At 48.2% G+C, this 139,618-nt stretch overlaps 11 protein-coding genes, 2 long non-coding RNA genes and 1 pseudogene across 26 annotated transcripts; 5 read left to right on the top strand and 9 right to left on the bottom strand.

The window, feature by feature from the left end:
- Positions 1-13,811: 13,811 nt before the first annotated feature.
- On the bottom strand, positions 13,812-16,567 carry LOC120690259 (eudesmanediol synthase-like). The gene is made up of 6 exons (XM_039972854.1): positions 16,339-16,567; positions 15,889-16,168; positions 15,306-15,678; positions 14,988-15,206; positions 14,735-14,870; positions 13,812-14,585 (listed from the first exon to the last, which is right to left on the bottom strand). The coding sequence occupies exons 1-6, from the start codon at positions 16,465-16,467 to the stop codon at positions 14,043-14,045; spliced, it is 1,680 nt and encodes a 559-aa protein (XP_039828788.1). The 5' UTR covers positions 16,468-16,567; the 3' UTR covers positions 13,812-14,042.
- A 5,435-nt stretch (positions 16,568-22,002) lies between these two features.
- On the top strand, positions 22,003-24,248 carry LOC120690263. The gene is made up of 2 exons (XR_005681674.1): positions 22,003-22,255; positions 22,636-24,248. It is a non-coding gene; the product is annotated as an uncharacterized LOC120690263 (long non-coding RNA).
- Positions 24,048-26,355, bottom strand: LOC120690261 (SH3 domain-containing protein C23A1.17-like). Its single transcript, XM_039972859.1, has 2 exons — positions 25,052-26,355; positions 24,048-24,372 (listed from the first exon to the last, which is right to left on the bottom strand). The coding sequence occupies exon 1, from the start codon at positions 26,314-26,316 to the stop codon at positions 25,408-25,410; it is 909 nt and encodes a 302-aa protein (XP_039828793.1). The 5' UTR covers positions 26,317-26,355; the 3' UTR covers positions 24,048-24,372; positions 25,052-25,407.
- Positions 26,356-26,518: 163 nt separating this feature from the next.
- LOC120690262 lies at positions 26,519-28,409 on the top strand. Its single transcript, XR_005681673.1, has 3 exons — positions 26,519-27,112; positions 27,484-27,642; positions 28,027-28,409. It is a non-coding gene; the product is annotated as an uncharacterized LOC120690262 (long non-coding RNA).
- Positions 28,410-31,254: 2,845 nt separating this feature from the next.
- Positions 31,255-34,210, bottom strand: LOC120690260 (beta-selinene synthase-like). Of its 3 annotated transcripts, none has more exons than XM_039972858.1 (5): positions 33,829-34,210; positions 32,807-33,074; positions 32,439-32,654; positions 32,196-32,331; positions 31,255-32,046 (listed from the first exon to the last, which is right to left on the bottom strand). In XM_039972858.1, the coding sequence occupies exons 2-5, from the start codon at positions 32,977-32,979 to the stop codon at positions 31,504-31,506; spliced, it is 1,068 nt and encodes a 355-aa protein (XP_039828792.1). In that variant the 5' UTR covers positions 32,980-33,074; positions 33,829-34,210; the 3' UTR covers positions 31,255-31,503. The 3 variants fall into 3 exon arrangements, with proteins under 3 accessions (XP_039828792.1, XP_039828791.1, XP_039828790.1); XM_039972857.1 differs by having other exon boundaries at positions 33,227-34,209; XM_039972856.1 differs by having other exon boundaries at positions 32,807-34,210.
- A 16,663-nt stretch (positions 34,211-50,873) lies between these two features.
- Positions 50,874-53,785, top strand: LOC120692160. Its single transcript, XM_039975398.1, has one exon. It carries the CDS (start codon positions 51,018-51,020, stop codon positions 53,592-53,594), a length of 2,577 nt encoding a protein of 858 aa, XP_039831332.1. The 5' UTR covers positions 50,874-51,017; the 3' UTR covers positions 53,595-53,785.
- Positions 53,786-54,852: 1,067 nt separating this feature from the next.
- On the bottom strand, positions 54,853-56,072 carry LOC120692115 (universal stress protein A-like protein). The gene is made up of 3 exons (XM_039975346.1): positions 55,675-56,072; positions 55,432-55,538; positions 54,853-55,301 (listed from the first exon to the last, which is right to left on the bottom strand). The coding sequence occupies exons 1-3, from the start codon at positions 55,889-55,891 to the stop codon at positions 55,071-55,073; spliced, it is 555 nt and encodes a 184-aa protein (XP_039831280.1). The 5' UTR covers positions 55,892-56,072; the 3' UTR covers positions 54,853-55,070.
- A 12,382-nt stretch (positions 56,073-68,454) lies between these two features.
- Positions 68,455-71,093, top strand: LOC120692252 (annotated as a pseudogene).
- Positions 71,094-71,562: 469 nt separating this feature from the next.
- Positions 71,563-75,329, top strand: LOC120689237. The gene is made up of 6 exons (XM_039971552.1): positions 71,563-71,572; positions 72,022-72,557; positions 72,713-72,791; positions 72,863-72,950; positions 73,034-73,208; positions 74,738-75,329. The coding sequence occupies exons 1-5, from the start codon at positions 71,563-71,565 to the stop codon at positions 73,170-73,172; spliced, it is 852 nt and encodes a 283-aa protein (XP_039827486.1). The 3' UTR covers positions 73,173-73,208; positions 74,738-75,329.
- A 1,491-nt stretch (positions 75,330-76,820) lies between these two features.
- Positions 76,821-78,869, bottom strand: LOC120693404 (F-box protein At5g07610-like). Its single transcript, XM_039976829.1, has 3 exons — positions 78,694-78,869; positions 77,808-78,584; positions 76,821-77,706 (listed from the first exon to the last, which is right to left on the bottom strand). Exons 2-3 carry the CDS (start codon positions 78,509-78,511, stop codon positions 77,061-77,063), a joined length of 1,350 nt encoding a protein of 449 aa, XP_039832763.1. The 5' UTR covers positions 78,512-78,584; positions 78,694-78,869; the 3' UTR covers positions 76,821-77,060.
- A 6,006-nt stretch (positions 78,870-84,875) lies between these two features.
- On the bottom strand, positions 84,876-114,612 carry LOC120688389 (sugar transporter ERD6-like 7). 5 transcript variants are annotated; one of them, XR_005681072.1, is made up of 20 exons: positions 114,198-114,612; positions 113,988-114,050; positions 103,353-103,417; positions 102,933-102,957; positions 102,785-102,844; positions 102,633-102,698; positions 102,365-102,430; positions 102,211-102,286; positions 102,051-102,115; positions 101,571-101,663; positions 101,413-101,493; positions 101,185-101,269; positions 101,068-101,111; positions 100,932-100,994; positions 100,794-100,853; positions 88,802-88,855; positions 88,526-88,585; positions 88,313-88,427; positions 87,928-88,108; positions 87,057-87,339 (listed from the first exon to the last, which is right to left on the bottom strand). XR_005681072.1 is itself a non-coding variant. In XM_039970699.1 (19 exons), the coding sequence occupies exons 1-19, from the start codon at positions 114,567-114,569 to the stop codon at positions 87,987-87,989; spliced, it is 1,635 nt and encodes a 544-aa protein (XP_039826633.1). In that variant the 5' UTR covers positions 114,570-114,612; the 3' UTR covers positions 87,722-87,986. The 5 variants fall into 5 exon arrangements, 4 of the variants coding, with proteins under 4 accessions (XP_039826636.1, XP_039826635.1, XP_039826633.1 ...); XM_039970699.1 differs by lacking the exon at positions 87,057-87,339 and having other exon boundaries at positions 87,722-88,108; XM_039970700.1 differs by lacking the exons at positions 87,057-87,339; positions 88,802-88,855 and having other exon boundaries at positions 87,722-88,108.
- Positions 114,613-116,186: 1,574 nt separating this feature from the next.
- On the bottom strand, positions 116,187-121,177 carry LOC120688390 (sugar transporter ERD6-like 16). The gene is made up of 18 exons (XM_039970703.1): positions 120,756-121,177; positions 119,808-119,870; positions 119,419-119,508; positions 119,271-119,330; positions 119,115-119,180; positions 118,918-118,983; positions 118,748-118,823; positions 118,597-118,661; positions 118,360-118,452; positions 118,200-118,280; positions 117,982-118,066; positions 117,862-117,905; positions 117,726-117,788; positions 117,583-117,642; positions 117,337-117,390; positions 117,059-117,118; positions 116,841-116,955; positions 116,187-116,666 (listed from the first exon to the last, which is right to left on the bottom strand). Exons 1-18 carry the CDS (start codon positions 121,020-121,022, stop codon positions 116,545-116,547), a joined length of 1,530 nt encoding a protein of 509 aa, XP_039826637.1. The 5' UTR covers positions 121,023-121,177; the 3' UTR covers positions 116,187-116,544.
- Positions 121,178-129,694: 8,517 nt separating this feature from the next.
- LOC120691596 (pentatricopeptide repeat-containing protein At5g18950-like) lies at positions 129,695-133,493 on the bottom strand. 8 transcript variants are annotated; one of them, XM_039974707.1, is made up of 5 exons: positions 131,611-133,493; positions 130,919-131,067; positions 130,519-130,669; positions 130,354-130,410; positions 129,695-130,188 (listed from the first exon to the last, which is right to left on the bottom strand). In XM_039974707.1, the coding sequence occupies exon 1, from the start codon at positions 133,456-133,458 to the stop codon at positions 131,785-131,787; it is 1,674 nt and encodes a 557-aa protein (XP_039830641.1). In that variant the 5' UTR covers positions 133,459-133,493; the 3' UTR covers positions 129,695-130,188; positions 130,354-130,410; positions 130,519-130,669; positions 130,919-131,067; positions 131,611-131,784. The 8 variants fall into 8 exon arrangements, with proteins under 8 accessions (XP_039830641.1, XP_039830635.1, XP_039830637.1 ...); XM_039974701.1 differs by having other exon boundaries at positions 130,519-131,067; XM_039974703.1 differs by having other exon boundaries at positions 129,695-130,410; positions 130,519-130,788.
- A 332-nt stretch (positions 133,494-133,825) lies between these two features.
- LOC120689236 (predicted GPI-anchored protein 58) lies at positions 133,826-134,982 on the bottom strand. Its single transcript, XM_039971551.1, has 2 exons — positions 134,851-134,982; positions 133,826-134,194 (listed from the first exon to the last, which is right to left on the bottom strand). The coding sequence occupies exons 1-2, from the start codon at positions 134,980-134,982 to the stop codon at positions 133,826-133,828; spliced, it is 501 nt and encodes a 166-aa protein (XP_039827485.1).
- Between the last annotated feature and the right edge of the window lie 4,636 nt (positions 134,983-139,618).

The raw sequence follows: 139,618 nt of genomic DNA, 5'->3' as shown, positions 1-139,618 counted from the left end.
CGGAGATCAGCTAAAGTACATGGTGCACCTTGAGTTCAAGGCCACCAACAACATGGCAGAATACGAAGCTCTGATCTTCGGCCTAACGCAAGCTCTCTCATTGGGGGTCCGGCAGCTCCTGGTGAAGGGGGACTCCCAGCTAATCATCAAGCAGGTCCGAGGGGATTGCAATCTGCAACAATCCCCAGCTCGCGGCATACCTCATACACGTGAGGAAGCTCGAGAAGGACTTCGACGCCTTGGAACTGCAACACGTTCCCCGCGAGCACAACTCAGCAGCAGATGATCTCTCTGCGAGAGCATCTACCTGGGCATCTGTGCCCGAGGGTGTCTTTGAAAGACGGCTGCTGAAACCTACCGCCCAGCCTGCCGAGCCGGGTGAAGGGGATCAAGCTGGCACCTCGAAGCCAGCGGTCCCGGCAGCATTCCACCTATGGTGCCCGATCTGGGCTGTGTGCTCTGTTGAGGAACCTGGTGACCTCACAGAACCACCCCCACCTACTCTGGGAGCTCCCGATGCATGGATCTCCGAGATCCGGGACTACCTGAAAGATAACATCCTCCCTGATGACGATGTGTCCGCTGAGCGCATAGTCCGATTGGCTAAACGTTACGCGGTGGTAGAAGGGGATCTCTACCGCCATGGCGCCAACGGTGTCCTCATGCGGTGCATTTCCCGGGGAGAAGGCCGCGAATTGCTCGCGGAGATCCATGGAGGCGAGTGCGGAAGTCATTCCTCCTCTCGCACGCTTGTTGGCAAGGCCTTCCGCCATGGTTTCTACTGGCCAACAGCACTCCAAGATGCGGCTGAGCTGGTAAGGTCCTGCAAAGCATGCCAATTCCATGCAAAGCAAATACACACCCCGGCTCAAGCTCTGCAGATGATTCCACCCTCATGGCCATTCGCTGTGTGGGGTGTGGATATCCTGGGGCCTTTCCCCCGGGCTGTCGGCGGGTACCGGTTCCTCTATGTCGCCATCGACAAGTTCACCAAGTGGCCGGAAGTTACCCCTGTGGTGAATATTACTAAGAAATCAGTAGTTGCATTCCTCAGGTCCATTGTGTGGAGATTTGGCGTCCCAAACCGCATCATCGCGGACAACGGGACCCAATTCAAAAGCAGACTCTTCCAAGAGTACTGTGAGGACATTGGCATCCAGCTATGCTTTGCGTCCGTAGCACATCCCCACAGCAATGGACTGGTTGAGAGAGCGAATGCAGAGATCCTCAGGGGACTCAAGACCCGCACCTACAACTGCTTGAAGAAGCATGGTGCCAAATGGGTTGACGAGCTTCCGTGTGTACTATGGGGCAACCGGACCACACCCAGCCGAGCCACCGGGGAGACTCCGTTCTTCCTGGTCTACGGGGCTGAAGCATGCCTTCCCCCAGAAATTCACCTGGGCTCACCACGGGTCCAGGCCTTTGACGAATCCATACAGGAGCAGCTGTGGTGCGACGACGTGGACTTCGTTGACGAGCGGAGGTGGCGAGCAGCAATCCGAAATGCACGCTACAACCAGGCGCTCCGGCGCTATCATCAACGGTTCGTGCACAGTAGGGAGCTCCGGGCTGGCGACCTCGTCCTCAGACGGATCCTGAACCGAGCGGGGCTCCACAAACTCTCCCCCAGCTGGGAGGGGCCCTTCAAGGTTACAGAGGTATGCCGGCCCGGATGCGTTCGCCTCGCCACAGAAGATGGAGTGCCGCTCCCCAACCCATGGAACATAGAGCATCTGCGTAAGTTTTACACCTAGGCAGAGCAGGGAAATAACTTTTCCTTTGTAATAAGATAGAGTTAGCGTGCGGCCCAGAGCGGTTGGGGGCCACCCTCGTAAACCCGACCTCTGGCATTCATCGCACCGACGGCTAACGCGCGGCTCAGAGCGGTAGAGGTCCGACCTCGTAAACCCGGCCTCTGGCATCCATCGCGCAAGCCATGTACATCAAGATTGCAAAGGAAAGATTTTTTCCCAGTTCTGTCTGTATCAAGGTTAAATTACGCATTTCGATTCTCGGGGATTTTGCTTTTCTAACCCCTGCGGGGACCTCTACTCTTGTTGCTACAACTAAGATCTGCATTGAGCTGCTGGGCTGCCATACAGATCCGGACCCTCTTGCCGCTGGAGAGGGGTCCGGACCCCTAAGGACCTACTCTGGAGAGCGGGAGCTTGTTTCCGGGGGTGGTCCGGAGTCCTATGTAGCCGCTTAGCTGGTTCCGCACCCAAAAGCCTACACACTCCACCACCCTGAAACGAGTACTCTAGTACCTCGAGCCAGGTAATTGGGGGCCCGGACCTCGTTCCAGCTCAAGAGTTGGCTTCCTAAGTCCAACACGGCATGTCCAGCTCTATATCTCAAAGGATCAAGTACAGCAAGGTGACCTCACCCACTACTGCGAAGGGTCTGGGACGATGAAGCCAGGTCCGGAAAGATCGTGCTGTTTCCTGGAGTGGTCCGGAGCCCTGTGTAGCGCCTCAGCCTGGTTCCGTACCCTAAGCCTACGCACTCCACCACTCTATAACAAGCACTGAGCTACCCGGACCTGCGCATCTCGAGCCCTGGACCTGGTACCAGCCTGGGATCGGTCAGGAATGAGCCCCGCGGGTCTGCTACTAAGCTATAACTTTGAAGTGGTACACAAGTTAAAACCTGGCTAGTGGTAGTCAGTCTCAAACCATTGAGCCTACCTACCAGGGGGTCCGAGTATCTGCTTCAAAGCTTTCATGCAGGATAAGAGCCAGTCTCGATGGTAGACAGACTCATAGCAACTGAGTCTCTCTCCCAGGGGGGCCAGGGCATCCGCTTTGTCCCAGACATCATGGATGAATTCTGCATGCGTCAAATAGCTAAGATGCAGTATCGTTGCTACTATATACGCGAACTTGATTCATCTACCTGTACTCCTGTATACTACACAGGGAACAAGGCGCTTGCTCGTCTTACAGACTATGCAGCCCTATGCCAAGGAGGTCCGGAGTATCTTCTACGGCTCAGATGGCAGACAGGTCCAAGCAACTGAACCTATCTGCCAGGGGGCCAGGGCGCCAGGGTGCTGCATATTGCAAATCAACAACTGACAAACAGCTAAGTTGAAGTTTTTTCTACTTCAAAAATTTCAGCTTGTACAAAGTTTGTTACATAATGCAAAAGGAAAAAGATACAATGCCCAGTTCAAGGGTCTGCAAGGCTCTCGCTTGAAGTAGGCGGCGACGAAGTCAACGACCTCCTGCACGCTGTCCCGAGCGGCGGCCTCCGTCTCCGCTATAGGGCCATCGACCACGGGCGCCAGCGAGATGGTCAGGTCGTGGCTCCGGAGGCAGGTCAGGATGTGCTCCGCCACCAGCCGGATCAACTCGCGGCCCTCGGTTTCAAGCTGTCCAGCAAGGGCTGGCCCCAGGTGCTGGAGCCTATCCGAAGCAGAACTCAGCACCGGGAGGGCGTCAGCTATTGAAGCTGGCGGCTCCGCCACCTGGATCGGGCTCAGACCAAGTGGCACCAGCGCCAGGCTCGCTTCGGTTGCCCAGTCAGCGATCCGCTGGGCCTCAACGCGTTGGTCTTCCTGGTGCTTCCGGACCGCCTTCCGGACCGCCTCTTGCACCCGGGTGTCCAGGGCTGCCTTGGCCACCTCCACCTCGCAGGACCTCTCCTCGAGCTCGCGGGACTTCTCCTCGAGTTCGCGGGACCTCTCCTCCAGCTTGGTCTCCCTCTGCTCCGCCCATGCCTTCCGCTTCTTTAGCGATTCTCGCTGGCGCCCGAGCTCCTTCTCTATGCCAGTGGCGTGAGCCTCCCGCTTGGCGAGGGACTTCCGGCCCTCCTCCAAATCCGCCTCGTCGGCAGTCAGCTGGCGGGCCCCCTCCTGTAGTTGTTCACGCCATCCCTGCAGAGTCACAGAGAAGACGTCGAGCTCCTGCTTCCGGACCTCGAGGTCCTCGCTGCAAGCCTCCAGCCCTGACTGTTGGGCTGCGAGGTGGGCCTCGAGGTCGGACCGTTGAGCAGCGAAGCCAGCAACCTCCAGGGTGAAGTCCCGCTCCCGCTGCGCCAAGGATTTCTCTCGGTTTGACACCGCGAACTCTCGGTCAAACACTTTCCTAAGGTTGGCTCGGTAGGCCTCTTGGTCCGCCTTGAGCTTTGACCAAGTTTCCGCGGCGTGGGAGGCTTCAGCCTTTGTGTGCGCCTCCAGGCGGGTGTGCCAGTCGGAGAGGCGCTGACGCTCGCTCTCCAGAGCAGACCACTCCCGCCGGAAGGCCACCTCGGCAGAGGAGGTTGCCTCCTCGATCGAACGCCGAACTCGCAACAGCACCTGTGGAAGCGGAGTCGCATCCTCCTCCGGGAGCTGAAGCTGCAGGAGCCGCCTGCCAAAGACCACCTCCAACTCCTCCTCTGCAACAAGACCGGAGCTGGAGGTAGGGGCTTCCGCTGCGGCACTTGTCTCCGGCGCCTCCGCTCCCGCCGAGTCGGGAGCGGCCGGGCCCAGCTCCGGTGATCCCGCTGCCGCTGAGTCAGGTGCGGCCGGGCCCAGCTCCGGCACCTCCGCTGTCGCCGAGTCGGGCGTGGTCGGGGCCAGCTCCGGCGCCCCCGCTGCCGCCGAGGCGGGAGCGGCCGGGACCAGCTCCGGTGCCCCCGCTGCCGCCGAGTCGGGCGCGGCCGGGCCCAGCTCCGGCGCCCCCGCTGCAGCCGAGTCGGGCGCGGTCGAGCCCAGCTCCGGCGCCCCCGCAGCCATCGTGGCGGACGCGGCCGCGTCGGGTACGGTTGCGGCCGCCGCGACGGGTGCCCCCGCCACCGATATGTCAGGTGCGGCTGCGCCCTGCACCGGCACCTCCACCGCCGTGTCGGGTGCGGCTCCACCCAGCTCTGGGGCCTCCGCCGCTGCAGCATCAGGGGCCGCGGCGTCCAGAGCTGGCTTTTCAGCCACCACGGCATCGGGTGTTGCTGCACCCAGCACCGGCGCCACCGCCGCCGCCGCCGCACTGAGCACTGCAGAATCTAAAAATGGCACGCCAGTCAGCATCACGTCACGCACCATGAGGCTAGCACAGGTCGCCGTACCTGAGGATCCCGCACCTACTGTCGCCGTCGCTGTCGACGCCAGGGCTGCCACCGCCTGGGCACCTGCCGATGTGCCAGCAATGATAGAAGACCCGCTGGGGTGGGGAGCCCTAGTTGCAAAGCAGAAAAGCCATCAGAAAAGAGAAAGACAGAGCACCGGCACAAAGGAGGAGAGTAGAATGACACTAACCCGGAAGTACCGAGTACCCAGCGTCCCCGGAGCCCGGGCCTCTTCTCCTGCGGCTGCTGCTGTTGCTGCTGCTGCCCCTGCAGCTGCGATGCAGGCGCAACCCGGGCTTGCTCCCGCTGCTGCTGTCCCTGTGGCTGTGGCATGGGCGCAACCCGTGGTCGCACCTGTTGCTGCTGTTACCGCCCGCGTGCCTGTTGCCGCTGCTCTTGCGGCTGCTCTTGCTGCTGCTGCGCCAGAGGACCCGTGGGGGCCGGCAGCCCGGGAGCTACCCTGGCCTGCGCCCTCAGAAGACCTCTGGCGCTTCGCGGCGGGCTCCGAGACCAGGGTTCCGTCGCCCCGGAGTAGCCTCCGCCGGCCTGCATCTCCCGACGACGCACCGGAGCTGCCCTGTGCCCGGCTGGAGCCGGCCGCGACCGCACTGCTAGCCGCGGCCTGCTTCCCCTTCGTGGTGGCACCGGACCCCGCAGCGCTTAGCGTAGCCTGATCCCCAGACGTGCCAGGGATTCGGAGCCCACGGTTCGGGTCACCTCCGGTCTGCCGTGGGGCTAGTCCCCCGTCGTCCAGGGTTGGCAGGGTGGCCAGCACCGCCACCCTCGCCGGGTCCTCGCAGAGGGGGACTATGCTCTGCGGGAGGATCAGGTTCTCCGGGATGAAGGTGTCTCCCATCACGATCCGCACCAGGACCTCCAAGGCCTCCTGGGTCAGATCGCTTCCCTCCCCGCGGTGGGTCCTGCTGCAATCGTTGAGGCCGGTGAAGCTCCACGCCGGTCGCGGCCGCTGCTTCAGGGGGGCGATCCGGCGCTTCACGAAGTCCCCAAGCACGTGCCACGAGGTGAGGCCGCTCTCCGCCAGCGACCTAATCTTGTCCAGCACGGAGTCGAACTCCGGCTGTAGCGATGGCTTGGCCCTCCAGGATGCCTTGTCGGAGGCGGGCCCCGCGGTCGGCAGGGCAAGGCGCTCGTTGGCTTCGGTGGTGGCGATCACCCAATCCCTGCGCCACTCCTCCCACCTTCCGCCAGCAAGACCGGGAATGTAAGGAGTCGGCAGGTCGCTCCTTATCTGGAAGTAGTACCCTCCCACTTCGTCCTTGCTCCTTCCGGACCTCACCAGGATGAAGAAGTAGCGGAAGAGGATGACGCAGGGACGCACTCCCACAAACATCTCGCATAAATGCACGAAGATGGACGCCGGGAGGAGGGAGTGTGGCGTCAGATGCTGAAGCTGGAGGCCGAAGTCTTCCAGCAGCAGCAGCAGGAATGAAGAAATCGGCAGTCCCACGCCGGCGGAGACGTGCGAGGTGAATAGCACGAACTCCCCGGCGCGGAGGTTGCCAAGGGGAACCGAGCCGGCTCGCACCCCCCAGCCGGTCTCCTGAGCACTCCACCCAAGCAGGCGGCGTACTGTGTTCAGCTCTCCCTCGGTCTGGAAGCGACGGGGATGAACAAGGGATGCCATCTCTTGGTGGAGTGAGAAGGGAGCCTGTGTAAGGGGGAGAGAAGGCAAAGGGGCGCAAAGGCTGGAGGAAGAAGACGAATGCGGGAAAGCAACCGCGGAATGCGGTGCGCCCTGTTATAAAGCCTGACTCAACCGGCGCGCCCCGGAACCGTCGCCAAAACTCAAGCGACGCCCGCGCCTAGAGTTAACCGCCCAGTCCATGACGTGGGGGCCCAGGCCCACCTGTCAGGGAGAGCGGGTAATCAACAGAGGTGTGAAAAGGCGGGATCCGAACCGTCGCCCGCGCGCGTGGAGCAAGGCGGAAGTTGAGCTGACGTGCGCGCATTAATCGCAGGCGTGGCCGAGCTTTTCGGGAGCTGCGCCGGTGGTAAATGATCCGTTTACTCCGGCCGCAACAATGCCGAACGTCGCGCGTGTGACTAGGTGAACCACTGATCGTGGGGCCCATAGTCAGTAAGCCGTCGCGATGTGATGAGGCAGCAACCAACCCGACGGGTAGTCAAAGCCGGTCAAGACCCCTGCAGAAAGGAACTTCAAGCTATATAGAGCCAAATCGCAGAAGTGGCCCCACCTGTGGGTTCGTACCTCCCCCAAGGTGGGCCCGGGGGCCACTGTCGGTACCCTGTAACAGGGATACCCCACTCTTACTGCAGCAAGGCAGGACCCGCGTAGTTATCCGTAGCTGCGCGGGAAAGACGGGGTAGCCAAGCCCCACAGGTCAGGCTCTTCCCTCACTAGGCCAACGGCCCCGGACCCGCTCCCCTCCTGGGGATGGGTCCGAAGACGCCACGTGTCTCTAAGGAAGGGAAGCTCCGTGCTGACCGCCGAGGCCCGGACCCCCATAGGGGTCCGGGACCTCCTGCGCCCGTCCGGACTACCCTCACCGTGTAGGGGTCCGGAACCGCCACGTGTCCCGAAGGCGCGGGATCGTGCGCGGGTCTTCCGCAGAGGGACTCGCTCGCCTACCGCATTTAATGTGGTGGACAAGGCGTGCTCTGACGCCGCGGTACACGAGACAGCCTTTGTCAGGCCTCGCTGAGCACCGCGTATTACCAAGGAGCACAGTGCAGCCGCCTGTGCCGCACCCGCGCAGAGCCCGCCTACAGCATTAAATGGATACGACAGCTTGGCACTTTTCCATCATGCCGCCTACGCCGCAAGCTACACCACCCGCTTAAGCAATGTGGCGGGCGGTGCCACTAGCTACGACAGGCCCGACCTGACAAGACAACGCCAGGACATGATGGACGAAGGGCTCCGGGAGCAGGCGAGGGAATCCAAGAGGGAGATCTCCTTCGCCTGCGACGCCATAATGTATGAACAGTACGTTATTTTATACCGCAACGTTGGGCCCACCTGTCGGGGACCCAACAGCTGTGTACGCACCTCCCTTGAGATATAAAAGGGAGGCGCTCGCTGTGCACAGGGGGGATTTCTGACAGACTCAAGCCCTCGCAACCTTCTCACTCTCGTGGGAAGGCAATACAACACACAGTGGACGTAGGGTATTACGCTCCGGCGGCCCGAACCACTCTAAATCCTGCCGAGTTCATCGAGTTCTTGGGTGAGATTGATCTAAGGCCAGCTACCCCCGAGTATACACCCTCAGGGCTAGGGCGGGTGCCTTCCGCCACCCGGCTGTGGTTAGCAGCACCACGACATGCACCTAAAAGGTCTTGCAAAACAATATAGCTCAAGAGAAGATTAGTAGTCTAGGGAGTTAGTTACATGACTCATGATCCAATTGTATGATATCAATGAAGATACCAATTGAAAATTTCACTACGGTGGATCACAAAATCACGAAACTAGCATGACATGAGCTAAGCTTTCCATAAATATTTGCACAAAATGATAATGTGAAAATCAAGTGCACAACTAGATGTTATAACTAGAAAGCTTAGACCATATCATGCACGGAGGTAGCTCTAAAATAATAAGGAATGACAGAGATACCAATTGAATGAATTTAGAACCTTGCATATCTCCGGGCGACTCTTTGTTTACCTTGCATGTACCAATTTGAAAGAGACTTGCAACCATTAAAGTCTTTAGAAGATGAGCACTTAGTACACCAAGGATAAGCAAATGTATGAGCACATAGCCTATGAACTTAGATATGAGCATTTAAGTTCAATAGAGTATGGCTCAATATGCATGAAAGCACAATCTATCTAATCACTCTTATAGAGTTGTTTGTTCACATTAATCGTGAATAACATTTTCTTAGAGTGTTAACTTTATCGTGAGACTACAAAAGATAAACTTGCAAACATGTTAGTCTCAAAATCACAACCTATAGGATGAACTCCCCCTAAATGTGTGCATTTAGTGTTTGAATCACTAAGCAAATGTATGCACATTAATTTTGACACAATTGTGAGGTTTATCCTATAGCTTGTGTTCATGGTACACATATGAAACACATACCTCATAAAGTCCATGTACCATGAAGGGTAACCTTGTGTAGCTTTCTATACACTAATCAAACCATATAGGTTGCTCATGGGTTAGAGTCATGACACAAGTAACCTACCATTATATAACACTAAGAGATGCAATGTATGCAACCATCCTAGCAAGAGGAATTGAGCTAAATAATGCTTTGAATTGGAATCTAGTTACCATTACCTTAATATGGGAGAGTTGGGCAACGTATGTCCAAGTTGTGAGCTTAGCTACTTTGGCTTGAACCTTCACTTTAACTTGTGAGCTAAGCCTCCAAATCTCCCGAAGTCGTTCTTGGCTTTAAGTCTCCTTTGGAACCCACACCATTTGAGGCCCCTTCAAGTTGGTGATGATGTCCTTGGGCACCCAAATGGAGTGGTTCCAACTACTTTCTTTCTTCCCAACCTTGTGAGCAATCACCTTGCCATTGGTCTTCTTTTTAATCACATAGGAGGTGCTATTGCTTTTGTTCCTCCGGTTGGGCTTGGTGTAGATGAGAGAACTCTTGATTGTGAGTTTCTTCTTGTTCTTCTCATCCAGAAGCATCTTCCTTGGTTGAGGACACTTGTTGGACTTGTGACCTTCTTTGTGGCACTTTGAAAAAGTCACGGTGGACCCCTTCTCAAGCTTCTTCACCATTTCTTCACAGTTATCTTGAGAAGGTTGGACATTGTTCTCTATGCCTTTGCCCTTCAATCTATACAAGTTCTTCATGAGCCTTTCCACTTCTTGCTTGAGCTCATCATTTTCCTTGGCAATGAGATCATCACATGATTCTACAACAACATTCTCATAGCATTTCTCATTGCAAGGGTTAGAGCAAGAATCATCAATTAAATCAATGCAAAAGGTTGAAGCATCTACCCTAGAGATAGGAATTGCACAAGGGATAGTTTGCTTCATTTTCAAAGAGTCATTAGTAACATTAATGCTCTCAAATTTTAATTTGAGCTCTTCATGCTCCTTACTAAGCAAATTGAATTTGCACATTAAATCTTTAAAATTTGTAACAATAGAAGCATTTAGATCATTGAGAGCATTAAGGTTTTTAATTTCTTTTAATTACTTCTTAATGACTTTTTGGTGCTCATAAACAAGATCAAGAAGTTCATCAATTGAAGAAGAGTTGGAGTCATCATCACTTACATCACTATCCATATATTTGCCCACAAAGCAAGTGTTGGATGATGATCCCATGCGGGTGGTGAATTTCTTGTTTGATTCATCACTTGAACTTGCACTTGATTCTTCATCACCGCTTACCCATTCACCAAATACGGCATATGATTCATGCTTGGGCTTCTTCTCCTTCTTATGCTCGTTCTTCTTGAACTTTTTCTCAACCTTCATGAGTTGATGGTGAGGCCCATCTTTGAGGAAGACCATATACCCCATTGAATTGATTTCCTTCAAGCATTTGTTCATCTTCTTTACTTGCTTGTAGAGGTTGGGGTGCATTGGCTCTTTATCATCACTTGAGGTGCTTCTTGCATCATCTTCTTCCTCATCACTTGAGCTACCTTTGATGGCTATCTTCTTCAACTTCTTGAGTTGCTTGCATGCAAGTGCGCTATGTGTTGGTGAAAAAGATGGCGCTTTTGTCTTGATGTCATTGCGTAGCTCATGGGCGATCACCTTATTGATGACTTCATTTGGTGTCATCGTGTCGAGCTCTTTCTTATATAGAATTGTGGTCACCAAATCATAGTCCGGCCTTCGGAGTGAGTGAAAGATCTTGCGAATGAGTTCCAAATCTTCAATTTGCTTCACACCTAAGGAATTAATCTCATTCACAAGTGTTCAAACGTGAGTACATAGATTCGGCATTCTCATCATCAAATTGTTTAAAGCTATTAAGTTTATCAATGAGAACATGATATCTTTCGTTGCCAACATCCTCCGTGCCCTCATGGTTCTCAATGATAGTCTTCCATAGCATTTTAGCATTTTTACAAGAATAAACCCGATTGAACACATTGTCACTAAGAGAATATAAGATTATGTATTTAGCGGTAACATCATATTGCTTCTCTTGTTGACCATTATTTTTTACACATTCACTCACAACTCTCCAAACATTTAGCCCCGTCGCTTGGAGATAGGCTTGCATCAAAACCTTCCATCGTTGGAAGACCGTGCCGTCGAACCGTGGAGCGGGTCTAAAAGGATCCATCCTTTCCCCTTAAGAGCTAACTCACTAGGCGGTGAAGCCTACCGATCTAATGAGCCGGTAAACACAAATTTGCCAATGGAATTGGCTTTCTTTGTGAGAGAAGTGAGTCCCGGCTCTAATACCAATTGAAAGCGATCGGGTGCTCTAACCTAAGAGGGGGAGGGAGTGAATTAGGCACTATTAAAAATTTTAACCTATGGCTCCAACTAGTTTGCACAAAACTTAAACTAAAATAAGATATCTAAATGTGCAACTATGATTCACCTTAGTGTAAAACCCTCATCCCAAAAGAGTTTAGCAACCTATTGCCAATTCTATCAAGATACTACTCTATGAAAGTAAAGGCACACAAGTTACAATATGAAATGCGGAAGCTAAAGGAGAGGGATGAGAGGAAGCAAACTCTCGACACGAGGATTTATCCCGTGGTTCGGATTGCCACAAAGGCGCCCCTACGTCCATGTTGTTGAAGCACTCACGAAGAGTATCGCTTCCCGGTAATCAAGTCTTTTCCGTGAACACAATCACGGTCACCTTGATCCCGATCTTCACTAAGGGAGATTGCCCACGAAGGAGGGGTCTCTGTCCCCGCACAATGTCGTCGACGCCGCTTCACACCAAGCCTGAGGGTCGTTGACTTGCCGGCGAGCCATCAAAACTCCAAGGAGGCCAGCGCACCGAGATACAACTTTGGTTCACTCTAGAACCACAGCACAAGGATCTAAACTTTGCTTGATCACTCACTCAAGAGCTAACCTAGTATTAACACTCACAAAGTTTGTGCTAAGGACTAAAGATTTGATCTTTATGCTCTTGGATGACTTGGAGGTGTTCTTGGATGTGTATGAGATGTCTAGGGACTCCAGCAAACTTCAAATGACCGGGGTGAGGCATATATATAGGCCACCAAGTCTTGTAGCCGTTGCTCCAACGGTCAGCAGAAAATAGCATACCACCGGATGAACCTATGCCTCTGCCTGGGGTGGCGTCGGTTCATCCGGTCACTCTCAGACTCGAAGTAGCCGTTGAGCTTCTGACGCACTGTCTGCGACACCACCAGTTTAACCGATGACTGGGTGTCGGTTAAACTGGTCACTCACAGCACTCAACTAGCCGTTGGACCTCTTTCTCTCCTGCTGATGTCATTACACCGGTGTTATACTCCGATGCACCACCGGTTTAACCGGTGCTGAAGGCGTGGCTAATGCGCGCTTGACATTGTCTCTCGAACATAGTACATTGAATGCACCGATGTCTCTCTTGGCACCATCGGTTCATCCGGTGCTTCACTTTTTTCTTCACTTGATCTCCAGAGGCGCTCAGTCTTGCACTAAAGTCAGGCCGTCGGATCTTCCGACAACCATCGGATGCACCGATGATATAGGCATCGGTTCTTCCGATACTACTGGTTTCAGTAGAACTCGTTCAATTCAGTGTTTCTTTGAGTTTTTTCTTCGTGTTTTGTTTTGTATGGCCTTTTTACTTCATCCTTGGGTTATAAAAATGTTCACTTAACAAAATCATTAGTTCCATTGATTGCGTTGTCATACAATCACAAAAATCACTCGAAATGACATAAATGGTGCCATGCTGGTTACATTTCATACTGTGCCAGCCGGTTTGGCCCGATCGTGCAGACGTCGTCCGGCCACCACCCCAGCTGCCGACCGCTTGACTCACCCGCGGATGGGGGGACAGGAGCCGCCATCGCCAGCTGTGCAGCCGCCGTCGCCAGCTGTGCTTTACCCTCCCTGGCGTCCTCTCGCCGGTCGTCCGGCTCCGCCGCCGGGCGCATCCGTCGACGCATTGGCTGCTCTGGCTAGTGCAGGGCCAAAGGTGATCAGATGCTGCAGGCTACGATGAGGTGCCCAACAAAGTTTCATAATTATTTGTTTTCTACTTTTCTGTATAGTTTGCTCTCCAGAACGTACAATTTTCAGAGTCAACATTTCACATAATAAGTAAAATTGGGCATCTAAAAATCTATATTCAAGATGACGAGGACAACTCTGCTGTTTTGGACGTATACCTTACTGAATCTTCGTTTGCAAGTATATTTTTTATTTTCAAATCACATTACATGCATGTTTTGAAAAAAAAATCCAACTGAAAAAAAATACAATTGCCAGCGAAGGTGTAGGTGTCCCTAACATGGCACAGGACACGGCACCCGGGAACGAATCAGACCATGTCGTGCCAAGTTCTGGATGTTGTGCCGTATGACCATTTATAGCACCGCTTGTAGCCCAAGATAAGAGTGGATGTGGTTGAGACAAACATGGTCTGATGCAGATGAGGATGATATGGGTACGGTGCTCAACAAATTTTTCTAATTCCCCGTAAAGAAACAAAATTTATTATTATTTTTTCTAGTTTTCTGTATAGTTTACTCTCCAAAACTTACATTTTTCGGAGTCAAAGTTTCACATAATAAGTAAATTGGATATCTAAAAATCTATATATTCAAGATGATGAGGACAACTCTACTGTTTTGGACGTATACTTAACTGAATCTTCTTTTGCATTTATTTTTATTTTCAAAACACATTACATGCATGCTTCGTAAAAAAAATTCCAACCGACTGACAGCGCACCCACGCCCACACACACAGAGAAAGCGGGCATTATTTGAAAAAAAAAACAGAGAGAAAGAGGGAGGAAGCAATCCAGTGTCAAGTTGCTGCGACTCCGTCCCTGAGATCCGCTGGCTGCGGGCAAGATACAGATTTAGATAGCAGGGCCGTTGAGGAAGAGGGAGACGACGAGGTCCCTGAGGTCGCCGGCGAAGGTGTAGGCGTCCCTACCGCCGAGGTATATGACCTCGAGCGTCTTGGTCAGATTCACCACCAGCCGCGCGGCCGGCAGCAGCGCGCCGCCCACCTCCATGCACGAGCGGTTGATCGTCCGCCACGCGTGCTCGGCCATGCCGGCGATCGCCGCCGCGGCCTCCTCCCCGGACACGCCGCGCTCCCTGGCGTAGCACTCCACCGAGCTCAACGCGTCCTTCTTGTTCTTCCCCTTCCTGTACGACGCGATGTCGTTGAGGAAACGGGCGACCTCCCCGCTGGCGCTGACCACGGCGGGCACGCCGATCGCCCACTCGAAGGCCTCCCTGGTCGCCAGGTCGCCGGCGCCCATGAGCAGCACCACGGCTAGCGTCGGGAAGCCAGACGACATGACCGACACCTCCACGTGCTCCTCGAAGCTCGGAGCGTACTTCTCACTGGACCACTTAGCCTCGTCCAGATAGTACTTGGATGACAGCTGAAACTGCACATGGTTAAAGAAACATTTTTACTACTAATTCGATCGTAGAAATTAAACGTGCTTTTAGCTGTGCATCATTGTCATTCGTATGTAATTCATCATCCACTTTTACTGGATAGCGCATGCATACTCGTCACTGCTTCATGCCTTACCGCTTTCTTTGCATAGGAGACACGGTACTTCTCATCAGGCTGCAAGCTATCCTCGCACTCTTGAAAGGTCTTGAGAAGATTGATGTAAAACTTCTTCATGTATTCCGGGAGAGTAGAAACAGCACTTTCATCCCATCTGAAGATTAATGGCACACGATATATAACAACACCGAATAATTAATCAGACCACTAGAGTTCTGTTTTGAGATTGTGTGGTTAATAAATATTTTCCTGATAATTTCCAAATAATAACCTTTGTATGGCTTCGTTGAGTACGTGGCACTCCTCTAGCGTAGCATACACATCGTAAGTATCATCCATCAGTGACAGCATTCCGAACGTCTTGGCAAACAGCATCCTTGCACGGGAGTACTCCTCCTCGTGGAACACCCCACAGGTCCAGAAGTAGTTCTCCACCAGGCGGTCTCGCGCGTAGCTTAGCTTCACATCCCCATAAACCTCCTTCCACCACCTGCAAAATCGAGCCAAAGGGTAGGTGATCATCAGCAACCATGCATCATACACGTGCGCGAAATAATTAAATTTTACACGTGATCTGATCTGTACTTACAAGGACAGGGCCCTGAGCTCCTCGAGGTGAAGAGCCCTGACGAGGTCGAAGTCGAGCCTCGCGAGCTCCAGGGCCACGGGGTCGTGCCCCTCCTCCTTCTCGTACTCGACGATGTAGCGCACCGTCTCCAGCCGCTTGGGGAGCCGCGGGAGAGGGATGTCGAGGGCACGGGACACCTGCTCCGCGAGGGGCGACGCGAGCTCGCCTCTCATGGACTCGAGGTGGCGCCTGCAGAAGGAGATGGCCTCGTCCAGGACCCGTTCGCCGGGCGTCGCCATGTGAGCCGCGTTGTACAGGCTCAGCAGGCCACCCGGGTCGCTGCTCAGACTTGCTCTGAAACTGCCCGTGTCATCTCGGAACCTGTCGAACACATCTGCAGGGGTAGGGAGAGAGCAAGACTTTAATTATTAGCGTTGTCATTTGTATGCCGCATTATCATGAAGTAAATTGCTAATAGAGTTTGCTCAGCGCAAATGGCATTTGTGTTTGAGTGGCAACAAACAAAAAGTTACTACCAGTCCGTCAGGTTCAGGTACCATTGCAAGAGATTCGCTGTTGCCGCGCGTACGGCAGACGCACGCACCTGTTGGAACCCAGTAGCCGTGCTGCCTGAGCAGGCGGAACCGAAGCGCGACGACGCGGAGGTCGCCGTCCTTGCAGCTCCCTGGCCCTGAATTGACGACGCGTCTCAACGCGGCCCCGATCTCCTCGCGGAAGTGGCTGTCCACGCCGAGGCGCTCCAGCGTGTCCACCAGCGCCACCGTGTCAGCCACGCTCATGGCCTCGCCGGCAGCCTCAAAAACACGGTGGCGCAGCTCGCCCCTGAGCTGCTCCACCCGCTCTCGCATCCGCTTCTCCGCCTCCTGTATAGCAAGCATGCGTATACATTTTTGAGATAAAAGAAAATTAGAATTTGTCTCTGGTCTCTGCGACCGCACAGCACTGCAGCCGAGTTGTTGCGTTACGACTCACAACCGCATATTATGTAATAACAGATAGATACATAGTATCGATGGCGTTTAGGAGTAATCACCTGTGAGAACGGTGGGGCGAGGGTGATGAAGAAGTCACCCCACACGCAGGGCTCGAAGCCCGTGAGCCCAGCGGCGCCCATCATCATCTCCACGCTGACAGGAGGAGACGCGGCCTCGCTCGCAGCCATGGACGTGCACCAGCGATGTGTGTGTGCCCCCTGCAACAAGCAGTTCTCAACTGGCTCGCTGCTTGCAGGCTAGCTAGCTAGGTTATTACCCTGGTCTCTCCATCGTCGCTGGGCACCCTATTTATAGAGCCTGCCAAGACGGTGGTGGAATGGAACCCTAATGGTCGAATCGAAGTAGTAATTTGAAAACAAAATGACGTGATTGGCGTGCTTAGTATTTTACCAATGTAATCTAATCTTGTCGGCCCTGCGGCAATACGTACCCGGCGCGCGTGCAACACATTTCTCTGCTAGCTGGAACCTTGGCGTCGTCTTCAGAAAGGCGGGTTCCGACGAATCTTCCACATCATCCGGATTAAAATAAGCTTTTTCATGTTTTCCACGTTATGTTTCATTTGGTTCCTCTTCTTCTTTTATTTCTTTATTTCTTGCGACGTACTGCTAATAGCGTGGGTACCATGAGACCGACGACCGACGGTAGACAGTAGAACCAAGGCTGCAGATCCAGAAGCAAAGATGGGCCCACAGGCCAGCCGAGCAAATTGTGGGCACCAAGCGGTTTAATTTTATTTTCACCAAAACTGCCCACATTATACCGTGACTAGCAAATTGAGTACTATACTAACGCGCCAGGAATTGGCGCGCGCTCATGCGTCGCGGCCCCACGTGGGGCCGGGGGTACTGTTCATCATTTAAAAAATAATAAAATGTACTGTTCATATGGGGGCCGGGGGTACTGTTCATAATAAAAAGGCCCTATTCATGTGGCCCACCGGTACTGTTCATAATAAAAAAATATAATTCGAAATTAAAAATTAAAAAATTAAAAAGTGGCCCCATGTGTTTAAATGTTTAGTTTTTTATGAAAAAAAATTATAAACTACATTTACCTCTATTATATATTGGATTTTATTTTCACTTTGTGAACTCGCAAAATATAATTGAATCATACATTCATTTCTAACCCTATCATTTTTTCTACCAAAATTAATAATTAGCGTAAGCTAATTCATCAATTATATCTACTAACATACACAAAATAAATTCTTCTATGTACTATTTATACAGGGCCCATGTGGGCCCTGTGTGTTATTTAGGTGTTACCCACATAATATTCAATTGGAATCCACCCACAAAATATATTTAATTATTTATTTACATGAAAACAATAACCATATTTCATACACTACGTCTACACGTGCTAGCCCCTACTACTTATTGGATTTTAATTCCACTTCATAAACTCGCAAAATATAATTATATGACAATCTATCAACTATACCTATCACACTTCATTCAATACATCAACACGTTGCCAAAATATATCAACACGATATTGCTTTAACTGTAATATACGATAATATATTTTTATTATTATTTTACATCAAATCTTTTGCTACAGGCGCTTTGCGCGCCAACCTGCCTAGTATATGCTAAAGGCGTCCTGGAGGGAGCGGTCCAGTACGCCGGTGCGGACAGCCTCAATCCGACAGCATCCACCTCATCGATCCCCAGCCATTCGCCGATCCGCCAATTGCACGCCGCCTTCTCTCTCACTCTCATCCCCTCCGCTCCCCTCCTCTCTCTCTCTCATCCCCTCCCCTTCTCTTGCTTGTTGCATGGGGCTGCAGCGCACGGCGTCGTTAGGTAGGGCGCGGCAGCGCAGAGCATAGGAGCCAGGAGGCGTGAGGGGCAGGGGCCGCAGTGGCGGCGCGGCGCGGGCCGGTGGCATGGGGCACCGACGGAGTGAGGGGCGCGAGCTGAGGTGGCTACGGGTCGGCCGCAGCGCAAGGCGGGCCAAGGCCATGGCGCACGGCATCAGCGGCTGCGAGTCCGCGGCGGCGCGAGACAGGTCGGGGCCACAGCTGGTCCTATAGTGGAGGTGCGTGCGGGCCGAGGAGGAGCACGCTGCCAGTCCTACAACGGCGCCTCGCCCAGCGAAGAAGGGCCAGGGCCAAGGAGGAAATTCGCGTGTAGTGGAGCAGTGGCGGCGGCACGGCACAGGGAGCGACAAAGGCGCACGCGCGGGGAGCAGCGGCTGCGACTCAGCGCGGAAAGCGGCGGCGACCAATGACAGGCAGAGGGCACAGGAAGCAGCGGCGGCGCACGATGCTGCTGCAATTTTGTTGTTTCTTTATCTGATTTTATAGGGATGGTCACGCCATGACCCTTGTTTGACATGGAAAATAAATAGAAATACTAATACACGGGGGATGCGCGTGGAGTAAAATATTGCGGGCGTGCCAGTGTACTAAAGTACACAAATAAATAAGAGACAAAGATAGAGAAAAAGTATTTAATTCTTTGATTAACAAAATTACAAGTCCTCTTCTTATAATGTGCGCCGCAGCCACAAGGACCATTCAACTCAAGCGACGTGGTACCATGGTTCCCGGGGCTTTAGAAAGCTCCTAGTTAATTACTCCCGCGAATTAAATCCGCAAGACACCTCCGATTAAGCTGCGCGTGGTCATCGTCTTCGTCTTCGCTTCACTTCATCCATGCATAATATGCACTTGGGTGATATGTTGATATATAGGAATAAGCGTTGGCGTGATCCACGTCCTCATCAGTTCGTGGAGCCAGTCAGTCACGGGCGACATGAAAACGTCATTGGTGGATAGCATATGCATTTACGCCTCCTAATGGGCTGTAACCCGCCTCAAATCCAACCCCACCCAAATATAAGCAGGTAATTGTCCCAACCCAACCCGACTCATTCAATTAGTCTTCTCACCCGACCCAACCCGCCCCATCAAATGGGTTTAACCCAACAACGGAAGCACGGGAGGTCCAGGAGCTTCAAGCCCGCCAGCTTCAAGGCCGCCGGGCTGGCCTCCTTCTTCCGCTCCACCATCGCGTAAACTCAGCCCACCCCACCCGCGTCAAGCCGGTGGCGCCGCCGAATCGCTGCGCCGCCGCGCTCCCCCGCCGATTGCCGGACCGCTCCACCGAGCTTGCTCCGCAGCCTCCGCTTGGATTTGCAATCCGGCTTCTCGCTGGCCGTTTCGAAGGATGGCCGCGCCGGCGGCGTTCATGGAGCGGTCAACCCCTGCGGCAAGAACGGCAGCACCTGCCCGCTGGGCCCAGGGGCTCGCTCGTGAAGCGGATGTCCTTCCGGCGCAGCAGGTCGCGGGCGTCGTCGAACGGCGGCGGCGGCGCGGCGGGAGGGACGAGAGGCCAGTGATGGCACCTCTGCTCCGACGCCGACGACGGCGACGAGGAGCCGGTGCCCGTGGCGCTGCACGACATCCCGGGCGGCGAGGAGGCCCTGGAGCTGTGCGCCAAGTTCTGCTACGGCATCTCCATCAGCATCAGCGCGGCGAACCTGGTGCCGGCGATGCTGGCGGCGCGGTTCCTCCGGATGACGGAGGCCGTCGCCAAGGGGAACCTGGTGGCCAAGCTGGAGGCCTTCTTCGACTCGTGCGTCCTGTAGGGGTGGAAGGACTCGGTCGCCGTGCTGCTGGCGGCCTGGCGGATCTCCGGCTGGGGCGAGAGCCGCATCGTCCAGCCCTGCATCGACTCCATCGTCGAGAAGATCCTTATGCCGCCGGCCAAGGTCACCTGGTCCTACACCTACACCGGCCGGGGTCCACGCGGCGACCGCACCAGTTGGTCCCCAAGGACTGTTGGACGGAGGACATCTCGGAGCTGGACGTCGAGGACATCGACTCCACCGTGCAGGCCAAGAAGAAGGAGGTGGACGGCCTCGTCTCCGCGGACGCCACGCCCAGGGCGCTTGCCGCCGTGGCCAAGGACAGGAACGGGCGACGCCATGGACTTCTGCTACTGGGCGCCCAGGCACGACGACCTCGCCGAGGGCAAGAAGGAGGTTTGGGCCAGCTTCCAGGACGCCGGCTTCTGGCGCAGCGCCCGGTGGCTGCACAGCGCGGCGCTCGCCGCGGCGGGGCGCCTTGCAATACCCCGACCTACCCCAACCCATCTCTAACCCCAACCCGCCCCAACCTTTTGACATATAAAACCCGTTTCCACCCATCCACACACACCCCATATAAAAACCCGCCCCAAAAAGCCCATTTCCCCCGACCCATTAGCAGGCGTATATGCATGGACAAGAGGAGTTTGGCGTCGGCGACATTGTATCACAGCATCGTGGCATATGAACAAGTTGTGAGTTTATAAACTCGTGGCTTCGCGCTCTGGATGATCCGAAGGCGCGGCACTCGTGCAAGTGAAGAACCGGAATCACTTCAGAGTAGCTAGGCGATCTCATGGATGGCTCCGGCAAGCAAGTGCATGGCGAGATGGCCGGGACTGCGCCGGCGCCGGCTCATGGACGGCTTTGGTGAGCAGGCAAGCGATCATGCGTGGCGAGATGGCCGAGGCCGCGGCGGCGCATAGGCGACCGGCTCCATCGTACGTAGGCTGGTCCTAATAGTAATGCCAATATTCTGGACGGCACAAGCATGGCCTCGGGTGCACGTAGTGCATGTTGCTTGTCTTCGTGCATGGGCCATGCATGCACGTATACTTGTTTGCTGCTCCTTGCAACTCATGACGTGAAGTGACTCAGGGTGGCTAGAGCTTTATTTGGCAGTCGATCACTCCCGCTCTTGCAGAACTTCGGAGGTGCTGTGTTCGGCTCTCCCATCGACTCCATGGGGCGCAGTGGACTAGCTCGGCCGCCGCGCCGCTGCGGACGCCGATTAATGGCTTCAACCAAGGGTTGTGCTCAGAGCCGATGAACGCCGGTGTCGTCGTCGATGCCAGTTTCGACGCCGCCGCTGCCAGCCTGACCGTTCTTGGGCTTGGTGAGCTCCGGCGCTGCTGCTCGGAAGATGCTAAGGACGGTGAAATGCCGGTGACTTGGCCGCGGCCGACGTCCGCATCGATCTCGTCGAGCGGGGCCTGGAGAAGAAGGCGAGCCGGGCGCCGCGAGGTTTTTAGTCGACATAGGAGTGTGCCGTCGTAAGTGATGATGATGAGCTCGAAAGCTTGACGATGAGTTGGGTCGCAGCAGCGATCGTACTCCATGCGGCGGCATCTCCGGCGCGCAGGTTGCGCAAATGGACTCCTCTTAGATTCTCCCTAGCTGGCCATGCATGCGTGAAACAGGGAGAGAGGAAGAGAGAATGATTAGTGTTTTTAATTAACCACCTGTGCCGGCCATGACCAACTCCTCCGTGCGGCAGCAACTGGCCGCCTCCGGCGTTCTTTCTGGCGTCGACGTGCACTGGATCGAGGTGGTGATGATGGCTTCTAGTTCCGTTTTGCTTGTGTGTGGGCGTGGTGGTTTTCTGGCAGTGGGAGTAGTGCAGGCGACGAGCGAGAGTCTTCTCTCTGCCTCACTTTCTCTCAGCCTCTCGGTCTGTCTGCTACCTGTGTCTCTCTCTCTCTCTCCCTGTGTGAACGACCAACCCTCCTTTTATAGGCCAAGACCGCGCAGTTGGTGGCTCGGTGTAGGCGATTTTACGCTAAAGGCGTACTGGAGGAGCGGTCCAGTACGTCGGTGCGAACAGCCTTAATCTGACGGTATCCTCCTCATCGATCCGCAGCCATTCGCCGATCTGTCAATTGCACACCAACTTCTCTCTCCCTCTTATCCCCTCCCCTCCTCTCTCTCTCCCTCTTATCCCCTCCCTTACCTTGCTTGTTGCATGGGGCTGCGGTGCACGACGTCGTGAGGCAGGGCGCGGCGGTGCAGAGCATCGGAGGCGTGAGGGGCAGGGGCTGCGGTGGCGGCGCGACACGCGCGGCGTTGACGTGGGGTGCTGACGGAGCGAGGGGCGTGAGCCGAGGTGGCTACGGTGTAACACCAGTACCTCAGGTGTTAATTTTGTGCTTAGTCACTAAGCATAGCTTGAGCTATGTCATTAGCATTAATTGCACATCATAACTATATTTGAATTTCATGTCATTATATGCGTTCAAATTTAATTATGTTTGTGTCAATTTCCACTAAGTATGCTTGACCCAAAATTTTGATCATTTTCTTTATTTTCAAAACTGCAGTAAAAATCCAGTCTGGGTTTGACTTCCATTTGAGCTAAATTGCAACTTAGCTTTGACCTCGGTTTGGCCTGTTTTATTTCTCAAATCGTGGCTCAGATCAACTTGTGCCCAAAAGCAATCTTGAAGACTTTCTTATCCTCTACAACTTTTGTTTTTATCAAAATTCAAGTTTCAATATGGAATTTTCAATTTTAGGAGCTCAAAAATCGGACTCCGGAAGTGCTGGTCGTGACTGGTCAGACCGATCGGGGCAACCGGTCTGACCAATGTGTTGAAGTTCGCCGCGAAGATGACCAGTACAGCGCTAACGACCTCCACCCGTCGCGTCGGCGATCCTCGCCATCCACGCCGAGGTCGGCCTTATCCTCTTGTCTCTGGTGCCCCATTCCTCCCGTCCCCTTTCCCTTTTTCCTCCTCTCAGTTAAAGTCGAGCCGAAGCAGACCGCCGCCACTGTCGTTGATTCCTGCCATCCCTGGCCGCCAATCGTCGATTCCTCCCACGCCCACCTCCGCAACCTCGTCTCGCACCTCCGTCGCCCCTCCTCAAGCTCGGTTGAGCCCTACCCCGGCCGGAATCGGCCATCTCCGGGCCGCCGGAGCGGCTGCTCCACCCGAAGCTCCACCCCAACGTAAGCCCCTCCCTCCGGCCCTCCTCCACCTGAATCGATGCCCAAAACAAGTTCATGGTGAGTCACCGAAGCTCCCCGGACCCCTTTTCCGTTCGTTCCCACGCCACCGGGGCCACAACACCATCGCGCCGCCACGGTTGCCCTGCTTGCACCGCCCGCGTGTCGCCAAGCCTCAACCGCCGCCAAGCCGCCGCTCAACTGCACACATGGTGTGTGCCGCATCGCGGTGATGCTCCTCGACTTGACCCTGACCGCCCACCCTCGCCGGAGCAGCACCAGCGCCCCCACCGCCAGCCGCGCCGGCTATGGCCATGGCCGCAGCGTGCCCTGGCTCACCCAGGACCGGTCTGACTGGTATTGGCAACCGGTCAGACCGGTTTGCAATGGAGTCCCTGTTTTCAGTTTTGTTTTTGTTCGTCTGATTCCTGTAAAATCCGTAGAAAATAGTAGAAAAATGCTAAAAATGCAAAACTAATTTTGTTAGCTTCATATCTTCATGCTCTGTATGCAACATCAAGAATTAGCATTTGCAACAACAAAGCATGTTGAAAAATTAATTATTCATCCATCAATGATGAGCAAAAAAATACGATGCAACATTTGTTTCATGTTGCATGAAACATTCTAAATTCCTCGATGAGAATGCAACATCCAGATAAAACACTGTTGACACAAAAATTTCCCCACCGGACGGAAACCCTGGCGCTCCATGTACGCTAGGGCAGGGGAGATATGCTTCACTCCAGATAATTTTTATTTGTTTTGCTTCTATTTTATATTGTTATAAGGTCCTTTTGGTCTGTATATCTTAAAATGACTAGGTAAAGGCCCGTGCGATGCTACAGGCACATAATTTTTAAATAAAATGAAATAATTTTAAAGAAATATAGTAAGAAGACAATATACATATTGTCTAAATCATAAGTACAACATAAACTTGGTTGAACTTGTTCAATAAATTGGGCCACACAGATCATATTTTTCCCAATGTTACTGTACTTGTATCAATCTCCTACTATGTTTGAATGAATTGCTGACGAATTCTCCTCCCAACAGAAATATCATTCATTTTTTATAGAAACAGACATCAAAATAGTGCCGCCAAAACATCCAAAAGCACACTATCTAAGAATGTTGAGGGCACAAAATGATGAAATGATCAAATCACAACATTCAAAATGAAAATCTAGACCAGCAATTGCAAAATATCTCACCAAGCATGTCTCTAACCACACCCATGCCCTTGTAGTGAAATTTCACCAAAGCCTCTTTGTTGTTTTCCTTGTTGGCCTTTGCCCTAGATCTGGATGAGCAAACCAAGAACATGAACTTTAGAAAACTTTCAATTTCACTAAAAAGTAGACAGCTCTTCCTGACAGCGGGAAAAAGAAAATAAGGGAGATACGGCAAAGCAATGGAAAGGTGAAGTTCTATGATTTTCCAGACTCCAGAGCAACAAAATTCAGGGTTCCATGGTGTTGTCCGTAGTCTAACTGGAAAGAACGCAAACAATTCAAGTTTAAATAGTCATAATTATAAGTCCCCAGTACTCTACTGTCCATAGGCCATTACTGATCCAAATGGTTTTCAAATATGCTGAATGCATATAAGAAAAGTAAGGAATAAACAAGGGAACCCTAATATCATTCAAACAGGATCTTGAAGACAAATCTAAATCATGTCAATTCAGTCAACAGGACCATTGAAAAATGCATGGTCAAATAATCAATCAACATGTGAACGGTCGAACAATTAACCATCATGTGCAGGCAAAGTTCAGAGAACTATAATCAAGAAACTCAAATAAATTTACAAGAATGATACTTCCTGGCACCCAGCAAAAGAAGACTTAGCAGTACTTCCTGGTACCCACCAAAAGAAGAATTAGCCCTTTTCTTCTGAAATATAGTGCTAGTCATTTTGGTATCTCAACTAAAACAAATTACATAATCTACAGGCTGACAGTCTACAACCGAACTCACGTAATTCACATCTGCTGCCTGCATACATTATAATGTCACAGTGACCCTACAATGGCAGCTTGCTGATGGAAGGGAACATATAATTCGCCATATCTTTGCTCTAGCACAACCAATATAAATTCGATGACAACAGAGACACTCCTAGATTTGCCATGAATATAGTATACTATCTGTAAAACATAATGAGAAGATCAGAAGATGTTCAATTTATGTCACAAGCATTTTGCCAAATCAATCAGAAAAAGTGAAACTGTAAGTATTGTATTGAGTGCCAGTGCGATCTCTGAATGCTAGCAGAACTTTCAGCGCGTCAAGAACAAAGATGCTGCTTCGTCCCGTTGCTCAGCACCCATTGCTCAGCACCATTGCTCAGCACCCAAGCAGCCATGTGCTACGAGCACACATATGGTCGTGCTGAAACAACAGCCATCAACGGCGGCTCCGCTAGCATCACCTGGAGAGCCGGTGAGAGGGCGAGGCTGGCAGCGCCGTGCGTCAATTGGGAGGCGTGGGGGAGGCTGGACGTGTCCCTGCACGCGGAGTTCCGTCCGCAGCGTCAGCAGCAATGGGCGGGGGAGTCCAAAGGAGCTGTGCTGCCTCCCGCGCGCACGAAGATCTGCCTGCGGCGCGTAGATGGCGGAGCGCCGGCGCGGTGGGATATCGAACTCGCGCGGAGAGTTGGCGACCACCGTCGGCAAGCGAGAGGGAGGCGGAGCCGGCCGCGCGTAGAGTTCCGGCCGCGGCGTCGACGGGCTGGGGAGGCCGGAGGCCCGCGAGTGCAGCGGAGATTTGTCCGCAGCGCCGTGTGTCGACCACGAAGGGCGGGGGAGGACGGAGCGATGCTGCTGCGGGGCAGGGCGGCTCCGGCGGCGGTGACACCGGAGAGCGATGGCCGGACGCGGGATGGGGGAGAGGCGTGTCCGGCCCTCAACGGCGGCGTGCGGGGGACAGAGCAGGGGTGGAGGGTGGCGGCGCAGCTGGCTAGAGCGGCAGGCGGCGGCGCGGCTGGCTAGAGCGCGGCCGGGCGAGAGGATGGGGAGGGCCGAGGGGAAGGGGAGCCGTCGGAGCCTCGGAGGAGTGGGTGGGTGTGGGGCGCGGGCCGCAGGGTAGGAAGCGGTGCGGTGCGGGGAGGAGGTGGGTGTGGGGCGGACGTCAGATATCGATCGGATGGATGAGACGGGGAGTTGGCAGAACCATTGGGAGGCAGAAACATGGGAGGGTGACTCCAGAATTTTACTTAGGCTTTCTACAACCATTCCCTCCATCCAACTCCCCCTAAACGTACTATTTACTATATTTTATTATCTCCTTACAAAAGATTCCTCCCTCTATAACTCCTTCTCTCCAACCATTCCCCCCATATCTATTCCCCCTATATACTATCACTCATTAACTAACTATTTATTTAACGTTTTTGTATTTAAAAAATCATACAGTATTTGTACTGTCATAATACACATTATTATCGTGTTACGGGACTCAAACAAGATTAATATCGCAAAGAAACGGTGTGATTAGAGATATAGAGAGAATTTCAATTCTCCCCGTACATGGGGAGAGTTTCAACTCCCACCATATAAGAGGAGAGCTTTGGGGGGCCTACGTGGGGAGGGGTTACAGGGCACCGTTGGAGGTCGCCTTACCCACCACTCTAGTGGACTAACTAAATTGGGCTTCTATTTTTTTTTCAACTGACATCTCGGCCCCACCTGTCATTCTCTTCTGTCTCCCCTGCCCGTCCGAGCCCAGGGAGCGCTCTGCCCCCGCGCCGCCGGCGCGCGCGCCACTGCCACCGTCCGGCGCCGCCGCCCGCTCGGCGTCCACCCGCCGCCTCGACCCCGCACGTCCCGCCTCCCCTGTCGGCGCCACCTCCCTACCTTCCCTGGCCGCCACCCCCTACCTCCCCCCCTCCGCTGATTCCAGCCGCCGGCGCCGACCTGCCCCACGTACGCCTCCCTGCCGGCTGTCCTCCGCAAGGGCCGCCTCCCGACCACCGCCCGGCGGCGCCTCCCCGCCTTCGTCGCCGCGAGGTGGAGCCAGCACCGCCGACGCCCAGGCAAGGTATTTGGCTTCTTCTGTTACGCCCAGACAAGCATCTTGTTATTCCTTCACTTGCTGGAACCAAAATTGCTTGTCTTTGAAAACTTTGGAGACCATCTGTCAAGCATGAATGAGCTTGCTTTCTCACCTATAACCCATCAAAGTAAGCTATGATTTTCTCTCTGGAAAATTAGTCATGTACTAACATATTTCAGCAAAAACCCAAAGCCTCTTGGTGCCTTGTATTGAGTTATGAAATACACTTGTTCATAGTCATTTGCTAGTTATTATAAAAGTGGACAGTAGCAAACTTTTACTAGAATTGAACGAGACTTTCCAGAATTTTCACAAATACTAATTTGCTTTGCACCTATTTTACTGGACAAACAAAGGTGTTCCTAAGGACTACGAGCATCGTGATCCGCAGATGTTGGAGGAGTTCCTCAAGATGCATCAAGGGACCGAGGATAAATCGACACATGAGCAGCTCCGAAACAATCTCGTCGAGCATTTGTGGGCGATCCATAGTTTTAGGTAGTTGAGGTATTCAGGTATGCTTCTCCATCTTTGCCGGCAAAACTTAGTTCCAGTTGTAGAATTGCTCATGAAAAAACTGAATTTCAGCTGTAGAAGAGTGTCAACTCATGTATCTGCAAGACTGAATTTCAGCTGGAGTCCTGACTGGCTCTTGCAATAACTGAATGTGTTCTGTTGGAAAATTCTTTGTCAATTTTGATGGAAAATGCTATTATGTTCTGATGGAAAATGCTATGTCATCCTTCCTGACCAGATATGCATGTCAATTTTGATGTCATCTGCATCTTTTATGCTTCTATAATGCATTTAACATTCAGGCTGAATGGTCTGAACAAACATGCAGGTCATCTTGACGGAGTACCACTGTTCTTGATCTTCTTTTCATGTCCCTTTTTCAGGCGTAAACCAACTCCTGGCTACCAGCATCTTGATGGAGTACTACAAGGATGCATCTTGATGGAGTACTACAAGCATGCATCTTCCAAAGGAGGAAGAGGTTGCAAAAAAAAAAGCTAGCAAAGAAGACATGAGAGACTCTGAATATTGGATCATTGTAAGTTACAATGATAGATAGCACTGTGGATCATTGTAACTCTGAATAGTAGATCATTGTAACTCTGTTACTCTGAATATTGGACTCTGAATATTAGATCATTGTAACTCTGAATATTAGATCATCTTGATTCTGCATTGTGGATCATTCTGAATTATGTTTGCCTGACTGTAATATGCACAATAAGTGGTTTTTGTTCATTCTGAATTATGTCTGACATTTTTGCTACTTCTGCTGTCGATTATAACATCTTCTCCTTTTTTTCTGTTGAATAAATATTGTTTTGCTGTTGTCCATGGAACAAACGAGCAGTACCATCTGTTCCTTGCTGAAATTCAGATAACCAAGTAACCAAACAACAGGCTGTTCCCCATCATCAAGAAGACAAGAAACCATCTGCAGTACCATCTGTTGAGTAACCAACAGACTGAACATTTCACATATTAGTAATTTTTTTGAACAACAGCTTTGTTCAGCAAAATGCTTGACTGAACATTTCACATATTCAGATGATGCCAAAATGATACAACTGTAGTCCTGTCATCAGCTAGAACTTTTATTCAGTGGCATTGCAGCACCAATCTGCTCCAGCTCTGACACCCAAGAAGAGCAACTGGTGCAAATCTGCGCAGCTCTTGGAAAAATACCACACCACCCTTTTTGGAAAAATGAACAGCACAGAAATAAAATAAATCTTTAGACAGAAACCTGAACATTCATGCAGACAGAATCACCAACTGAATATTCACACAGAAACCTCAACATTCATGCAAACTGTGTGAACAGGAATCCATTACAGCATTCATCAGACTCAGAGCCTGTTCTTGGGTGGAAAAATTAAACAAATATCCGGCATTATTCTGCATTTTGAGACTGAACGAAATGAAAACAGCAGGCACTTGGTTGATGCTGGCCGCCGCCGGTACTTGGTTGATGCCGGGGAGTGGATGCTGGCCACCGCTGGTACTTGGTCGATGCAGGCCGCCACCGCTCGGTCGGGGAAGTGGAGCGACGAAGGACTGGCGCTGTTTCTTGGACGGGGTAGAGGTAGTCGGCCGCAAGGTCGGGGAAGTGGAGCGACGAAGGACTGGCGCTGTTTCTTGGACGGGGTAGAGGTAGTCGGCCGAGGAGGCTTGCGGCCGCCGGAGATGGAGCGGGCAGGCGGCGCCAAGTTCCTCGAGCTCACCCCGCCGCCGGTAGCCTATTGCAGATGACGTCTCTCCATGGCGGCGTCGAATCTGAGACATACTATAAAACATGACTTTGTGGTCAGGTTCTCAAATTTCGATGCATTTGAATAAACACAGAGGCTGATAATGCCTGCCTAAGAGGCTGAGACCCTCATACCTACAGCTAGAATACCCAAGGTCAGACAGCGCGTCTCAACTCCAACCAAATAGGCATTGCCGAGATAAAATTTGAGCAAACAGTTGGGTGATTACTCAAGGTCAGACAACGCGTCTCCTCTCCTGGTGCACGATGGACAGCGGGCGGTGATAGTGCATCGGCGGCAGGTGCGGCTGCGCGTACGTCTGGAGCAGGCCCAGCGTCGACGTGCTCGAGAACAGCACGGCAAGCTGGAGCTCACCCATCTTCTTGATGCCGCCGCCGTGGAGGGAGATGAGAGGGTACGCGTGCGTGTAGATGCGTCCGGTCTCAAGCGTGGAGAGCCGGATGCGCACCTTGCCGAGGAGGACGTCCTTGACGGGGTCGCCGGTCACGAGGCCGCCCTTGTCGCCGATCTGGCAGTTGTGGAAGACGGCGACGGTCAGCATGGTGCAGTGGTCGTGCACGTCCCAGTAGCACTGCTGGTGGAACCGCGGCGCGAGGCTGTCGATGACGGTCTGCGTGCGGAACCACTTCACGCCGTACTTAGCGACACAGTAGGCGTCGCACGAGCCGCGGCCATCGCGTGTGCGCATGGCGCTCAGGCCGAACGCGTTGTGGATGCCAAGCTCGATGAGGCCGATGGGCGGCTCCGGCGGTAAGAAGCAGGCGCCGACGGCTCCGGCGGCGGATCCGGGGAGGAGGACCGGAGGTGGGCGGGCCGGCGGCGACAGCTAGGGTGGCCGGCGGCGTGGCGTCGACAGGAGAGGGGCGGGGCGGCGGCGGCTAGGGCGGCCGGCGGCGTGGCGTCGGCGGGGTTAGGGCGGGGGTGGCGGGGGCGTGCGAGGCGGGGGCGCTCGCCACGCCTGGCGTGCGATGGATCGGGTACAGCTCTGTGAAAATGAAAACAAACAAATTGGTGGGACTCACAGTTGGCAGCCTAAATAGAGGGCCACAAAATTTGGGAGATGGGGGGAGAAATTTGGAAGATCTACTAAAATGGCAGCTCATTTGCTCCTCTTGCTGGAGATCAAATTTTTGCAGGAAGTCCATTTAGTCACCCTGCTAGAGTTGCTCTTATAGTATACCTTACCGGATCTAATATTTTTATTTTCAAATCACATTACATGCATGTTTCGAAGAAAAAGAATTCCGACTGACTAACAGCAGAGAGAGAGCGAGAGCAGTCCAGTGTCTATTTGCTGCGACTCCGTCCTTGAGGTCCGTTGGCTGCGTGCAAGATACAGATTTATCAGACAGCAGGGCCGTTAAGGAAGAGGGAGACGACGAGGTCCCTGATAAAAAAACGATTGTACCTTGTGCACTAATTAATGAAGCTCTCTTTTACCCGCAAAAAAAAAAGGAAGAGGGAGATGACGAGGTCCCGGAGGTCGCCAGCGAAGGTGTAGGTATCCCTAACATGGCACAGGACACGGCACCCGGGAACGAATGAGACCAAGTTCTGGATCTTGTGCCGTATGACCATTTATAGCACCGCTTGTAGCCCAAGATAAGAGTGGATGTGGTTGAGACAAACATGGTCTGATGCAGATTAGGATGATATGGGTACGGTGCTCAACAAATTTTTCTAATTCCCCGTAAAGAAACAAAATTTCTTATTACTTTTTTCTAGTTTTCTGTATAGTTTACTCTCCAAAACTTACATTTTTCGGAGTCAAAGTTTCACATAATAAGTAAATTGGATATCTAAAAGTCTATATATTCAAGATGATGAGGACAACTCTACTGTTTTGGCGTATACTTAACTGAATCTTCTTTTGCATTTATTTTTATTTTCAAAACACATTACATGCATGCTTCGTAAAAAAAAATTCCAACTGACTGACAGCACACCCACGCCCACACACACAGAGAAAGCGGGCATTATTTGAAAAAAAAACAGAGAGAGAAAGAGGGAGGAAGCAATCCAGTGTCGAGTTGCTGCGACTCCGTCCCTGAGATCCGCCGGCTGCGGGCAAGATACAGATTTAGAATTTTAGATAGCAGGGCCGTTGAGGAAGAGGGAGACGACGAGGTCCCTGAGGTCGCCGGCGAAGGTGTAGGCGTCCCTACCGCCGAGGTATATGACCTCGAGCGTCTTGGTCAGATTCACCACCAGCCGCGCGGCCGGCAGCAGCGCGCCGCCCACCTCCATGCACGAGCGGTTGATCATCCGCCACGCGTTCTCGGCCATGCCGGCGATCGCCGCCGCGGCCTCCTCCCCGGACACGCCGCGCTCCCTGGCGTAGCACTCCACCGAGCTCAACGCGTCCTTCTTGTTCTTCCCCTTCCTGTACGACGCGATGTCGTTGAGGAAACGGGCGACCTCCCCGCTGGCGCTGACCACGGCGGGCACGCCGATCGCCCACTCGAAGGCCTCCCGTGTCGCCAGGTCGCCGGCGCCCATGAGCAGCACCACGGCTAGCGTCGGGAAGCCAGACGACATGACCGACACCTCCACGTGCTCCTCGAAGCTCGGAGCGTACTTCTCACTGGACCACTTGGCCTCGTCCAGATAGTACTTGGATGACAGCTGAAACTGCACATGGTTAAAGAAACATTTTTACTACTAATTCGATCGTAGAAATTAAACGTGATTGTAGCTGTGCATCATTGTCATTCGTATGTAATTCATCATCCACTTTTACTGGATAGCGCATGCATACTCGTCACTGCTTCATGCCTTACCGCTTTCTTTGCATAGGAGACACGGTACTTCTCATCAGGCTGCAAGCTATCCTCGCACTCTTGAAAGGTCTTGAGAAGATTGATGTAGAACTTCTTCATGTATTCCGGGAGAGTAGAAACAGCACTTTCATCCCATCTGCAGATTAATGGCACACGATATATAACAACACCGAATAATTAATCAGACCACTAGAGTTCTGTTTTGAGATTGTGGTATTTTCCTGATAATTTCCAAATAGTAACCTTTGTATGGCTTCGTTGAGTACGTGGCACTCCTCTAGCGTAGCATACACATCGTAAGTATCATCCATCAGTGACAGCATTCCGAACGTCTTGGCAAACAGCATCCTTGCACGGGAGTACTCCTCATGGAACACCCCACAGGTCCAGAAGTAGTTCTCCACCAGGCGGTCTCGGGCGTAACTCAGCTTCACATCCCCATAAACCTCCTTCCACCACCTGCAAAATCGAGCCAAAGGGTAGGTGATCATCAGCAACCATGCATCATACACGTGCGCGAAATAATTAAATTTTGAAGAGCCCTGACGAGGTCGAAGTCGAGCCTCGCGAGCTCCAGGGCCACGGGGTCGTGCCCCTCCTCCTTCTCGTACTCGACGATGTAGCGCACCGTCTCCAGCCGCTTGGGGAGCCGCGGGAGAGGGATGTCGAGGGCACGGGACACCTGCTCCGCGAGGGGCGACGCGAGCTCGCCTCTCATGGACTCGAGGTGGCGCCTGCAGAAGGAGATGGCCTCGTCCAGGACCCACTCGCCGGGCGTCGTCATGTGGGCCGCGTTGTACAGGCTCAGCAGGCCACCCGGGTCGCTGCTCAGACTTGCTCTGAAACTGCCCGTGTCATCTCGGAACCTGTCGAACACATCTGCAGGGGTAGGGAGAGAGCAAGCTGAGACAGGACTTTAATTATTAGCGTTGTCATTTGTATGCCGCATTATCATAAAGTAAATTGCTAATGGAGTTTGCTCAGCGCAAATGGCATTTGTGTTTGAGTGGCAACAAACAAAAAGTTACTACCAGTCCGTCAGGTTCAGGTTCAGGTGCTTTCAGAAAGGCCACCCGGATTGCAAGAAACTTTTGCATCTTTTCCACGCTAATGAAGCTGAAGGGTACCGGTCGGCAGTGCACATCATGCATGTTTCATTTGGTTGCTCTTCGCCTTTCGTTTCTTTATTTCTTCCTGACGTACTGTTAGTAGCGTGGGTACCATGAGACCGACGGCAGACATGAAACAAGGGAGCATCCAGGCAGGGGCGGGGCCAGTTTCAAATTGACCACGGTGTACCTGTTTAGATATTTGTATAATTTCCCATGATTACGTGGTAATTTAAAACTTAGTTAGTGACAACATATTTCCATCCAGGTAAGCTGTTGATCGAGAAGCAAAGATGGACCCACATGCCAGCTGAGCAAATTGTGGGCACCAAACGGTTTAATTACGGGCCTCTTTGAGAGGCCTCCAGCTTGAGCTCCTTTCACAGCTTCTGCTGGAGCCCTATCAAACAAATAGGGTAGAACCAAATGGCTTCGGCAGAGTAACCCCTGAATTTCCGCTCATTGGAGCTATTTGGTGGAGGAGCCCAAAAACTGGCTCCGTGTGGCTCCTCCAACTCACTTACCTTTTTGACCTTTGATGGCGCGAGCGGAGGTCCGCGACGCGAGCAGAGGTTGCCGGTGCGAGCATGATGCGGAGGCCTGAGGTAGAGGAGGAGGCGGCCACTAGCACGAGCATGAGGCGCAGACCACCGGCGCGAGCTTGAGGCGCACGCCACCAGCGCAAAGCTCGAGGTGAAGGCAACGTCCGCCAACGCGAGCTCGAGGTGGAGGCAGTAGCTGCCGGTTTGCGTTTGAGGCAGAGGAGGCAAAGGCGCTGACGCGAGCGTGAGGCGGAGCCACAAAGGTCTAAGATGGGGGTGGTGGTGCGAGCCTTGAGGCGGCAGGAGGTGTGGGATGGCAGCGGCTGATGCGGGAAGAAGAGGATAATGGGAGAGAATGGAGGATAAAAATAAGAAGGAAAAGAAACACAGAGAAATGGAAAATGAAGAAGATAAGGGTATTGTGGATATTTGACCTGTTTAAGCTTGAGGAAGCAATTTTATCAAATATTTTCCAAGATAGCTTCATCTTTATCAAAGAAACCGCTCCACCATAGCTATTTTTCGAGGAGCCACATCAGTGCCAAACAGGGTCCATATTTTCACCAAAACCGTCAGATTATACTATACCGTGATTATATATTGATGACAACACCTCATGGGCAAAAGTTAATATACATGTTTGCTGTTGCATTATTGGTGATGATGATTCTCTTCCTTGAAAATCCAAGTTGTTAATAATGACTTTTCAAAAAAGGAAAGCTTTTCAAAGAAGCTGTTAATGATGGTGTGACTGCCGTACGTCACCACCATTATACGTAGGCCTTGTTTAGTTGCAGGTTGTAAAATTTTTGAAAGAAAATCTTTCAACATTTGAAGTACTAAATATAGACTAATCACAAAATTAATTACAGAACTCGTTTGTAAATCGCGAGACGAATGTAATGAGCCTAATTAATACGTCATTAGAGGTTGTTTACTGTAGTATCACTGTAGCAATTTAGCATCTAATTATGGTCTAATTAGGTTTATTAGATTCGTCTCGCGATTTATAGGCAAACTGTGCAATGCGTTTTTTATTTCGTCTAGATTTAAGTCTGCATGCAGGTGTCGGAATTTTTTTTTTGGAATTTTGAATTATACAACTAAACAAGGCCTACTACTTCGATATACTTATTCACCTAGGCTACGTAAATACTGAACAGTATGTACTGGCTCGTCCTCGTCCAAATAGCTTAATTTTTGCGCATGAAACATGCGCCATTTAATTTGTGGATTCTTTCTATTTTCACATCAACGGACGCGGTTATCCATATCACTTTAGGTGATGATTCTGTAAACCGTGTCTGAAGCGCATGGATTATTACGGTAAATGCTGGCCCATTAATAGTAGAGATTGTTGCGCATATTGCCTCCTAGCTAGAACATAATTTTTGTATGCATGTAGAAGAGACAAAAATGATAACATCACTCACACATGCATGCAATTCTAAAATTGAAAAAGCTATAACTATTAAACCAAGCATCCGGATTAAATTTGGATTGCACAATTATCTTTCTTATGCCAAGATTTTTAGGACAAGACATCACTTGCCTATGTTTGCATGCAATTTTATTTAAAAAATATTTTCTTTTACATTAAATAATTAATTTTGGATTCTGGGAACAAATAATTTAACAACACGAATAAATAGTTTTTTAACAAATAAAAAATTAACATATTGAACAAATAATAATGTACAATGAATAAAATATAAAACATCACGAACATTTGATTGTGTAGGATAAGTAATAGAAAATGAATATCGCAAACAAATAGGTCAACGTCACAGAACAATTTAATCTACAAAGCGAACAAATATGTCAACGTTACCGAATGTTTGGTTGTAGATTAGCTTTAGAATGAAAAATAGGGAAAGAGAAAAATAAATAAATAATTGATGCAAAGCAGTACGAGGAAAAAGAAATGGAAAAAATAGAAAAAACTAGAATTGCATCATCGTGCAAATATAGGCAAGCATGGTCATATTTTGAAGGTATTGTTATGGAAAATATAATGGTGCAATCGTAATTTAATTTAGATGCACAATTTAAGATTTATAATTTTTAAAATATAAACTTCCCTTGGGCGCCCGCGTGCACCCCCACGCCCGATGCTACCTTCAATCCGACGCCTGCTGCCATTTGGCTCCCACGTGCTGGCGCCCGCTCAGCTTTCGCCTGCACTCGCGAGCTCGGCTCGGCTCCTTTTTCTAGCGTCGGCTTACTCTATTCCACAATGTTTCAAAGTTCAGATCAGTGCTGCATACCGAAAGTCTGAACATCGTATACAGTTTAAGGCTGCTCGCACCGCTGAACTGTAAAGGGTACTGGAGGATAGGTTACCGTAAAATTCCCTGCACCGGTCTACTGTAAAGCTTACGGTAACTTTCAGTATCGTTGTGTTTCCTCTGTACCAAGAGGAATCTTGTATCCTTCTCGCGGCCGCTATCGTCAACCACCTCTCCACTCCGCACGCTTCTACGCTAAGACTGGACGAAAAACTCGTAGCTTGCTCGACTCGGCTCATTAGTGGCTCGGCTCGTTATCAAATATTACCAAGCCAAGCCAAGTATTTAGCGCGAGCCACAATGAGCCGACAGCTATAGCCCAACCCAGCCAAATAAGATTGAGAGCCCATGTAAACTCAATCCAATCCCGCCCCCCCCCCCCCCTCCCCCCCCCCCCCACCACCCGTGGCTTTCTGACTCCCAGGTTCCCACCCCTTCTTCTCCCCTCGTAGATGCTCCATCAGCATCCCCCGATCGCTGCACGAGCTCCTGGGCCCGCCACACGGTCCTCCCATCCTGCTCTCCTTCAGCCCCGGTCGGCCAGCGCAGGCAGAAACAGTGCAGGCGGCCCCGCACACCTCGCCGCTGGCCGCTCCCAGTGAAGACTGGCTGCGGCACGGGCTTCGCTCGCCTCCCGCCCTCCCCAGGCCCCATCCTCACCTCCGGCTTCCCCTGGACCTCGCCCGGCTGCCAGCTAGTAGGCGGCGGGGGCACGAGCATCGACCCACCTCCTGCCCTCCCCGTCGTCACCTCTGGCTTCCTCTGGACCTGGCCGGCTGCTACCTAGCATCACGCCAGACTCAACCACTCGGCGCCCTACGACCCCACCGCCTCGAGCCCCCTCCCCACGGGCTGTGGGCATGGAGAAGAAGCACCGCCAGCAGCCGCATCACGATCTGGAGGAAGAAAGCTAACAACATCATTTTGCGTGCTGGCTCACGAGCTAATCAAGCCGGCTCGAGCTAGCAAACGAGTCGAGCCAAGCCTGACTCCTAGCTCGTTATAATAACGACCCGAGCTGAGATAGCTCGCTATTTTAACGAGCCAGCTCGAGTCGAGCCGAGCCGGCTCGATATCCAACCCTATTCTACGCCTCCGACGCCACCCCCTGCCCGCGCCCCGCCTCCTCCGTCGCAGGTCGAAGACACCACTCGAGCCTCCACCGCCTCCGCCGCCGCCCCCTCCTGTGCTCCGCCTCCTCTAGCCCTCTTCCTCCTCTCTATGTCTTCGCCCCATCTCTTTCCTCGCGTGGGCGGACACGCCTCCGGCCGCCGCACCCCGTCCTGGGCTCGACCTCCTCCCGCCGGTCACAACTCCGCCTCTGGCCGCCGCTCGGCTCGCCCTGCCTTGACCCGTCCTGGTCGACTAGAGCGCGCCCAAACCCGGTCGCGGCGCCCCCCCTGACAGCGACCGGACCAGGCGCGGCCGCACAGGCTAGGGGCCTCCGGGCCGCGCGCCATTGGGCCGCAGTGCCTCGCCTCGCCGCCGCCGCAGCTGCGAGAGACCTCCACCGCCACTGTCCTGCTACTCCGCCGCCGCGCTGCGAGAGGCCTCCTCCGTCGGGCTCACCGCTCCCCTCCGCCACCGGTCGACCTCCGCCGCCACCCCCACCTCGCCGCGGCCAGCGCGCGTGCTGGAGCTCCGGTGCGGGCCACCTTTGCTGCGGCTAGCGAGTACGAGGTGGAGATCCGGCAGGCCACCTCCACCGCGGCGAGCTCCGAGGTCGGCAAGCTCGAGGCCGGCGAGCCCGAGGACCGTAGATCCGCTCCAGGCCCACGAGCTCGAGGGCCTCGCGCCCGCCGCCGCCGTGTCGTGCGTATGCTACCGGCAAGGGAGGTAGGGCGACGCCGGCGAGCTGGAGAGAGAGAGGGGCGCGGCGTGGGGATGGGGTGGGGAAGGATAAAAAATCTGATAAGTGGACCCCACGGTTGGTATTTAGTATAGAATAGAAGATATAGAGGATAACTAGTGCAGTGAAATTGAATATAGATGAGATGATCCTAATAACCAGATATGAATATTCTCTTTAGAAAATGGATATAGAGGAGTATGAGTGTGGACAGCCTTGCAGGAAGCAAAACTAAATCCAAGCACAACGCAATTCGTTGCTACATGAATGGAACTGAAGCAAAGGTAGATACTAGATCGATTTAACAGATTTAGGAGAACAACATGGGTTTAGAAGAAGCAGAGAAGGAATGTCATGGATTAGGTGGATTTACCGGCCGGCAAAAGCTTGCCATCCCAACCGCACACGACCGTCGCTCGGAGGTGCTGCATGGGAACCTGCCCCCGTGCCAGCGGCCGGCGACAAGACAGTAGACAGGCCCCGAAGCCACGCATGCGTCCGTCCGCCGCCATTGCCACGTGCCGGGCCGGAGGTCTAGCTACATGGCGCGAGCGAGGCGACTCGATAGCTCCGACGGTCTGCGGGCCTGCAGGTCGTCTTGCTGTAGACCAGCGGTTCTCGTAGCGCTCCGCGGCGGAGGGGAGACGGCCGCGGGAGACGCCGGCCGACCAGGCCCGTATTTGGCCCCGTGCGGGCCCTGCGACCTCACAGGGCCTCCAAATTCGAAGAGCCCCTAAAATATTAGGTATATATTAAGTATAATTATATAGAGAATTTAATTTAGTTGATTGTTGACCCAATTTGTGGCAAAACGTGGCCCAAATTGCTCCTGGAAGATGAATCATCGTAGGCGTATCGCTTACCGCTTCCTTTGCACGGGTGCTGCTCGGGGTCACGCGTGTGACCCCGAGTGGACCTGTCACAACACCCCAACCTCTCCAGAATTCCATGTTTTGGGTCTAAAGTCGGCCCAATAAACCAGGCCACTGTGTTTTGTTGCTAGAACAAATTTCTTTTGTTCCGTAATAATTTTTTTCTTACGCAAACAATAATAATTGTTGCAGCAACAATAAAAATTCTAGAATAAAAAATAGTTATTGGGCCTTGTGTGATGATTTGACTGTCAGTCACACGTGGAACTTCTAACATTTGCGCTTTCACACAGTACATCGCGCTTGCCGTCTACTAATGCTTGGCATTCGCGATTCTGCATTAGGCCACTAATGCTCCAGTGCATTATTTCGCACAGGGCCTCCGGATTTGCCGGTACGGCCCTGCGGCCGACCGGAGTCCGCCGCGGAGTCGGGGGGTGACTGTGAGGCCGGAGGGCGCTGGGGCGTGGAGGACGGTGTGGGGGCGGGGGCACCGGCGGGAGGCGTGGTGCTGGCCGGCCGGCGGCCGGGCGGAGTCCGCTGCGGAGTCAGACTGTCGTAGGTGTGGTCGGAGGGCGGGGGCACCGGCGCGCGGGAGCGGTGGGCGTCAGATGGGAGCGCAAACTACATCGGACACGAGCTGGGAAGGAGCGGACCGGAGCCGAGCCTCGCCTGTATACCGAGCTGAGCCATCTCTGCATCTGGCTCGAATGGAGTTGTCGTCCGATTATGTCTGCGGACTGGACACACGACATCGGAATCGGGAGGGTTCGCAGGAAGCTTCCCTGGACCCGTCGCCCACACCATTTTTTTTCCATCTCTCAGAAAAATTCGCTCACATCTTCAACTGCGCACTGGAATTGGCAGGCTACTGGGCTATGCTGCCTGGCTACTGGGCCCTGATAGAAAAGTCAGAAGCAGTCAAGCAGCAGCGGTTTTTTCTTTTTTATATTTAAAAAAAAATTAAAATTTCAAAAATATATGTCGGTTTTGGAAAATTTCAAAAATATACCCTGGTCGCCCTATGGGGGCGACAGGGCTCAAATGTAATTTTTTTCTTCAAATTTGCAACGAAGTCCCTAGAGAAAAAAAAGGGAGCCTGTCGCCCCCACAACGGGCGACAGGCCCCCATAAAATAGGTCAGGAGGTGGCAAAGCCGCGGGCGCGCTGGTGACGCACCGGTGGCGGGTGGCCCGTGCGGCCGGGCCGGCAAATGTTTTTTTATGGAATTTTGACTCAGACGTGCGTAACTGCCGCGCCACTCCGCTCCCTTCCTCCTCTTCCCCTCTCCCCTCCTCTCCGGAAATAGCGCGCCACCTCTTCTCCACTCGCCCCCCATCCATCCTCTCCTCTCCTGTCGCCCGTTGGGGGGGGGGGGCGACAGGGTCCCCTGATGCCAAATTGAGATCGTAGAAACATGCGCTTGTGATATAGCTACACCTAATTCCAGACCTGTTAATGCTAGAACTATAAATAAGGGACCAAGATCTCCTATGAAATAGAAAATATTATTCAGAAATAGCATAGTCCAAGCAAACCCACTTAAACCCTGGCCACCATTCGCCGCCATTCCCTTTGTCATTTGAGCCTAAAAATTCAAAAAAAAAAGCGGCGAAGCTCTGCCGAATTGCGTACTCCTCATCTACAGGTAACTTAAAAGCACACATGTAATTAATTTAACGATAAGAAATAAAAACTAAGAAATGCATTACGTAATGTGAACCACCAAATTTTATATCATAATACAACGATAATGAAACACACATCACACATGCAGTGGCATGTCAGAACCCGTTGCAAACTACGGTAAACAGATTCCGGACTAACATAACATGCCTTAGGTAATTTAAAAAACCAGAATAAACGCAATGATGCAGCATGTCACTAGCACTAGGGTAGTCCTAGTAGCCGTATCCCCCACGTAGCAAACTGCGTTGAGCCTTCTCCGCAGTATCCACCCATTGCAGGTGGTGCAGGCGGTGGTGCCGGAGGCGCATGGCCCTTCTTCTTGTGACAAGGGCAGTTGCAGTAAGGAATAGTGCATGGTTCATCCTGTGAACCGGCTGCATTGCTGGTATCGTCAACTTCGTCGTCTTTGTTACCCTCGCTCACTTCCTCATAATGGTTCACCTTACATTCCAGATCAAATATCTTTATCTGGAGGTACTCGATGAACTCCTGAACAGAATCAATTGGTGCAGGATCTACCCACCTAGTAAAACCACAGTTTTCTGGAGCATCGGAAGACTGCAAAACAAATTCCATGTAAGGTGTCTCATTGAAGATAAAGAAATGAAACAACCAAGTATTACCCATGCGTGTGGACATTTAAAGAAACGCCGACCGCCATCCATCCCGTCGGTGCACATCTGTACTAAGCAGTCCTCACCATGTCTGCATTTTGGCCACGGTTCTCTATGGTTATCGTATTGTCGAAGAGGAGTTTCATTGGTAAATTCACTCTTGTGCTGTGGCGGAAACTCAAACACTGGTTCCGGAAAGGAATCAGGTCCAAGAGGCCCCTCCCATATTATGAGGTCTCCCTTTCTTCCCCATTTTCCTTTCCCCAAACCATAGTAATTCTTCCCGCTAGACCCACCTCCAGACATTGGGTATACAGTGAGGTTTGATGTTGAGTTGTGCTGGGAGTTCACAAACTTAGGAGTATTTATAGGCGCACAAAGGTCTGATACCCGGAGTGTGGAGTGTAAATGCACCTAAAAAACATACATGACAACACAATGAAGAGGCTAGCTGACCTAACACTGAAAAGGCTAGATTCGATTCTCGAAATGACTACTCGATGCATCTCTGTGCATGCAGACTCACAGCACTGCATTACTGCCGCTCGGTTGATCGCGCCTAGATGCCGTCCTTCCCCACTACACGCCACAGACCTTCGCTGTAGAATGACAGGTCCGTCGTCCTCGCCAGAGAGACTGCTTTGAAGGTGAGCTGGAGTGGTTGCCGTGTTGTCACATCTTTTTGAAATGATGGAAGGGCACTGCTAAACATGTCACGTATGTCTGGGCAAAGAATGCGACATTTGGGAAACCCGTGATCGCCGTGCTGAGCAGTGGCAACCTGTGATCTCGTACTCGCAGCTAGATACACTATGGTTCCTATTTTGAGCTATTCGAGCTTTTTAGCAGCAGACCCTGATATATTTCTTAGTTCTTAATTCTTATCGTTATATTAATGTGTGTTTTTTAGTATTCTAGTGACATGAAAAGCTCCGAAAATATTAAGGAAAAGTTCAAAGATTTCATAGACTCCCGGCTACAACTGCAAATTAATGGTAAAGACTACAACACACAGAGTTAAGCTCTCAACTTAAAACATAAACAACTAATTGCAGTGGCATGTGCACGCGACAAGATAATTTCTTGTTGCATCTAAACCTACCAAGCCTTATGGAATGTAAAATGCCGGGATTACATGGTACTACTCTACTGAGTGTACCTAGGATATTTGCCCTTCCTAATTGCTTCGAGCCCGGCTTTCTTCGCACGGCGTGCCCTCTCTCGCTTTCTCTCCATGTCAGCTTCACGTTCGGCCGCCGCCTTACGATCCACCTCCTCCATCCTCTTGCGAATCTCTTCTTGCTCTTTGTTGCGCTTCTCCTCTTGCTGTTCCTCGTGCTTCATTCGGCGCCAACATTCTGCAGCCCATCTTGCTTTTTGTTCCACAATGTTCTTTGCCTGCTGCGACTGCACGGTGTCGAACCACTGCATAAAATCACAAAGAGGCGGAGTAGACTTTGTCCAACACAAGTTAGAATCATAACTCAATGTTAGGTCATATAGAAAAATAGCGTATGTTGTCCTGCTACCTTGGCCCGGTCTTTGCCATATCGCTTAGGTGGATCATATTCGTAGTTCTCACACATAAAGAACCTCATGCCGTAGGCATCTCCTAAAACCTCAGATTGCATGAACTTGCATAACGAACCGCAGAAGCACATTGGCACATATCGTATACCAAATCGATGCGTGAAAATATAGGTACTGTTATAATTCTATTGTCTTATACTGCAATATCAATAAGGTACTATCATAATTCTATTGTAATGTATAATTATTTTATTTGAAAAAGTCTGTAATAGTACTCAAATTGTAATACTAAACCGGTGTTCTAAAGAACCAAATCTAATTCAGCTAATCTGCTAATTAAATTAAATTGTTATACAATATCAACGAATTTATACGAAAGTTACCGGTAGACCACAAGTGCAGAATTCGGCAGAGCTTCGCCGCTTCCCTTCTTCTCACCCCTCTCTTTTTTCTGGATTTTTTTGGATTTTTTGAGGTCAAATGAGAGGAGGGAATGAGGGGGAGGCCTTATATAGGTGTGCTGACCCGGTCGCCCGGGGGGGCGACAGGCCCCCCTGTCGCCCGCAGGAGGGGCGACCGGCCCCCCCTGTCGGGTCCACTGGCCTGTCGCCCCTGGGGGGCGACAGGGGCCTGTCACCCGTTGGGGGGGCGACAGGCCCCCCTCTTTTTTTTACTCAAGGGACTTCGTTGCAAATTTGAAAAAAAAATTATATTTGAGCCATGTCGCCCCCATAGGGCGACCGGGGTATATTTTTGAAATTTTCCAAAACCGACATATATTTTTGAAATTTTAATTTTTTTAAATATAAAAAAGAAAAAATCGCCAAGCAGCGCGTGTCGACCCGTGGGTTATCAGCCCATGGCCGTGCGTGCGGATGGGCCGCAAAGGCCCTCGGTCTCTCGAGTCGTCAAGCGGTTTTTTTCTTTTTTATATTTAAAAAAATTAAAATTTCAAAAATATATGTCTGTTTTGAAATATTTCAAAAATATATCACGGTCGCCCTCCCATAGGGCGACAGGTCCAAAGTGTAAATTTTTTTCTTCAAATTTGCAACGAAGTCCCTGGAGGAAAAAAAAAGGCCCAGTCGCCCGTTGGGGGGGGCGACAGGGGCCTGTCGCCCAGCCCACGGGCGACCGCCTCTGGGCCCAGCCCATGGGCGCGGCAGGGGGCCTGTCGCCCCCCCCCCCCCGCGGGCGACCGGGGGTGCCCCCCTATAAAAGGTCCAGCCCTCCCCTTCCTTCCTCATTTGAGCCCGAAAATTCCACCAAAAATCCAGAAAAAAAGAGAGGAGTGAGGAGAAGGAAAATGGCGAAGCCCTGCCGGATTCAGCACTTGTGATCTGCAGGTTAGTACATTTAGTTTAAATATTGTTATATTTAAGTACTACGTATTTTAATATGAGTAATTTAATTTAATTAGTGCTATAGTAGAACCATTTAAGTAGAAGTTCAATGATATTTTAGTTTGTAGTTACGTAGTAGTAAATTAGTTTAGAAAATTAGTACTACGCATTTATTATTACAATTGCAGTACTATTAGAGACGTGTTTATAAATTAATTATAATTTAAAATAGAATTTGGCATATGCACTATAGAATTTGAGTGTCATCACATTGTTATGAATACTTATACGTTTTAGTCGAATTTCATACTTAGTTTCTACGGATTATTGAATAAGGTAGTGAAGTAAAGAGTATAACTCGATAAGTATTATGTGATATGCAGATATGTCGAGCAAGATGTAGTTTCAAGTGTTTTATGGTGAATACAACATCTAGCGGCATAGATAAACCTCTGGAAATGAGTTTTGGTTCCATATGTAAGTGGCTGCAGCGTGGGTTCCATGTTGATCCGTTGACACATGTGATCACTGTCCAGTCTCTTGTTAATTGGGAGGTAGAAAGCGAATTATGGGAATTAACTGATGATACACAACACTGATGACTGGCAGAAGTACATGCAAGCAGCTTTAGAGCGTGGGTGGCCTCTGGCCATTCTTGTTCAAATCCGGGAGAAGACACAAAATGAAATCCAACATTGTGCAGATCAAGGAACTCCGAGTATTCGAAGAGAGACCAATTATGTTGAGCAAGATGAGTCAGAAGAGACAGAGAACCAAAACATGGGACCACAGGGCCTTGCTGATGAGGGAGAGAGGATACATAGCATTGTGGACGAGATGGAGGCAGAAGATCAAACCGCAATGGAGATGGAAGAATATGAGGGCTCATCTGAGGACGAGCAGTACTCATTGCCAAAAGAGTGGAAGGAGCATGGTTTTGGCAGTCATGTCGCAGAAGATGTACGAAATCAGGAGTGAGAGTACAGAGGGAATGAGGTAGTGCAAGGTGCAACATATCCAAACATTGAAGCCGTAAAAGATGCTGTGAGACTATGGGCAAAATCATTGAAACGAGAATTCAGAGTCGTAAAGTCTGGCAGTAAAGAATATGAGGTGAAGTGTGTAAATGCTGGATGTCCATGGTGAGTACATGCATTCTAGGGAAAATGGAAGTCAAACTGGAAATGTTCCATTGTCACAGAGCACACTTGTTTGCTGTCAGAAGTTCTTCCCTCGCATCGCAATATACCATGCGACTTTGTTGCAAAGCAAATGTATAGGTTTATTATGGACAACCTAAATTATGAGCCAAAAATGATTGTTCGACACATTGAGCAGACTTACCAGTACACCATCAGTTTTTGAAGGCATGGCGGGCTAAACAAAGGGTGTTCGAGATGCGGTTCGGCACATACGAGGCATCATATGATAATCTACCTCGTATGTTATCCCAGGTTGCTACTAGAAATCCTGGAAGTTTTTATGACACATATCTTGTACCAGCCGTGACTAGGGGACAAAGAATTATGCAACGAGCCTTCTTTTGTATAGGTGCTTCTGTTAGAGCATTTCAGTTTTGTCTTTCGGTGACACTCACCCGCAGCCACACCAGGCGAGGCCTCAGGATGGCTATGGACGGCACCACGTGGAGGCACTAGCTGGCGCGGTGAGTCTCTTGATCATATTTACATACATATATATATAATCATATTCATAAGATAATTCATGTGTTTGTAACTGTACTTTTACTTAATTGATGCAGCTTCGCCTTTGCAACATGATGGAGACGGACTGCTCGACTTACTTGACGAGGGTACGTGCCGGATCCCCAATGACTCAGTTTGAGCAGGCAGAGGCATGGTCGAGGCAGCGTGATCAGTTGCGTCAGGTAGTGCACAACTTCGGAAACCGTGTGCAGTACGAAGACAGCCACGGGTCGTCTCAGGCCTCGTCGTCGTTCCCGTGTCCGTCGACCATGCACGGGCCGACGTCGCAGTTCTTCCCAAGTGCAGGTAACGTACATATCTCTTTAAAATTGCATCAAGTGTTCCTACATATTTACTAATATCACATACAGGATACGATCCAGCTACTGCGTTCGGCCATACTGGAATGTTTAGAGGGACAGCACCAGTTGGCGGACCGTATCCAGGGATGGTACCGAGGCCACATATACCGGCCTACACAGGTTAGTTTATGTTTCGTATTTCGGTTTCTACATGGCATGACAAAATATACGAGCGGACGCTAATATCCACATTTTTTACGTAGGATTCTACCCGGATGCGGGCGCCGGACCTTCTTCTTCCTCCTTTCGACCAGATAACGAGACCTTCACCTTAGACGACTTCGACAGCTTGAGTCCAGAAGAGCCTGCCGCGCAAGGTGACCCCGATGTCTTGGGGTATTCACAGATAGGAGGAGCACCACTTGGGATCTCTCAGCAGCAGACACCGCAGCGCCTTGCGCGTCCTGAGCGACAGGTGAGGTCTCCGGATGTTCTCACCTACTCCGAGGGACATGTCCGTGCCCAGCAGAGGGCTAAGAGGGTCCGACGCCCTAGGGGTGGTTAGATGTATCTGATGTTTATTTGTAATGAGATAGCTGTGGACTGCTTATTTGTATCCGATGTTTCTATAGATATTATTGATGTGAACTTATTATGTTTGTGGGTTCCATAATGCTCGTGAAATAAGGGAAGTTCTTGCGATTTTTTCCCGTTATTTAATGAAGGACAAGATACGTGCGGTAGGAGTTAGCGGCCGAGATCTTGCCGACGATGATGACGAATATACGCTCGAATAGCTCAAAATAGGTCCCTGGAGAAAAAAAAGCCTCCAGGGACTTCGTTGCAAATTTGAAGAAAAAAAATTACACTTTGGGCCTGTCGCCCTATGGGAGGGCGACCGGGGTATATTTTTGAAATATTTCAAAACGGACATATATTTTTGAAATTTTAATTTTTTTTAAATATAAAAAAGAAAAAACCGCAGTCGTCGACGGATGGAAATGGGCCGCCCGCCACTGACCCGGCGGCCTCGGCATCGCCGCCCGCGTCGTCGTCGTCGTCCGCCCGCCCCGCGGACGGCCGGGGAGTGGGGACGGACGTGCGGAACAGAGGCGCACGTCAAGCCGCCGGCCGCTGCCGCGCTAATGAAATCAGGCCCCACACGTACGCGCACCATGGGCGGGCGTGGACAATGCCTAAGGCCCTGTAGTTGAAGCGTAATATTTTTTTTGGAATCTTAGTAATTTGAAATACTAAATGAAGTCTATTTATAATTTTTTTGCACAGATGGATTGTAAATCGCGAGACGAATCTAGTGATGCTAATTAATTCATGATTAATTAATAATTAGCAGATGGTTACTGTAGCATTATTGTTGCAAATCATAAATTAAATAGGTTCATTAGATTCGTCTCGCGATTTACAACCCATTTATAAAAAATTTTATAAATAGATTTCATTTATTACTCTATGTAGATATGTGTCGTTTTTTTATATTCACAGAGTTTATGGAGTGGTAAGTAAACAGGCCTAAGCCTAAGCCAGGAGAGCTAGACCTGGTCGGCGCGGCCGTCGAATCGACGGCCCCGCCGGCGCGCACGACACGAAGCGTGCGGCGGGCGCCTGGTTTCTTCCCGATTATAATTCGAGCCATGACCAGCGCGTGCCGTCCAGTCCGGCCGTGGCCGTGTTGGGCTGGTGGTGGCGTTCTTGCTTGCACGCCAACGCCGATGCGCTGGCGGGGCGACACCACCGGCGGCGGCCGGGGCAGCAGCATGCAGTGCAGCATCTATCTACTCTGTATCAAGAACTGTACTGCAACGAATGCAGATGCCTGGTCGTTGGACGCCGACGGGCCGTTTTTTTTCCCGTCACTTTCAGCGTGGAGAGCGGAGACGTGCCCCGTTTAGATGCGCTCCGTAAAGTTTTTGAAAAAGTATCTTTCAATATTTGAAGTACTAAACATAAACTAATCACAAAATAAATTACAGAACTCGTCTGTAAATTGCGAGACGAATCTAATGAGTCTAATTAATCCGTCATTAGAGGTTGTTTACTGTAGCATTACTGCAGCAATTTAGCTTCTGATTACGGTCTAATTAGGTTCATTAGATTCGTCTCGCGATTTACAGGCAGCAGTCGCAATGCGTTTTTTATTTCGTCTAGATTTAAGTCTCCATGCAGGTGCCGGAATTTTTTTTTGAAATTTTGATTTTTGTAACTAAACACGGGGTAGTTGCCTGCCTGCTGTTGCAGCTTTCAGATTGGCACCTTTTTCTCTTCTGAAAACCAAGAACATCCAGCTCCAATAGCTTATCCTTTAGGGACCGTTTAGTTCCCAAAATAAAAATTTTGGAGGTCAAACTGACGAGATGTCGAAAGAGCTTTTCGAACACTAATTTAAAAATTAATTTCAGAACTCGCTTGGAAACCGCGAGACGAATTTTTTGAGGCATTTGACCGCACCATTAGCACATATGGGTTACTGTAGCACTTATGGCTAATTATGTACTAATTAGGCTCAAAAAATTTGTTTCGTCGTGTAAATCTAAACTGTGCAATTAGTTTAGTTGTTTACCTACATTTAATACTCCATACATGTGTCCAAAAAGAGAAGCAAAAAATTTTGGGAACTAAACGGCCCCTTAGGGCAGTTCCAATCCAGAATCTACCATGGAGTCTAAGCTTCCTATTTATTGTGTTTTGTTGATGTAGCAGTATATCTATGGAAGAGAAAGTGAGAGAAATCAAGACTCCAAGTCTTATTTAGACTCCAAGTCTTCACGCAAATCAAGAATGAATGTGAGAGAGATAAGTGGGTCATATAAACCAAAGTAACACACTTTGCATTGGGAAGTATAGTTTCTTGTGATAGAGTCTTTGAGCATTAGACTCTATGAGTGGAGTCTGCATTGGGACTGACCTTAGTATATCTTCTTCCCACCGCATTCATGAAACCTAACCGTGTGTTTGGTTGGAGAGCGGAGCGAGCCGGGTCGGAGCGGACCCGTCCTCGCGGCTATTTGGATGGAAGACGAGTGGGTTGGGTTGGCTCCAGGAGGGAATATTCCGCCCAGATGTGGGTTGGCTCCGTCCTCCGAAAAATGGCGGACGGAGCCAACCCAGCTGGGTTCCGTCCCCGCGCGTCGTCGTCTCCGTTTCGCTAGGACGTCTCGGCTTCTTTTGTTCCGAGCTCTAGCCATGGAGGGTGGGGGAGGGAGCGGAATCGGTGGACGTCGACGCCCGTGCCTGCCAACCATCCCCGCCCGCCCCCAGGCCCCAGCGCACGCGAGCCCGCCCGCCTCTCGCCGCCGCTCCACGCGACCCCGGCCCGCGCTCGCCGCCGCTCCAATGCCCGCCTAGAAGAGCCCGTCCACGCCCTCCCCCTCCGCGGCCGCTGGCGCCGGCTCGCCCCCTCCCGCGTCCTCCCCGCCGCCGCCCGCGGCCGAGTCCGCGGAGAAGAAGCCCAAGCGGGAGGAGAACGGCGCCGAGGCCAACGGAAACGCGGACTCGACGGCGTCGGAATCGGAGGACGCGGACACCGTGAACCAGGGGCACCCACGGGCAGCTCGCGGGGCGGCGGCGACGGCCCACGGTGGCCCGAGCAGGGAAGCTCACGGGGCAGCGGCGGGCGGGAGGCCGGGCCGGGGCGGGCGGACGCCATGGCGGGCGGAAGACCGGCGGCGGGGGCCGGGCGCACGGGCTGAGGAAGAAGATAAGGGAGAGAAAAAAATAAAAAGAAAAAGAAAAAATGAGAGGTTGACAGGTGGGGTCCATTGGTGGTAAGTGGGACCCTCGTTAACGGTGTTATCATGCCATCCAACCCGTATTTCCAATTCCTTCAACCAAACATGAAATGAGTTCACTCCGTCCCCAAAATCAGAAGTACAACCAAACAATGGATGGGTCGACTCCGTCCCCAAAATCCGGGTTGGATCCAACCCAAACCATTGATCCCGCAACCAAACACACGCTAAGCTTCCACGCTACGGAACAATGTCGTCGTGACACAGTCATGCCGATATTGGAAATAGAAGCAGTGTTAAGTTCAAAAAAAAAAAAGAAATAGAAGCAGTGCAAATATGCCTGGAAGTTTGGCAGAGTTTGGGCTGTGACTAAAACCGCATAGCCTGCTTGGACTGTGGAATTAGCATTGGGTGGAAGGAATCTCCTCTCGTTTCCCGCTGTGCTGTGCTGGCTCCGTGGGTATATATCCTCCTCTGAATTCTGATATCCTTGCATGATAGAACCACTTGTCAGCCTGTCGCTGCATCTTATCTTTATCTTACTCCACCTTGTAACTGGATTGTGGATTCTCTGTTTTCTCTATGCAGATTGTTATTGCTCGTTTGTTCCTGACGATGCGTACAATTAGCAGTATGGGATGCAGTATTTCTTTACACTTTACGCCAGCCACGTACTGCAGATATCTGAATCATTCCAATCACGTCGCCGTCGTCTCCATGCCAGGACGCCGAGTAGCCACCAATCATGAGACGCTTATTGGCCATGTTTGGTTGCCCATCAAATCAAGATTGCATAAAAAAGCGAACACCTGCATGGAGTACTAAATGAAGTCTATTTGCAAAAATTTTTTAGAAATGGGTGTAAATTTTCGAGACGAATCTAATGAGCCAAGTTTCATCATGATTGGCTACAGTGATGCTACAGTAACTGCGATCAATCATCCTCTAATCATGTGGTCAAAGGCCTCATTAGCTGGAGCAACTGCTACAGTACCACAGTTGTGGAAGTAATTTTATAATTAGACTTTATTTAATATCTCTAATTAGTGATCAAAGCATCATTTCTCTCTCATGAAACATTTCCACACTTGAACCAAACAACCAAACATTTGTTGATCCATTCCGCGTCAAAGAAGCCTCGTCTCCTTCCTCAAGTTTCCGACAGTCGAATTGCAGAGAAATTTGGCACAGGAATCCCGTCCCCTTTCGAATTCTAGCTGACGCGGCGCCATATGAAGCACAAGAAGGGCCGCGACGCTGGCGGCGAGTCCAACGGCGACGGCGGCTCGCAGAAAGGAGGCGGCGAGGCGCCGCTGAGCATCCAGTTGGACATCGTGGAGCACCCTGGCGGCGGCGGCGGCGGCGGCGGGCTCGGCACCGGAGGCGGCGGGTCGGCGTCCTTCTTCGAGCCGTGGCGCGAGCAGACGCCGGGCAGCGGCAGCGGGCACGGCAGCTCGGGGAGGAGTGGCGGCGGCCGCGAGCCGCCCGAGAAGCGGCTCACGCTGCTGGCCCTCCGGCTGGCCGTCCTCGAGAAGGCGGCGAGCGGGCTCGGGAAGCTCGACTTCGTGTGGGCCACCGTCGTGCTCCTCGGCGGCTTCGCGAGCTCCCTCGACATCACCGACTTCTGGTGCGTCACCGTCATCCTCGTCGGCGAGGGCGCGCGCGTCTTCAGCCGCAGCCACGAGCTGGAGTGGCAGCACCACGCCACGCAGACCTCCACCGCCGGCGGCGCGCTGCGCTCCAGCTCCCGCTTCTTCCGCCACATCGTCCGCGCGCTCGCCGACCCGGCCGCGGCCGTCAGCGGCGGCGGCGGTGTCGCGGACGACGACGCGCGGGCGCGGGCCGCGTTGTTCCAGCGCCAGATCGTCGCCTTCATGAAGCAGCGCGCCTGGCACGCACCGGACGTGTCGCTGCTCCCCTACACCGGCTGGGTCTTCGTCTCCAGGAAGATCGGCAGGCTGCTCAACTGGCTGCAGCTGCTCTCCGCGTTCGCCTGCGTCGCGCTCTCGATCATGCGCCTCTGGAGGCACGACTTCGGCGACGGCGACAACACGAGGCCGGCGCTCCTGCTCTTCTACACCCTGGCACTCGCGGAGGCGTCGCTCTTCCTGTTCGAGAAGGCGTACTGGACATGGAAGGTCTCCATCTGCAAGCTGCTCCACCAGGTGAGCGCCGAGTGCGAGCTGGGCGCGTACGGGCTCGTCTCCCTGACGCGCTTCTTCTACGACGCCTACTCGCGGTGCATCACCGGGAGCATCTTCGACGGCATCAAGATGGACCTCGTATCCTTCGCCGAGGAGCTCATCCTCTCCAACTTCCTCGACGAGCAGCTCATCGGCGTCCGCATCCTGCAGCAGTTCGCCAACAGCGAGCGCTCCGCGGGCGACACGCTGCGCAAGGTCGGCACGACCCCGAGGTCCATGGAGCGCCTCGTCGAGATGCTCAACTGGAAGCGGCCCGACGAGGAGGAGGTGCGGCGGTGCGCGGCCGAGGTCGTGTCCAAGCTCGCCGGCAGGCGCCAGAACGCGCTCCGCGTGTCCGGCATCCCCGGCGCCATCGAGTCCATCATGTCCCTGCTCTACACCGGCGGGAACAATGCGCGTGCGCCCGTGTCGCGGACGCCCGGCCATGTCCCCGAGGACGAGGCCTCGCCGGCAGGGCGCGGTTACGACCACCTGCCGTTCAACCTGCTGGGTCTCCTCATCCTCAAGAAGCTCGCCAGGGACCACGACAACTGCGGCAAGATCGGCAACGCCCGCGGCCTGCTCGCCAAGATCATCAGCTTCACGCAGGCGTCGCCGGTCCTCCTCCGGAACCCGCACGCGTCGGACTCGCAGGTCCTCGCCGTGAAGCGCGCGCTCCAGCTGGTGAAGATGCTGGTGTCCACGACGGGCAGAACGGGGCTGGCGCTCCGGAAGGACGTCGCGGAGGACGTGTTCACGGTGAGCAACCTGCGCGACATCCTGCGCTACGGGCAGCTGCACAGGGAGCTGCAGCAGCTGGCCGCCGACGTGCTCACGGGGCTGGCCCTGGACGAGAGCGGCAAGAAGGCGATCGTGGCCACCGGAGGGGTGGTCAAGCAGCTGCTCTCCATCTTCGTCAGCGCCGAGGAGAGGGAGCTCGGCGGCGAGGCCGGCGAGGCGCTGGCGATGCTGGCGCTGGAGAGCGAGGACGGCTGCGGCGCGATCCTCAAGCGGGCCGACGTGCTGGACCAGCTCGTGTCGGCGCTGCAGGACGGCGACGCGCGCCGCCTGAACGCGGCGAGGCTGCTGCGGAACCTCTACGACTACGCCTACTCGGGGGAGAAGCACAGGGAGCGGCTGCGCGCGGCCACCAAGGCGCTGCCGGCGGCGCTGAGCGCCACCATGGCGGAGAGGGACAAGGTCCTGGAGGTGTCCGTCGGCCTGACGGTGGAGATCTGCAGGTTCATCGACGGCGAGCGGTTCGCCGCCGAGCTGCGCGGCGCCGGCGTGGCGGAGGAGCGCGCGTACGTGGAGCGGCTGGCGAGCGTCCTGCGGGGGTACAGGTATCCGGAGATCAGGGTGCCCCGGATGCGGCGGTTCGTGGTGCAGCAGGTCATCTGGCTGGCCAAGTGCTCGCGCGGCGGCGTGTACGTGGAGCTCTTCCGGGACGTGGGGATAGAGCGGCTGCTCGAGTCCATCGCCGACACCACGTCGGAGCTGGAGTGCTACCACGTGTTCTCGGGTAGCGTGGGCATCAGCAAGCACCGTGAGAACTTCTCCGGCATCGTGGACTCCGCATTGGAGCTGATTGCCGGCGGTGGTGGCGGAGCTCGAGCTGAAGAGTGAGGTTGCACGGAAGTTCCTAAGCCGGAACTAAGCATGGATTCTGTTATCTTTTCTGTGTATATCTGATCTGATTACGTATACAAAATTCACAATTCATAAGCTTCTTTTTGGAGAATGTGAGTGTAAAAAAGAAATATGAAAAAATAGTAACATTTAAAGTTCAATGCCATCTGGCGATGGTTTCAACCGAATTGAAAGTACAGAGAAGTGCCACACTAGTGAGTAAAGTGGTGGAACCAATGTTGAAGCTGAATTCTATATAGACACTTTTTCAAAAAAAAGAGAAATTCTAGAAATTCTTACAAAAATTAGAAACAACAAGTCATCAATCTGACAACTCTATTCATAATAGTCATGTGATTTATTATTTTTTCTAATAAATACCCAACTCTATCATTATGAAAATAGACTAAAGTAAAATCTAAATATGTATTTAAATTACCTACCTATACTATTATTAAAAAAACTAAAGTAAACCCTATTATCTTCATATAAATTACTCACATATATCATTAATACAATGCAAATAACCCCCTACATTTGCATATAAAATTTCCAATTATATCATTATTAAAAGTCAAATTAATACTAAATTTGACTTTAAATTATATAATTATAATAAAATATCAAATTGCACCAATATAAAAATTATAAATTATTATTTCTAACATTATTAGTATTTTATTTATATTATTGTTTTAGGATATATGTCACCATGTATTCATGTATGATGGAAGAGATAAAAATACAAATTCACAAGTAAATGGTTCAAGTAAATATATTTCAAATAAGAGGTGTGATACGATATGAAATCTGTTTCAAATAGATAATTATAAATATGTATTCTATATGTGTTAGAATATTTAATAAATAAAAGTGGGCGTGAGATGGGGGCGAAGCTACATTGTGTTTAAGGGTGCCGATGCACCCACAGAAATAAGTCTACATCCTAAACTCTAAACCCTAAAGACATGACAATGACATGACTTGACGAAGCCCATTTTTACATTTTACGGTGGTGGAGGGTCGCAGGTGTAAATCGGACGCGGTTGAAGGTGTGCGGAGCGGGGGCCGCACGAAGAGGGGGGGGGGGGGCGCATGACGAAGAAGACGATTAGTACCATCCGGAGGTAGAAGAAGAAAAATATGGTCATTCTATCAAGATCTGACGGTTGAGATTGGATCTGAAAAAACAATCCTAATAACTTAGGCATTTGAATGCATGTTGGACGGAACGAGAAGTATGTCCCTTCTTAACTTAGACTGCATATTCGAAACGACTATATATATATAGAATGTACACACGTCCATTACATGACACGTTACAATATTTTGTGTGAACTGAAAACATTATACTCAGGGAGATACAGGCACCGAACAAAAGCGAAGTATGTACACGGGCGCCCACCGTCACGTTTCGCCGAGGCGAGGCGAGTCGTGCTCGTGTGCGCTTACGGCTACGGCCTCTAGAGCCGCCTAGATCGATCCGCGGCGCCGCCTGGTGCTCGCCGGCGGGCCCCTCTTGACGACGACGACGGGGCACTTGCAGTTCTGCACGCAGTGGCTGCTGACGCTCCCCCGCAGCGCCCTCTGCAGGAAGCCGTAGCCGTGGCTGCCCATCACCACCATGTCGGCGCCGGCCTTCTCCGCCGCGCCGCAGATCACGTCGCGCGGGTCGCCCTTCTCCACGCACGTCTCCACCCTCACCTGCACCCACCCCCGGCCATCAGATGGTCCCCTGAGCTGAGCTACTACTGCAGATTTACAGGATAATTATTCTATCTCTTTCGGGATCGGACGAATCAATCAATGGTGGATCGCCTGGCTGGGCACGTACGCCGGGAAACGCGGTGCAGATGCTCTTGGCCTTGGTGACGACGGTGTCGGCCGCGGAGGCCATGTACTGGTCCATGCTGTCCATCACCTGCTGCGTCAGGACGTACCCTGCGAACCATCCCAATTCCCAATCCGTCAGACCGTCACCGACCAATCCACGATGAGAGTACATGGTCCATTACCGAGGGACGGAGAGCTACTGTGGCGGCAAGAGGAGGAGGAAGAAGAAGAAGACGGATCTCACCGGCGGCGTCGACGGCGGCGGGGTAGTAGAAGGGGCGCGGCGAACGGGCGTGGACGAGCACCACGGCCGGGGGCGGCGCCGCGGCGGCCCTGGCGGCGGAGACGACGTTGGAGAGGCACCAGGAGAGCGCGTGCATGCTCTCCTCGCTCTCGTCCACCGCCACCACCACGCGCCGCGGCGGGGACGGCGCGCCGACAGCTCCTCCGGCCACCTCCATGGATCCACGGATCCTACTAGGTAGTAGGCTGTCAGCAAGCAAAGTGGAATGATTCTTGGCCTGGAATCAACTGCCCTGCACTCTCTGAATCTATCTCGAGTACTTCGTTGCTGATGAACGCCAAGCAGGCAGAGCTATCTATAGGAGAAGCTGCCGAGCCGATGCTGCTGGCACTGGCAGTTGGTCGATCCACACTGCCAGACGACGTGGTAGCTTGGGGACGTGACAGGGGTTGCCTTTTACTGTCCTGACCTCGGTGGGGGCTGCGCTACTTGAGACGGGTTTGGATAAGGGAATGGGGCATAATGGACAATTTGTGTGGGGGCAAACCGCATGCCACTCGCCTCGCCACCGCCAAGCGCCCGGTTTGATCTGCCACGGGAAGAGAGAAGAAAGGGACATTTCTGAATGCTTGCTCGGAGCTGAAGGCGATGCTGAAAAATCTACCATGCATATATCCATCAGGCTTGTGCAGAGAATGTGTACTGGATAGTTATCCACTCCGGCCTCGTGGGCCTGCCTTTGCCTATCCAAGCTGTCCTTGCCGAATGGAAGCTTGCGAGTGTAAGGCCGTGTTTAGATGGTGTAAACGTAAAATCCAAAATTTTTGTAAATCGCATGCATAGTGTACTAAATATAGTCGAAAAATAAATCGCACTATACAAATAGACTGTAAATCGTGAGACAAATCTAATGAGCCTAATTAGTGTTAGAAATCTAGGCAATTTTCGGTATATTTTAATTCCAAAATTAAATGTATAAACTAGCAATATTTCTATGACTTTAAGGAGTAAAATAAAACATGTGAACATGTTTATACTTATCACACATATAAGCATAAACAATATAAATAACCAAAGTTTCAGGGAGTACCCTAAAGCGGGACCGTTGCCGGAGGCATTGGCTGCGCTGTTACCAACTGGAGTAGACATCTACTCGGTTGGCCTCAGTCGAAGTAGTCGAACTAAATCGGTGCAGGAAGAAGTTCGCAGTGCAGTCCCACGAACGGTCACCAAGATGTAGTCGACGTAGTCGTTCGGCCACCAGAATGTAGTCGACGTAGTCGTTCGGCTCGTCCACCAGGAAGTAGTCGTACAATCGGGCAAAGCCTTAGTATTTTTGAGTAGTCACGCTAAAGCGTTACCCAAAAACCTGATTGCCCGCCTATCCCATGCAGGATCTCAAGGCGAGCAAGGTTTCGGAGGCCTGCTCACGCTAATTCTGTGCGCGCAGAAATTAGCGTTGGGGAACTCAGTTGTTGCAACTGGAGAGGGAGAAGAGAGGAGCCGAGTTGCCTCAGTGCTCTGGTGCAGGATGGATGAGGGGAATGGCACTCCTTATATAGTGACTCAGGTGCTCAGGATCGTTGAACCTGGACACCATCAGAGTCATTTAGGTGATGCGGTTATGGCCATTAATTACAGATTTAATTGCACGTTTAATCGCACGATTAATTGCTGTCAACGGCAAAATAGCCATCACATCACACCGCGCCACGCCGCACCGCACCGCCCCGCACCGCCCGTCCGGCCGCGCCGCGCCGTGCCTCGGCCTCGGCCTCGGCCACGGCCGCACCGCCCCGCACCGCCCCGCACCGCCCGTCCGGCCGCGCCGCGCCGCGCCGCGCCTCGGCCACGGCCTCGGCCTCGGCCTCGGCCATGGCCCGGCCCGGCCCGGCTCGGCGAGGCGAGCGAGCGCGTGCGCGTGTGGTTCACCGTCCTCCTCTTACCGGCTTCACAAGTGGTGTACAAGAAGTCCACCTTTTAAGTCGGTTGAGATCCTCCTCAATTCCCGGTACGGAATTAAACATTGATTCCCTAGCATTAATAGTGGGCTTTAAATTCTTTTAATGCTTTAGAATAAATGGGCCAAGCCCATTACTCCAACAATCCCCACCAAGAAATTCAAGCCACACTAGAAATACCCTCATTCTCTCATTGATATACCAGTATTCGACAGAGACTGTTAAGTTGAACTTCCATCTAGGACAAAGGCTATACTTATTCACAACTGTGCAATGGACTATGCATTGAATTGCCAGTTTTGTGCAAACAAGTTTGACCAGAGCCCTACACTGGTACTAGGCTGCAAAAGCATCCCCGCGGTTTGGAGCTTATAAGTCATACTCCAGGCCCTTCATGAGTTTCTAGAGAATACCCAATTCTCATAGACCATGACCAGTGGTCAAACTCATATAGGTGTGTTCCTTTCAGATGTTCTGTAGGACAACATCTTTGTTTCAAGAAAACAACTCATTTGTTTAAAAGAAACCACCTGGCACACATTAAGGTATAGACCAACCTGCCATACAGATTAGAAGAGAAATGCACCTTATACACGGAATGAGCCCTTTTCACAAAGGTTCTCTTCTCACAGTCAGACTTTAGTTTGTTTCACCATCCTAATTCACGGGATCTCCGATCACATAGGACAGGTTTCCACTATAGAATGACTCACGTGGGTCTCAAACCCAATTCCATAGATGCATTGTCTATCACATTTCGTGAAAGACCCTTTGTAAACTGATCTGCCAGATTTTTAGCCGTCTGAACATAGTCCAGGGCTATAACTCCGGAGTTTCTCAATTTTCTGATAGATTTCAACCGCCTTATCACATGTCTAGATGACTTCATGTTATCCTTTGAACTATTCACCTTGACAATTACCGTTTGATTGTCACAGTTCATTAGGATTGCCGGTAACGGTTTTTCAACTATCGGCAAGTCCATAAGGAGCTCACGAAGCCACTTAGCCTCAACAGTGGCGGTATCTAATGCTGTGAGTTCTGCTTCCATAGTTGACCTCATTAAGATGGTCTGCTTGCAAGACTTCCAGGAAATAGCTCCACCACCAAGTGTAAACACATATCCACTTGTGGCCTTTATCTCATCAGCATCAGAAATCCAATTTGAATCACTATACCCTTCTAGTACCCTTGGGTACCCGGTGTAGTGAATTCCATAGTTCATTGTCCCCTTCAGATAGCGCATTACTCTTTCAAGACCCTTCCAATGATCATCTCCCGGGTTTGAAACAAACCGGCTCAGTTTGCTTACAGCAAACGAGATGTCAGGTCTTGTAGCGCTCGCTAAATACATTAATGAACCAATGATCTGAGAATATCTCAGCTGATCTCGCATTATCCTTTTGTTCTTTCTAAGAATTAAACTGGCATCATATGGTGTTGAGACAGGTTTATAGTCACTATAACCAAAGCGACTTAACACCTTCTCCACATAGTGAGACTGTGTAAGAATCACCCCACCATTGATCTCTTTTACCAGCTTTATATTAAGGATAACATCAGCTTCTCCCAGATCCTTCATCTCAAAATTTTGAGATAAAAACTCTTTGACTTCCTTAATCACATTAAGGCTAGTGCCAAAAATCAGTATGTCATCCACATACAAGCACAAAATCACTCCTTCAGCCCCACCATAGCGATAGTACACACATCTGTCAGCTTCGTTCACAACAAAGCCGGCAGAGGTCAAAGTTCTATCAAACTTTTCATGCCACTGCTTAGGCGCTTGCTTGAGACCATATAAAGATTTTAACAACTTACAAACCATTCCTTCTTGACCCTTTGATACAAACCCATCCGGCTGATCCATATAGATCTCCTCTTCTAACTCTCCATTGAGGAAAGCCGTCTTAACGTCCATCTGATGAACGAGAAGACCATAAGAGGCTGCCAAGGAAAGTAACACTCGAATTGTGGTCAATCGGGCAACTGGTGAATAAGTGTCAAAGAAATCTTCTCCTTCTTTTTGTGTATAACCCTTGGCCACAAGCCTAGCCTTGTACTTTTCAATAGTACCATCTGGCCTAAGCTTTTTCTTGAACACCCACTTGCATCCAACCGGTTTACATCCATAAGGACGTTCAACGACCTCCCAGGTTCCATTAGACATAATAGAATCCATCTCACTCCTTACTGCTTCCTTCCAATAGTCAGCATCAGGAGATGAATATGCCTCTTCAATGGTTCTGGGTGTATCATCTATGAGGTATACAATGAAATCATCACCAAAAGACTTTACAGTCCTTTGTCTCTTGCTCTTTCTCGGAGCATCATTGTTATCCTCCTCAGGATTTTCTACAAGTGTATGTTCATTGTGTTCTATCGGCTCAGCAGAGCCATCATCCTTGATGAACTCTTGCCTAGATGAACTTGTTTCATCTCTCATGGGAAAAATGTTTTCAAAAAATGTAGCATCTCTGGACTCCATTATAGTACCAACATGCATGTCAGGTACTCCAGATTTCACTATTAAAAATCTATATCCAACGCTGTGAATAGCATAACCTAGAAAGATACAATCCACAGTTTTAGGTCCAAGCTTACGTTTCTTGGTTATTGGCACACTCACTTTTGCCAAACAACCCCATGTACGTAAGTATGACAGTGTTGGCCTTTTCTTCTCCCATTCCTCGAAAGGAGTTATCTCTTTATTCTTTGTAGGAACACGGTTTAGGACATGACATGCAGTCAATATAGCCTCACCCCACCATTCCTTGGAAAGTCCCGCTGTATCTAACATGGCGTTAACCAAATCCGTTAGAGTGCGGTTCTTTCTTTCGGCAACCCCATTTGACTGAGGTGAATAGGGAGGCGTCCTCTCATGAATAATACCATGTTCCTCGCAGAATAAAGTAAATAAATTTGAGAAATACTCGCCACCACGATCTGACCTAACTCTTTTGATCTTTCTCTCAAGTTGGTTTTCTACTTCAGCTTTATAGATTTTAAAGTAGTGTAAAGCTTCATCTTTTGACTTCAACAAATAGATGTAACAAAATCTAGTACTATCATCAATCAAAGTCATGAAATATTTTTTACCACCTTTTGTCAACACTCCATTCATTTCGCACAAATCGGAATGAATTAATTCTAAGGGTGCCAAGCTCCTTGCCTCCGCGGTCTTATGAGGCTTACGAGTTTGTTTTGATTCAACACATACATGACACTTAGAATTTTTGACAAAAGTGAACTTTGGAATTAAGCTCAAATTAGCTAAGCGCATCATACAACCAAAATTAACGTGACAAAGCCTCGAATGCCAAACATTTGTTTCATCAACGTTAATAACATTGTATGCAATTTTATTACAAACATCTGACAAAGAAAGACGGAACAAACCTCCGCTTTCATAACCTTTTCCAACAAAAGTACCAAACTTAGACAAGATACATTTATTGGACTCAAAGACTAATTTGAAACCATCTCTACACAGTAGAGAGCCGCTGACTAAATTCTTCTTGATGGTGGGGACATGCTGCACGTTCTTCAGCTGCACGGTCTTCCCCGAAGTAAACTTCAGATTTACCGTACCAACACCAAGAACACGCGCATGTGATCCGTTCCCCATCAGCAAGGAGGAAGTCCCGCCGGTCTGGTAAGAAGAGAACAAAGAAGCATCAGCACAAACATGAATATTAGCACCAGTGTCAACCCACCACTCGGGTGAACCAAAGACTGAAAGAACAGTAGGTAATAAATTACCGTACCCCGAAGTTCCTCCAGGCTCGCTAATAACCATGTTGGAGGAGTCGTTGCCTTTGCGGTTCGGACACTTTGCAAGCAAAGTGATCCGTACTAGCACACACATAGCAAGCTCCCGTCTTCTTCTTCTTCTTAAAAGTGGTTGTCTTCTTAGTCTTTGGTTGGTTCTGCGGTGGCTTTTTCTTGTTTTTATGGGAGTTGTTCTTCTGAACAAGATTGGCACTTGAAGCACCAACAACTCCTTTCCCACGTATGTCCTTTGCTCTCGCCTTCTCCTCAACATCAAGAGTCCCTATGAGTCCATCTATTGTGAACTCCTGTCTCTTATGTTTTAGAGAAGTAGCAAAGTCCCTCCAAGAAGGTGGCAGCTTAGAGATTATACCTCCAGCCACAAACTTATTGGGTAACACACATGGGGACTCTTTGCTGCAATTTTTGAGATCTTTTGCCAGAGTATGTATTTCATGAGCCTGTTCCACTACAGAACGGTCTTCGACCATCCTGTACTCAAGGAACTGCTCCATGATATACAACTCACTCCCGGCGTCAGATACTCCATATTGAGCCTCAAGAGCATCCCACAAAGCTTTGCCAGTTGGCAGCCGGATATAAGAATCCACCAGGTTATCACCGAGAACACTAATGATCAAGCCTCGAAAGAGGATATCAGCCTCATCGAACGCACTCCCTTCCTCTGGAGAGAATTGTTCAGGCTTACCCTCTTTCACATGGATCACTCTCGATAGTGTTAACCACAGTATAAGCCGCTCTTGCCAACGTTTGTAATTTGAACCATCAAAAGGTGATGGTTTGATTGATGCAGCAAAGCTAGATACCGAAAGCCTATTAACGCAATCAGGTTTTTGGATTGTTAGAAATCTAGGCAATTTTCGGTATATTTTAATTCCAAAATTAAATGTATAAACTAGCAATATTTCTATGACTTTAAGGAGTAAAATAAAACATGTGAACATGTTTATACTTATCACACATATAAGCATAAACAATATAAATAACCAAAGTTTCAGGGAGTACCCTAAAGCGGGACCGTTGCCGGAGGCATTGGCTGCGCTGTTACCAACTGGAGTAGACATCTACTCGGTTGGCCTCAGTCGAAGTAGTCGAACTAAATCGGTGCAGGAAGAAGTTCGCAGTGCAGTCCCACGAACGGTCACCAAGATGTAGTCGACGTAGTCGTTCGGCCACCAGAATGTAGTCGACGTAGTCGTTCGGCTCGTCCACCAGGAAGTAGTCGTACAATCGGGCAAAGCCTTAGTATTTTTGAGTAGTCACGCTAAAGCGTTACCCAAAAACCTGATTGCCCGCCTATCCCGTGCAGGATCTCAAGGCGAGCAAGGTTTCGGAGGCCTGCTCACGCTAATTCTGTGCGCGCAGAAATTAGCGTTGGGGAACTCAGTTGTTGCAACTGGAGAGGGAGAAGAGAGGAGCCGAGTTGCCTCAGTGCTCTGGTGCAGGATGGATGAGGGGAATGGCACTCCTTATATAGTGACTCAGGTGCTCAGGATCGTTGAACCTGGACACCATCAGAGTCATTTAGGTGATGCGGTTATGGCCATTAATTACAGATTTAATTGCACGTTTAATCGCACGATTAATTGCTGTCAACGGCAAAATAGCCATCACATCGCACCGCGCCACGCCGCACCGCCCCGCACCGCACGTCCGGCCGGCCGCGCCGCGCCGCGCCTCGGCCTCGGCCTCGGCCACGGCCACGGCCACGGCCACGGCCACGGCCACGGCCACGGCCACGGCCACGGCCATGGCCCGGCCCGGCCCGGCCCGGCTCGGCGAGGCGAGCGAGCGCGCGCGCGTGTGGTTCACCGTCCTCCTCTTACCGGCTTCACAAGTGGTGTACAAGAAGTCCACCTTTTAAGTCGGTTGAGATCCTCCTCAATTCCCGGTACGGAATTAAACATTGATTCCCTAGCATTAATAGTGGGCTTTAAATTCTTTTAATGCTTTAGAATAAATGGGCCAAGCCCATTACTCCAACAATTAGAACGTGATTAGACACTAAATTGCTATAGTAATGCGGCCGGATCCTCATGCGGCGTACGCGGCTGCGTGGCGAGCAAGGCCGGGTAGTTGCGACACGGCGGTGCTGCGGCTTTCGGCGAGCGGCGGCGCACGTGGGGTGCGGCGGCTTCCGGCGAGCGGCGGCGCGCGCGTGGTGCGGCGGCGGTGCGGCACGGCAACTCGAGCCCCACATGTTAGAGAAAGGAGGGAGGTGGATCTGACATGTGGGCCCCACATGTCAGGTCCACGTTTAGGAAGGGTAATTGTGATTTGGACCTCACGTGAACCAATTAACAACTCTATGGACTCAGAATTGTATTTTTGGGAGTTTGGGGACCACGATGACACAGAAAGACAAGTTTAGAGACCCGCCATGCATTTTACTCAAAATGAAAAAAAACACGACAATAACACTGGCGGGTTGGTCGGATTGGGACATGGACACAAGCCACACAACACGTCTCTAAGAGACAACAATGCCCGGTCGGATTGGGACGTCGACACGGACGAGACAACTCCATTGGGACTGCGGCTGACCAACTTCTCCACCTCTTGTAGCCACCGTCAGGTACGACCTTGCGCTGATAGGGAACAAAAAAACAGACCGCACCGCACCGAAGAAGGCCACCATCATACGGGACCCACCGTCGTAGTGCCGCTGCAACACCACACCATCCGACAGGGTGAAACTACCGGATCTGGACTAGACATAAGCTGGCTCGCAATCGCCACCACGACACACAACGCACGGGGCCCCACCACATCCGCTGTTGGACTCCACCTCACTCGCCGCCTCGCCTCATGTGGGGGCATCGCCACGCCCGCCACAGCACTCCGAGTCGCAAATCCGTCTACAAAGTCACTGCCGGGATGAATATATGTTGCCCCGTTTCCATGTTTTCCATCAGAAACAAGAGCCGCGTCCGCCCTGAAGGCAGCACCTCGTTGCACCAACCGTGCATACATGCTCCACCATCAAGCCAGCAAATCAAGTTGTCGTTCGCGCCGTCTTTCGACGATGTACCGCAACAAAGTCACTGAGCGAGGCAGGGCAACCCGCCGCAGTCCACTGCAAACCCAATCTACCCATGGTGTCGTTCCTGCGAGCGCCGTCCTTCGACGCAGTCCCACACCGAACTAGCAACTGCCAAGCAACGCCAGCATCCGCGGTCCGCTGCAAGCAGCCAGAAAGGACACCCAAGCGAAGACCCCTATCCGTCGGCAAAATTTTGGTCATCGCCACGAGGACTCGGCAACCCTCTTCGAGCTAACCACCTGCACCAGTAGCCTTGCCGCACCATATGCAGAAGCCACCCATGACCATGGCGACACCAGCAATGCCGCAAGCTGAGAAGGGTCTCTGAAAACGATGCCTCCAAGAAGGTGACGACGCCGAAGGTGCCGCCGTCGCTCGTCCAAAGACGGACAGGGATTTCACCCAGAGAGCCCGCGCAATAGGGATGAGGATCCAAGATGACGCCCCTAACGGGGAGAACGACGCCCTCAGACGCTGTCGCCATCACTTGCAGCAGAAATGCCGGCTTCGGCTTTCGCCCAGAGGAACTCATCCACTACACACACTCAGCCCTGCATTCCGGGCACAGCCATGGAGACCCTCCCAGGTGCAGCGCCACCGCAGTGCCTTATTGAGCCGCGGCCAATTCTCGCACGCAGACTCCAACAGCTGTTTCTCCCCCGCGCGGCCACGGCGCCGATGCCGCAGACCCGCCAGCAACCGAAGCTGGCCTCCATCTCCTTTGCTGCTCACGCTGGCCGGCTGCCGCGGCCGCGTAGCAACACCCACCTCGTGTGCCGTCACCGTGCACCAGTCCGCGGCCGCCACCCGTGTTCAGCCGCCTTGCTCCAGCCCATGCCCCCCCCCTCACGCGCAGCCCCATAGCTGCCGCCGTCGCCTACCCGCAGAGGCCGCGCACAAGGAAGAGACCACAAGGATGAACGGCCGAGGGAGGCCGCGGGCTTGTAGATCCAGTCCTGGGGTCACCGGATCTAACCCCATGGACACCGAAACTGCCGCCCCAAGCCCGGGCCGCCGCCGACGCCTCCAGGTCCGCGCCAGAGCGGAAGATTCCCCGCCGCCGCCATCCTAGCGGTGCATGGACTTCCGGAGCCCCTCTCCGGCAGCGGAGAGGAAGAGGGAAGAGGGAGGGGGTGATGGTGGTGGGGGAACGGGTGCCGCCCGAGTCGCCCCTGCAGAGGAGACGACATGAGGGCCTAGGTGCTGTTAGTTGAATCGAATGGAAGATTTTTCTTTTTCGATTGGACGAGGATGGCTGGAACAATGATTCCAAATGAGATGATTACTATCTAACGATACACATACATTGTATACTACAACTGTTCCAAATTATTAGTTATTTTTATTTTCTAGATATATAGATTTTAAAATTATACACCTAGAAAAGGGAAAACTGACTGATATTTGGAACAGATAGAGTATTTGCTAGTCCATCAGTCTGAGGCTACCACTTTTAATAGATCATCGTGTATTATACAGATAATACATCACCTTATGTGTAGGTCATGCAGTGTGGGCAGATCCAGCGTGGAACTCCATTGGAGGCAAAGGGGAATGAGGAGGAGGAGGAGGAGGAGAGAGGGAAAAAGAAGAGGAAAAGAGGAAAAAAGGATGAACATGGAGAGAGAAGGAGGGAGCCCCCCAGACTCCAAACCTATCTCCGGCATTGTCATGCAACAGCTTACTCGGTATGAGTTATGGTAGTATTTAGAAAGACATAATGTCATCCTAAAATATATAAAAAGACAACATGTTTTGAGCCCCATTTTTTTATGGTGACCAATACCTTTGGGAAAAAGTCCATTTTATCTCCCCAATTATCATAAAAGTAAGCTTTTCCTTCCTCAACTACAAAACCAGATACAAGCCCCCCTCACCTTTTAAAACCGGACATGACCTCCTAGTTGTTTTTCTCTGTGTTTTTTCTTTTATGCTTCTTTTGTCTAAATCTCTAAAAAATCATGATAAAACATATAAAAATCATAAAATGGAAAAATTAAATTATGTTGAAATTCTAATGAGTAGAACTATACGGTGACAATATAACATGGTATACGTTAGTACAATTTTTTGTTGTAACCTTAGGTATATACTTTTCTGTAATTAATTCATAGCTACAGTTTTCCTGGCCCAATTATGGTGATTTTTTATGGTGGGCTAATCATTATATCCTTGAGCTGTAGTTAACATTTCATGCTTATTGAATCTTGTATGACTGAGTTATAGTTTTGTTTAGATAAACCTAGACAAATCTATAATCCAGGCATATATGATCTAATGAGCATAAATTTTTTTGTTGGACTCCACACAAGTAGATCTATACAGTGAATATGCTTTAGTATAAAGTTTTTGTTGTACTTTTAGATCTATGCTTTTTTATAATTAGTTTATATACAGTTTCTGTGGTCCAATTATGATGAATTTTTTATGGTGGGATAAACATTGCATGCTTGAGATTTAGTAAAAATTTCATGCTTATTGGATCATGTATGCCTGAGTTATAGATTTGTAGGATTATAGACAACTAGAGATAGGCTTTACTATGCGAGGCATGTATTTCGCCTCGTAGGTTTACATGTAATAATATGGTATATTTTGGATTTTTATTATCATGATGCTATCATTTAAGTAGTATATTATTATGGATATCCAAATGGGTCTATGATATTTTTAAGTATTTATTGTGGTGAAAGGATGGGTAAAATTTTTTATTAGGGAGGGCAGAGCACAACTAGCCAGAAGTTTAGTATATTTGTGAAATAAGGAGATTTGGACTTTTACTCATATAGCAATTAATAGATGTGATGATTTTTTTTAAAAAGTAGTGGTTATATTAAAATATGGCGTGTTATTGTGGAGGTAGCATGAAAAACTATAGAAGAATGGTGGTATGATATTTTTAGCAAAATATGATCTTATGTTGACCGAATTACGAAAACACTTTGAATTTACAATTCTGTTGGGTACCGAAACCTTAGGTTTTGAAATTCTGAGCAACTTTTGTATTAAATATTTTTTAATTTGAAGATGTTTTGGTATCCAAATTGTGAGTAAAACGGATTGCATGTAAGTATTTGTGCAAACTAATTGTAAAAGCATTGAATTTAAAATTTATTCTATATAAAGTTGTAGTTTCGAATTTTTGCTCCATTTTATTATTGAACAACTTTTGATTTTGATGTATTTTGGTGTTCAAATTGTACGTGTAGTATTGCTCGTGAATAAGTAATGAATGGAACGGTTGTGATTTGATTTAAAGAAATTCTCGAGGGTTTTTGTAAAACAATTCCCGAGGATTATGACGGTTGGTTGATTTTATGAAAACTAAAGGTTTTCTTTGCCCCTGAGCTGGAAAGGTTGGACTGTGGGTTCATTTTGATAAAAGTTGTTGGTTTTTTAAAACAATATCCGAGAGAGGAGGTCTGCGGGTTGATTTCACTAAAGAGAGAGACCTTTTTTCGCAAAAAAAAGCTTGAGAGAAGGCTGGATTGCAAGTTGATTTCTCTAGAGATCGAGATTTTTTTTTCATAATGATCGGAACTCACGCAATCTAGACCGTCCATCCGTCTGATCCGGCGGCTGGAAAAGTCAACGACGTGACCATACTGGCCGGCCTTCTTTTGGCGCAAGAATCATATGGTAAGATACATCAATCAACATATATAGTGACGTATAACAATTTATTATGATATATAAAAGTATTCTTAAAATATAATGAATTCAGATCATATTTTTTTAATATCATCAATATAACAGTATGAACGGATTTAAAACTAGGCACCTTGTGATAGTATTTAAAAAGACATCTTGCATCCTAAAAACAAAAAAAAGACAACATGTCCGATCCCTTTTTTTTTTCGAAAGATACAAATCCATCTTAAGAGGCCCAATCCCGCCAGCACAAATATTCGGAAAATTACCAAATTTACTGGCCCAGATAAGCAGAGAGACGGCCCACAAAGGATGCGGCCATTCCCCTTCCTGTGTCTGAACTCTGAGGTCCGAACAAAGAACAACCTAGGCAGTTGGTGCGGCGGCGCTTGCTACTGCAGATGGAGGCCACGGCCGACGCCGGCGAACATGTCGTCGGCAGCGGCGGACCGGAAGTCCAGCAGCCTCCAAAGACGCTGGTGGACTGGGCGCTGCAGATCCTCTCCACGGCCGACCCGGACGAGAAGGCCCGCTTGGGGGACCTCGCCGCGTCGCTGTGGCTGCGCGGCGACATCCCGCTCCCCTACGACCCGTCCCGCCCCGCGCCACCGCCGCCGGACCGCCCCGCCCGGACCGCCGAGGTGCGGCTGCTCCCGCCGTCGCGGATGCCGAAGCTGGGGAAGGGCGGCAGCGCGCAGAGCCGGCTGGCGATGCTGCACTCGCTGGCGCACACCGAGAGCTGGGCCGTCGACCTCTCCTGGGACATCGTCGCCCGCTTCGGCGCGCAGATGCGGATGCCGCGGGAGTTCTTCGTCGACTTCGCGCGCGTCGCGCAGGACGAGGGCCGGCACTACACGGTGCTCTCCGCGCGGCTGAGGGAGCTGGGCTCGCGCTACGGCGCGCTCCCGGCGCACGACGGGCTCTGGGACTCGGCGATGCGCACCGCGCATTGCCTGCTCGCGCGCCTCGCCGTCGAGCACTGCGTCCACGAGGTGAGGAGCAATGCCTCTGTCGTAGTCGTATGTTCACATGCTTGCCAAGACATTAACTTGCATATATTTGACAAAATTTAGTCAATGCGATGAGTAACTTGAGCCTGATGTTGTCTGTTGCAACCTTGAATATGGAATTCTAAAATATTCTATGTTTTTTTTCTCAAAATTGCTATGTTAAAGCGACAGAATTTGAGACTTAGAAGGCCGATATTCTTCTTTAACTTTGGAAGGTTGAAAAGTGGCAGAAAACCCTAGTTGAGAACTTCAACTTTTACCATTAAAATGTGTGTGTTGCGGTGGTGGTGGGTTGGTTTTTTTTTTTGGGGGGGGGGGGGGGGGGTGGTCTCGGATTCTTGGTAGATTATCTTGATGCTATGAGCGCGATGTAAGAAAATGAGCTTCCCGCCTTACCCTGCCCATAGTCTGAGCCTTCTCACAATCATCAATAGACAATTCAGCAGTGCATTAATAGTCGAAATGTCAAAAAGAAAAAAAAAATCAAAGGTTTTGAGCGGACACATAGCTACGGTTATTCTGTATGATTTGTACAGTACAAATTCAAGTTGTTAATTTGTACAGAACAGTAAGAAACAATGAATTATACAGGAGGGTACACAGTGGTGGAGCCTGGATTAGAGCAAAAGTGCTGTGGTTGGCAAGGTTCTGTGCTATCGAACTGTGCTAGGCAGGGTGCTGTGCCTTGGTTTTGGTCTATGACTTAGGGTTACTGGGGATTTTCTGAGCTGAACTGCTGCTACATGCCCCCCTTCACCAGTCTCATCTCCGCCCCTGAGGCCACAATTTGATATGGTAATTGAACATGGATATGAAATTAAATTAAATGACCTTCAGATTCAACATATTTGAAATGTCGAAGTGCTTCTTGTTTGCTCTAGTGGAGCAAGTAATACTTGCAAATTAGTTTCTTCAGTAAACATGCATAGAACACCTTTCAAGAGTTGTTCTGCTGCCATTCACATGCTTCGGTTTAAGTGCCCATAAGATGCTGCTTTTTTTACTCTCACCATGGTCACTTGAGTGATCTGCAGATTACAAGGCAGCAATTATTTGGGTCATGCGAAGGATATCATTTTGTATGGACTGTGTAGTTGACTAGTTGTACATAGAGTTCACTGTCCATGAGAAACTCTTATTGGGCACATTTACATATAAGCAATTGTTCTTTATAAAACACATAAACTACTAATAAATATTAATTTTCAATGCAGGCTAGGGGATTAGATGTTCTTCCAACAACCATATCAAGATTCCGCGCAGGTGGGGATGGACAGACAGCAAAACTGCTAGAAGATATTATTTATCCTGAAGAAGTAACACATTGCGCTGCTGGTGTTAGATGGTTCAGATACCTGTGCCTGAGGCCCTGCATTGATGATCCGATATCATATGCAGTTCCTCAATCTGAACCCCATTCTCCTGGGCTGCCAGGAGATTGTACTGCTGACGATGAGGCAGTTCAGAAGGTGAGAGATGAACCAACATCGGTTCAGCAGGTAGAAGATGAACTGATGTCCGAGGTTTCACAATACTTCAACAGGCATGATAATATGAACCAACGGATTGAATGTGGGTTGGCAAAGTGCAAACTAGGCGATGGCATAGACGAAGATGAACTAGCAGTCATTCAGACTTTCCATAGGATTGTTAGAGAATATTTCAGGGGACCCCTGAAGCCCCCTTTCAATACGGAAGCGAGGAAAGCCGCTGGCTTTGAGCCTGCCTGCCTTGTATGAACCCCTGGCAGTGAAGGAGGTACATGTTGAGGGAGAAACAGACAACTGAATGATGCATTGTGGTGCTTTTCCAGTATTTGTGCTATGTTGTAGCCTTCTAGAAAGCACATAGATACGTTGGTGACCTTTGTGATTGTTTTGTTTACCACAGACATACTGATCTGGAATATTACAAACCAAGCTGAAGAATATTTTGCAGCAACTTGTTGTTCCATTAAGTGAACTCTGGTGTACTCATGATTGCTTAAGTGATCAGCCCAGCCCTACTGCATCGCACCAATTTGGAACTTGGAAGTGCATTGGGTAATCTTTCAAAAAAAGAAGTGCATTGGGGGGAGTTTTGCGTTGCAAGTTGAACATCCGTTTCTGTCAATATCATTGAGACGTTGAAACTGAATTTGTTATAAGTAGAACTTCTCTATCTACCATTTTGGGATTTATAAATTTCTAACACCGAGTCACCTGGACTATGATAATAAATTTCTAACACCAAAGTCACTATCTGAACAAAATGCCGCCCTTGTACGCCTTCGAAGAATGTTTTTTTTTTTGAAGTAGCCGGCAGTCATAAATCATTGATAGAGCAGGAGTTTAAAGAATGATATAAGCACCTAAGACTTCGGATGTTTTTTTGATGAAGAAATAAGACTTCGGATGATAAACACTCAGTTTCTAACACCGAAGATGCCCGGATGATTACTTGTACATCTCAAACACTAATAATACAATTTATTCTTTTTGAAAAAGATAATAGTATAACTAAGCACCAACGACTTTGGCTAATAGAGACGCATGAGAAAACAAAAAAAAGAAACTACTAACATTCTACAAAAGTATAGAGGCGCATGGGCTTCGCCTGAACAAGAAAGAATACCACCCTACAAAAGACGGAGCTCTAAGACCTTGATTTACAAGCTGCGAACCCTTTTCAAATTGGTTCTTTTCAATTTTCATTCATCCATGGGGTTGATGGGAGAAGTGGGGTGCTGGCGTGCTGCTGTGGAATGGCCGTGAGCCAACGAAGCCATGTTTCCATGGGCCTCCAATAGCCATATTAGCTGGGGGAGGCCCACAACTTTCGTTTTGGGCTGTTGGAAGTTTCGTTTTGGGCCCCCAAGCCTGCCTGGGGCCTTGCGCGAGGAGGGGATAAGCGGAAGCGAGGGAGAAACGGGAGCGAGGCGAAGATGCTGCTGCTGCTGCGCGGCGCCAGGGCGGCGTCGGCGGATATCCAGCCGCGGTGGCCGCAGGCGCCAGTGCAGGCAGGTGCATATCCAGCCGGCTCACCGCCGTCTCCGCCTTGTCCTCGGGCGGAAGGAGGAGGAAGGGCCAGCGGAGGGGGGAGGCCAAGCCCCCGTCCCCGCCGCCACCGCCGCCGGAGCCCTTGCCTCGGCACGGCGAGACCTCGAGCAGCAAGAATAAGTCCGGCGCGAGGCCATCGGTTGAGGCCAAGAAGAACCGCCCGGTGGAACTGGAAGAAGCGCGCGGCCCGCGGAGTCCGGAGCGCGGCGGGGCGAGGAAGGGGGGCACGCCGCCGCCGCCGCAGCAGCAGCAGCAGGAGAAGGCAAAGGCGAAGCGGGCGGTGCGGTGGAAGTGCGCGAGCGGGTGCGGGGCGTGCTGCAAGCTGGACAAGGGCCCCGACTTCCCCACCCCCGACGAGATCTTCGCCGACCACCCCGATTACCTCCAGGTAGGACCGTCGACAACCTTGGCGTTTTTCAGTATCAGGGAACAAAGGGAATGCTTCCTGATCAAAGATGCGAGATTTCGGTCAATTCGAGCGTGGAATTTGTTGTTGTGCGCTAATGGAGCAGCTGATGGCGACGATGCTATTCATGCGTGCAGCTGTACAGGAGCATGACCGGCGACGATGGATGGTGCATCAACTACGACAAGGCCACCCGCACCTGCAACATTTACCAAGGTAGTTGCTTGTCACAGGCTTGGTAATGCTCTTTGTGCAATGCAGATGCAATTCTGACTTAGCGATTTTAGACCGATCTTTGTTCTGCAGGGTGGAACCGAAGGCTTTCGATGAGTTCTTTGGCGTGCCACGCAGCAGATTCGACCGGGAAGCTTGCAGGTCTGCTATTAAGTCCATATTTATGTACCTGCATGTTCTTTTCTCAACATCGGAATGGTGATTTGATTTTTCTGCTTGTTCAGTGCTTGCCTGGATAACATCAAGATGGTGTATGGTGATGACTCCGCCGAGCTCAGTAATTTCAAGCGTGTGATAAGGGATGAAAGTAAAAAGCTGGAACTGGAAGCAAGCAAGAACCAAGACAAATTATTGGATACATAAATCCTGGGGGCATGCATCTGCACTAAAATCACCGGGGTATGCAACTATCACATCTGCAACTCAGATTCTGCTTGATTCATCACATGTGTCGTCTCAATACATTTATGAAGTCTCAATGGTTGCCAACTACACCACAGATGGAATCTGATAGTCTTGTTGAATCACTGCAAAAAATCTTAACTGAGAGATGAACATCCAATAATGTTTTATCATGTCTACCATTGTTTTCACATCTCCTGCACCTTACTCTTCCATTGTGTTATAATGTGTGCATACCAATGTTGACTGAATTGTAGTACTTTTATATTTATGCTCCTGTAGTTAAGAAAAGTGAACATTTCACTCTCTTTTTTTTCGTTTACCATATTCCAGATGTTTTGAAGTAGTTATTAGTAACTTTGGTTTCAAGGTTTCCTTGAAGTTTTGTGCTGTTCCTATCCAATGCGAATTTTTTCTTGCATAAATAGTCTTGTCGTGGGTTCAGGATCCGGGTAGTAGGTACATCGTTTTGAAGAATTTTGGGGCTTCTTTGTCTAGTAAAACCGTCAGGTTGGGGAAAATTTCAAAGAAAATTTGCTATTTATTCACTTTTTAGAGAGATTTTTATAGAAAAGGCAATCACAAAGCATGAAAAATGAAATAAAAGTACTTCTGATATGATGTTTGCATATCTAAGCATGGGACACATGCCTAAATAGTAAAACCAATAGCAATATCCATACCAAGACTTTTGTTAGGCTTAGAAGTACTTCTAAGAAGGTAACTCCATGATTTTTAAAGAAACATTGACAATATTTTCAGAACAGTGTCAAATACTGAAACATTTGCCATAATTATTTTCACCAGTATAGTGGTCAATCAGCAGAAAGCATTCCAATATTGAGATCCTGAACCCTGGTTGGAATATATGCCGGAACTGTCCAGTCTTTCAAAAAAAAAACTTGTTCGTCCTGACTTCACTTGCCACCTTTCACCATTACATGTTACCTGGGGAATTTCTCAAGATATTCCAGTCTCGTGTTCCATTAACATATGGGTACAGTCAGTCTCCGAAGTTGTGTTTCGGTCCTATGACCCACACATGCCAAGTAGACAATGGCATATCCTTGAACTTAACCTAGGTTAGTAGCATATTCTCGAAATGCTGAAATCATAAGCTAATTGACACGAGCTTGATCACCTCGAAAATGGGAAAACATATTTGCTCATGGAACTATTTATATTAATGAGAAAATTGTAGTGGACAAAAGACTATCAAGCTGATTCTGTCAAGTTTCTTTCCCTTTTGCTGTCAGGACAAAGTATTGATAATTCTGTAGGTTCTTATTTCACAATATCAGTTAGTACTGAGTACTGTGCTTCTATTTGATTGCCTTCGCTTATTAGGATGGAATTGCTTTCTATTTTGTATTCTTTTGTGCTGGCACAATAGATTTTTTTTATTACCCCAGACAGAGTTGATTCCATTTCAGCTTTTCTCTTTATTTCTTTCCCCTTATTTCATTTTTGTAAACTTAGATAAGCCTTCTAGTGACATATATGCTGATGCATAAATTTTGTTTCAGGTAAAACTGTGAAGCAAACAATGTACTTATAAGGTTCAAAAGCGGACCAAGCTAAGCGAGGTACTCGGTGTAGGTAACCCAAACCGGTGCTATGACAACTCTGACATGCCAAGTGCACACTTCAGTTCTGAACGAATCCTTGATACTGCAGTCAAGCCTGGTTCCAAGACCCCAAAAGTTTTTGGTATTCTTTATTATCAGCAATTGTTTGCGGCAGCACAGCATTGTAATAGGTTATGATTGGTCCCAGTCCCTTAGTTTTTCTTTAATCAGGGCTGTTAGTTGTTTGCGGTCCTAATTTTATTCAAACTTTGGGCTGCATGAGGAGCTTCACGCGATACTAGTTTGTTATTCAGATGTGGTACCAGCTCAACATTTTCATGTATTCTGATTACTCCACCCGTCCACCACTAATCTTAGCAGTGGTTTGGGCTATAAGCATGAGTAGCTCTGTCTTACTGCGTTCTTGTTATACAGAATCATATTTAAACAGGCGTGTAAGGAATTCTCATGATTTAGCTGGGCATGTATTATATTTAAACGGTTATTGTGATTACAATCCTGGTGATACATGTATTATATTTGATTCTAATACTCGCAAAAAATACTTAATTCTAATGGCATATAAGGAAATTTTCTTTTCTCAATTGGACATGTATTATATTTAAACTTCTTGTGGTTGCGATCCAAGGAAAATAGCAAAACCCCACCTGCAAGCTATGCGGTTTTCAAAACCAACCTTCCATGTCAATTTCTTACGCTGGATCACTTACATTTTTTATATGTTTTCAAAATACCTCCTCTCTGTCCATTGACTAAACGATATACTTGTGACACCTTACGGGTCATTTTTTCTTGTCCTTAATAAGCTTGTCGACATCAAAATTAATCCTATTTTACTTGAATTTGGGTGATACCGCCACTACCGTATTCTTCTACTTGAACAAGTTATGCAAATTTATTTTTGTTTTTTTAATAAAAAGGCAAGAGTGCTGCCACATCATTTAAGAAGAAAAAAGTCTGGACAAACAAATTACTCGCAATTACGTAAATACAAAATTTATGTTTGTTGCGCCACTCTAGAGGCCATATGATTTTTATATTGGCCAATCAAAGGGCACTAGGAGAGTTTGGAGAACACATATAAACTTAATAAGACGGATGTTTGAAACCATCTTACCTAGATTATTTACAATTTAGGTACTTTAATAGAATTAAACTGAAATTGGATGGTCCGCTTCCTCCTCACCAGCGATGCCGGATGTAAGAATTGAGCTCGTTTGCAGCAGTGCGTGGTCACTTGTGTGCACGGACGGATCCAATGGTAGGTCTAGCTAGGGGGCTCCAGCCTCCACCCTCGTCGACCCTCACAAATAATGGAGCTCCATCCATTTTGAGGAGAACAGATGAGGAAGAAGAGGAAGAAGAAGAAAGGAAGAGAGAGGAAGAATAAAATCACCCCCTCTCATCCATTCCTAATCCGCTACTGCTTACGTGTGGGTGAGGGGTCACATATAAATGACCCAACTGCACTATGCAGTACCGCAGAGGATTCTTTTCCAAATTGAGAGGACTGAATGGTTTGCGGCACATGAGCTGTGTATTTTTTTTTTAAAAAAGTAGTCAGTATAATAATTTGAAGGCGTGTATAGTGTCGCAGCCTTGCAGGTGCTGTGCGGCAAAATCGAATCCCGACGCGCATCCGTAGAAAGCCTCTACTCACATGTTGACATTAACTCCACACGAAGACGCTATAGTTCCAATGTAACCCGTTACCCACTACCACTATAAACACCGATCACGTTACGTCATGAATCAACCTAATATTGCCGGGTCAAGGAGTTCCATGGATAGTCTTGCAGCTTAGCTTAAGGACATTTCCTCTTGTCCTTGGAAGTTGGAACCCCTTGTCCTTTGAAACCATGTGCGCCCTTGCTTTTGTCTCCCATCATTTTGCCTTTCTTACCTTGATTTGTTTGAACTGGGGCTTAAGGACAGAAAGAATAAAGAATAAAAAGGGGATCACTGCAAGTTAACAACTCTTCAGATAATCTCTAGTTATAACAGAATAAAAAAGAGAACATAGGTAAAACGTTTGATTCATGTATCTTGGCAAATTTTACAAACTGATGGCACTATTACAGAGATCTAAAACAAATGATAATCAAGCAAAGAAGACCAAAGAAAAAAAAAAGGTGAAAATGAAGATGAGCACTCAGATTATTTCTCAGTATACAAACATAAGACAAACTACAGGGACAGAGAGTCAACCATGAATATTCTGTCTTACATACATTGCAACCACAGGTTGCACACATTTGCGCTAATCTTCAATCCGCGGTTCCAAATTATTTTGTGGGAGATCCTCCATCCAGCATAGTGTGTATACGAAAGAAGTATCTATGTTTACACAATGCAGAGTAACTTCAAGGTAATCTTTTGGATATATGTTGCCCAAATCCTGAAACTTCGAGGTATTCCAATGATAAGCTACTGCTCTCGTCAAAGCTGCATTCAAGAAGACAATCTCTTTATATGGATGAAACCCAAGAAAACTGATATACCCCTCATAGAACCCTTCAGCCATATCCTCTGTGTTGAGAATGTTATCATCGTCAGAGTTCCATTCAAAGTTGTCTTCTACTATCTCTCTATGTTCATCATTGTCATAAGGATATTTGTAATAGTTGATATCCTGTAATATCCAAGGCCCCTTAAGTTGCTCACTGTAGTCCCCACGTGCATGAAACTTACGAGCAAAGGACGTAAAATCAACAATATGCTTCAGTTCCCATCCCACTTGATCACTTGATTCATTAAGGAGAAAAATTCGAAGTCCTTGCGAATCATGCTCAAATGCACAATATACCCCCTTCTCTGATCTTCCCAAAGAAAGGCATCCATGGTGCTTATATGATACATTTGATGGCATCGGAACCAATCTGTACTTTGCATTTGAAATGGATATCCTAAAAAAGGGAATAAGCCACAAAAGCTTACCACAGCGCAGAGTCTAACCATTGTTATACCAGGAAACCTAAGCTAAGAATAATAAAAAACGAATGCCTACCTCAGAACAAAACCAATTTTGCAGGCCACGTAGAGCGCTCCACGCCAATAGACTTTCATGTAAGGGATGGTTTGAACCATACGCCCCTCCTTCCAGCGCCCTCCTTCGAGAACAAAGGACCTCTCCTCCCAGCACCCAGTTCTTGATGAAAACACTTGCATTGTGTATGATGACGGTGGCCATTCAGATCTCACCATCTCCGAGTCAAGCATTGACTTGGGCTCATCAGGGAGGGAAGGGATCAAGAACACCTCGTAGTGTGGCGACACAGTGGGATCGTACGCGAGGCATTCGATGTAGTCAAAGGCCTCCCCCATCTGCGAGGTTGGGCGCGGGGGCAGCCGTGCCCACTGCCGCGTCGCTGGGTTGGAGACGTAGTCATGGTCATCCGTGGTCTCTCTGCAAAGCAAGAGGCCGTTGCAGTGGTCCATGACCTTAGAGAACCCAGGGATAAAGTCGAGGTCGCCGGAGATCGAGGGGCCCGTCGTGGGGCGGGAGAAGAACTCCGGGTAATAGAGCGCGGCGTAGTTCATGAAGATGCCGCCCACGGAGCGCGGGAGCAGGTCCGCGCGCAGCAGCCGGCGCGCATCGACGAGGTCGCGCCACGCCCTGCAGACGCACCGGGACACGGCCACGCCGCGCGGCGGGAGGCGGCGCAGGACGTCGGCGATGAGGTCGTCGGTCAGCTCCCGCCCGATCGCCATCTCCTCAGTTCGTTCCTGCTCAATGGCGAGGCCGCAAGGGCGGCTGCAGCGGCCGGGATCCCGGGACACGGATCTACCAGAGATCCAGAGCACGTATGGATGAATCAGGACGGTATCAAATCGAAATCCACGCGTATGGTTAGACGGACGGAAATTACAAAGCGATGGGGTTCAAAACGTACCCCGAGATTGGACCGAGTGGGGGTCGAGCGCGATCAGGAGACTCAAGTGCTGGCTGAAGCTTGGAGCAGAGCGACGCGATCAGGAACCCTAGGCGCGAGGAGCGGCGGCGACGCGACGGAAATGGAGACGCAAAGTTTCTCAGCGAGAAGAGGACAGGATGGAGACGCAAGTGATGGATGACAGAGATGAGTGTGAATGGCGGCCCTTTTATTACGGCCCACTCGTTACAAAAAAAAAGTCCAGATATGAAAGGAGCGCTCGATGTTAAGGCACAGAGTGTGTACGGTGGTCGGCCTATTTACGGCCCAGAAAGACAGGCAGCAGTCCATAGTCCATACCTAAAATTTTGTATCCGATTTGTGACTTGTTCCAATTTGACTTAATTAGTAATATTTCAGTTCGAATTCTGTGGCTTTTTGCTATATATATATATATATATATATATATATATATATATATATATATTGTCGCTTCGAAAAATGGGCCACTACCAAACTACTCGATTGCTCGTTGGTCGTGTATCCGATCGGATATGGCCTAGTACACAATGGCTCGAGGATTTAGACTGGTTCGGATATGAAATATTGCCCTACGTCCAGTATGGGGAGTGGTTCTCTGCTTGTATTACTCGAGCTAGGTGCTCATGAGGGAGAAGGAGATGGGGAGTTACAGCTGAAAGAGTAGAACTAGAAAGCTAGAAAACTAGAGTGTGGAGACTAAGCCTCTCCCCTTCCTATGTGGAGTGTCCTCCCTTTTATAGACCAAGGGAGGCTCCTTATAGAATAAGCTAATGTGTTGTCCAAAAAAAGTGGCGATGCATACTCTTTCGGATGGAGCTTCTCAGTTGGGGGCGTCGTCCTTGTCAGTCAGAGCGATCTTTCCGCAGGCAGGTACAGCACGGTGGCCACCCGAGGGACGCCCTGTCACTTTAACTAGGCAAGGTTGTGTCTGCAGTATGGTCATCATGACATTGTGCTGGTGGCGTGGAGCTGATGGACTCCTATCTTGTCCATTGGTAGGGACATGCATGCAAGTAGAGTAGTAGAGTCCCTATGTAATGGTGTCAGTAGCCATCATTGTTCCCATGGGAGAGTGGTTGGCTAGTACAATAGTTTTGACCTGGGGTGAGCCTATTCCTTCAGTCGGGAATCGGCCATGAGGAGACGAAGCCCGCGGGGTCGAGCGAGGCAGAGCGTCTATTTGAGAGTTTTCTAGAATTCGCTTTAAGCAGGCCTGTTGGGGACCCCGGGTTCCTAGACCCGTCAGAGGCCCCCGAGTGGCTTTGTGATTTGTTAATCGTGAAGCCGTTGTTCCCTGTCATGACCTCAAATCGGTCGGAGGCTAGGTGTCGACAGGGAAGTCGGGCCCGCGTCGGCGCGCGAATGCGAGCCCATGGTTTTGTATGAGAATAAAAGATAGTCGTCTGGTCCCCGAGCGCCCCGAGCCGAACATATTCGGGTCGGAGGCATCGCGGTCTGAGTGGTCGAAAGACCGCGGTCTAGCCCCCAGCGCTCCGAGCCGAGAACTCTCGGGTCGGGGTGCTGAAAGTTGCATTTGGTGGGGCGAGAAGAAAAGATAGGAGTCGGGGCCCCCGAGTGCTCTGAGTTGAGTCTGGTCGAGGACACATCGGTAGTAGTTGGCGCATGAAGTGCTCCTTGCGGCCGAACCCCCGGGGGGTCGATTGTGAAGTTTCAGTCGGAGCTTGCATCGCCATCCCGCTCGGGTCTCCGATTCGGTCGGGTCACGTGTCCTGAGTCGGTCGGTGCGTACGTGCATGCATGCACATTTAGTCATATAGGCACTTGGTGGCAGGGTTCAACTTCCCGGACGGGAGCCGTCGCGGTTTCCGCGGTTCCCGTTTCTCGTCCCGACTCGAAAACGAGAGACCGATCGGGAAACGCCGGAAACTGGTCGGAAACGCCGAAAACCGCCCGGTTTCCCGTTCCCGGACTTCACCGGGAAATTACTTCCCGACGGGAAGTTAAACCCTGCTTGGTGGTGCTTCAGTGCATGTGTGAATGTATACCAGCATGTTTGCTCTCTTGGGAAGCAATGTGGTAGCGCACGTACATGCATGCATGCTTGGGAGGGCACCATTTGGTGGTGTACATTCGTGCATGCAAGCTTCCTCACTCGGGAGGGCACATGCTCACTCGGGTAGGCATCTTAGTCGACGAACGAGGTGGACGAGCATGGCCGTAGCCGCACGACGGTGGCATCGAGGGGCGAGCAGGGGCGCAGCCGTGCGGCGGCGGAGCGCCGCGAGCATGCCAGCGGCTACACGACGGCGGCGTCGGGTGGCGAGCAGCGTCGCGTCCGTGCGGCGTCGACGTGCCACGAGCACACGGTCGATGCCCGTGGCAGAGCAGCACGGCCGGGGTGATGGGCGAGCGCCGCGGAGCCGCGTGGTGCGGCCAGCACGCGCGACGAAGCGGCATGGTCGAGCAATCGCAGCGTGCCCCGAGCGGACCTGACGCAGTCGGCGTCGTGCATCAGGCGTACTTGTTCATGACATTCTGACCATGGCATGTTGCTCGAATAAAATTAAAATACGTGTGCTTTTTGCCCATGTGGTAAGGCTGCAGTTAGCCAGTTAGCTCCCGAGTGCATTTGCATGACCTGAGTTAGCTCCCGAGTGATCTAGATCAACTCCCGAGTGAACAAGTAGATTTTTAATCCATGGCGTGTTCACTAGCTAAGTTATTTGGGAAGCTGCACTTGGTGGTGCCTGTACATGCGTGCAAGTGCGATCAAGCTCGGTCGGGAGGTTGTACTTGGCGCACGCGCACGCATGCTGCTCAGTTGGGAAGTTGCACTCGGCGGCGCGCAGCCGCACGAACTTGCGAAATAGTCTGAGGACAAACGTTTTCGACCGGCGGCGCAGACCGTCCGGGATCCCGGTCGAGCGTAAGTATGTGCTTGCAAGTTCGCGATGGCCCCATCCGCGGTCTCTGCGACCTGCGGCCGTTCGTGTTTTGCTGCATGTTCCCCCGACGGTGACCCTAGAGATCAGACGGGGTGAGCCTGCGCCACTTAGCCTCGTTGGCCTGAGTGGCGGGGCTCGGTGAGCTCGCTAACGGGTGCGCCCAAGTAATATCTTAGGGCAATCCGAGTGAAGTCCGTCCTCATCACAGACGATGAGGTCGACAGAGCCCGCTGTGGCACTTCACTACTCCGCAGCCCGCGGCCCGGCAGATGCCCGAGTCGTCCGCCGACTCAGGTGGCCTCGATGGCCTTCCCTCCTGTGGGAATTCTGTGCGAGTGCTAGAAGGCCCGGATCAAACAAGAAAGGCTGAGATGACCCGTGCGCTGTCTGGGCAGGCCGGGCTTAGGCCGCTGGTGCTCATCTCGGTTTTTCTTCCCTAGCTCTGTTCAACGCAAGGCAGCCTAGAAGTCCTTCGCGGACCGGCCTTAGAACCCCGGTCTATAAGGCTCCTAAGTTGGGATCCAGCAGCTTGTTGTTACATCTTAATATCTGGATAAAAAGCAATAAATGCTGCAAAAATGAAATATTTAAAGTCTTCTTCAAGACTTACCTGGAGGAGTGGAAGGACGCCCGCGAAGGTGAACTCCCGGGCCTGCGTGTGCCAGTCTTGCCGCGAGCCTGGTGCAGACGCTTGGCGTGGTTCGGCTGCGTTCCACGTCGGCCGTCTTAGAGGAAGTCCCTGCAAACTTGGTGATGGGGGCGCGCCGGTCGGGAACCAGATCGGAGCCTAGCGCTGTCCCAAAAATTGCTAGGCCGGGCGACCCCGGTCTTGAGACCGATCCTGCAACGCCGCCTCTCCCGACCATGTCGTCAGCCGACGCGTCCGAGGAGTAGCAGCAAAAAAGATTTGTTGAACGATTAGTTTTGTTACTGGAACAATTTTGCGAGAGGCTTAAAGGCTCCCGAGTGAACAAATGCAATGTTCATAATGTAAACGTGTGTTTTAGTTTGAGTGGGAAAGCTGGTTCCGCCCGTCCTTCTTTGTGTTCCCGAGTGATTTTTGCCCTCGCACCTTTCCTTCGAACCTGCCCACTAACCGTAGGTTGCAGCATATAGCCTTGGGGCTGGCCCTGTTGGGGTCAGCTGCTAGTTCACCATAGGTTGTTATGAGAGTCCGGTAGGTTGAGTGGCCCGAAAAAATCACTTAGGCCATAATAAGAGGATGGGTCGCCCTTTCGCTCGGGCGGAAAAACAAAAATCGCTTTTTGTTTGTGTTTTGCAAGAAGGAAAGGGGATGGTGCACGCATGGTGGTGCATCCCCGTGGGGGGCCCGGGCGACTCTGGCTGAGAGTGCTCAGGTCGAGGTGTCGAAGGGGCCGGAGCTTGAATGAAAAAGTAAAGCACAAAAGGATAGAGTTTAAGAGGAAGAGAACACGTATTTGTTTAAAGCTCCATATATTGGCGTGGAAGCGAAGGGTGTCGAGGCAGTTGGCGACGAAGTCCGGGCCTCGGTCCCGAGGCAGAGGGCCTGGGACAGAGCGAAGCCGAGAGGCGCCCATGGCACGGTGAACGGGGGCCATGGGCGACTTCAGCGAGCCGAAGCGAACCGCGCCGCTGGAGCTCGCTATGCCGAGATGTCGGAGTAGTGAGCCATCCGATCGATGGAAGAAGGGATGGACGACGCGCTCCCCATGGACGACGCCAATCTGTGGCTTCGAAAAATAGGCGACTACCAAACTACTCGATTGCTCGTTGGTCGTGCATCCGATCGGATATGGCCTAGCACACAATGGCTCGAGGATTTAGACTGGTTCGGGCCTGAAATGCCCTACGTCCAGTATGGGGGTGGTTCTCTGCTTGTATTGCTCGAGCTAGGTGCTCATGAGAGAGAAGGAGATGGGAGTTACAGCTGAAAGAGTAGAATTAGAAAGCTAGAAAACTAGAGTGTGGAGACTAAGCCTCTCCCCTTCATATGTGGAGTGTCCTCCCTTTTATAGAGCAAGGGTGGCTTCTTACAGAAGAAGCTAACGTGTCAGTCGGAGCGGTCTTTCCGCAGGTAGGTACAACACGGTGGCCACCCGAGGGATGCCCTGCCACTTCAACTAGGCAAGGTTGTGTCTGCAGTATGGTCATCATGACATTATGCTGCTGGCGTGGAGCTGATGGACTCCTGCCTTCCACTCGTAGGGACATGCATGCAAGTAGAGTGGTAGAGTCCCTATGTAGTGGTGTCAGTAGCCATCATTGCTCCCATGGGAGAGTGGTTGGCTAGTACAATAGCTTTGACCTGGGGTGATGCCTTCTCCTCCAAGACTTGCCCATGTGATCCTGTCAGTCTGTTTCTTGCATGGGAAGCCTATTCCTTCAGTCGGGAATCGGCCATGAGGAGACGAAGCCCGGTCGGGCGAGGCGGAGCGTATATTTGAGAGTTTTCTAGAATTCGCTTAAGCGGGCCTGTTGGGACCCCGGGTTCCTAGACCCGTCATATATGCTTTGTATTTTCATACCAATTATTGGTTTGTTGATTTACCTGAATATAAAATCATGACATGCAAATGTTTAGAGAAAGTTATCGACCCTTTAAATGGTGAGTGCTGAGTCGTAAGCTGCTCATTTTACTTTTATCTAGAAAAGCACATTTTGTTTCTCTAGGATGATCATCAGTTACTCTATTACTGTTTTTTTAATCTATGTGAGATGTATAAAATAAAATCATTTTTGGCCCAAAAATGTGTATTAGTAGAGTAATTGCTCGTCGAAGTCTTCTCCTAATGAAAGAAATTTTGCAATTTGAAAATGGAGTATGAGTGTTTTGTTGTCCTTAGATTAAATTTCGTAGTGTAATATTCAATAACGCTAGTCTAAATTTTTTTGACCAGGTTTGTGCCCATTAATATATAGCAATACACCATGCCTCATGATGCGTAGGCCCAATCTCTCGGTGTGCATGAGGGCGTTCATAGTGTGTGTTTAGGGTGGTCACTCATTTCCACGTGTTTAGCCACCCTAGGAATCGACCACCATGAGTGGATCACATAAGGAGAACTATCTGTAAAAATATCATTTCTACTATAGGTGATCAGTTGGACGCTAGGAAAAATAAACACGTGAAGCACGACAAATTCCTACAAAACCATGGACTATCGAAATATTCAAATTCTAGCAGCCAACACAGGCGTTCCCATGTGATTCGCCACTATGCTTAGAAACATTATTAACAAATATGCACATCAATTTGTTATTATGAAATGGCGCTATATTTGAACATTTGATGAACCACTCCTGTTTCGGAAGTAAAAGACGATCAAGGTAATCCAGCAGTGTATATAGGGTAGAGGTCTTGATCTTAATGTATTTCCAAACAGAAACATGCGGCACAAGGACAGAGTAAAACATGACTACACTGTTTACTCCATGGCTTCTACGTCTGTGCTAATCTTCAATCCGTGCTTCCAAATTAATTCCTGGGAAATCATCCATCCAGCATGGTGTGTGTATGTAGGAGGTCTCTATTTGTGCAAATTGAAAAGCAGATTCATCGTAATGTTCTGGGTATATGTTGCCCAAATCCTGAAACTTGGAGGTATTCCAATGATAAGCTACTGCTCTCCTCAAAGCTGCATTCAAGAAGACAATCTCTTTGTACGGATGGAATCCAAGAAAACTGATATATCCCTCATAGGACCCTTGAACCATATCCTCTGTGTTGAGAACGTTATCATCGTCCGAGTTCCATTCAAACTTGTCTTCTACTATCTCTCTATGTTCATCATTGTCATAAGGATATTTGTAATAGTTGATATCCTGTAATATCCAAGGTCCTTTGTGTTGCTCACTGGAGTCCCTTTCATGAAGCTTCCGGGCGAAGGATGTAAAATCAACAATATGCTTCAATTCCCATCCCACTTGAACACTTGATTCATTGAGGTGAAAAATTCGAAGTCCTTGCCAATCATGCTGGAATGCACAGTAAACCCCCTTCTCCGATCTTCCCAAAGAAAGGCATCCATACTGCCTAAATTCAACACGTGATGGCCTCGGAACCCATCTGTACTTTGCACTTGAAATGGATATCCTAAAAAGAAGAAGAAGAAGCCACAAAATTAAGGCCAGCGCAACGCATAGTCTAGCCATAGTTACACCAGGAAATCTTGATCCTAAAAAGGAATACCTAGCCTACCTCAGAACAAAACCACTGCAGAGCACGTAGAGCGCTCCTAGCCAATAGATTTTGCTGTCGATGACGCAGCATTCATCCCGAACCTCCTCCCGGTGCTCTCCTTCCCGAACAAAGGACCTCTCCTCCCAGCACCCAGTTATTGACGAGAACACTTGCAGTTGCAGTGCGTGCGATGATGGTGGCCACTTGGGTTGCGCCATGTCAGGGTTCGGGTTTTTGCCAGGGAGGGAAGGGACCAAGAACACCTCGTAGTGTGGTGACATGGTTGGATCATAGACAAGGCATTTGATCTGGCGAAAGGCATCATCCCGCATCGGGCAAGGTGGCAGCCGCGCCCACCGCCGCGTCGCGGGGTTGGCCACATAGCCGGCCGAGGTCGCCTGGATGAGCAAGAGGCCGTCGCAGTGGTCCACGACCTGGGAGATCCCGGGGATGAACTCGAGGTCGCCGGAGATGGAGCGGCCCGTAGTGGGGCGGGAGAGGAGCTCCGGGGAGTAGAGCCTGCAGTAGTTCATGAAGATGCCGCCCACGGAGCGCGGGAGCAGGTCCGCGCGCAGCAGCCGGCGCGCGTCGATGGCGTCGCGCCACGCCCTGCAGACGCACCGGGACACGGCCAGGCTCCGCGGCGGGAGGCGGCGCAGGACGGCGGCGGCGAGGTCGTCGGACAGCTCCAGTGCTGCCGCCATCCCCTCTCTTCTTGTTCGATCGACGCCGAGAATCGCCAGGGCTGCGGCGGCCGCGAGAGACGGATCTGGTCAGTATAGCACGGCGGACTGCAAGTTGTTGGTGAATTGGACGAGATCAAAAATCGGAACCCACACGTATGGTGGTGGCGGTGGGCATGGATCGATCGATGGACAAAAATGGCAGAGCAGGAGTAGAAACGTACCAGAGATCTGAACGAATTCGACCTGATCGCGGCAGCTTCGTCTAGAAGAAGGTTGGAGCAGAGGAACACGAGATCAGGAAACCCTGGGCGAGTACGCGGCGGCGGCGGCGCGACGGGATGGGAATGTGTCCTGTGGGAGTCGAACTGTGATGGCGATCAGAGAAGGGGGTGTACCTCCGAGGACGGGTTCTAGGATTTTTCGTTTTGGCACCTCAATGAATCATATGGTCAAATTAATGGAGTGGGTGTTGAAGCATCATGTTAACCTTAGGTCCTTTGCACGTAAGCTGCATGCGCTTGAGGACTACCATCGGCAAAATAGAGGACCTTGGATCTTACGATATACTAAGCGGAATTTGAATGGGACTGTGACAACGATAATGTCCTTGATACTGGCGACATGCCGACATGGCTGAAGGGAACTACGTGGGATACACCGACTTTTCTAGGATAAAATTTCATCCTAACAAAGAGATCATCTTCCTGAATGCATCTTTCGGAAGAGGAGTGGCCTATCATTATTCATTGGAACACCGCAAAGTTTCAAGACTTAGACAAGATATGGCCTCAGGATTATGCTGAAATTGCCGGCTTTGTGGCTGAACTAGAAATGTATTTCATATACACGCCTTGTTGGTTGGAAGAGTTCCCTGGAAACAATTTGGAAGCACAAGATGAAGATTAATTATTGAGGACAAATCAAGCGATGGAACAATGAACTCAGTAGCTTTACTCGAGTCCTGTCTTATTTTTAGGCAATGATTTCTGTACGGAAATAATCTGAGTACACATGCGTCTTCAATTGTTCCTCCTTTTCTAAGTTTGATTATCATGAATCCTAATTTTCAATTACACTTCCTTTGCCTTTTAGGGCACACATGCATGATGCATGCCAAAATTGAAGGGTCTTAATCTTTGGTCAACATCTATCTTAAATATTTGACTATAGCATATAAATTCAGTATTTTTACATGATGTCACTTTTATGGTCATTGGCAATGTAGCATAAGAGATAATATTAATGTCAAAGTATGACCTTAAAGACCGTACCTAGTCAAATAATCTTATATTTTGAAAAAGGTACAGTGAAGAAGAATTCACATGAGCTGAAACTAATAAAAACATCCTTCACCAGATCACAAGAATTTAACACGAGGTGAGAATTTAGAAGAGGTGAGTATTAACTAGAATGCTTTGGATCCGTTGCCGGTAACGATTTACAAGAGGTGAGTATTTACCACAATGTTTTGAATCCATTGCGGGTAACGAGCGTGTGTACGTCCTTCATCACAGTCTCTCACGTGCTGGTTTGGAGCAATGCTTGGATCTCTTCCAGTGTTCCACCTTTAGTTTCTGGTACTAGCTTTGCCACAAACAAAACAGTGACCAAGCTCACTGCAGAGAACAAAAAGAACGTACCTGCATACAGAAAGTATCCAACAGTTACGTACAGTTATCAACCAAACATATACACGTTGCAGCTTCTATCAGATACTTCTGTGGCTAAATCCTCAGCTACTGAAAATATTTCTTTTCAAATTGTCTGTTGTTTTAATTCCTCATTTCAAAACGTCTCTATTTCCCCCCTTACTCTCCTATTTTTGCAATGATAAATAGCTTTACCTGCGGGGTTCCAATCCATAAGGAAGTTGAATGAGTAAGAAATCGCAAAGGAACCAATCCAACTGACCAGGGTTACCAAGCCTCCAGCTATTGCTTTCGTGTTTATTGAGAATATCTATGGCAACAAATCAGGAGATATCTTATCCAAAAAAAAAAATCAGGAGATCAACAGCTGAAAAACATGAGCTCCTTACAGACCCAAGGAATTCTTACCTCAGACATGATAATCCAAGGAACTGGTCCCATTCCAACTGAGTATGCTCCGTAATATACCTATTTTATTAAAAAGAAGGATCACAGTGTAGAGTCTCCAAAAGTTCAATGGTGTTATTTTCAGAAAGGATCCATAGCAGTATTTCAGAATGTACAGTATTGATCCCAATCAGCGGTCTTTGTAGAGATTCTCTGAGAATTAGCTTGAAGTCATGGAATAGATAAATTCGCATTTAGATTGCATAAAAATAGGAGTTTCACTGATTGTAACTTTACCAATATGCCACAAAGGGCCAAAGTAGGAACCAACTGTGGGTACAGTCCTTGTGCCTGTAAGAATAGAGATCATGGATAACATCGCAAATCAAAAGATAAAGAAAAGTAAATACTGGTTTACTATATTTTTGTGTCTAGCTATAATACATTGATAGACCATGGACATTCACAAAATTGTTATTTACTTCATGTTTGTTCAACTGTTTGATTTTGATTGAGTTGGTCAGTTTCATTTTGTTGATATTTCTGAAATCCATCTAGCTACTCGATGGAGCCTCATACATATGAAGTGGGAGTTTGTAATGCTGGTGTTTAATTTTTTTTATCCCATCATCAGCTATAAGATGCATAAAGCTCAAGGCTCCATTTGGAATTCAGAAAAACATTGTTAGAATATTTTGGATCAACTAGCAGTAGATCAAGTGGGAGTACTCACTGATTCTTGAGGGACTCGACCTGGCCATCACTGGTTCGTTGGGGAAGGACTGCTCTAGGCAGCGACGCGGGGCGTAGAGGCGTCGCGGTGGCGATGGCGAGGTCGGTGAGGGCTGTTGACGCAGCGGGTCGCCGGAGTTGTGGAGGGCGGCGCCGGTGGTGCTTCCCGTCGCTGACAGCCCTTCTCTAGATCGGATTAGGGTTATGGGCGGTGGGGAACCGACGGCGGGGAAACCTCATGTCACGAGCCGCTAGTCCCCATCTCCTCTTTATCAGAGCCAGGTCGACTGTAGGACGCAAGCCTACTTAGTTGTGGCCGTCTCATAAGGATTTTATTTTACTAAAAATCTTACTTCTTTGTTTTTCTTTCGCTTTATTCTTGTCTTCCTCCATTTTATTAGCATTCTTTTCCTTAAAATTTATTACTGTTCTTTTTCTACCTTACAGTCGTTCTTTATTTTAAATAAATATGGTTGCTGATCTCTCCTTTTATTCAAAAATTTTGTTTAGATGGCCCGCACGAAGCTCACTGCCAGGAAGTCTGACGCCGGCTACATCCCTCCCCACGAGCACCTGCAGCAGCTACCTGGGAGTACCAGCCAGAGACCCAGTCTTTCTCCGACGGACTTCGCGCAGGAGGGCCTGCTCATGAGCTCCGGACGCTACTTGAGGGGCTCGGTTACGAGAAGATGCCAGTCTACGTGGGGAGGTGCGCCCCAATGCAGGGCCACGGCTACAGCTGGACGGTCGAGGTCACCGTCTTCAAGAGGACTTCAGATGACGGGGATTACCAGGTGGAGAGGGTCCACGAGGCCGTCGAACCACACGACTCCTTCGACGCCGGCATCCGCGACGCAGCACTTCAGGCGCTCGGTGTCGTCTGTGGACAGCACCAGGGTGAGCTTGGGCGTACAGAGTACGAGTTCTACCCACAGCGAGACAGCGGCAGTCTGGCGCACACCTTCCCGGCGACCAACAGGTTGGCCGACGCGAGACTGGTTCAGCAGGTGCGCCTCACCGAGATTCTGCTTCGGGAGCTGCTATCGACCCGCGACGAGCTGGATGAGATGTACGAGAGGTACGATGACGCTTAGAGTACCATCAAGGATCTTCAGGAGCAGCTTGCATTGGAGGACAGCGATGCTGAGGAGGACCCGGTGGAGCGCCCCGATCCCATCCGTTCTCCACCCCGTAAGAAGGTCTGCCAGGAGGCAGCTACAGTGGTGCCATCACAGGACGCGCCAGCAGACGAGGAGGACGACGATTGAGTTTAGGGTCCTTAGATAGAATAAATCGTCTTAGCGTCGTTGCGTCAAGCGTCGTTTATTTATTCATGTAATGAACATTTGTGGCTTGTTTAATTTATTTAGTGTGTGATGGAACTTGTAATGATTTGGATCTTTGCTTGTGTGCTAATGTATTGTGTTGGGCGCCACTCACACAAATGCATCAAATTTATTTTTGGGATAATGAAATAAAGAAATAGTTGGGAGTCTATTTGTTGTTGCTATTACTCATTTAAATCCTTGCTTTAATATTCTTTCTCTATTCGTATATTAGTTTCTTTTTCTATTCCATATATAGCTCGTTTCCTTTTGCACCTTGTTCTTATCTTTCTGTATTCATCAGATGGTGAACACTAGGAACGGCAACTACCACAATGGCGATCAGGATCAGGCTGGAGGCAGCAATCAGGGCCTCCCAAATTGGAACCGGAGGGCGCCTAGGAATCAAGCGCCACAAAATCAGGACAACCAGGCACCGCCAGTCATGGATCCAATGCAGATGATGGCCATGCAGACACAGATACTTCAAGGGATAGCGCAGGTGGTGGGCAACATGCAGCAAGTGCCCCAGCAGCCACCAGCAGCACCCGCGCAGGATGCACTTAGGAGGTTTCTGTCTCTCAAACCTCCCACATTCACATATGCAGAGGAACCCATGGATGCAGATGATTGGTTAGCTACAATTGAGAGCAAGCTGGAAGTAGCACGTTGTGAAGGCCGGGACCGAGTGCTCTTTGCTGCTCATCAGCTTCAGGGGGCAGCTAAGGAGTGGTGGACAGCTTATACTGCAGCACATGAGGACCCATAGGGGATATACTGGCAGGAGTTTAGGCGCAGCTTCCGTGCTCACTATGTGCCATCTGGGGAGATCAAGGTGAAGAGGCTGGAATTTCTTGCCTTGAAGCAAGGTGCTATGACAGTGCGAGAGTATGTCACCAAGTTTACTCAGCTTTCCCGCTATGCTCCTGGGGATATTGATACAGATGAGAAGAAGCAGGATTGTTTCCATCGGGGTTTGACACTAGGCCTTCGGTATGCTCTGTCTTCCAGTGACTATCCCACCTTCCAGAAGATTGTTGATAAAGCATATACCATGGAGAGGGAGAGACAGATCTTGGATGAGGATCGCAAGCGTAAGATGTCAGCTCAGGGACAGTCATCAGGCAGCAATACTCGCCCTCACTTCAACCAAAACCCATCTGGGCCAGTGTACAGTCAGGGAGGCCAGTACCAGCAGAAGAGAAATCACTACCAGTACCAGCAGCCTCAGAGGAACTCCTATCAGTATCAGCCGCAGCCACAGAGGAATTTCAACCAGAGTCAGGGGCCTGTTAGACAGCCAACGCAGCAACCGCAGCAGCAGCAGCAGCATACTGGGTACCAGGTTCCACAGCCTCCCATCCAGAATCCACAACAGCAGAACCGCACTGGTCAGGGGTCCAGCAACATAGGACCATGCTACAATTGCAAGGAGATGGGACACCTTGCCAATAGGTGCCCTAACAAGAAGGCACAAGGCCCGAATCAACAACCACCACGGCAGAACTACATGCAGGGGAGGGTCAACCATGTTACAGCCGAGTCGGCACAAGACGCTCCTAATGTAGTGTTTGGTATGTTCTCTGTGCACTCAAATCCTGCAACAGTGTTATTTGATTCTGGAGCATCACATTGTTTCATATCAACTCAGTTCATACACCGATATAATCTGCCAATAATTTGGATGAAAAACAAGATGATAGTTAATTCTCCTGGGGGAGACATGGTTGCAAGGCAGGTGTGCCCTAATGTGAATATTAATATAAGGGGGGTAGAATTCCTTGCCAATCTCATCGTCTTGGATTCCAAGGGGTTAGATGTTATTCTGGGGATGGATTGGCTAAGCAAGTATGGCGGAGTAATAGAGTGTGCTACAAAGACGGTCAAGCTAAAGCATACCAATGGTGTTCCAGTCGAGTACAGTGCCACCAGGGAGTCGATGGAAGCTGTCAGGCTCAACCAAGTTAATGCAACAGAAGAGGTCAGGGTTGTTTGTGAATTTCCAGATGTTTTCCCTGAAGAACTGCCAGGTATGCCACCGGACCGTGAAATTGAGCTTGTCATTGAGTTAGTACCTGGCACTGCACCTATTTATAAGCGGCCCTATAGAATGGATGCCAATCAGTTAGCTGAGCTTAAGGAGAAGATCCAAGAGCTGTTAGACAAGGGTTATATCCGCCCTAGTACCTCACCATGGGGAGCCCCAGTGATCTTTGTGCCAAAGAAGGATGGGACCCAAAGAATGTGTGTAGACGGCACAGTCAAGGTAGAAGAGTTATGCAAACGTTCGACGCCGAGAACTGGTTTTGGAAGTCGGGGACTTCGTATACCTTAAAGTGTCACCGATCAGAGGCCTTCGCAGATTCAAGGTCAAAGGCAAATTGGCACCTCGATACATCGGACCGTTCCGAGTTCTTGAGCGGAAAGGAGAGGTTGCTTACCAGTTAGAGTTGCCACCACAGCTCTCGGGTGTGCACGACGTGTTTCACATCTCGCAGTTAAAGAAGTGCCTTAGGGTCCCCGAGGAGCGGTTACCACTGGAAGAACTAAATGTGGAGGAGGATCTATCTTATTCAGAGTACCCAGTTAAAGTTCTCGAGACGTCAGAACGTGTCACTCGGAACAAGCGGATTCGCATGTGTAAAGTGCAGTGGAAACACCATTCTGAGGCAGAAGCTACATGGGAACAGGAAGAAGACTTGAAGGCCGAGTTTCCTCATCTCTTTCCCGACGTCAGCGAATCTCGAGGGCGAGATTCATCTTAAGGGGGTAGGTTTGTAACACCCTGAAACTCTAATTATAGTAATGTTATTTTTCTTTGTGCATTCATGCTGGATAGATGCATTAGGCCTTTTTGCTTTGCAAATGTGTGATCGTTGTTAGGGCTTCATGTGCTCGTTCGTCGTAGTCGTTTAAGCCCTGTTAGGGCCCAACTTACTCTTTCTCTCTTTCTCTCTTCTAGTTCCAGCCAACTCACATCCTTTCTCCTGGGCCGAGCCCAACCCGGCAGCAGCAACACCTCGACGTACTCATCGATCCGAGAACGGGCGCCCTCGCTGCAGCAACGGACTCCGAAATTGACGGCCATGTTCCGCGGCAATCGTGTGCGCTAATGACGGATTGACGGGTGCAGCCGCGATATTCCCGTGCCCCTTCTCGCTCTATAAACCGGGGCGCCGCCAGTCGCCCTTCCCTTCTGCACGAACTTCCTTCCTTTCATCCCGAGTCGTCGTCGTTCTTCTTCCAGTAAGTAGTCGCCATCACCATGAACTCTCTGCCCATCGGCGCGACGCCGCCCGGCCCTATCTCACCCATCTCTAGCCCTCTTCCTCGTCTCAGGATCTCCAGGAGGAACCGCCGCCGCTCGACGTCGCTCGTCGTCGCCGTTCCAGGAAGTCCCAGTTCGAGCTCTCTCCAACTGGAGATCGAACCGCGCCGTCGCAGCTCTTCCCAGCGCCCTAGGTGAGATCCCCGTGCCGAGAGCTTTCCGTTTTTCCGCTTCCGGGCGTTTTCCGTGGAGCGTAGATCGATCTAGGGATATAGCAAAGAGCTCTGTTCACGTTCATGGAGGTCTGTCCCCGCGCTTCACGTTCTGGTCGTGTTCGTTGCCGTCCAGAGGTAGAAGAAGGCCTGTGAGCCCTTGGATCTAAGATCTACGTTCCATATTAGATGTGATGCATACCCCTTGGATCTAGGATCTACGGTCCATATTAGATGGGATGTTCATCCTTCCCTGGTCCATGGAACCCGTAGACCGAGTCCACAGCACAGTACACTAACACATCCCACGTGAGGGCTGCTTGTGCACATGCTACTTTTTCATTCCAGTCCCTGCCCTTACTTATTATTGCAGCACAATTTTTATGTGTCTTGCAAACTTTGCCTTCTAGCCCTGAATACCTTGTTAATCACTGTTTTGGTCCTAATCCTTGTCTCCTACACACTGCAGTACATGTTTAGTACTATTTTTGGGTTACTATTCATGCTACAGTACACCCGTTACATTTTAATCTCTGTTATTTGCGCAGTATTACAGACAAACCCTTATATCTTATAACACTTATATCTTTTTATTTATAGTTCTGTTTTTAATGATTCTTGCACTCACACGTTCGTAGCAACGAGTAGAATGCATTAATTTACTTTGTGCAGTGATTTGAGAATGATTGGTGTACTATTTATTATTGTTGTTATGTGCTTTTCTTTCCGGTGTGTTTGCGCGAGTAGAAAGTGAGCCGTACACCAACTTCCAGGACCAAGAGTTCGAGTTTGAAGAGCATCCACCTGCTGAAGGCAAGTGTCCTTGATCATATTTGAACCCATTTATTTATATTTATTAGAGTAGTTTACTTTTGATGCATGCTGAGTCTAAATTGGAATCCCATGTTATGGTTTACTAGTATTTTGTTTATACCTTCCTTGAAGCCTCGAGTCGTGGGTCAAATAGAGTCATGCTTAGCTCGCAGTCATGGTTGGGCTGGGTGGTTAATAATAACTTGACTAATGGTCTTATGCAACCGGGATGGTAATTTTTGTAGCAACATGGTATAGGGAATCTGAGCAGGGGTTTGTTCTGGTGGTTGGGATACATTTTGGTGGTTTGGGTTGGTGCTAGTAATTGCTCAGATTAAAAGGACCGGTTCATGGACAAGTGACCTAGCTTAAACGCGCAACCACGAGATCTATGTGGCTCTAGACCTGGCCAATTAATTGGTTGTCCCACCTGTTTACATTGTCGGACGGTTGAGTGGCACAAGAGGGGGCTTCTGCAGTGGAGGGATAATAGACTTGCTGTTAGCGGTGAAACCTCAGTGGGTGTCTACCGGTGGGAATCAACAACCTTTGAAAGGCCTTGTAGTGTGATGACCCTGGCTGTTCGCCTTTGTGGTGTTCAGTGTGAGGGAAAAGCACGACTCGTGGGTAAAGTGTGCAACCTCTGCAGAGTGTAAACCTGATATATTAGCCATGCTCGCGGACAAGAGTGGCTATGGACTTCTTTATGATTAGTGGGCTCGGGAATGGTTGGTTGGTTGTGGTATGGTTGGTGAATCAGATGGAATCTGGTGGTGGTTCTTGATTGTCCGGATGGAAATCGAGATGGTTTTGGTCAAGGGCTGGAGTAATCACATCTAGTAAATAGGATGCTTTTGTTGAGTCTAGGGAGTTGGCTTAAGTGCGTGTCAAAACTTGTATAAGCCTTCCTTGCTATCAGCCACATGTCATGTTTTCCCACACTTGCGGAGTACATTTTGATGTACTCACCGTTTCCTTTTCAACCCCTGCTATGTTCTACCATATCGGCGCTCAGAAGCTAGAGAGAAAGAGGAGTACCAGGAAGATGACGGCTTCGACCCCGATGCTCCGTACTAGGCTGGCGATCCCCCGGACGACTGCCTGTGGAATAATGGAAGACCCACACCCGTTGGACGTCTTTATGTTATTTTTGTTTTAGGCCTACGGGTCTTTTTGTACTTAATTTTATCGTATCGTTATGTAATGGCACTGTAATGGTTCACTTAAAGTCACTGTGTGTATGTTTAACTGATCCTGGCATACACATGGGAGACATCCGGTTGTTCTTTGAAATCGGGTGTGACAAAGTGAGCGCGCCGCCGTCGAGCGGGCCGGTTTTCCTTAGCCGAGTCCAAAGTAAAGAGCTCAGTTTCATCATTTCAGAAGCATTTTGGTTCAAGTTCTGTTGAATTTGATGATAGTTTCATCTCTATTCAAATTTGCACCAACGGGTATTTTGTTTAGAGAATAAATGTGTACAGTAATGTTTCTGAATATAGTTTTTTCATATTTCCGTTGCAAAGTAAAAGTATCATCCTATATTTAAATTCGAACCAATGGGAAAATTTAAATAGAGGAGTAGAAAGATATTTGTTTAAAGTTAAATTATGGTATTATTATTTTCTAACCTACGATGATAGCAATATTATAATTTTATTTGGAGTTAGTATTCAAGGTTAATTCTCTGACAAATTTTGCATCAAAGTGATCAATTTTTCAGAGAACAGCGAAGGACAAAGAATTCTTTCTATATGAAAGAAAAGTTTTCCGCTGCAATAAAGATAGATAAGATGAGCTTTACCCTATGGGTAAAAGCCACATTTAAAGTTTAAGTTTCAAAAAGATTTTGGCTGTTTTAAGTCAAAGTTGACTTTTTGGCATTAATTTTGCCATTTTAAGTGTCAAGTTGAGCATTATTTTGCTCTTAAAGAAAAGAAAGTTAAAGTTAATTCTAATGTTGTCATTTTCTGACCAAAGTTGATGATGACAATATTATAATTTTAATTCTAATCATTAATTCTATTTTTACCCAACGGTGATATAGAATTGAAAGTACCGGAAAAATGTATGTTTTAATTTTGACCAACGTTAAATTAAGACATACAATTCTTCCCAGTAGAGAGAAATAAGCAAAGAAAAGTTGATTTTGTTCAACGCTACAAACAAAGTTTTGAGTTTACTCAGCTGCATTGTTGAGGTTAAGAAAGAAAAGAGCTTGCGTCATTCTGACCTTTTGGTTGAAAAGGAAAAGAGACGCAACTGCTTCGAAAGTTTTTCATGGTATTATCATTTGTTAAATTTTCTGATTAAATTGGAACCAACAAGAAGATTTAATCAGAAAAGAAAGTATATATCCATATTTTAGTCATTGTGACTAAAATTTTGTCACTATAAAATAGTTTTTTGTCCTTCAATAGTAAAGACAATGGTTGAAATGAATAAGATGCATGTTCAATTCGACCAACGTTGAATTAAACATGTGAATTAGCAAAGTTGTTCATGTCCTGCATGGCAGAGAAAGTTTGTGATAACTCATGTACTACTTGAGTATCACAGAAAAGAGAAGAAGTCTGGGAGAGCCTTTTAAGCTATCCCAGCAATACTCATGCATTTCAATAGTGTCATGTTGGATAGTGACTTGAAAATAGTTGAAAGACAAAAGAAAGTGGTATATGAACCAAAAGTCAAGAATGTAAGCATGACTTGCAAAGGTATAGCAATATGAAGAACTCTGATGAGTTCTTAAAAGTGTAACAATATGAAGAACTCTGATGAGCTCTTGATGAAATGAGGAAATGGTACTCCCATTGTTTTGCATGACTTGATCATGTGAATAAACTAAGTAATGAAAGACTCCTCGTTTTGCAAGTGTTAGAAATTGTTTCGAAATTATGGCAGCAAAGTTTGTGCCATATTTCGAGGAGGAGAAATATTAGAAAGACAAGAAAGATTAAAATTTAAATCCCCCTCAAGGATGAATACGATGCATTTTAAAACAAGAGTGATCTATTAAAGAAGAATTTGACCATAAAGGGAGTACAACGGCCATAACATTAATACCCCTACCATAGTAATAAGAAGAGATTCCTGAAGGTTTTCAGGTTCAACAGAAAGAAAAGATAGTTGAGCCGCAAAGCAACCGAAAAGAAAAGATGGTGCTTAAAACACCCTATGAGGCTTGGAAAGACCAAACCCAAACAAAAGCTAAAAGATATTTCATCTTTATAATAGATGGGATAATCTGGGGGAGCAAAGTATGTCGAGAACTAAGGCTTGAAGAGAAGTGGAACCGTACGTTCACTCCAATGTTTCAAACATTACAATATGATAGAAGTTGAGGTGACAATTGTCTTTTATCATTAAAGAGCGGCAATAGCCCCAGACAGAAAGCAATATGTCTAGTCATCTATTGTTAAAGGATAAGAAATGTACGTAAGTGAAGAAGTACAAATGAAGGTGATTCCACCTCATTTGGAGAAGTCATGAGAGGCGCTCATTCATCGAAGTGGCAAGAAGCCATGGAAGATGTCATGAGGCAAGTTCCAAAATTATTTTGGAACATAGAATAAGTTCCTAATGGAGCCAATACAGTAGGCTATAATGGGTCTACAAGATTAGAATGTGACTCCAGAGGGAATTGGAAAGTTGCTAAGCGTGATTTGTAGCAAAAGGCTTTATGCAAAGAAAAAAGATAAGTTATGATGAGACATTCTTGTAGTCTCATGAAAGGATTCTTTTAGAATCATAATGACACTGGTAGTATACCACTTTTAGAATTGTATCAGATGTATGTTGGAGCAATATCTCCCAACGGAGATTTGTACAAGAAAGTATACACATGACATAACCAAATAGTTTTTGTTATGGAAAGAAAAGAATATTAGGATACCACCTGATGAAATCAGATCACAAAACAGTGGTAAGTTTTGTGAGAACAAAGAAAAAGTTTTGGGTTTTAAGTAAAGATAAATGCAAGATGATAAATTGCAAATATGCAAAGATGGGAAATACCTTTCCCGCAAGGTTCAAAGAAGAAGGTTATTATGACCTTTAGTTTTGATAAGAAAAATCTCAGTGAAGACCCATTCGCTCTAGAAATGGAAACTCACTGGGACAAAGGAAAAGGGGTATTATGAATATCGCAAAGAGCATACTTAGAAAAGAATTCTAAAGAAATATAGTATGCATGCGAGGAAGACTACGCCTGTCCTATTATCAAGGGTAATAGTTTTGGAATTTTCAGTATTCCAGGAACCAATGTGAGATCGATCGAAAGAAAACAGGTTCCATGTGCTTCAGCTGTTGGAAGTAAAATTAGTGCTCAAAAGAATTTACCCTGACATAGCTCAAGTATCCGGGATATTTTGGCAGAAGTCCAGTCCAGCAATAGATCACTGGAATGGAGTTATAGAATATTTTGCAATTTTGCAAAGTATTGTCAGCATCATGCTAAGTAAGAAAGGAACATGTACTCTCAAAAGGTTGTGAGTAGAAATAATTAAGTTCTGGCGAGATGTTTAGTGAAGCCCACAGTAGTAGCTAACACTCGCGCTTGGAGTTTTATTGTGGAAAAGCTCCAAAGCAAAGTAGTTGTGATATCATGGGTTATGTATACCCAAATTTTAGCATAATATGAGGATATATGACAGTCAAAATGGTTGAGAAAACCTTTACCCGGAATTGATAATGGTAGACAACAGTAATATATCATTCGAATGTTTTCACTCCTATGGCAATATGTCAAGTGTGCCGCCAAACACATTGACGGTGAGTTATATGTTGCAAAGGAGAAAATCCAGAATCATATGAAATCATTGAGCACCAAAGTATCAAGCAAGTGCTTGCGGATCCGCTTACCAAAGACCTACCGCCCAAGTCGACATGGGTTTTACGGGAGGCCTATGATTTCTGGATTACTAAAGGGCCCAAATAAATGTTAAGGTCTTGTTTCAATACAGAAAGGTGTATTGTGGCTGTTAATCAGTAAGTGATAACTGTCATGACGAGCCATGCCCTACATACTAATATGCAATGAGATGAGGACCAAGAGCAAAACAAGTAAAGAAAAAGTAAAGAGTTAAGTTCAAGTTGAATAATTTTAAAAGTATAAGTTGAGATCAAGGGGGAGAATGTTAGTATTGATCTCCGTCAGTTGGCCCAACGGCAAACTGGGCCCTTGACTCGTGTCCGATCGGGGACGCCCCAGCCCAAGATGAGGCTGGTGGGCCCCCGTCGCGCAGCCCTATAAAGAGGAGATGGGGACTAGCGGCTCGTGACATGAGGTTTCTCCGCCATCAGTTCCCCACCGCCCATAACCCTAATCCGATCTGGAGAAGGGCTGTCAGCGACGGGAAGCACCACCGGCGCCGCCCTCCACAATTCCGGCGACCCGCTGCGTCCGGCCCTCACCGACCTCGCCATCGCCACCGCGACGCCTCTGCGCCCCGCATCGCTGCCTAGAGCAGTCCTTCCCCAACGAACCAGTGATGGCTAGGTCGAGGGAAGCAGTCCTTCCCCAACGAACCAGTGATGGCTAGGTCGAGTCCCTCAAGAATCAGTGAGCACTCCCACTCGATCTACTGCTAGTTGATCCAAAATATTCTAACAAAAATTTCTTAATCCTAGCGAAAATTGAACCATTTTCGATGAAATTCCTGCTTTTAAAATAGGGCTTTAGAAATTCAAGGAGCGCAACATTCACAACTGCAGCTATAGACTGCGTGCAAACACACTCTCAAATAACCAACATGGACCAAAGGAATCAAAATAAATTTACAATTGAATGAATCAATAGACAACCACAGAGACAAACTAGAACATGCTATAAAGTTCAACAGTTAACAATATTTTTTTGTAAATACTAATACCATTTAATTGCTAATTTTAGAAATCAAACTGAACTGTTCCTCTGTAAATTGGAACTAAAACGTTTATGTTACCTTAAAATAGAATGAGAGCCTGGTTAGAAAGCAGCCAAGAAATGTTCCAGATGAAGAGACCTAAAAATCAGAAGAATATCACACATCACACTCTATTTTTCCTGTGTGTACGCCAGGTCAGTTTTGGAGTGTCCATACCAAAAGATGAGCTCTTCTTCCACTCCTATCCATGAGAAGGGCCCCAACCAATGTGACTGGAATCTGAAAAAAATGTATTATAGAAAAAAATGCTATGACCAGTTACTTTTATTGAAATAAGTGGCTAATCCTGAACCTGAATAATGCCAATCAAGGTGGTCCCGAGTTTTCCAGAAAACCCTGAAGTTTCAGGAAAGAGAAATTGTGGATACCTCGTTTTGTCAGGCGAAAATAATTTATCTAGTTCATATACCTGCGGAGGAAAAGATATAGCTTGTATAGAAGCCTAAGGCATTTATTCCTCCAAGTTGCTGAAAAATCATCAGACTGACACCAACCTGGGTATCGAAGTTACAGAGTTAGCTCTGAACTTTCACGCTTTCCCAGAAAATAATAGCTTGCACCATTAACTTCTGAACTTTTTCTTTTTACCAGAAAATGATAAGGTCTTTTTAATAAATCAAGTTAATATAATTCTTACCGTGACTGCGTAAATATTTTTTCTCTGAAACAAATCTTGAATCCTTGCCTTAGGTAATCTATGATTTGATTCTATATAACCCTGAATAAAATATTTAGTCTGAATATCATATGGTCCACATTGTTTGATAAATGGAAGTTGTGTTGGGAATAAATAACTTTGATCTCAGTAGCCTCTTCAGAAATGTCATAATCTTCCCCCCTAAACTTCTGTAATGAAGCATGGAACGCTTTCTCTCTCCCTATGTTGGCCTGTAATATCATCAAAGAATAGAGTACAATTAGAAGCTATCGCTTCAGTCAAGGATTTCTTTCACAAAAGAGGCAATATTTTATATTTTTATTATTACTTTGATATATTTCACCATGTGTTGCGATGAGAAACAAATCATGAATGTAACAAAATATTGTTATTATAAGTAAAAATCAACGAGTTCAGAATTTGTAATACACATATCTTTGGAAACAAAGAGAACGGTAAAAATCGCCTGCCACATGATTGCCATCCTTAGATGAAAACCATGGACAATAAAAAATTATGTTATTTACTTCTAACTAGCAAATATATGCAATTAACTAGAAGAAAAATCAACTTTTCACATCACGACCATATTACAGCAAAATCAGTTACCGTCTCACCAGCCACCTTGGAGACTCTGGAATGAAGAAAAGCCCCACAAGCAGGACCGCACAAGGTACTAATCCTGCATGAAATGCTGCATTAGTTTCTCTTGATGCTGGACAACATACATGAAAAGATATAGTTATTCCCTGTATTGGAGGAAAAAATCGTTATTACCTACTACAACCAAAGACCGCCATGAAAGAAGTGCTCCAATAATGTAAGCAGCTGAACACCCTGAACAGATGAACAACTGCATATGCAAAAGTACCCGTATTACTTCTTAAGATTCACTAACAAAAAGAATCACTTCGGCTCCAATTTCTCTAACCTGGTTTGAGGTTGCAAGGCCCCCTCGGATATCCTTTGGTGCTATTTCAGATATAAACACAGGCACCTATTATTATAACCCCAGGATGTGTTAGTGCAGGTAAATAGGATGTTGTTAAATAAAACAAGGTCTTAAGGAAGTTTTTAAAGCTGTGTACAAACTTTTGCTGTTTCCCAGAGGCTGGAACATGTGTTCATTGTCTAAACAAAGTTTTAGAAAAATGAAAATTCAGGTGCATATTGAGAACAAACCAACTATATGTGCTCACCACATAGGAAAGAACCCCGGTACAGTAGCCCAACAGAACCCTTCCGACATAGAGCATCATAGCATCCTTCATGTCATTCCAGGCAAAGCATTATAGATTTGTAGCTAGAAAATAACATATGAAGAAATAGAATAGCTGATGGTGGAGCATACCTTGGCAAAATATACAGTAATCCAACCAAAAATGCCTACAACTGCCGCAAACCTCATGGTCTGTGATAAATGCGAATGGAAGTGATATCATGAGGATGAAAATGAGCAACCACGTGAGTTATCCCGACCAGCAGTTGAATTACTTCACCATTTTGCGTCCAAGCACGTCTGCCGTATTTGCCCAGATTCCTCTATTTGTGACCTACGCAGCCTAGGCAGGCAGCGAGTCTGCCGAGTGCACACTTCGACACCTTTGTCTTGCTTTGCTGTTGGCAGCTATGGAAGAGAAGGAACGGGATTGTTTTCCGCCAGGAGGACATGCCCCTTGCACACCTCTTACATATGTGCAAACTGGAAGCCCGAGCGTGGAGTTGCAGACTGCCACGAGACGATGCGGTCGTCAGCGACCAATGGTGCTCAGTTTTTTCTTTGGCAATGTAAAACCATTAGAAAACCCGTGTACTTACAAACAATCAGGCTGTTTATGGGCCACTGTTATGAATGAATGAAATCAGGTGGGGGACTCTCTCCCTCTCCGTTGACCCCTCAAAAAAAAAGCACGTCTGCCAGACAGCCGCTAGTCAGAGCACCAATCATTGCTCCAATCGTCAAGACAGATGCAAAGATACCAAACTACAAGGTGACATGAATCAAAATGATTTGTTGAAACCAACAGATCGGCCTTCTGTCCAACATTATATTTTGTAGACAAAAATCCAAATTCGAGAAATAAAGAAGACAAGTTCAAAGGGATCAGTAGCTTGGTTACATTTTAGATCATAATACCTAGCTACTTCATCAACCAAACTCTTGTGAGATAGTCAAAATAAATTCATATTAAGCTTTGATCAAATGAAATGGCTTCTGTTTCTCTGCTACTATGGACCCACAGCCAAGATAGAGGCAATAATCACTACTACAAAAACGTTGATTTGTCCCGGTTGGGAAACCCCTGTTGTCCCGGTTTCCCAACCGGGAACGCCAGTCCGGGACAAAAGGGGGTGTTCTTTTGTCCCGGGTCTAGCAACCGGGACAAAAGGTGCTGCCAGCGCCCACGTGGCTGATGCACCCTTTTGTCCCGGTTGGTGTTACCAACCGGGACAAAAGGTCCCTTTTTCATGTTTTCCTTTTCTCAATTCCTTTTCTATTTCAATTATACTTTTGCATTTCAATTAAACTTATGTATGGGAATTCAGTGTGTATGATCTCCACTAATATATACATATATATAGTTACTTATATAATATTTGACCTAGATAGTTTTCATATATAAATTAATTCACTTATATATATATGTATACACATATCTATACATGTGAATTCCTTTACATATGAAAATGTCTAGGACCAATATTATATAAATATATATATACACATATATATTATTGGAGTGCTTATATATAATACATACATACTCCATCATATTTGCATAGGTATATTCGTTCTTAATTACATAGGTATATTCGTTCTTAATTACATAGTAGAATTCGCCTTTTGGAAATTTAATACATACATACATACTCATAAATAGAAATTTAATACATAGACACACATATATATTTACATAGGTATATTCGTTCTTAATTACATATATACGCGTATATTGTCATATTTGCTATGATTGTCAATATTAGATATTCCATCATAGTAGAATTCGCCTTTTGGATCGAGGACTTGCTCAACAATAAATCCGGAGAATTGTTCTTGAATCGCCATAATCTTTTCCTCCGGTATGAGTTTATCGCGCATCTCCCCGACCTATGGAAAAAGGGGATAATTAATTTTGTCTAAATAAAATACGAGTTCAAATATTAACAAGTTTTTTACATACTTCCTCCTCCCAATCGGTCCAGCCCTTTGGAGGACCTACCAGACCATGGATGTTCTCGCACACATAGTATGCGCACAATACAGTGCCTGGTTTCTGCCTCATACACTTTAAGAGAGAAGAAATTATCAGGTATTTACATGAATATATAATAAAACTAATGAATCGTGCAACGAATCATCCAAGTGCGTACCGAAAAATCTGTCTTGATCTTCAATTCCTTGTCAAATTTGTCTGGATGATTTTTAGCGAATTCTTTCCAAACCCTGTGCATGATTAGAACAATTATAGTCAAGTAACAAAGTGATTCAAATTATCAGTCATCGACGGAGTAGTGGTAGAATTACTTTTTCATCATGTTAAGAAGATTTTTCGTATTGTTCTGGAGGTCTCCTCAATGAGTCCATAACCACGAGTAGGCTCTTCTCGGGAATTATGACAATTAGGACAAAGTGTTCACTGCAAGATTATACGAAGGCAGTTCTTGGTAGTTAAGGTTTAAACAATTCGATTACAGAATAAAAAGAGTTAGACGGAAGGAATCACTCACGCAAAGTTGTAAGGAAACAATATCATTTGCTTGTTGTGATGAACGCTTATGTACTTGAACAAGTTTTGGAATATCTTATCGGAATTGTCACGTAGAAGCCTCCAATTACAAGTAATTGGGTCGATGAAGCCGAGGTGAGAGTATCCCTTTCTTCTGCAAGTATGTATCTCCATTCTACATGATACCGAATAAATCAAGAGATCAGTATGTTGAGATCATGCAAAACAATACGTAAGGATTGTAAAATACATACAGAACCCACAAGCCGACCATAGAGATGTCGAGGGCCTCCTGATGGAACAGTTGGTAAATTTCTTCACAGTTTATCCATATAATGGCCTCCCCCCGTAAGAAATCGTCATCTTTAATCTTTGCGCCCTGCATGAAGATGCAATCGGCCATCGCACGCATGTAGTGCTGGTGCAGCTTATACATTTGCGTTGGAAGCACAGACACTACTTCGGGGGGTACAAGAGTTTTTCTTCGGATTCAGCTGGAACCGTGAAGTTTTTCTTAAGCTCCCGCCAGCACCATTCTTTTTCTCTTTCGGGTACCGCATCCCGTTCCTCGCTTGGATGGTAAGCTTTCTAGAGCCTGAAGCTGATCGGGATGTGGTCCCTGATAATACATCCGGATTGTCTTATGAATTTTTTGGCGGCAGCTTCTGGAGCGATCGGTTCGCCATCTGGACCAACTTCCGTTATAATGAACCGCTCTTCTAGTTTTTTTGTTGGGCCTCGCTTCGTCTTTTTCTGCTGCGACGATGATCCAGACGGCTATAAAAAAAACATTCATAGTATTCATATAGATTCAGATGAAAATATGATTGTCACTATAAATAAGTATAGTTGTGATATGTACATTAGCACTTTGTTCAGCAGCAGCGTCATCCTGAATAGATGGTGGCTCAATTCCATCACCGGACATATTCAAATATATGTCGGTATTGCTGCCATCATCAGCTTGTTCAGGGACATCTCCTTGACCTTCGCCAATCATATTCAACAGGAACTGTTCGTCTTCCGCGTCTGTGTGTCGCGGGTCCATCGTAACTAAAATATGAATACAAATAAAACCCTTAAAAAAATTCTCTAAATAATCCACATATTTGCGAGCATTTGACTAAGTACCGATCGATGGACGAGGTCGAGTAATATTCTCTAAGTAATTCAAGAAATAAACTTGAAATCATCTATATATGAAATATTCTAGACGGTTTTTTCACTAAGTAAAGATCGATGGATGAAGTCAAGAAATATTCTCTAAGTAATTCAAGAAATATACATGAAATATTTAAAAGAAATTTAAACTCACTTTACACATACATACATTCATACATTTCGAGAATTTGTAAATATACCTTTATTTACACAACAAATTATGATTTTACTCTAAACAACAAATTATGATTTCACTCTAAATAACATGAACTCTAAATAATATAATTTCAAAAGTAATTAACACCCTATTTGTCATCAAAATTAAACAAATTAACAAATAATATATATTTTACAACATAATTTCTAAACAAATAATCTATATTTTCAAATTTAAACAAATAATCCATATTTAAACTAATTTCTAAACTAATTTAAACAAATAATTGGGCTCGCACAGGCGAAGGCGGGGCGAGCCGGAGGACGCGGGCTCTGGGCGGCGGCGTGAGGTCGGCGGCGCTCGGGGACGTTGGGCTCGCGCGGCGGGGTCCGGGCCGGGATGGCGGACGTTAGGAGTTCTCTGTAAATTAACATATCTATAGAAACTAATTAATCAACACTAAACACAATCTAAATTTTTGCAGGGGTAAAGAGGTCATTTCGCCATCATGGATATTTTTCCTCCATAGATCTTACTCTAACAAATCTAACAAAATGTATTTCATATTTTTCCCATTTTCCTTTGATTTTATACGGATTTTACAAGCTTCAGCCGAAATCAATCAACAAATAAAGAAAAATCCCCCCTACTCCCTCCACTGACCAGCGGGCCCCGATGGTCAGTGGTAGGGCGTCTTCCCCGCCCAGCCACGCACAGCGCGGTGGCGGTACCGCGCCAGGCGCGGGGAGAAGGGACCCGCGGCGGCAGTTGGCCGGCGGCGGTCCGCGCGGCGGCTGGCTGGCGGCGGCCCGGTGGGGCCCGCGCGCGCGCCGTGGCGGCGGGGTGGACGGCGACGGCGTGCCCTAGCGGCGGCGCAAAGCAGGGGAGGCGCGGCATGGCTGTCCCGGCGGCGATGGGGCCAGGCGGCGGTGGCGCGAAGCGGTGCGAGCACCAGTACGGGCGTGCGGCTCCGGTGCTCGCGGTAGCGTGGCGGGGGGGCAGCGCAAGCAGGACGCGCAGCGTGCGGTGGCGGCGAATAGCTCGGCTGGCGGTGGCTTACCGGTGAGTGGCCTGGCGGGGTCGTCGTCCAAGGCGGCCGGGGCGTGGAGGCGGCGGAGCTCGGGCGGCGCTCGGGGACGGCGGCGGAGCAGGGGGCGCTATGGGCGAGACGACGGCGGCGCTGCGCAGATCAGGACGACGGCGGCGAGGAGGATCGATGGCGCAGAGAAGGCTAAGTGTTTCAAAAGGGGGAGAGGGGAAGAAATATATGGGGAGGCGGGCTTTTGTCCCGGGTGGAGCCACGACCCGGGACAAAAGGCCCTTTTGTCCCGGGTGGTGGCTCCACCCGGGACAAAAGGGGGGGTCTTTTGTCCCGGGTGAAGCCACCACCCGGGACAAAAGGGCCTTTTGTCCCGGGTCGTGGCTCCACCCGGGACAAAAGGTATTTTTGGCGGGCCGGGAAAATTCCCAGCCCGCGGCCCACCTTTAGTCCCGGGTGGATCTACCACCCGGGACAAAAGGGGCCCGTTTTCCCTCGTTCCCGCCTAATCTTATATTTGTTTTTGTTTCTTTTTACTTCTCTTTTAAAATTGGCTTTCATTTGTTAATTCAGTTAATAAAATTATGATTCCAAAAATTATGGAACAAAATTTCTTATCTCTATATAAACTTGATACACGCAACAAAAATAATTAATTTGCATTCAAGTGATTGGGTTCAATGAAATATCTAACTTTTTTGAAATCATATTTGTTATTTTGACCATGTAAAAAAATATATTAGGTGAACAAATTTTTTCAAACTGTTGCTTTTCGACAGAAAGTGGATTCTATCACGATATTAACATTTAAAAAGTGAATTTTAGATAAAATTAAGCAATTTCATGATATTAATGAGTAGTGTGTGAGTTTGAGAGATAGTTTGTGTTAGTGAGATTGTGTGTGTTAGTGAGAGAGTATAGTGTGTTAATGTGGATGTAATTTCATGAAATAAATAAAATTAGTTGAGTAATCCATTATTGAATGAAAATTATAATTGAGTCTGATAATTAAGTGAAAATTATATAAAATAATATATATAACACATAAAGTATAATTGTACAGTACATATATAATAAAAGTATTCGAATTGCGATTATGTTTTTATACAATAATATAAAATGATTCAAGTACATGAAGGATTAGCGGTAACAGACTTTCTCTTCACAAATGTCCCTTGATTATGATCACGGCGCAAGTATGGAGCATCATCATTGGCTAGCAGGATGCATGGATCAGCATTTACTTCGAAAGGTGGAATGACAACAAAATTATTATATTCTTCTGACAAGTCTGTCTTGTCCTCCACTCCAACGATGTTTCTATTTCCTGATAGAACTATGTGTCGCTTAGGCTCATCCTTTTGCTTGTTTATCCCCTTCTTTGGCTTGCTGGACATGTCCTTAATGTAGAAAACCTGAGCGACATCCTGGGCTAGGACAAATGGCTCGTCTCTATACCCAAGATTGTTGAGATCAACTATTGTCATCCCATACTCATCTTTTGTTACCCCTCCTCCAGATAGCTTAACCCATTGGCAACGAAATAGAGGCACCTTGAAATTGGGATCGTAATCCAGCTCCCATATCTCTTCAATGTAGCCGTAATATGTGTCTTTTTTTCCATTATTGTCTGTGGCATCCATACGAACACCGCTGTTTTGGTTGGTACTCTTTTTATCTTGGGTTATCGTATAAAATGTGTTTCCATTTATCTCGTACCCTTGGTATGTTAAGATATTCCAAGATGGTCCCCTAGCCAATAAGAACAGTTGTTCACTTATATCCATGTTATGCATTAGATGCTTCCGCAACCAGCTGCAGAAAGTGTTCATGTGCTCACGTGTAATCCATCCCTCAGACTTTTCCGGGAAATTGGAGAGCAGAATTTTCTTGTGTTCCTCGATATATGGGTCAACCAAGGATGATTGTTGAAGAACCGTATAATGTGCTTTCTTGAATGAGAAACCATCTGTACAGACATAAGATTTCTTTCCTAATATACCCTTTCCAGTTAGTCTCCCCTCGTATCGCGATTCAGGGACTCCAATCGGTTTAAGGTCATCAATAAAGTCAACACAAAAGTCAATGACCTCCTCAGTTCCGTAGGCACTGGCGATGCTTCCATCTGGACGAGCTATATTACGAACACATTTCTTGAGTACCCCCATGAACCTTTCGAATGGGAACATATTGTGTAGAAATACTGGTCCGATGATATCAATCTCTTTGACAAGGTGCACTAGAAGATGTGTCATGATGTTGAAGAAAGATGGTGGAAATATCAGCTCAAAGCCAACAAGACATTGCACCACATCGTTTTGCAGCTTTATCAAATTCTCCGGGTCAATTATCTTCTGAGAAACTGCGTTGAGGAAGGCACATATCTTCACGATGGTTAACCAGACGTTATCAGACAGAATCCCCCGCAGCACAACCGGAAGAAGTTCGGTCATAAGCACATGACAGTCATGGGACTTGAGATTTGTAAATTTCTTCTCTGCCAAATTTAAGATTCCTTTTATATTGGATGAGTATCCAGATGGAACCTTTATACTGCTCAAGCAGTCAAACATGGTTTCTTTCTCTTCCTTGCTAAGAGTATAGCTGGCAGGACTTAAGTATTGTCGTCCATTATCTCGCTGTTGTGGATGTAAGGCATCTCGTTCTTCCATACGTTGCAATTCTTGACGTGCTTCTACTGTATCTTTTGTCTTTCCGTACACTCCCAAGAATGCTATCAGGTTGACGCAAAAATTCTTCGTGAGGTGCATCACATCAATTGCATGACGAACATCTAAGACTTCCCAATATGGTAGCTCCCAAAATATAGATTTCTTCTTCCACATGGGCGCCATTCCGTTTTCGTTGGCTACCAGATCCCTTTCCAAAAATAACTTCTAGATCTTTCACCATGTTGAAGACGTCTTTACCACTACGGTGCATCGGTTTTGTTCGGTGGTCCGCTTGGCCTTTGAAATGCTTGCCCTTCTTTCATACCGCATGCCTGATGGGAAAAAACCGACGATGACCCATGTATTCAACTTTCTTACAGTGAGTCAACCATATATTATCGGTATCATCTAAATAGTGTGTGCATGCTTTGTATCCCTTGTTCGAATGTCCTGACAAGTTACTAAGAGCAGGCCAGTCATTGATCGTTACGAACAGCAATGCTCGTAGGTTGAAGTTTTCCTGTTTGTATTCATCCCACATCCGTACATCTTCATCACCCCAGAGCAATAAGAGTTCTTCGACCAATGGTCTTAGATACACATCAATGTCATTTCTGGGCTGCTTTGGACCCTGGATAAGCACTGGCATCATGATGAACTTTCGTTTTATGCAGAGCCATGGTGGAAGATTGTACAGACAAAGAGTCACAGGCCAAGTTCTATGACCACTGCTCATCTCACCAAAAGAATTCATGCCATCCGTACTCAAACCGAACTTTATGTTTCTCGCATCCAAATCAAATTCAGGGTACGTTCTATCTATTTTTCTCCACTGCGACCCATCAGCGGGGTGTTTCAACATCGAGTCTTTCTTGCGTTCCTCTTTGTGCCATCGCATCAACTTAGCATTATCTTTATTTCTAAACAGACGCTTCAAACGTGGTATTATATGCGAATACCACATGACCTTCGCAGGAACTCTCTTCCAGGGAGGCTCCCCCTCGACATCTCCAGGATCATCTTTTCTAATCTTGTAACGCAATGCACTGCATACGGGACATGCATCCAAATTCTCGTACTCGCCTCGGTAGAGGATGCAGTCGTTGGGGCATGCATGTATCTTTTGCACTTCCAGTCCTAAAGGGCAAACAAGTTTTTTGGCTTTATACGTTGTGGCAGGCAATTCGTTGTCCTTAGGAAGCATTTTTTAACAAGTTTGAGTAATTCACCAAATCTCTTGTCGGATACACCATTTGTCGCCTTCCATTGCAGCAACTCCAAGGTGGTGTCAAGTTTCTTCAATCCATTTTGACAATCTGGGTACAACAACTTATGGTGGTCCTCTAACAACTTCTGGAACTTCAACCTCGTCGTTTCACTCTCACAGTCTTCCTGCACATTGTGCAATGCCTGCCCCAGATCGTCGCTGGGATCATTTTCTGCTACATCTACTTTGGGCTCTTCCATGAGAATATCGTCATCGAATGCACCGATTCCAGCATTCCCGGGAAAGTGGTCGTCAAAATCTTCTTCTTCATTGTCTTCCATGGTAACCCCCTGTTCTCCGTGCTTCGTCCAACAAACATACTTCTCCATGAAACCATTTGCGAAAATGTGGCTGTGTAGGATTCTTGAAGATGAGTAATCCTTGTTATTGTTGCAATGAACACACGGGCAGCACATAAAATCATTCTGCTTGTTTGCCTCAGCCACAGACAAAAAAATAATGCAGGCCATCAATGAATTCTTTCGAACGTCGGTCAGCATTGTACATCCATTGCTAGTCCATCTGTATTTTAAATAAATCGATTTGAATTCTTTACACGTATCGAATAAATAAAATATATCAAACCTAAATTAAACTAAATGTAACATAACATGAATAATTAAAAGATATGCAATATCCATCATACATCTTGATTAATTAAAAGGAGTACTTAATCCATTACAGAACTTAACAAAGGAGTATTATACATGAAACTTAAAAATTCGGTCAACAACACATAGGTTTTCAACCGTCTTTGCGTTGGAACGCAGAATGCTCTAACAGATTTCTTGCTGGTGCAGAAGAAGATGGCGGAGCTGAAACCTCCGAGTTTGGTGGTGACGAACCGTAACGCCGCAATAAATCCTCAAGATCAAACGGAGGTTCCTCGCCCCTTGCCATGCATTCTCTATATTCTTTTTCCAAATAACGGAGCGCTGCCCTATGAAAAGCACTAGGTTTTTTGGACCGACGACCTACTCGAGTTGTGCCTTTCTCTCCAGAAGGACAACGATCACCCCCACCGGCGCCACTCCCTTCGGCTGCTGAAGCCATATTTTACTGAAAAATACCTTTATTTTCACAAAATTATAAATTCTTACCATTACAATGCAAAAATTATTTACTATTACAATTACAATGATCAGATTAATAACTCTTGCAAATAACAATGAAATCATATAAAAAGACGAAATGTATCATTAATCCTCAAGAAATCTCTAATTAATTGAAAGAAATCTCTATAACTTCTAATTACTTTGACACCCTTCAGTTCCAGGAGTACACTCTTTTCAATATCCAGAAACCCTCTAGAAGAAAAATAAACCTTTATTTCTAAAAATGTATATGTCAGTAACCTCAACCCTGCGGTGATGACACTGCCTTTCGGGGGGACACGGTGCGGTACAAGGATGTCACCAATCGGCCAGTCGCAGCACCAACATTTACGATTAATAGGCACAGCACTTGGCACAGGCGGCATGCTCGTTGATATGCTCTTAGTACAACAACGGGCATGCTGACTGCGTCAAATGCTGTCTTCTTATTAATCGGAAGTGCTGGTGATGCGACCAACCGATTTGCGACGTCCTTATAGCGCATCGTGTATCCCCGAAAGGTAGTGCCATCACCGTTGGATGGAGATTAACGATGTATACTTATTTCGAAATAAAGATTTTTTTTAGCTTCTAGATGGTTTCAATGTGAGCCTGATTAAATACATCACTAGAGTGCCAAAATAATCCATTCATAATACAAAAATTCTAATATACTCATTTCATTAATTCATTCATAAATAAAAAATCAACTATCCACAATATAGTCATATATACAAGTACATCACATGAAGTGTCTACACTCATTCTAAAAATTTCTACTATCCACATACTCATATAAATCTAAAAGAAAATCACACCTACATATGCAATCTAGCTAGCTAAATGTCCAAGAAATGAGCTAGCTACACATTTTCTCTATTTCAAAAGCATGAAATGAGCTATACAAGCCAAGGAAGAAGAGAAAAACAAGCCCCAAACCTTTAGCGCCGATGGATGGACGGGGAATCAAAGATCTTCACAAATGTGGTGAAGAAATGAGCAAGAACTCCTCTATCCCGAGCCAAAAACAGCGAGAAAACAAGTAAGCTGAATGGCTCGGCGGGGGAGAAGGAAGGGGATAAGGGGCCCAAGGTCTTGTGTCCCGGTTGGAGTCACCAACCGGGACAAAAGGGGGGGACTTTTGTCCCGGTTGGTAGTTCCAACCGGGACAAAAGGCTACGCGGGCCTTTTGTCCCGATTGGAACCACCAACCGGGACAAAAAAAGCCCCCTTTTGTCCCGGTTGGTGTCTCCAACCGGGACAAAAGGCCGCTGTCCCCCGCTGACCCGGCTAGTCGTTGGACCCGGGACAAAAACCACCTATTGTCTCGGGCCCAAAGGCTACCGGGATAAATGGCTTAGAACAAAGGTCTGTTTTGTAGTAGTGAATAATATCCGTGGTCCTGAGGAGGATGTGTATGCCAAGTGCCAACTTACCTCGGAGTTAGACAATCCAATGTCGCTCACAATTCCAGCTTGAGCAGGTGCAGAATACCCGACCTGCAAAGCATGCCGATCAAACCACATTGGAAACGAATCAATAACGGCAGGTTAAAATTTTATCCACTGGAAGCATGCTTTGTGGAATTAATAAACAAAAGTATATGCAGTTACATGGCTTATGGCTTAATCAGAGTAAGTTCTCACACAGGTGCCGAACTCGAAGGAGCCGCACACGACCACCGCGGTGGCGAGCAAGACCATCCACAGCGACCCCTGCGCCTCGCTGCCTCTGTACGGCGCCTCCCCTGCCGCTGCCGCTGCCGCCGCCGCCGCCGTAGGAGTGGCTCCGCTCGCGCCACTGCATCCGGTAGGCGCTGGTGGCGGCAGCCACCGCGCACCCCGCATCTCCAGCGGAGCTCCGGGGCCATCGCCCCGTCTGGCAGCTGGGCCCTGCCAACGCCGGCGGCAGTGGGAGGATAGGGAAGCGGCGGTGTGGCGGCGGAGTCGCAGCGCCGGTGCTACGGCGGACGAAGGGAGCGTTGCAGCCATACGTGGCGGAGGAGCAGGGAGCGCCATGTGATGGCTCGCGCCACACCTTTTTTGGGCAAAAAATCTTTCCTAGCTAGGTCGATATCCTCTTCCGTCAAAGAAAGTCGTGTGCTGAGTCAAGTTAGTGTGTCAAGTGTTTGGTTTAGACAGTACTCCCTCGTAAAATACAAGTTATTCTTTTTTTTGCGGGTGACAAATACAAGTTATTCTGAAAATTTTAGAACAGAATAATAAGAAAGTAAAACACATATTTATCCTTATTTATTATTTATAATTAGCAATAATTAATTTTTACATGCACATACATTTCTAAATACAGTAAAAGACTTGTTTTTTAAAATAAATTTTGAATCCTAAAGTGACTTGCATGGCCGGCTCAAAAGCATGGGCAGCAGAGCGACCGCCTAGGACTCAGGCCTGGAGAGGCCCAGCAGTCTTGATGATGTATGTGTACATATGTTGAATGCAACAACCGCGAGTAAGCACAGGAAATCAGCGAACGGCAATGAACCTCCTGACGCAAGCAACTTGAAAGATGATTTGATGTTAGTGATCGCGGTTCTATTGCTTAGCATGCCAGAGCTCTTATTGTCTCATCATCACTCGTTACATTGTTAATCAAGAAATGAACAAGTAGCAAGTTTATTTGTTTCTTTAAAAAGTCACAAGTTAACTATAACTACCTCCGGACCTCGATCTTAGAGTAACGTTTAACTTTTCTAGATAAATCAAATAAATTGATAAAATTTATAATATACACTTTATTTAGCATATTCATGCATGCACATATGATCTGTGTATAACAGTTACATATGCCTATCTTGCACGTCTCCACGCTAAATCTTAGTAATTATGCACGCTACTATGTATTAACCACAAGAGCCATGAGACAATGAATTCTTTTGAGAGTAATTTTCGTCCGTTCACCCATTCAAATAGGCTTGCCCATATTTTGGTACAAGATTTAAATGCTAAAAATGTTGCTATATTTTAGGACGGAGAGAGTATTGTTCTTTTATCATGAGTACTACTTGTTGCTTTTGTCATTTTAAAAATATTTAACATTAAGAGCCCACGGTATCAAAATTTTCTAGGGACCCTCGGCCCTGGTGATTTGTTTTTTTTTAGACGAAGGGAGTAAACCACTACGGCGGTCTTGTAGTATACTCTCAGCTATAAATAAGAGGCCAAGGCCACCACCCACCAGCAAGGAGCAGCTCAATGCAGCTCAAAATCAATCTGGGAGCAGAGCATCAATCTGTGCAGATTTTTCAACACCCCTCATGCCTCAATAAACAGATTTCAAACTTATGTAATTAACTTTAATCAGATTCAAGAATGTCACAGAGAACGCGGACAACACAACCATTGTTTTCTGTCTTGTTTATTTTTTCTATCTAGGCACATTTCCAGATATTAGAACTGAAAATGGCTTTCAAAATACATGTGAATTCCATATATTTCTCAAAAGTTCATAAATCTTACAAGTTAAATATTTAGATTTCTGCAAGTGGCTTGGGTGATGCATCGAAGGAATTTTTCATTGTAACATAGCAACAAGTTGTAAGTTGTACCACCATAATCTTACATGGTCAAGATAAAATGTGATGCTCATTATTGAGTTGCATACTGTAAAGCAACCAATTCAACCCAAAATCTTACGTTGATAAGAGAAGGACAATTTACTTATACTTCAACACTCATTAATCTGGAGGTACATGGTACATAATGTCGTTTCAGCTGCTGCTCAATAATCTGGAGGGGCATGGTACATACTACATAATCTCAGTCTGCGTCATCCTTAAACTACAGAGGGTACACTAAACACTACAGATACAGGGAGACAAGCAGGGGAGAAGGGAAGGGGAAATGGGAGGAGGTGAAAATTGCTTCTTCTATCTCCAGGCTCCTGCAATGGGCAGAAATCCAATGGTGAAGGCCGCCGTGTATGTATATAATTTTGCATCTTATAATTCTTCTGCTGTGTGGTGTAAATTCATTATTATCTACTGGAGTTTAGAGAGTCTTGAATCTGCTCAAGTGTTCTTCCCTTGGTCTCGGGGACCAGCTTCGCCACAAAGAGTATAGTGACCAAGCTGGCTGCAGAGAACATGAAGAAGGTCCCTACACATAAGAAGCAATGGAACAAATGTAAGCATGAAGGGTACATTCCATGCCTTCTATGTTAAATCTGAAAGTTTATTTCCGATTAGGCACATTTCATAATAGCGTCACATTTTTTTAAACAAGAGAAAAAGAGAAGTAAAAGGTGAACTGTAATAGCATCGGGTGCTTTACCTGCAGAGCTCCAGTCCATGAGGAAGCTAAACGAGTAAGAAATCGCGAAGGAACCCAACCAGCTAACAAGGGTCACCAAGCTTCCACCAATTGCTTTCATGTTGATTGAGAATATCTGCCGGCAGGAAATTTGTATAAATGCAAATGGCCAGCATACATAATGTACCATTTATCAGTCATCTTATGGAATCATCAAAGCCAATCAGATGCCATTTTACCTCAGACATGACTACCCATGGGACAGGACCCATTCCAATCGAGTATGCCCCTATGTACACCTATTTCAGGAAGTAGCAACATGGACAGAATGTCAGATTGCTAGAGTGCATGTCACATAGCTTATGTGGGGATAAGTATCTTCCACAATGTACCGCCTTTACTAGATATAATTATAATTTCAAGCGGCTTGACCTAGAATAAATACAGCTTAGGGTACGTAAAGATTTCAAATTGTAACTGAAGAAAACTGAAAGCACAGGGATACAGCTCCGCTTACCAGTATGCCGGAAAGAGCCAATGTGGGAACCCATTCTGGGAAAAGTCCTTGTGCCTAGCAGAGGATTAAGCATTCACTATTACACAAAGGAACAAATAAAAACATTTTTCACTAGCACGAGTTGCAACTTTTACCAGTAAGTTCCCAAGTGATTGACATTAACTAACTTAAGACAGTATCATACATATTGTCAGTCTAGAAAATTCATTTTTCCTCCACATACTAGGTTCAAAGCATTATATTTACCTTCAGGTAGAAGGATATCCCAGTCAGGAAGCAGCCCAAAAATGTTCCAGATGCGGAGACCTAAATGACAAAAGCATCTCACAAAACATTCTACCTAACAATCTTTCTTTGTACACATCAGCTCAGCTTTGTAGCGTTTATACCATCAGAAGAACCCTTCTTCCACTCCTATCCATGAGAATGGCCCCGAACAATGTGATTGGAATCTGAAACGACCATTGTTATAAACAAAATGTTCTAATTAGTAACTTTTACCAACTGAAAGTGGCTTTCTCAAACCTGAATAATGCCAATCAAGATGGTTCCAAGTTTTCCAGAAAATCCTGAGGTTGAGATAAAACCAACAAATTCATAACGGACTGTCAGAAAAACACAACAGTATCAGAGACATTTGCACACCTGCAGAACTGAAGATATAGCTTGCATAGAAGCCGACACCATTTATCCCTCCCAGTTGCTGAAAAACCATCAAGCCAACACCCACCTGTGCAAATAAGATCAACAATTATATGCCAGCTGACAAATGTTTCTCAAAAGTTTCATATGATTGAATTCCAAATTTAGTGTACGAAAAGAGAAGCATATTCTAAAAGTAAGTAGTTGGAAAGCTTCCTTACAATGACAGCATATATATTTTTGCTGAGAAACAAGTCTTCAAGCCTGGCCTTCGGAAAGCTACGGAGCGATTCAATATACTCCTGAATAAAATATCAGTTTGAGCATAGTCTTCTTCATTATAAATTCCAATATATACAACCAATTAGGACAGAAACCAACTTTAATCTCAATTGCTTCTTCAGATATGTCAGCATCCTCTCCTCGTAACTTTTGCAATGAGGCGTGAAATTCTTTTTCCCTTCCGACATTAGCCTGTAATTTGACATCAATAAACTTCCATTTTGTATGTCCTACTAAAACTACTCTTGCATGGAAGCTGATTGATGTGCACCACAAACATATCCGATCCAAAAAGTAACGTTTCACATAACATTCACCTAAGCAGAAGTGCCTTACCAGCCACCTTGGAGACTCCGGAATGAAGAAAAGGCCACCTAGCAGGAGGACACAAGGCACTAAACCTGCAAACGGTAACTTCTCCTCATTTCCATTCAGCATAAATATGAAGCATATCCATGGATCTCATATTGATGTGAACACAACTTACCCACTAGTACCAAATTGCGCCATGCAACCAGGGCCCCTATTATGTAGGTAGCTGAGCTTCCAGAACATATCAACAGCTGCAAATGCAGAAGAAATCCGGTAGTCAATGTTATGTTAACAGTTAAAAAATCAAATGTGAGTTATGGGATTCTTGAGTTCTAGTTTTCAAACCTGGTTTGAAGTTGCAAGCCCCCCTCGGAGATTCTTTGGTGCTATTTCAGCTATGAACACAGGCACCTGCCAGATCCAGTGCATCAGTATACTAAAACTGAAGGTTATCAAGGTAAAACATAATATTAATACGGATCGTAGATAGGATCGAGTAAGAAGTATAGTGCATCTAATTCAGAGATGCATGAGGTGCATACCACATAAGAAAGAACTCCAGTACTAAAGCCCAACAAGATTCTGCCGAAACAGAGCATGATAGCACTCTGCAAGTTCATGACAAGATACACTGTTACAGATGGAAATGGTCTCTTGGAACAGAAGACTTGAATCAAGTGGTGTATCAAAGAACAAACCTTAGCCAAATGTATAGAAAGCCAACCAAACATGCAAATTGTAGCTGATATCCGCATGGTCTGTTACATATTAAAGTAGAGAAGACACTGAGAGATGACCTTCAGTAACACTAGCAAATCGGCCCAACTGACAGGGTAGTAATTATACCATTTTACGTCCAAGAAAATCTGCTAGGCGCCCACTAGTTACAGCACCAATCATTGCTCCAATTGTCAATATAGATCCAAAAATTGCAAACTGCAGGTTAAAAAGTGACAATACACGTCACAATATAACCGAGAAATATGTCAGACATTACTCAAAAAGCTTGTTCATGCTATACTCCCTTGGTTAAAGAAAATTAAGCGAACTAAGACAACCTAAACATTTGTCATCAATGTAGTGAAGTGAGCATTTGAAAATGATTAGCAAAACTGTTTCAAAAGTAGTTTCCTTGGTTTTTAGACATGATAAATTTCAGTTACCACAATTGCGTTTAAAGAACGTGGCAATGTGCTGAAGAAACATTTTTTTTCAAGGAGGATATCGTCACAGACCTCAGAGATAGAGAGCCCGACTTCATCTATGATCCCTGACTGCGTAGGTGCCGAATAGCCGACCTGCGAAGAAACATGGCCGAGCAAATGCATCACGATTCGACATAAGAAAAGCGCCATCAGCACGTTCTAGTCGAACAACAGATATAGTATTATATGTCCCAACTCAATGATTGGAAAAGGAAATCTTGTCCTCTAGCAAGAGAAAGGTCCTTTTGCGAAGACACGTCCAAATCTGGTTTTTCTTTTTGTCTATGCTGGACTGTTCGTTTCACCGAGCCCGCTTCGTATGCTGGAAACGGACACGGGTAAGTTGGTGTGTTTTGTTTCTTGGTTTTGAGATATTTTTCCCTAGCGGCATTACAGTAAACCAAATGGTGGCAGCTGACAAAAGGAAGGTAACTAGAGAGAGAACAGCAACGCGATGCTGACTGGAACTGTAATCAGCTGTCTCATAGTCTCATCAGTAATCGCGTCTATTACTCCCTCCATATAAAAATAGATGACACTGTTGACTTTTGGTTCCAATTTTGAAAAATTTAATAATTTTCACAAATTTTATGTATGACTCACTTCATCATCTAAAGTATTTTAATCATGATTCATGACGTGTTTTTGCATAATTTTTTTTGAATAAAACGAGTGATCAAACTTGTAATCAAAAGTCAATGGACGGAGGGAGTACTACATAGTCGCGTCTTCCTTTTTCTATCTGTCCCGTGCCCAGTCCTTTTATTTATCGAGCCAAGAAGGTCCATCAGAATTTCAAAACAACGAACGGAAACTGTCCGTCGTATTTGAGTGGAAGTGATTTACGAAAAGGATGGTAAGTTGGTAACGTTTTCGCATTACAGCGTTTCTCTCCCAGTGGGAGGTGCCGAATTCACGCCGCCAAACAGAGTACAGGTGAGGTAAGGAAGGAACGTAGTTAAGGAGGAGGTGGCTTACGCAGGTGCCGAACTCGAAGGAGCCGCAGACGGCGACGGCGGTGGAGACGAGGACCATCCGCAGAGACCCTCCGTCGTCCGCCTGCAGGCGCCCCTCGCTCCCGCACTCGGACGCCTCCGCCTCGTCCCGGATCTTGGGGTCCGCGTCCTCCTCCTTGCCGCAGCGCCGGAGGAGCAGCTCCGTCACCTCGCCGCCCACGCCGCCCCCGCCGCCGCCGGCCCCGACCACCCCGGCCTCCACATCCTCGGCGACCCGCGCAATGGCCATTGGTTCTCCACCGACGGATCAGGAACCCACGCAAACGAATGAGCTAGTCCTAGCCTAGGAGGAGCGCGCGCTCGCGGCGTCCGCGATGGATCAGCGGCACAGGCAGGCCGCAGCGCTCTCCGGTCGGGCGGGCTGCGCTGCCTGTCCTTAAGGGCGACGCGAAGCGCGGCGGGATATTTATATCTGGCGACGGGGCCCAGGGCCCTGGCGTCAGTGGGCCGGAGGAGGGAAAATATCTCGGGCCCTTTTTGGGAATTGCATCGAGATGATGGTGTGGAAACTAATTTGCGCCAACACACTCGAAAGCCTTAGAACGCGCGGATCATCGACACGATCTTCACCAACGGGCTCCCCGCGCCGACCGGTCAGACCGGTTATGGCGACCGGTCAGACCGGTTCTACAGAGAACGCCGCGAAAACCTAAAACCTCGAGCTCGAGAGGGACCCCGTCGGAGCTCGTGGATTTAGGGTTGTTCTGAGATCAGCAGGCTACTCAGAACATCCTCGAACGTCGTAGAGACGAGCGAAGAACAGCAGATGAGATTGGAAAAGTTAGGGTTTGGAGGTAAAAGATAAAGGATAAATGTGTGAATCGATTGGGATTACCCTCAATCGGCCGTGGCCCTTCATATATATAGTATGGAGAGGTCTGTACCCGTTAGGAGTCGGAAACCTATCAAATCCCGTGTCAAAATACAACTCCTAACTCGGACTGGGCGTTTCGGACCGGTCTGACCGGTCAGACCGGGGTGCAGGTCTTCCGGGGAGCATAACTCCCTCATCCGGACTCCGAATTAGACGTTCTATATATGCATTTCGATCATCTCGACGAGATCTACGCAAAGGTGCAGTTTAATTTGCAATTTGGCAAACTTGTCTAGACCGGTCTGACTGGTCTGTCCAGATTGCCCAGAAAACCTTAGTCGTGCTAATTTTGGGTGTCAACATATGCCCACATGTTTCTTAGTAAAGCTTGCGTACTGAGAAACATATCTCCAAGCCCAAAAATGCACTTGAACAACGAGAAGCACCTACGCACCAATCATGTCTTGCTTTGAAGGACGATATCATATATCGGCCATGTCATCTTGTATAAGCGAGACAAGTCTGAATATATACAACCTCGGCTGTGAATTATGTCCTTCAAAGAAACTGCTTCGGTCCATTCAGTAAAATAATTTGTAGCAACTAACACGAAGCAATGCCTCTTCGAAGAATGGAGGATTAATTTGAACAATGAAATCCAATCCTCAACCTCGGAACGACCATGATTTGATAATAGGATGTATCATCACAGCGGGCACCAATAGTAAATCACCAAACCGCTGATACTCTTCACACCCTTTTATACTTCTTGAAACAATCAAAGTTCATGGTATACTAATACAAACCGGCTCTATCAAACAACCACTTCATCCCGGGAGCCGATTGATGTGTACCACAAACGTCTTCATGAACTTTCTTCATGGCAACTCTGGCCTAATCTAAGCTCAAACATTTAAGAAATAAATCTTTGACTATTCAACGATAGAGCTTATCATTGACTAAAATGTTTTTGAGTGTCATCCGCCGAATATCCCTTTTTCATCATGTAAGGAGCACCTTTTTCCAACTAGCCGTTATACTTCAACGGCTACCTTAATCAACCGACGTAATCAACCGGTAAATGCATCTTCATCGTCAGTTTAACCGGTGCATGTAACTGTCCCTGAATTCCCGAAAACCAACTCTCTGGACAACTACACCGACGTAATTGATCAGTGTATCATCGGTTCAACCGATGTATGCATTTCCCTTGGTCTTCTTCTGCCGTTGCACCGACGTATTCAATATCTTCATCGTCGGTTCAACCGACGCAAAACCCTAGCCTCAGCTTCTGGGTTCATTGCACCGGTGAGTACAATTTGCTCATCATCGGTTTAACCGGTGATAGCAAAATGTCCCTGTCTTGTTCGTTTTGACTTGAAATCTTTACGGTCTCTTCATCGGTTTAACCACCGTGGGAGCGGCCCTTCGGGCCTAGCTACGCCTATCTTCTCTTTGTCATCGCTTGAACCTAAAAGCCTGAGAATGATCATCTTAACAATCATATTAGTCCAAGTGTTGTGTTGTCTATATCAATCACCAAAACATTATATTGAAATATGGCATGAGAGGCCATTTTCGCTACACATCACGACCAGGATCTTTAGATAGGAGATCATATGAACCCTCCAGTCCTGATCTTTGATTTTAGTGATGAATCACCTTTCATAGCCGAATTGGTATTTCTAGTAATCTGGGCGGTCAGACCGGTTGCATCGACCAGTCGGACCGGTTCGTCCAGAACCTGCAGCTTGGTCTTTGCTTGCATTGGCTTTCGAAAATGAAAATATTTCTTCATAATTGATTAGCCAGATGCTTGCTTAGCCAGAGCAATGGCATGTCCATTCTATTCCCTTGGTATATATCTTATAACAAATTCATCAAAGGAAGAAATAACATTGAGGCACTTGTCAAGATATGCATTTAAATATCCATTGTATCATTAGCATACCTTGAATACTTGTTGCACCACCAAAAGTGAATCACCAAAGGCTTTAACATGTTTCACGCCCATAAATTGTAGAAATTCCAAGCCAAATAAGATCGCTTCATACTCAACTTGTTTATTTGTGCAATCCTCTTTTGATCGGTTTGAGAACTCAAAAATACCACCACTTGGAGAAATCAAGACAGCATCAATTCCTTGACCATCATCACAAACCAATCCATCGAAATGTAATTTCTATGGTGTGCAAGTAACACAGCCGACTTACAAATCATGCTTATCATTAATCCGATGCTCAACAATGAAATCCGGTATAATTTGGCCTCTCATAGATTTCAAGGATTCACAAGCCAAATCATATTCACCTAAAGCATAAGCCCACTCGCCGATTCTATCATTTAAAATTGGCTTTTGTAACATGCGCTTTAGCACATCGGTTTGACATACTACTATGCAAGTACTAGATAGTAGATAATGCCTAAATTTGGTACAAGCATAATAGAGAGATAAACATAACTTCTCAGTAAAAGTATACCTTGTCTCCGCATAAATAAGTCGTCGGCTTATATAAGTGATGACATACTCCTTGTCTTCGGTTCTTGAGTCAAAACAGCCCCAATGACATTATCTTCAACAACCACATAAAGCCTGAAAGGAACCCCTCTCCAAGGCGCCTTGAGCACAGGTGTTGAAGACAAATAAACCTTGATCTTTTCAAAAGCCTCTTGCTGTTCTGCCCCCCAAGTAAATTCGGTTTCATTCTTTAACCGAAGGATAGGAGTAAAAGCATCGATCTTACCAGACAAGTTAGATATAAATCTTCTCAAAAAATTCACCTTGCCCAAGAACTTCTTCAAGTCTTTCTCGCAGGTAGGAACCTTAACATGCTTCATTACTAATAGTTTGCCAATTTTCTAGCTCGAATTGAAAAATTTATAATTCGGCTTTTATCTACTGATGTTACAATTTTCAATCAGCTCAAGACAAATACATAATCAAAGTCTTGAGAGCCCCTTGCAAACTGATCTGTTGCATAGAAACTTCATGAGGTAAATTATCATTTGCCAATATTTTGCCCCCCCCCCCCCGAGCACTTAAATGTTGTTGAGCTCCATATCGTTGTGCTTTTGGCGTAGTCTCATGTTCCACTAGCTCCTCATTGCCTTATACCGAGAATGCTAGCGGTGTTTCTCCATCGCAAAGAGCCGAAACAGGCAATTCCAATTCGGCTTTCTGTTCTGCTTCAACCTCAACCGGTCTGACCGGTTGCTCCGGGCGGTCAGACCGGTCGCTTGTACCAGTCAGACCGGTCGCCTGAGGCGGTTCGACCGATCGTGCTGGCTGGTCAACTGCTTTGACTCTCCATACCTTTCCCTGAGGGACCATAGGTCTATAGTTGTTGAATTGTTTATCCCTCAGCCTCTTGAACTCTTGGTCCTTCTCCTGAGCACGTAGACGCTGCAACTTTCGTCTTTGAGTACGAGTCAACCCTGGAGGACACCACCTTGGTTGAAAGTACTTTGATGTTGAATTACTGTTGTTGGCCTCATGATCATTATCCATTGACCGATTTATCAAAAACCATCGGTCTTGTGCTCGCAACACTGACATCCACTTTGATATTGCAAATCTGCACCTCATCATCGGCTTTAGCTTTTTCTGGATCAACAGTGATATGTACCTCATCTTTCTTTTTCTTGACACGGTACACTTGTCTTGGAGAACGAACTTTGACCGGCCTCCGATGAGACCGGTCTGACCGGTCAATGGCGACCGGTCTGACCGGTGTAGGCTGCCGCCTCTGACCTGATCGGTGAGGTCCCAATCGGTCATGCACTGGTCGTGAAACCTTGCCGAACGCATGCCTTCTACGATCCTCCTCCCTGTGGTGAGATGGTGGGCATAGCATCGAATAACAATACATCCAAATTCCTTCATGCCCCCATGTAGGATAAGAAAAACCCGATGCCGGTGACGCCGACAGCGTAGTAGCGTACACCTTCTGAGGAGGGAATAATATAGTGCTATCACCCCTACGCTTACTGGATTCTCCCCTAGGAGAAGAACGTTTGCTTTGACGTGAAGGTGAACTTGGTTCTTTTTTTAGTGGCCAATCTTTTGGAACGGCATTTGTGTACTTGTTCAGTAGCTGAGCAAAAGTGAGCTTCTGCTTTGTAAAACTCCCACACACCTTTGACTTATTAACCTTTCTAGTACCTTCTTCCGGGCGCTTAGGCTTGAAAGTTTTGGGCCGGCCTTTTGTCTGACCGGTCTGACTGGTTGAGGCGACCGGTCTAACCGGTCGTGCCTGAGCAGCAGGCCGACGCGTGTCTCGTGAGGAACTCTCTTGCCCCCCGAGCCTTGAAGCTTTGACAGTGATCTTCAGTGACTCCTCTCCATCGGGAGTCTTCTCCATCGTCACTTCCCTAACCCGAACCTTGTCAATGATATTTTTCGGCCTTGGCTCACCAATGATAACATTTTTTATTTTTGCTCCTTCGGCTTGTTCCGGCCGAATGAGTATCTTGGTTTTATCCAAATCAATCGTATGGACAGGGAATGACGCTTTGTCATCTTTTACCTCATGTATTGCCAATCGTCCTTCATTGACGGCCGATTGGATTTTTCGACGAAAAATATTGCAATCATTAATTGCATGAGAAAAAATATTATGCCACTTGCAATATGCATGCCGCTTTGACTCCTCAAGCGGCGGTATGGTATGAGACAATTTGATGTTTCCACTTCTAAGCAATTCATCAAATATGCGATCACACTTAGAAATATCAAATGTAAAATGAAGTTGTTCTTGCCGATTCTTTGGAATCGGTTTAAGCGATGAACAAGAACATGGCTTAGCTTCTGATGGCCATATGAACTCAGCAACTTCCTTTTTCTCATCGTCCGAATCAGATTTACAATCAATATGTATGGACCAATGAGCATCTTTGGCGTTCTGGAGTCTAAATTCTAAACCCAAGACTTTCATGTGCAAATAATTAACAGTACGGTACTCAAAGCCTTCGAATTCTTTTTTTAAATAAGAACGCAAACCATCAAAAACAAAATCAGCCAATTCCTTTTCAGAAACTGTTAAATTGAAGCATCGGGTTTTTATATCTTTAAACCTTCGGAAGTAATCCGAAGCAGGCTCATCTTGGCCTTGCCTAACCGATGCCAAATCCGACAGTTTAGCTTCATTGTGCCCATTATAAAAATGATCATGAAACTTACGTTCCAACTGATTTCAAGATTGAATAGAATTCGGGGCCAATGAAGAAAACCAAGAAAAAACGGTTCCAGTCAAAGATAGTGAAAATAAGCGAATGCGCAAAGCCTCATGAAAACCAGCTTTTCCCAGTTGTAAGATATATTGGTCAATGTGCTCCCAAGGTGCTTTATTATCATCACCACTAAATTTCACAAAATCAGGAACATACCAACCAGCAGGAAAAGAAACTAAATCAAATTCAGCAGGATATGATTTTTGGTATAATGTAGAATTACCTATATACACACCGAATTTAGTTTTCATCACACTAGCCGGATCCTCTTTTAACCTAGCGGGATCGGCTTTGCATCTACCACTCATGGATGCTTGTGCTACAGAAGTAAGACGATGTTCTATAGGATCATCTTGTACCATCGTCTGAACCGAACTTATCGGTGCATGCCCCGTAGAATTTCCATGTACATTAACAAGAATCGGTTCATGTGTAGGACCAGATTCTTGTGAAGGAGAATGCTGCACATAATTTGTCATCTCATTGATTCGGCTAAGGGTTGCCGAGCAAGGAGTAGATGTGTTTGGTGTAGATGTTACTAGGCTGACCACCATCGCACCGGTCTGACCGGTCTGTTACCACCTTCGCACCGGTCTGACCGGTCTGACCGGTCCAGCCATATTCGGCTGTACCAATTGCAATGGTGATGTTTGCCCTGCAAAATAATTCGTTGACATGCCATATAGTGGTTCTGGAACAGATGCTGGCGTAGCTGATGAACTAATAGTTTGGAAAGCACAATTATCATCTACATATTTGTCTTTTTTCATGATGTCTAATTGATCCTTTAAATCATTCATGGGCTTATATATATCAGCAATCTTCTTATCCATAAGAGATGATAATTGGCTAAACAAGTCGGAAGATGAGGTGCTTACATCGCTTATTACCTCGACTTGCTTATTCTTGAGCGTGAAGGAGGGCATCACGAAGTCTTGAACCCTCGTGACCTGGCCTTGCTGATTTTTCTTGAATCCATTCAAGAATTGTGCTTTGAAGTGCTCTCTGACCACCAAGTACTCTTGGCGCTCCTCCTCGCTGAGTTTCTCGATAGATGTGGAGATGTTGCCTTCGTTGAGGTCGGTGATGACGCCCATTTTTTTTGAAAACTAGATTAGATCGGTTTAAAAATCAGATTAATCTTTCCCCAACGAAATCGCCAAAAAGTATGTTGACACTAATTTGCGCCAACACACTCGAAAGCACTAGAACGCGCGGATCGTCGATACAATCTTCACCAACCTTCCATACGATTCGCCTGCTTTGAGCTGGAGTACACTGTATATCGTTATAGAACTGCGTGCCATGTGAGCCGACTGTCAAGTGGGCAAGCACAAGGCCGCCGGCCTCGTCGAAAAAACAAGTTCGGAAGAGGTGAGAGCGCTCGAAAATGGGACTGGTCACTAGTGAGCAGCTCTCGAAAATGCTGCATCATATCCAGGTCCGTCCGTTCCGGCGGCGGGCACAGGCTTTCCTGTTCCCTCCTCGACTGATAATCAACTGCAACCGAATTAATTAAAAAAATACTAATAACATCCCCCAAAAAAAACGTGTGCGTGCGCCAATGATATGCAGTTCTCCCCTGTTCAAAAAAGATATGCAGTTCTCCTACATGTTCTCGAAAAATAAAAACTACTAATAACAATCAGCTGGGCAGAAGAAAATATCTCACTGGAGCTGCACTTAGGCTATCCGCACTGAGGGACGGTTAAACCGTCCTCCAGTCCACGATAGCGTTGGGGATTGCTGAGCGGCATAATGCAGACGCCCCGCTACGGTCGCGGACGAGCGGGCTTACGCTGAATCAAGCGGACTGCAGGACGTTCGCTACACCCCGCGCTGGTTCCACCGTGCGTCCGGCGACAACTGCTCCGCGCGGGGAAGGACGAGGCGGTCGCCGCGCCAGAGGAGGGAGGACGGCTGCCGGCGGATGAGCTAGGCGTCGACACCGGTGATCGAGGGCCATCCGCCGGAGCTCTGCCGCGCCCACGTTCGATGCGCCGCAGTCGAAGTTCCCGTCCGCCGGATCCAGGAGAGGCCGCCGGAGAGGGAGCAGAGGAGCTCCATGGACGGGCAGGTGGGGAGGCCGCAACTGCTCCCCGCCGCTCCTGCGCCGCTACGCTAGCCCAAGACGGCCATGGACGCGGTGGCCTCCTCCGCCGCGACGAGCTGCTCCCCGTCCACCAGATCTAGGACGGTGCCGGAGGAGCACGCGCCCTGGACCCAGGTCGCGCGAGAGCAAGGCGGAGGACGGCGCCGGACGAGCACACGCCTTGGATCTTGAGGTCGGGGGCGGCACCCTTCGTACCCAGGTCACAGGCCGAGCTTGAGGAGCATCGCGGCGCGCGCCCACCGCTTGCCGCCGCGCGCCCACACCCTGCCGCCACGCCGCGGCCGAGCTCCGCGCGCGCCGCGGAGGAGCGCGAGAGGCCGGCCGCCAGCGGTGCGGGACGAGGTTGGGTGGCGAGCGCGCGGCCGCCGGGTTGTGCGGCTTGCTCTGCAAGGCTGGGGCACCAGCGTCACCGCCTCGCGCTGCTCCGGGTCCCGGCCGCTGGCGAGGGAGGGGTGGAGGGCCGGCGAGGGAGGGGCGGGGGCGGAGGGCCATGGCGAGGGAGCCACGGGCCGCGGCTCCGGCGCGGCTGGTGTGAGCTCCGCCATGGCCGGCGCGAGCCAGCTCCGCCACGGCCGGCACGAGCTGGAGCTCCGCCGCGGCCAGCGAGGAAGGGAGGATGGAGAAGGGCTGGCGGGGAGGAGCAGGGGCGCATCTGCTACGGCGCGCAGCGTGGAGCAGAGAGGGGGGGCGGTGGAGTGAACGATGGGAGGGGGAAGAAGGAAAGAGAGAAAAAATCTGATACGTGGATCCCACAAGCTGGTAGTTGATATAGAGGGTGATATGGAGTATGAATGGGTGCAGTAAAACTGTATGTAGAGTAGAGAATCTGAATGACCAGGCAAGAATATTCTCTTTAGAGGATGAATATAGAGTAACACGAGTGCGGATAGCCTTAGATGATTTCCCATATGGGACGATACTGTGTGGCCTGACCTGACTGGCTGGCAACTGGCAAGTCAAAGCCATGGGCAGCAACAGGCAACAGCAAGCCTGCTCATCAGATGATCGGGGGGTTGCCGGTGACTGCCAAAGCGGCAAAGCCCGTGTGGTGCATGTTACTCGCCACGGCAGGCCGACGTGGGATGGGATCTATGCACAAAACTCGCGGATCCCTCCTCAATCATTAGAGGTGAGAGTTGACCAGCACTGCAGATCCACCGGAAGCACCGTCCAACGCCGGCAACAGGGCGCGGGCTATCTCCAGCCAACCACCGGCCGCCTCCGGTGATGGATCGGATCCTGCACACACACTTCCACGTCACTGCTTGCATCCACAACCTTGTTAACAAGAGGCTGTTAGCGAATGGCATTTTCCGATCAGAACTACTAGCGATGTTGGAGCTAAATTAAATCTAGAGTCACACACATGACCGGGCATCACCTAGCTGCCTAGCTACAGGTTACCTTAGGTCTCGGTTCCCCTCCCGTAACCAGAAACGAGCGGCTTGTGCTGGATGTATCCTGCACAAGTTCAGTGGAGACGTTGCTGCTTCAACAGGGCCACTTACCAGATTTATACTGCGCAAGTCAATCCTACCAGGAGGCATGATGAACAAATGAATAGGTTACCTCGCAGCATGACTGGTACGTGTTTCGAAGCGTGCCAGCGTTTCGTTATTTCGCGCTGTTCACCAATTCAGCGAATGTGGGGACTCAAGAAGCGATTCATAGTTTTGGCTTGTACAAGATAACTGCAGCGACCAACACTTCCTTGTCCAACCTGGATGGTTAGCAAAAACAAACTTTGGATTTGCATTCAGGAAAATTCTCATGTGCTCAGTTTTGAGCACTGCCGGAGCTGATTTCAGAGTCTGCAGTAACAACTTCATTGCCATTCACCTTGTACACATGGTGCAAGTAAATCATAAATAGTCATTCTATCTTTTTGGGTACACAAGAAAGCTGAACGGTACTGTACTCACAGAAGAGAACTACCAAAGAGATAGCAAAAAGAAAGGAGAGAGCATACCTCCCGCTGCTGGCAAGATAAAAGGTGTTGGTGTTGCTTTGATACAGCCAATAACATGCTCCACATTATTCAACATGATCTGTTCGAAGTAACATACCAACTGGTACCAACAGCTGCTGAGAGACACCACCAAGCCCCAAATGGAAGATCTGTAAGCAAAATAATAATAATAATAATTACATGGTAGAGCAATGAAGATCTGTAAGCCCCACATGGGTTGCTGTTGCTGAAAATAAGAAGACCCAATTACATGGTAGAGCAATGAAAATTAGAGTATGTGCTGTGTGCTGGTAGGGTGCAAACACAATTCCTTACCATGCAATTTGGTTAATCTGATTTACAATTTGCAACAGTGTCAAAAAGTTAATATCAGAATGCAGCAGTTAGCTCCTTTTTCGAGCCATTTCCCATAACAATGATTTTAAACAGTTACGCTATGATGACAACCTGTTTGAAGACAAATCTCCTTTGGATACTTTGACAAATGGAATGTCTCTCAAAGTATTACTCATATCTTGAAAAAAAAAACCCTAAGAACATGCCTTGAGCATTATTCTCATTTTTTGAATGATACAAATTGGCAACTAATATTGATTCTCATGAAAATTCTACGCTGACACTACAGGATCAACAACACTCGGCAAGCTCCACCACAATTGCAAAAACACTAGAGTCAAGAGTCAATTACGAACCAATAATAACATCAAAATTTTCTGATCACCAGAATCTTCTGCGGAAGGCGTTTGCGTACCCTCTCTGACAGTGCCAAAACAACACTATCTTGGTGGACACATCACACATCAGTCTTGGAAGGGCCAAAGAAACATTTCGGCCATACACAAGGCAATTGATTGCTAATAGTTTTGCTACTGGCCGCTCGCCAAAATATTATCCAGTTGGTGGGAGTAAGATGCATTGCCTGGGCACAGCTTATCAACAAGTATAGTACAAGCCAACCTGCCAATTTCGAATCCAACTTTGAACATTATATCAAGGATCAGCAACGCATCATGCCCTCGCCCTGAGGTGCTCAGCGATTCCACCAAAGTATTAAATGTCTCTTGCCGAGGTTTTATGTTGTTCTTCAACATACCTGCCAACCACGCCATGCCCTCATCTGATCTACCGATCTTACAGAACCCATTGATGATGCTATCATTGCTCCACACCAATGGCTCCAAGCCCTTAGCCCGCATAGACTTGATCAGGTCCACTGCAGCATCCACCTGTCCTTGCTTACACATGGTGGCTATGAGCGGACTGAAGGTTGACACTGTAGGCTCCAAACTAGATGATGCTAACCACTCATACATCCGCAATGCCAGAACCAACATCCCAACCCTGCATAGGCCCTGTATTAATGTGTTATAAGTGATCACATCATGCTTGATCCCCTTAATTGACATTTCCTCAAACACCTCAAGTGCCTCATACACCCTCTCATTAACACAAAACCCTTTGATGAGAATGTTACATGTAACAGTAGTCTGCATGAACCCTTTCTCAAGCATTTCATCGTATACCTTGCGGGCCTTCTCAACATCACCAGCTTTGAAATAGTAACCAACAAGGGAGCAGTAGGCATACTCATTAGGCTCGAATCCCCTGTCCACCATTTCATCCCACATCTGCTGTGCTTCTCTAGTGCGGCGCATTTTGAATAGCCCGTGGATCACCGTGGTATACATAATTCGGTTAATGGCATAGCCCCGCTGCTTGATCTCTCTGAACACACGCAGAGCCTCTTCACCCATCCCTCGCCCAAAGAGCTCATGTATGATCCGCTGGTAGACCACACTGTCCGGGGTGCACCCGGCCGCGATCATGAGGTGGAGCGTCGCGGAGACCTTGGCGAAGTTACCGTCGGCCGCGAAAGCGGCCGCGAGGTCTGCGGCAGCGTCAGCCGGCGGCGGGGACCCGCGTCGCGCGGCGTCGCGAAGGAGGTGGAGCCCGTCGAGGGGGCGGCCCTGGGCGGCGTAGGCCCGCGCGAGGCAGCCGACGGTGGTGGCATCGCCGGGGTAGTCGGGCGAGGAGGAGAAGGCGGAGAAGAGGCGGAAGACGAGGTCCGGGCGAGCTGCGCGGAGGGCGGTGCGGGAAGCGGCATTTAGGGTGCGGAGGGAAGGGTGGATGCCAAGGTGGGAAGCGAGGAGGTCGGCGGCGTCGGCGGCGAGATGCGGTGGGAGGCGTCGGAGTAACTGGTCGACCCCGGGCAGCGGAGGGGATGCGCCCGCCGGTGCGGCGTCTGGGGCGTGCGAGGGGGCAGGGAGGTGCGAGGAGAGGAAGCGGAGGAAGCGGAGCGATGGGACCGGGGCGGGGAGAAGGCGGGAGAGCGTAAGCCGGGCAAAGTCGGGGTCGGAGAGGACGCCGCTGGGGACTTGGGAGAGGAGGCGGGACTCCAAACACGGTGCCCGGAGGGCGGCGGCCGCGGCGAGGTCGGCCGCGTCGGAGACCGTGGATGGCTTCAGGGTGCCGGCGGGATCGGAGGCGGAGGCGGAGGCGGAGCAGAGGCGCCTAGCGAAAAGGAACCGAGGTGGGGGCATGGCTGTGCCCTGCCGGCGGCGGCGGCGGCGGCGCGAGAGGGGAGTCCCTATGCATCTTGTGGAAGATCATTAATCAATACATTTTTAAGCCCAATAAGCCCATTTAGTCTTTTTAATTCAGCCCACCAATAAACAGGCATACGCCATGAACATTTTTTGTATCTTTATGCATTTGTTTGTACTAATATTTAAAACTAATTGAGGATGCACCATAAACAGCCCGCTGATGTTGAAATGGTGGATTGGGGATGTTGAAACACTAGACAGTGAAATGTTGAATCAGTTTAAACGAAATATTGAATCAGTTTAGAGGTGACGTTGAAATCAGTAGGGTGAACTGTTGAATCAATTTTCATGGAATGTTGACTCAGTTTAGAGGTGTGTTGATCAGTTCTAGGGGAATGTTGTGGCTTGCGCATGGGGGTTCCGGGCGGCGGGCGGCGGGCGGCGCGGCGAGGGCGGTGGGGCTCCAGGCGACGGCAACGAGGGCGGCGGGGCTCTGGGCGACGGCGACGAGGCAGGGCTCCGGGCGCGCGGAGAGGCAGGCCGGCGCCGGGGAAGGAGAGGCCGGCGCCGGGGAAGGAGCGGCGGGCGGCGGGCGGCGGGGTTTCCGGGGGCGCGGAGACGACGAGGCGGGGCGGCCGACGAGGCAGAGAGTGCGGCGGGCGACGAGGTGGGGCTCCGAGCGCGCGGAGACGGCGGGCCGGGCGTGCGGAGAGGCCGGCGGCGCGTTGGGCTCACGGGAGGGAGAGAGGAGACGGGATAGAGAAAGATGGAGGGTGGTTAGGGTTACATGGATCTCATGGTCAATATAGTTTGCGCGAATCTCAAACATTGGAAGATAGGTGGGCTTCTGTCCTTCCAGAAGATGGATAGGAATTGCGGCGCGAGAGGGTGTTGCCGGGTATGAAGTTGCCCAGATTTGGTTGTGGGCCGTCCACCACAAAATTGGCCCATGGGGCTTCCATCTTCCTTTCTCATCTTACGAAGCCTTCTTTCTCTCTCTCTCAAATCGATTTTGTGGTGTGACAAAAATAGAAGGGTTAATTGGAACCATGCTATTACAATTTTTAAAAATTGGAAATATAACACTACAATTTTTAATATTGGAACCATACCATCAGATTAGTAATTTGTCTACCTTAGATCCACCTGCAGGGTATACACCTCTTGTATTTTTCCACCTTAGACTATTTTACCCTTCTGTGCTTCGGTCTTTCTACGTCGCTTTCGCTCGGCCGTCGTACGTCTCACTCGCCTGCTGCGCGGCCATGTCGCCAGGGCGCTCGCTCGGGCGCCGCACTCACCTGTCGCGCGGCCGTGTCGCCAGGTCGCTCGCTCGGCCGCCGTACGGCGCATTCACCTGCCGCGCGGCCTGCTGCGAGGCTTCACAGCCGCGTCCAGCGACATGCCGACGACAACGGGCTGCCTCGCCACCGCCGCCATTAGCGTGAGTTCCGACGCATTGTCAGTGCGCTTGTACCCCGTGATCTGCGCCGTGTAGTTCTTGAGCTTGCCGCCCATGCATTCGCCCTCCGTACCGGGTAGTTGGCCTCCTGTTGATGATCAAAATTGGCATGACAGGGCGTACCGGTCTGACCGGTATGCATAGACCGGTCAGACCGGTCAATGTGACTTTACCAAAATTCATATTTGACTTCACCATTGCGTAGCTCTCGTTGAGACGATCAAAATACATATATGGAACGTCCAATTTGGACTCCGGATGAGAGAGTTATGGCTCCGGAAAGAATTGACTCAGACCCAGACCGGTTGACAGGGGCGGTCAGACCGGTCCGGACAGCCCAGTCCGAGTTAGGAGTTGTATTTTGACACAAAATTAATTAGGATTTCGACTCCTAATGGGATAAGACCATCCCTCCCTATAAATATAAAGGGTTACGGCCGATTGAGGGTATCCAATCGCATCTATCAAACACATTTTATCTTTTTATCTTTTCTTCCAACTCTATGTGCTATTCGTCTCTCATCTCCATGGCGTGAGGGGGTGCCCTAGCTGGCTTGCTGAGTCTAGGGCAACCCAAGATGCGCTTGCCCTGACGGGGTCCCTCTTGGGCGAGCGTTCATTGGATCTTCGTCGGGCTTCACGGCGAAACCGGTCTAACTGGCAACCAAACCGGTCTGACCGGATCTCGCGGAGGCGCTGCAAGGAGTGTCGCTGCGTGCTGCATGTTCGAGTGCGATCGTGTGTTGGCCCCGAATCGGCGTCAACATATTTTTGGCGACTCCTCTGGGGAACGAGAATCTGTCCATTATGGCCGATTTATCAAACTCCAGTGACATGGTGACGCTTGAAGGATTGCCTGAAGACCTACGCAAGGGCATTAACATAAACATGCATACTCACTGTTATCGGGTAACGAAACAAGACGTCATCATGATGAAGATATAAGCCATCAACGAGTATAGGATGCTCGATCTATCACAGTACTGTAAGTCCACGGTTAGCTTTATAACTAGTTTGCTTAGTTTTGTGGATGAGCTGATTAATAAAAAGAAGAGTGTAGATCCAATTTCCGTTATTTAAAAGTCGGCCATTGAGAAGCCAACTAATAATCTTTGCAATGATTTGCCAACTTGTGATGTTGCTGGTCAAGATACAATTCGGCCGTCCTAAGCCAAAATTGCCAAACCAAATTTTCCTAGCAAGAGCACAGAAACTAAGTCTAGTGCTTCTACGCTCGGGGGCAACAAAACAAAGGCAAAGGTAATAGTTGCACCGCAACCGGTCTGACCGGTTATTCGACCGGTCTAACCGCCTCATTTAGGGTTTCACCAAATAATTCAAAACCTAAGATGATTGGACCCAAAAAAACCCGAGATAGGTGTCTGGAAAACAGTTGAAGCCAAAGGTCGTAAAAAGCATCAAAAGAAAAAGGCGAAGCCTATTCATAGAGAGCTTTCGACTAAATTCAAAAGGCAAATTAATGTCAATGATGTTAGTCGGCCTAAAAATTTCCAGCAACCAAAATTCGTTTCAAAACAGAAATTCCATGAACAGAATCGGCAATGGAGCAATCCTCTCATTTTCATCATATGGAGCACCTTTACATGTGCCATGGGAATTTTATTATTCTTATCCTCCATGGTCTTATAATTCGTATATGTCGTTTCCCCATAGATATTTTTGTTCAGATTATATTACATATAAGGAATCAGCAATTAAAAAGTCACCACCTGCCAACAATGACCGTTTTAATCATAAAAATTGGTCTGTGCAGAAAAAGAAATATAAGGTGACTAAACAAGTCTATCGTGTCAAAAAGGATGGCCGATTAACTAAAAATTCATATTTGACATTAGACAAAGAAAAGTCGATCCTTGAAGAAACATCAGCTAGTTCCATTGATCAAATTGCTTCTGATGTTGAACATGCTTCAAATGATATAGCTGAGCAACAATTAAGTTCGGCTAGGGGGCAAGAGCAGAAGAGAGACGCTAGGTCTGCTGAGACCAGTCTGACCGGTCTAGAAACCGGTCTGACCGGTTCATCTGGGACTGTTGTTGAAAATCCCAGTAACAAGAGCAAAGCAAGGCCGAGCTTTAAAGAGATTTTGGCCAAATATGAGAAGGAAGGAGCTACCCAAAAGCAAAGGAGGCGGTCAAACAAAGTCAAAGATGTGAAGTTAACATCAACTTCTGGTGAGCAATCGAACCATCGTCCATGTCAAGGTAATTGTGCTACTATGCAATATTCAGGACCGGTTGCTCTATGGTTTTGGCTGAATCCTTGTTCTTATACGTCTTTGGATTATAGTAGGATGTACATGCAGTCGTATTATATTCATTATCCTCCTATATATCCAAGTTATGCTTTACAAAGACCGATTAGCGATAATCTGGTCAAAAAAGACATTGATTGCAGCAAAGAGTATGAAAAGGACATGAAACAAGATTTAAAATATCTACAGCTGAGGTGGTGCCCTTCAGATTTGTCTCATACTCAAAAAAGAAGATTACAGTGTTTGCGCAACAAGGAGTCCACGGAACAATAAGCGGAGGTTGTACCAGCAAAGTCGGCGACCATGAAGCAGGTATTGAGGCCAAAGCAAGTTGTTTCGTTGTCAGCTTGAATTAAAGCAAGTTATGACCGATAAATTGTTATCACCCTTAGTATAAAATATGGCTGATGTTTTATTCATCGCCCTTAGATAATTTTGGTTCAGAAGAGTGTTCTTTGGCACGCAAACTTTGCCAAAGAACAGGGGGGCATATGTTGATGATCAAAATTGGTATGACTGGGCGTACCAGTCTGACCGGTATGCATAGACCGGTCAGACCAGTCAAGGTGACTTTACCAAAATTCAGATTTGACTTCACCATTGCGTAGCTCTCGTCGAGACGATCAAAATGCATATATGGAACGTCCAATTTAAACTCCGGATGAAAGAGTTATGGCTCCGGAAAGAATTGACTCAAACCCAAACCGGTCAGACCGGTTGACAGGGACGGTCAGACCGGTCCGGACAGCCCAGTCCGAGTTAGGAGTTGTATTTTGACACGAAATTAATTAGAGTTTCGACTTCTAATGGAATAAGACCATCCCTCTCTATAAATAAAAAGGGTTACGGCCGATTGAGGGTATCCAATCGCATCTATCAAACACATTTTATCTTTTTATCTTTTCTTCCAACCCTATGTGCTGTTCGTCAATCGTCTCCATGGCGTGAGGGGGCGCCCTAGCTGGCCTGCCGAGCCTAGGGCAACTCAAGGTGCGCTTGCCCTGATGGGGTCCCTCCCGGCGAGCGTTCGTTGGATCTTCGTCGGGCTTCCCGGCGAAACCGGTCTAACCGGCCACCAAACCGGTCTGATCGGATCTCGCGAAGGCGCTGCAAGGAGCGTCGCTACGTGTTGCGCATTCGAGTGCGATCGTGTGTTGTCCCGAATCGGCATCAACACCTCCAACGTGATCCCGCCGTTGTCCTTCACCCACTTGAAGGCCTGCCTCGGGGACCTACGATCCTCGACCTTGGCACAGTCGATGTGCTGCTGCGCGGACAGGGATGCCAGCCTGCCCCGTCCTGATCCAGTGCAGCCCCTCGATCGCGGCCATTGTCGGTATGAGCCATATTGCTGTTGAGGAGGTGGGGCGGCGGTGCTCCGGCCAGGGCTGCCGTCTGTAGTGCTAAACTGGGAAGAGGTAGGGCGACGTGTGATACGGTGGAAGGATAAAATAGTCCAAGGTGAAAAATACAAGAGGTGTATACCCTGCAGGTGGATCCAAGGTAGACAAACTACTTAGGGCATGTACAATGGCAATTAATGACTCGTCTATTTGCAGTTAATCACGATTATCAAAGGTCATTAACTGCTGAACCGGCCCAAGCCGTCGTCTCGCGAGACGACGGCACCGGCTCGTGCTCCCATGACATAGAGACGCTTCTCCACCCGTTGTATGTTCGGTTGCGACTCACCGACGAGGGCAAGAGATCCGGTGCGTACTCCTTCGATTTGGCGCGAAGTTCCATCGGTGAACTCCCCACGAGCGAGTCCTTCACCGAGTTGTCCGCGCCAAGCTACCCGTGGTGCCGACCGCGGCTGCCCGCGCCACGCCGGCCGTGGTGCCGTCCGCGCCCACCACCCGCGCCACGCCGGCCGTGGTGCCGCCCGCGCATGTGCGCCAGTGCTGGCCGCTGCGCTGCCGTGCCTTGCTAGAGGAGGAGCATAGGAGGTGGACGGAGCAGGTAGAAGGCGCTGTTGCGTAGGATAAGAGAGGTGGTGGGCGGATTGGGGCGGTGGGGAGGTGGCACCGGCTGGAGCAGCTGGGGGCTCGTGGGAGAGAAACAGAGACGAGAGCTCTGGATGGCCGTACATGAGCACAGTCGAAGAGATAAGGTAGGAGCCTACCGTTTCATCTTTTTTTTCCCAATATTTTTAATATTTGTTTGGTGATGCTAGAGCTAGCTAGTTAATAGGAGCTCTGGATGGTGTTTGACTGTTGATAATTACCTGTTCATTCTTGATTTTTAGCAGGGATGAAACTCGACTAGGAAAATTAGTTTTCATGGTGCAATTCAAGTATATTCAAATACTATCATGTATTCTATTTATTGATATAAACATACTAGATTCTTTCAGGCACAAATAATTTATTTGCATGTGATTAATTTGCATATAAATATATTATCATCTCTTGAAA

Source organism: Panicum virgatum, chromosome 9N (genome assembly GCF_016808335.1).
Source record: "Panicum virgatum strain AP13 chromosome 9N, P.virgatum_v5, whole genome shotgun sequence".
Classification (NCBI taxonomy): Eukaryota; Viridiplantae; Streptophyta; class Magnoliopsida; order Poales; family Poaceae; genus Panicum; species Panicum virgatum.
The sequence above is the reverse complement of the archived record's forward strand: the minus strand, read 5'-3'. Positions and strand labels throughout refer to the sequence as shown.

Excerpts from the sequence above, each read along its gene's own strand:
- LOC120690260 (XM_039972856.1), bottom strand. The coding sequence starts at position 32,979 with ATGACGACGCCCGGCGAGTGGGTCCTGGACGAGGCCATCTCCTTCTGC. Across the intron at positions 32,655-32,806 it reads ACGGTGCGCTACATCGTCGA|GTGGTGGAAGGAGGTTTATG; the intron begins GTACGAGAAGGA and ends TCGATTTTGCAG. Across the intron at positions 32,332-32,438 it reads CTCAACGAAGCCATACAAAG|ATGGGATGAAAGTGCTGTTT; the intron begins GTTACTATTTGG and ends ATTAATCTGCAG.
- LOC120692160 (XM_039975398.1), top strand. The coding sequence starts at position 51,018 with ATGAAGCACAAGAAGGGCCGCGACGCTGGCGGCGAGTCCAACGGCGAC.
- LOC120690261 (XM_039972859.1), bottom strand. The coding sequence starts at position 26,316 with ATGGAGGGAATGGTTGTAGAAAGCCTAAGTAAAATTCTGGAGTCACCC.
- LOC120689236 (XM_039971551.1), bottom strand. The coding sequence starts at position 134,982 with ATGGGCGGCAAGCTCAAGAACTACACGGCGCAGATCACGGGGTACAAG. Across the intron at positions 134,195-134,850 it reads GCATGTCGCTGGACGCGGCT|CCCAACGCGCCGCCGGCCTC; the intron begins GTGAAGCCTCGC and ends CCCTCCCGTGAG.
- LOC120691596 (XM_039974701.1), bottom strand. The coding sequence starts at position 133,458 with ATGCCCCCACCTCGGTTCCTTTTCGCTAGGCGCCTCTGCTCCGCCTCC.
- LOC120688390 (XM_039970703.1), bottom strand. The coding sequence starts at position 121,022 with ATGGCCATTGCGCGGGTCGCCGAGGATGTGGAGGCCGGGGTGGTCGGG. Across the intron at positions 118,824-118,917 it reads GGCTTGCAACTTCAAACCAG|CTGTTGATATGTTCTGGAAG; the intron begins GTTTGAAAACTA and ends CTGCATTTGCAG. Across the intron at positions 118,453-118,596 it reads CGGAGTCTCCAAGGTGGCTG|GCTAATGTCGGAAGGGAAAA; the intron begins GTAAGGCACTTC and ends GTCAAATTACAG.
- LOC120692115 (XM_039975346.1), bottom strand. The coding sequence starts at position 55,891 with ATGGAGGTGGCCGGAGGAGCTGTCGGCGCGCCGTCCCCGCCGCGGCGC. Across the intron at positions 55,539-55,674 it reads CGCCGCCGTCGACGCCGCCG|GGTACGTCCTGACGCAGCAG; the intron begins GTGAGATCCGTC and ends GATGGTTCGCAG. Across the intron at positions 55,302-55,431 it reads TCTGCACCGCGTTTCCCGGC|GTGAGGGTGGAGACGTGCGT; the intron begins GTACGTGCCCAG and ends GGGTGGGTGCAG.
- LOC120690259 (XM_039972854.1), bottom strand. The coding sequence starts at position 16,467 with ATGGCTGCGAGCGAGGCCGCGTCTCCTCCTGTCAGCGTGGAGATGATG. Across the intron at positions 16,169-16,338 it reads TCGCCCCACCGTTCTCACAG|GAGGCGGAGAAGCGGATGCG; the intron begins GTGATTACTCCT and ends CTTGCTATACAG. Across the intron at positions 14,871-14,987 it reads CTCAACGAAGCCATACAAAG|ATGGGATGAAAGTGCTGTTT; the intron begins GTTATTATTTGG and ends ATTAATCTTCAG.
- LOC120689237 (XM_039971552.1), top strand. Across the intron at positions 72,558-72,712 it reads ACCACCCCGATTACCTCCAG|CTGTACAGGAGCATGACCGG; the intron begins GTAGGACCGTCG and ends TCATGCGTGCAG. Across the intron at positions 72,792-72,862 it reads CACCTGCAACATTTACCAAG|ACCGATCTTTGTTCTGCAGG; the intron begins GTAGTTGCTTGT and ends TAGCGATTTTAG.
- LOC120688389 (XM_039970699.1), bottom strand. The coding sequence starts at position 114,569 with ATGGCGCTCCCTGCTCCTCCGCCACGTATGGCTGCAACGCTCCCTTCG. Across the intron at positions 101,664-102,050 it reads CAGAGTCTCCAAGGTGGCTG|GCCAACATAGGGAGAGAGAA; the intron begins GTGAGACGGTAA and ends ATGATATTACAG. Across the intron at positions 101,270-101,412 it reads AAAATATTTACGCAGTCACG|GTTGGTGTCAGTCTGATGAT; the intron begins GTAAGAATTATA and ends TTCGATACCCAG.
- LOC120693404 (XM_039976829.1), bottom strand. The coding sequence starts at position 78,511 with ATGGCGATCGGGCGGGAGCTGACCGACGACCTCATCGCCGACGTCCTG. Across the intron at positions 77,707-77,807 it reads AAAATTGGTTTTGTTCTGAG|GATATCCATTTCAAATGCAA; the intron begins GTAGGCATTCGT and ends TCCCTTTTTTAG.